The sequence below is a fragment of the Strongylocentrotus purpuratus genome, unplaced genomic scaffold (genome assembly GCF_000002235.5).
Source record: "Strongylocentrotus purpuratus isolate Spur 01 unplaced genomic scaffold, Spur_5.0 spur5_contig_838, whole genome shotgun sequence".
NCBI lineage: Eukaryota > Metazoa > Echinodermata > Echinoidea > Camarodonta > Strongylocentrotidae > Strongylocentrotus > Strongylocentrotus purpuratus.
Window position 1 is genome coordinate 755,966 of NW_022145544.1, and position 104,332 is coordinate 860,297.

At 37.6% G+C, this 104,332-nt stretch overlaps 1 protein-coding gene and 1 non-coding gene across 8 annotated transcripts; both read left to right on the forward strand.

Moving 5' to 3' along the window:
• Positions 1-11,406: 11,406 nt before the first annotated feature.
• Positions 11,407-11,598, forward strand: LOC115917779. The gene has a single exon (XR_004064384.1). It is a non-coding gene; the product is annotated as a U2 spliceosomal RNA (small nuclear RNA).
• A 3,040-nt stretch (positions 11,599-14,638) lies between these two features.
• On the forward strand, positions 14,639-103,395 carry LOC592873 (protein TANC1). 7 transcript variants are annotated; one of them, XM_030986739.1, is made up of 27 exons: positions 14,639-14,865; positions 21,915-21,920; positions 36,062-36,269; positions 61,907-62,020; positions 62,921-63,037; positions 74,642-74,749; positions 75,489-75,653; positions 76,385-78,160; positions 78,663-79,010; positions 79,851-79,973; positions 81,491-81,769; positions 82,143-82,279; positions 82,439-83,230; positions 83,844-84,028; positions 84,742-84,798; positions 86,423-86,663; positions 87,368-87,604; positions 88,296-88,475; positions 89,043-89,136; positions 89,818-90,075; positions 90,748-90,923; positions 91,363-91,495; positions 92,090-92,181; positions 93,050-93,196; positions 94,970-95,070; positions 95,477-96,409; positions 99,491-103,395. In XM_030986739.1, the coding sequence occupies exons 3-27, from the start codon at positions 36,113-36,115 to the stop codon at positions 99,825-99,827; spliced, it is 7,287 nt and encodes a 2,428-aa protein (XP_030842599.1). In that variant the 5' UTR covers positions 14,639-14,865; positions 21,915-21,920; positions 36,062-36,112; the 3' UTR covers positions 99,828-103,395. The 7 variants fall into 7 exon arrangements, 6 of the variants coding, with proteins under 6 accessions (XP_030842599.1, XP_030842604.1, XP_030842597.1 ...); XM_030986744.1 differs by lacking the exons at positions 14,639-14,865; positions 21,915-21,920 and adding an exon at positions 24,870-25,254; XR_004064333.1 differs by lacking the exons at positions 14,639-14,865; positions 21,915-21,920 and adding an exon at positions 32,806-32,895 and having other exon boundaries at positions 95,477-96,477; positions 99,491-99,602.
• The last annotated feature ends 937 nt before the right edge of the window (positions 103,396-104,332 follow it).

Genomic DNA, 104,332 nt, shown 5'->3' on the forward strand with positions numbered 1-104,332 from the left:
GCTCTTCAAATGCTCTCATATTCGAAATATGACAATTGACAGCTACAGGTCGTGGACCGTAATTTCATGCCACAAGTTTGTGTAGGCCCATATACACATTTCTGTGTGCAGTGCATGGGAATTCCAGCAAGACTGTGCCAATTTCTTATCATGTTCATGATTCTAGAACCTCACAGTATACACCAATACTTATGTGCCACATGAACAACCTTTCCTATGCAGTTTCCAGACAGGCTTTTAAAACAATGCTATAAAATGGCCAGACCTAGGCCTTAACAACCATATTTGGGACGAACTGCATCAAAAATTGACTCCTAAAACACTCACATGGAATCATTTTATAATGAATTCAGTAATGGTAGGAAACCGGTATCAGGATTTGAAAGAAAGATAGGCACATATTAACTATTATGTGCCTAGTTGTATTAAAAATGGCTGTACAAGCTGGAGGTAGGGGTAAATACAGATGATCTACTAAAATCTTGGTAACATGGTAAAATGGTGCTTACTAGTCTGACAATACCCAATTACTTGACTGAACAACCAGAAGTTGTGGTAATACCTAAATAAGTATTGATGAATTTATAGAACCACATTAGAGTTCAAGTAAAGTATTTCGATCAAAAACAAGTAAATGCGTGTTCACATTTAAAAAGAAAAGGAATTACAATATGTAGAAACATTGGTTAATCTCGGTGTGGATACTAAAAGAAGGAATGTTTGAAAAAAATCTCCCAAACAAATTTAAAATAACTCTATGTGTCACTGTGATAGACTATTGTGATTTGTAAATTACCGTCTTTAAACAAATTACTGTCTTATCAAGAATTCTTAAAATAGAATTCTGTCTTCTATAAGACCTATGTAGACCGTGGACAGTGATACTGGGAATAAATCAGCCCCAGATGAGGAATGGCTAACGTTACCCTTTTAATGAGCACCCATATCATCATAACTGTCATCCTTGTAACTCCATCGCCCGTCATGCATATCGGGATCTTAAAACAATACCACCCGATGAAATGTAAACAGTTCAGTGACAAATATAGCTCCACTGTCAAAGTCTGGTCGAGAGTCAGAGTAAATATAGCATGACGTCACGCTGACGTCATAATGGGTTGGGGGGAAATGAGTATGATTTGGAAAAGGGATGGTATCTGGATCATGTGACCGAAACAAAATAACGGATGAATTACCTGAAGATGTTGAGTGAAATAAAATAAACAAAGAACTAAAACCAAAATAAATTTCTCCCATTTCTTCAGCAGTATACTCCTTGCACTTTAATATTTTAATGTTCTCTATTATTTCGGAAGTATACCTTGATGTTTACAAGATTAACAGAAAACACCGAATTTTATCTTTCATGAAATCTTACATGTACAAGTGTACAATTATCACTATCCTAATTTTAAAATCATGGGAGGTGATCTAACTGCAAAATCATTTGGTGGGAATATATAAATAATACATGTTAGCGAGTGCATTAGTGAATATACATTGTACGTAGATGAAGTCACAGTAGGATAATGAACGAGACTTAACCAAGTGCAGTGCATATCACTAATGCACGAGCTTAAACCACGTATTATCTGTTTTAAAAGATGGTCTATAATATGAGTATAAAGTCGAGAAATTGACGGTTGTTATCACCATTGACACCAAAATGCACACACCGTTAATATTCGTTCCTGTTTTCACGAAGTGACGGTAGTGAGGAAAATCCGCACGCAAATTGTATGCGATTTTCATTCACTACCGTATTATGGTGAACATTAATGGACGCACACGTGAGCCATTTCGACGCTTCTCATTGGCTACATTCTTTAACTCATTTTATACAATAGTTTATATACTCCATGTCCAATTTGGGTTTCAGAAGTAAATTACTTGCAATTTTCATTCTGTATTTTCAAAACATAATGTTTATACTTTTTCCGTCAGGTTTTTTTGTGTGGATCTTACCGATCAATTCAGTTTTATTTTATCCAGTCTCAGGAATTTTGGACCACCCCTCGATTCTTATTGAGAAGAAATTGATCTCACAAAATTAGCAATCCAAAAAATGTATCCAGCATTACTGGTAAAACTCCAAAGCTGACGATAATTTATCGACATCAGTGGTGATTTTCTTTTTAATTCTTTATAGATACATAAGCAATGTCATTTATGTACAGTGTGTGCCACAATGACCTTTATAGTGAGCTACTACTACATTGCATTTGAATATTAAAGATGACGTACTCTTTAACAAAAAAGGACTAGGCAGATCTAATGACAAACAAGGTTTTCTGGTGAAAATTGTCAACGACTTTTCTAAAACTGTTCATAAAATTTGTAATCTATTGGCCAAAGTTTTTGGTCGTTAGCTCATATTATCAGGTCATAAAACTGTTTGTATAATATTTTCCATTCCGTTTCATGTTGTTTTTTAAATTAATTCGCCAATACCACTATATTTGTGGACAGCTTTTCCTTTGCATTTATATTGTACTTTGATTTGTTACAATCGCTTACGTTACAAGCTTTCACTAATTTATTTACTTTGTACTTTTGATGAAAATCAATGAACTCATAAACTTATGAACTTACATTTGAACCAAGATCAAGGACATGTTAACATTCTAAGAGTATAGGGGATTTTAAGGACTTGATAAAACCATCTGTGGAATATAATTGCATCTATCAAAACCAATTAAAACCTCTATTATAACGGTAACACAAATTTGGGGAATATAATCATCCTTTCATAGATATATTTCATACTTTTTGTTGGTATTGTGCAACCATTTCGTTGAAATTCACTTGTCTGAACTTGCCAAATTATACTGAATTTTCTATAAAGATCACTGTTATATTTTATTCAACGGCTTCATTATTTCTTTAACTCTATTCAAACGTAACATTTTTGAAACAATGTTATCCTTGACTGAGTAGACACTTTCTTATCTTAAATATTCTCATCGCTTCCTTTTCTTCTCTTTCGCTTTCTCACCTCTTCCCTTTCTTCTCTGTCTCATTCTGAATTCTCCCTGTTTTGTATTGCTCTTGTGTGTTTGTGTGTGATTGTGGGTATGTGCGTATACGTTGGTGATACCTGCAGATAGTTAATGGATGGTCTCTTTTTCTTCTTCTAAATGTGAGTATATACGCCTAGTAAGTTTTATTTATTTGCCTTTTTAATTTGAAATTGTGTTTATCTGTTTAGGGTCTTCATGTACAAGTACAAGATACTTCTTATAAGTCCTAGCCTACTACTTTTTCTGTATTTATGATTTGTAATGTTTTTTTTTTTTTTATGATGCTAAATAACTGAATTGAATTACCATGCCTAACCCATATTGCCCGCAATTGCCTGACTATATAAGTACAAATAATCATATTTTCTACAAAAGAAATCTTGGTTTCAACTTCCACGTCCACAATAATAATCTATCGCATACCTCTAATATATTATATTCTATTTTGTAATAAAGTCCGATATACCTTGTTTTTATTTTACGTGTATTGGTCTGCCGTAAATGGAAGTCAGTTCAATAACAAAATCAAAATCAAATCATTGAAGTGACACACAATGGATCGATTTATATGCAAACTATCTGCTTTGCTTATTTTGAAATGGGTCTAGAGAAAAAATTACTCTTGACCCCCCCCCCCCCCTCCTCTCTCTCTCTCTCTCTCTCCCTAGTCCCTATACTTCCCTTCTCTCTATCTCTCTCTCTCTCTCTCTCAGCCAGCTAATATCTGTATTTTCTGGAATTTCTAAGCCATCAAGCATCAGAAATAATTCTTCACCGTATAATACAGCAAACATGATGACGCATAATATGCCTATATCACAGTGCTAGCAACATCACGGGCCAAACGCCTTGCAGCTAAAAATCATAAACACGCGTATGAGAGTAGAGGGAATTAAATTGCGATATAGGGCGGCATGGGTAGAATATATCGCAAGCACTTCTCTCATTCACATACCGGCACATACATTAGCTCGTTCCATGGAGGATGGGTTGTGCAAATCCTAGGCCATCATTTATAATGTATGGGATACACTCACGCCTACGCGTAAATTTGAGTACAGGGAATTTAAATCGATAAGGGCCTGCACAGCTTTACTCGTGAAAAATGCACGTTTTTCAATTTCTGTCAAACAAAGTAGGTTTCTAATAGTGATTGAGAGGTCGCAATAAAGTATCTAACTTGGCAATTGTGTAAAAAGATATACTGAACATACATACCCAATTTGTGAGCTCGATATGATTCCTCCTATCGTTTGTTGCATTTATAATATCTGCAAAACACACGATGGGTTTATTGATGCAATACAGACGAGATAAGCCCGCAGACGATCTACGGTAGATTGTAAAGTATAGTCGAACAAAAAACATAGGGCGGGCAAGGCAGTGGCACTCACACACAAATGGAAACGATCTCGCTCAATTCCTGAATAATGTAATCCAAAATTGTTGCTGTGCCTAGCCTGTGCATGGAATGACAGAGAGCGTGCCTCGAGTGCAAAGAGGATGAAGTATTTATCGTCCAATGTTGCGTCGCGAGATATAAAGCTCGGGAGATTTGCTCAGCGGTTGGCTGCGGAAAAAATCTGGTTATTCCAACGTTTGGCGGAAATAAAGTTCCAAAGAAGCTTTGTGCTGGGGAATGCGCGATACCCTGCCGAAATTCTGACGATCGTTTCGATACAATACCAACAAGGTTTGCCCGCTTCCTCCCCTACCGCTGCATTCCGGGCATTTTACCCGGCAAAGCGATCGATCGTCGTGCCAGAGCGCCGTAACGCTACACTGAGTTGGTGGCATGAGCGCTATGCTGCCACGGAATGTCTGACATTTTGCACACATGCATGGATGAGTCGAATCTGCTCAGGGGATTCTCAGTTTGAAGTGGATGAGGATCTGAGCGAGATCAAGGGATTTTACAAATGCAAAGGGGTGGAGGAACCATACTCTTTTCTGTCAATGTGGAACGCACCACCTCTGATTGCGATGAAACTTCATTACATAATTCTCCTGCATATTCAAGTTTCAAGTTTCAAGTTTGTTTTTTCCACATCTCATTTTTTTTTAAAAAGCAAGTAGCCACTATAAATGTTTTGAGAATTAGATCTGAAAGCAGTTCACAGTGCATTTTGCAAGTTGGCCGATGTGGGGGTATTTTCAGGCTTTTTCATGCATACTTAATAGCCTATTGTAAGGCCCATATGCTTTTAAATTTCTTAGTATAAGTATAGGCTTATATAAATGTGTATATATATATATATTTTCCCCACCATTGCTAAAATTTCCAAGAAGGAGGACAGCAACGGGAACTTTGATTTAAGCTATACAACCATTAATCTCTCATTTCCTCTCGCAGTATTATACTCACATTGTGACATGATAGTAGCAGATTAAACATAAACATACTACCTTCAATATTCGATTTGAATGAAAAATGAATGAATAAGGTCCCACCGATTCGACAACCAAGTGTATATTAAACTAAAACTCTTATATACAAGTTGAAAATCTTTTTGGCAAGTTAAACAAAAAGGAGCATTGTTGCGAGGAACTTGATGACTACAGTCCCAAATCCCACCACACCCCACTACCACACCAGAGTAGTAACCCAGAGATTGAAAAAAGAAACCGATATTTCAGGTGATATAATAGTCAGTTTAATTGGTTTTACAGAGGTAGAATATATTTTTCATATGAGCCTAAATACATAATGATCTGAGATCAGGAATTTTCCCAAATATAGACTGTATTCAGCATTTCGGAAATTTACTTGTAAGGTTATTATTTTATCAAGAACGAGACTGGTACTAGGAAATACATGTATGTCCTGAAAAAAATAAAAATTGAAGAAAAACGAGTAGCCTATCTTAATTTTCTACTAAACGAAAAAAAAAAATTTAACCAATAAATAAAGAGGCATGACAGACTAGTTTTGCAAAGTGGTGTAAGAGCGGGGGAGGTGGGGTGGGGGGGGGGGGGTACCACCCTTATTATGTGATGACCTTAGGGATTGTGCACATACCTTTGTTGTTGTGTTGTAATCGTATTTGTTATTTGTAATTTCAAACCTCTCTTTACATGATCTTCCTCAAAGAACAATGCTACACACAAGATTGGGTTATATACTATTAGGTGTTTCATTTTTAGCACGAGATTGATCAATACAGTTCTAAGCTGGTTATCGTGATCATGCTACCCCACTATTTGTTAAACTGAAATGCTTAAAGGTTGACGATATTAACTTCCTCCAAATTGCCGTATTTATGTTCCGTTTCAATATCAAATTGTTACATAATTCATTATCTTCAATGTTCCAACCTAATAACATGGTTCATTCGTATTCAACAAGGCAGTCATCGAATTTACATGTGATCAATCCTCACACTACATTAGCCCAGAAATCGATCAGACATAGGGGTCCAGATGTATGAAATTCTTTACCTAACAATATTCGAAATATAAAGTCAACAAACTCCTTCAAAAGAGCACTCAAATGTATTATCATTTCACAGATTTAAGATATTACTTACATAATATTCTATATATTAGTTCTCATTTTATCGAACATAATTTTTTTTACTAGACTTAACAATATACTTCTGTTGTTTTTTCTGTTGTTTTTTGTTGTTCTTTGTACAAAGTGTAAATAGTTCACTACTAAAGGTTAGGAATTGTATTTGTCCTATATTATATATTTGAAAGGTGTTGTAATGATTCAAGCTCTATTTGCTTATGTTTCATCACCTTTGACGAAATTTCAATAATTTATAGAAAAGAGTTGCTTAATATACCAACATAAAGGAAGATTATCATAATATGCAGCCCCTCCCCCCCCCCCCCCCCCATAATTAAGATGGGGGCTCGAGTAACCCCGGAATTTGCCCAAATTAACTGACGCTATACATTCGTGTAAGAGGGAAAACTGTCAGAGGTAACATTATCCGAGGTCAAAATGTCACAGGTCAATACAGGGTTTAAATAATTTCTGAGTGCACATCATAACTTCTGACATGTTCACCTCTTATATTTTTACCTTTCTCGTATTAACACCGAACCGCCAAAACCATATATTCTCCGTTGTACACCTGGCATACCCCTTGTTCGAGTATTCTAGTCCGCCCCAGGCTGCCAAAGATATCAAATGCGATATCGAGGGTAGGGCAAATAGGACATGTGCCGTGCACCATCAAAAGGGGGCGCCATTACCAAGACTATGATGGAGTTTCTGTCTGAGGCAGCAATCATGAGTTATGATAAAGAAATTTGATTTCAAACGTTTGAATCGTTGAACAAGGAAAAAAAAATCAAGTTTACGACTATCCTACCCGACAGGCGTTTTCAGATCACCTTCGTAGAACGAAAACACGCTTTGCTCAAAATACAGTTCTGGAATTCTCTCGATTCTGTGATTAAAAGGTCTGTAATTGTTTATGTATTCAGAAGAAAATTGAAATGGCATTATTTGAATACATATTGTAGTTCCTGATTCCTGCCTATTTTTGTCTCCAAACTGTATTTTTGTTGATTACAATCCCTGAGTAAATAAAGGTATGGCCATGCCATCTAAGTGTTCTACTTATTAAGAACAAACTATACTGTTTCAATAAGGCAATGAATAAGCTGCACCCCCACTCCACGAGCAGTACCCTTCCGACGTCGTTTCAACCTGAGGAAGGCAAACTGGGAAAAGTTTGCTAAGGACTTTGACTCCTACATCCAGGACCTACCTGCCACCCCCCAAAACTACGACACCTTTGTAGAGTTGATGAAGAAATCGTCAAGGCGTAACATCCCCCGAGGATGTCGCACAAGCTACATTCAAGGCTTGACGGACCACTCCAAGGTGATGTATGAAGACTACATCGAACACTTCCAGATGGACCCCTTTAGTGAGGAGACACTGGAATCTGGAGAAAATCTGACCAAGGAAATTGGTGAATCTAGAAGGAGGAAGTGGCAGGAATTCATTCAATCCACTGACATGACACATAGCAGCAGGAAGGCATGGAAAACGATCCGGATACTGGGCAATGACTATACAAAGGCCCAACCAAGATCTGAAGTCACTGCTGACCAAGTTGCCCATCAACTCCTATTGAATGGTCGGGGAAACCCTGACCATCACCCCAGAAGAGCCAGACTCCCTAAGGTCCCAGACGCTCTAAGCTCTCAAGATGACCCAGGCTTCACTAGACCGTTCACCATGGACGACCTGCTTGCTGCCATCAAAGCAATGAAAAACAACAAAGCTGCTGGACTTGATGACATCCTCTGCGAGCAGATCAAACAGCTTAGACCAGGCGCCCTCAACTGGCTTCTCAAAATGTTCAACGAATGTTTGGGCACCAACAACATCCCAAAGCTCTGGAGGAAATCCAAAGTTATTGCCCTATTGAAGCCTGGTAAAGACGCAGCCAGTCCAAAGAGCTACAGGCCTATCTCCCTACTGTGCCATACATATAAGCTGTTCGAGCGGCTTATCCTTAACCGCATCGCCCCATTCGTGGATGAACATCTCATTCCAGAACAAGCAGGGTTTAGGCCAGGAAAATCATGCACTGGCCAACTCCTAAACCTCACTCAGTTCATCGAGGACGGGTATGAGAGTAAGTTAATCACCGGAGCTGCTTTCGTTGATCTCTCTGCTGCCTACGACACCGTGAACCACAGAATCCTTACCAGGAAGATCTTTGAGCTGACAAAGGACGTAAGACTGACTGGACTCATCCAGACGTTGCTGTCCAATCGGCGATATTTTGTGGTTCTCAATGGGAATCGCAGCAGATGGCGCAGACAGAAAAATGGCCTACCACAAGGAAGTGTGCTCGCACCGTTACTCTTTAACGTGTACACGAATGACCAACCGATCCACCCAAACACCAGGAGCTTCCTCTACGCCGATGATCTCTGCATCGCCACCCAGAACCAGTCTTTTGTGAAGTTGGAGGAGTCCCTCAGTGATGCCCTGGCCGGTCTCATCCCATACTATGCGACCAACCACCTGAGAGCTAACCCTGATAAAACTCAGATAAGCGCATTCCACCTCAAGAACAGGGATGCCAACCATCAACTAAGGATCAGCTGGTATGGGAAAAGGCTGAAGCACACTCCCAACCCAGTCTACTTAGGCGTCACACTCGATCGCTCCCTTACCTACAAGAACCACATTGCCAACACAAAGGCAAAAGTTGGAGCCCGCAACAGCATCCTCAAGAAGCTAGCCAACACCAACTGGGGGACTGATGCCAGAACAATCCGGACGACAGCCCTCGCGCTTTGCTTCTCTGCTGCGGAGTATGCATCACCAGTATGGAGTAGGTCGGCCCATGCACCCAAGATTGACCCAGCTCTAAATTCATCTTGCAGAGCGATCACTGGATGCCTAAGGCCAACTAAAGTAGAAGACATCTACCTGCTCTGCGGTATTGCCCCTCCACACGTCAGAAGGTTGGTCTTGTCCCAGAAAGAAAAGGACAAACAAGAAAACAATCCACTCCACCCACTCTTCGAACAACAGCCAGTGGGCAAGCGGCTCAAATCCAGACACAGCTTTCTGCACTCGGTAGAGCCTCTTAATACTAGCCCTCACAACCAAAGGATGACTTTGTGGTCTAACCACCTTCAGACCACTCCACATAAACTCTCCCTCAGCCCGAAGGAATCCCTCGCAACCGGCTCCAGTGAGACTTGGCCTACCTGGCTTAGCCTCAACCGCCTAAGAACTGGCTACGGTCGATGCAGAGTCCTAATGCAGAGGTGGGGTCTAGGAGACGAACAAACGGCATGTGAATGCGGCCAGGAACAGACAATGGAACACCTGCTAGTCTGCCCACTCCTGCCAGAGCCATGCACCCAAGATGACCTGGAAGCCGTTAATTGCCGTGCTAAAGCCTGTGTGGACCACTGGACGGGACTTGTGTAGTGACTCGATAAGAAGAAAGAAGAAGCTGCAGATAAATTCCTTTTCCTTTCCCTTAGTAGTTGATTGTGGGCAGGCGCGTACGCAGGGGGGTGTTTGGGGGGTTAAACCCCCCCCGCTTTGGTATTTTTGTGTGTGTAAACCCCCCTAAAAAATTCCTAAAACCCCCCTTATTCCAGGTTTACGTTAAATATCGAGATCGCAGGGGGGGTGTTTGGGGGGTTAAACCCCCCCCCCCCCCTTTGCATTTTTTTTTTTTTTTTTTTTTTTAATTATTTAAAAAAAAAAAAAAAAAAAAAAATTACCCCCATGGCTGACCTAAGAAAGGTGACCTTACCCCCCCCCCCCAACGGAGCAAAATGTCAAATTTTCAAATTTCGAGACCAAAAAAAAAAAAAAAAAGTGTCCTCTTACCCCTCCCCCCCCCCCCCCCCCCCCCCCCCCCCCCCCCCCCCTGAGCGACTTTTCGGCTGGCTGAGTCGTTGCGATTTTTTTTGGACTCCCCCCCCCCAAAAAAAAAAAAGTGTCCGCTTACACCCCCCCCCCCCCCCCCCCCCCCACTGAGCGACTTTTTGGTCGGCGCGATTTTCAAATTTTCCTGAGTCGTTGCGAAATTTTGGACCCGATTTTAAAACCCCCCCTTGAAAAAATCCTGCGTACGCCACTGATTGTGGGTATCGGTTTATGTATACCTGTAATCTCCATTTCCCTGTTTTAGCGTGTATTTGTATTTTATAAACCTAACTTTACTTAAGTATGTGATTTGTATTTTATGGAGCATAATTATCGCCATCAACAAGCTCCGCTTTTAAGTTCAACTGAAGGACAATTTTTCTGAATAGTGTGTACCAGTATCGTATGTATGTAATAATAATTGTTCAATATGTTGTTACACTCTTTGTAAAATGAGATATTGTGGAAACCAATAAACTATTTATCTGTCTTACTATATCTACATTTATGTCTGGGATCTTGATCGTTTCCTCTTGAGTGCAGTACGAAGTCGTGGCGCGCACGCTCGGTCTCTGCATAGCTTTACATGACTGTAATCGACAACCAATCGTTCGGTCAATTCCACGACCTTTGTTCTGCTTGCTAAGGTAATTCAATTATGACGTCACATGCGAGCTTTTCAAGTACAAAGAGATTCATCGCTTTGATGCACGTGTACGTACTTATGAATATGCATGTCAGTGCATTTCGATGGATTGTGGTTATGTTTCCTCAGTGTTTCCACATAAAACTGTACAAATTATAAAAAATAGAAGAGTTTTGTTGCATGTGGTTTAATTCATCGAATAAATCATAGTAACAGCATTTTAGTACGTACGCTTCATTTTGCCGTTTATGTCGCCGATTTTGAGATATTTGGAAAAATATAACGTTATTTACGGTTGCCCGGGAATTTACTCACCGTCATGTGCGATACAAAATAAATGGATAGTTATTCAAAATGTACAATAATTGGGTATCGCTTCTCGGCCTTTTGGCTAAGATCATGTGTAGTATCTGTTCTTTTCAGCTTAATATCTGAAACGCGACTCACCGAGTCGCTTGTATATTAAACTGATTTTTGAATCTAGACCATGGAATAGGGGCTTGCTCCATCCTGGTCACGGGTTGGCCCGGTATTGCAGTACCTCCGGGATCGGCCCACCCCTCAGGGGGTAATAATTGAACCAAAGTCAGAAACTCTCTCTCTCTAACCCTCCTACTATATTTCTTCGTACAAATTATCTTTGATTTACACAAAGATTAAATGAAATATATGGAGAAATACTATCCCTAAAGGCTATATACTAGATGGTGGGTGTACCGTGTAGGAACCGATTGGAGGAGGGGCCGGGGGGGGATTCGGAAGGGGGGCTTCTGAAGGTATATTTTGGTGCATTACTTCGGCGCGTCATTATTCTAAATATTATTAGTCCGAGGTTTTGTTCATCCACAGGATTATTATAGGTCCGGAAATGGAATAGAGTTCATTATTTCAAAGGTTCGTACCTGTTCTAGATACAAAGTACACCAGTGCCGCGGCGGGACTCGAACCGTGAACCATGACGATCCACAGTCCGGTGACGTCCACTAGACCACCACACCTCTCCGTGATAATTACGATATAGGATTCTTTTTCATTTTCGGAATAATTAACCTATTTTAATTTTATTTTCTTAAATTACTCTGGATCCATTTAGTGCAAAATAGAATGCTTGTTTTCTTATATAGAAGCTCCGATTAATTGGGAAAAAGAATTTCCATTTTCGGTTTAACTTGATAAAATTTGGAGTGGACTTTAAAAGATTATTATTCGTATTAGTATTATAAACTGTCATTTATTAAAGAAATGTCTTCATGCTTTTCTGCTCACTCTCTTCGCATTGACCAGAGAGGTTTATTTATGAATTTATTATTTCAGTTGTATACTTTTGAAGAAAAACCCAAACAAAACAATTGAAACAAACATATTGATTCCAAATGTATATTCGACATTTTTTGCAAATGTATAGTGACAACCGACTCGAGTATAATATATCGAGAAGTCGCCCATAATACTTCCGACTGCGACTTGAACGGTTGAACAGTCATCAGGTACAAAAATGGTCAAGCGCCATCTACGCCAATCTTCTTTCAACATTAAACATCGCCCTTTTTTATTTTGAAAGACCTATGCCGTTCTACTAAAAGTTGAGCCCCAAAATGGTGACCTAACTCCAGGCGCGGATCCAGGATTTCTTAAGGGAAGGGGCCCAACTTTTTTTTTTTTTTTTTGCTCCCGAAAAATTTGCACCCCCCCCCCCCCCTTGAGCTCCAGGGGGGGGGGGAGGCCCAACCCCCCAAAAAGGTAAAAATCACGTGTTTTTACATGATTTTTTTTTCTCAAGGGGGGGGGGGGGCGGGCCCCCTGGGCCCCCGGCCCCCCTGGATCCGCCACTGCCTAACTCACCCCCCCCCCCCCACACACACACCTCGTGTCCATTTTGTTGCATCTTTGATAAGAACATTGTCACTGTAAAAGGGGAAAAAGCCTTTCCAAATATTGACATCGACTTTGGTTCAAAATATGTACTGCATACTTGACTATATTTCCTATTCTATTCAGAACTTCAGGCCTTAATAGTGAATAGGCTTATGTTACTTGTTAAATTAGGAATCTCTATGAGTCTATGCGCTCATTTAATTAAAGCCTTCAAGGTTTTGTTGTTCAGATTTGCATATCGCCAATTTTAATTATGTCTATTTGGTTTTGATGTTCTTTTAAAGTATTAATTAAAAGTATCATTCGATTTAACAAGGTCACAATAATGTTAGCAAATCAAATTTTATGATAATAAAGGGCAAAAGGAGATCTGTCCAAATAAAGGGTGCTCTCGAAATATCTGGAACTAAATTACTTGAAGTAGATAAGGCATATTTTGTAGGAATACAAATTGATAAGTATCTCATTCGGATTGAACAAATAAAAATGATACTGTCGAAATATTCGTTCACGTATTCCCTGGACATTTTAGTGCTATTATACAAAGCGTTAATCTAGTCACATATTTTGTATGGAATTAAAGTATGGGGAACCACATACAAAACCAACTTGAATTGTATTTTCCTTACCCAGAAAATGATGATGGAGCGGTAACTTTAGCCCAAGAGGTACCCATTCGGAACCCCTGTTAAGAAAGATAAAAGTTTTTAATATTTACAACCTTCAATTCCTATCTGTCTCAACCTTCACCATCTATGCTTTGACTTATTAAATGGCAATCTTCCTCACTCCTTAATTGAATACTGTCAGGTAAAAAACATGGACAACTATATCTGCCTAAATGCAAAACCACATTTTAAATAACATTTATGGGTGTGAAAATATGGAATAGTATATCATATAAACATATAAACAGTGGTAGATCCAAGAAGGGTACATGGAGGAAACTTCACTTGGCCATACACAATTAAGCATATTCAAAGTAGGCCCCGAAAATAATTACTCAAACTTTGGAGTCTTCAGATAAAAAGGGGCACCTGAAAGATTTAAATTTCGGGGAGTGAGCACTAATTTTTGTTTTGTTTTGCCTTTGCCCTCGAAAATGTGAGAATCGCACCCCCCCCCCCCCCCCAGGCACGTAGCCAGAGTTTGATGTTTGGGGAGGGGGGGGGGGGGCATATACATGTAATCGATCGAGGTAAAAAAAAGGGGTCAAAAATGTTCAACCGATCTTAGAATTTTTCGGGGGCCACGTGCCCCCCCCCCCCCAACCTTGAGCAGCAGGGGAAGGGGCCCGTCTCCAAATTAAAGGTAAAATTAATGTGTTTTTACCCGGTTTTTCCAAGATGAGGGGGCCGGACTCCTGCCCCCCCCCCCCCACCACCCCTAGATCCGCCACTGGCTTGTGTTCCAGATGTATCCTATACTTGACAAATAAGGAAAAGAAAAAGGAAAGCTGTAGACCATCAAATCCCCTACTCTCTGCTTTTGACCTCCCCTTAGAATTATCGAATCGTCCTCAACATCAAACCGGAAGTATTACAAGTCCACGGTAATGGAATGGTGAACCTTTCTCAATCTCTTCGGCGGATTTTGCTGCTGTATATTATACCACCTCCCTGATTATACCACTGACCTGTGACTGTATGTGTGCGGAGCGAGCAAGCCGCGCCGCGCCGCATCTCATACGATTTGATTGCGATCGAGACTAGTCGCCTGCGTCTCGTACTGTTTTGAATCTAGTGGTACCAAATCCTTTTGTACAAATTCTAATTGGTGATGAAAGATGCCCAGTCGCCCGAGTTCTTTTCCAAGTTTGAATTCTGTTTGAGCGTGTGTCTATAGACGTTTGATTGTGACCGATAATCATTTGTAACCTGGAAGCTGGAGCAAGAAAACGACCTCTCTGACAGTCAGAAAAGGCGTTCCCATCTTCTTCTTTTTTTCCGAGATAGGTGAGTCCACTGCATGCATGCAGTGCAGTGCAGTGAATGTGTGAGCAAGTGAGTAGACTCTTGTGAGTGTTTTTGAGTGTTCGAATTCGAATGGATATCAACAACATTAAAAGTGAAAAAATAAATAGCCTTAAAGGCTTAATGATAATCATTACAAAGTTGGCTCAAGTACCACTGCCAGTGCACTTTCGCATGCCATCAATGATTCATCGGGCATCAATGGCATCAGGCATGCACTTGTTTTGCACGGGGTGCCCAGCCCCAGGGTGCGAATATTTTTTTTACACCCTAGTCTGGCCAGTTTCGCCGTAATACTCGTAAAAGTGCGCTGGTGGTAAAGCCTACATGTAGGCATGTACCGGTACTACCGCAGTTTAACTTGGTTGCTCTCTAGCTGAACATTCGTTCGTTCGTGTCTCCTTCGATAAAGATTAATGTAAAGTTCCTAAATTAAAATAAATTAAGTTTTTGAATTCCATCGCCCGATGGCTGCAGTGGCCGTCTCATTTACAAGGGCCAGCTATGTCTTTATCTGACGATTGTCATGCATGATGTACATGTGTATCATCATGCACCTCACATGTAGGCTGCTAGACTAATATTAGTCGTTTCCATGGTGTTTATCATAGAAATGGCCAGGCTAGCGTGTTAAAAAAAATTGCGCCCCCAGGGTGCCTAGAATTTAAAATGTGATCTGTTCATTCTGTAGTGGCAGTCCATAATTCATAAAGCCATACAATTAAAGAAAGGCATATACCCTAGTTCTAGATCTTTAAAAAAGGTTCTCTGCTATGCCTGTCTACGTTAGCCTTAAGGGCTCTCTCGAAATGTTTTTTTAATGATATTATTCGAGAGAGCCTTAAACGGCTCCCATACCCCTGCACGGAGAGGCATGTAAACAAAACTCAAAAGTGGTCCAAAATCACACTTTCGCGCACCCGAACAATATTGGACAGTGGCTTTGATAAATTTTGTCGTAGTTTTGGTCTTAATTAGCGCTTTAATTTCAAAATCGGATCTAAAAATAACAAAATAAGAGCAATTTTCTTACCAGACCGATACAGCTCAGCTCCCTTTTCACGTGTACCGTGTGAATTCACGATGTCTACACAATGGTGATGACCTCTGACTGGCACTTCCGTGATTGTGGGTAAATTGTGCTGCTTCCGTATAATGCGCTGTATGAGTGTTATTCAGCGCATTATACGGAAGCAGCACATTTACGAAGTGCTAGTCAGAGGTCATCACCATTGTGTAGACATCGTGAATTCACACGGTACACGTGAAAAGGGAGCTGAGCTGTATCGGTCTGGTAAGAAAATTGCTCTTATTTTGTTATTTTTAGATCCGATTTTGAAATTAAAGCGCTAATTAAGACCAAAACTACGACAAAATTTATCAAAGCCACTGTCCAATATTGTTCGGGTGCGCGAAAGTGTGATTTTGGACCACTTTTGAGTTTTGTTTACATGCCTCTCCGTGCAGGGGTATGGGAGCCGTTTAAGGCTCTCTCGAATAATATCATTAAAAAAACATTTCGAGAGAGCCCTTAAGGCTAGTCTACGTACTTCTATAAGATTTGCAATTTCTGCATTAACATCAGTCTTTTCTTTGCATTTCATTTAATATAGTCGACTCTAGACTCTAGTCAATTAATGAAATCACATTTTTAGGCACCCAGTAAACTTTGGCGTATATTCATCACTACAAAAAATGTCTAAGCTTCACATTTCAAATTCTTAATAAAGTCTAAACACAGCTAGAATACGCATGGGCACTTGATTTACTTTTTTTTTACCATGTTATAGCTGAAGGAGCTCTCAACTCATTTAAGGAGTCTTAATTTCAAGACCTCCATGATTTTGCACTGCCAATCTGTGGCTGAAATGATGAAAATAATCATGAAAATAGTGATAAGTTTAGTGCATTAAGGCTCGGGAAGTGTCGCTGAATGTTGGCGAATGTTAGATCTTGACTCTTTGGGTGTAACGTTAGTTTATATGCTTTCATGATGCAGGGCAAAATTCCACGCTGTAGGTCATTTAGGTCCAACTGATGGCGAATACAGATGAATGGTTCTACAGAGCAGTAGGACATAAACAATACTAGATATGAAGGATGAAAATAAGAATAGCACATGCACTACCAGCACCATTGGGGGGACCTGTCTGTGGAGTTTGGCATTTAAAGCATTAAATTTTGCACAGGTATTTCTGAAAGGAGATATTGTCACTTTCTATGTGATGCTGATGTACTGTTGTTTCTGAGTGATAAAAACTGCATTTCAAAAAAATAGTTGTTGACAATAGTAGAGCAGTATAGACGGCAGCAAATTATATTAAGTTTCACCATGGCCATCACTTGGGAAATACAAAGTTATATCATAACCCTGTAGATCAGATGTGTGGCAATACTCCATTGACTGTCACTGCATACAGCAAACTTTGTGTTCACCCTTTATTTTCATTGCATCTCCTTTGTCTTCATACCAAATAACCCACACTGTACATGTACATGCAGTAAAGTACCAAGGGATGGGGAGTAATATGAATATTTTTCTGAATGCACAAGGCTGGCTGCCTTGTGAAATGTGGGCAAATAACAAACAGTTCATGAAGACAGTGAGGCGAAACAACTAAACAAAAACATGCGGGAATAAAAGATATATGCTCTACATGCAGTTCAGTGAGTCACATTTACCCACCCCACACAAGGCAGAAGGGTCTTTTCTATTTTTGAACAGCGGGGTGGGAAATCTAGAAGCAGTCCAGCTAAACACCCCCAGCTGTGCTAGCTGAACCTTAGGAAGAAAGACAAAAATTCCACCAATGGTCTTTAGTCTGGTATCTAGACTTGGTGCATTTCATATTTCAATTTTGTAAATTGGGTGTAGTCACGTTTGTTCTGGGTCGTTCATGTTGTAGACGACATTCAACATTTGACAACATTTTTCAACAATAGTGTACAGGACATTCTTTCATAGGATGTCAATTCTTTTAATTTTACTTTGAAAGCTTTATCTTGATATATTTTAAAAGTAGTGCTTTTTTTTCATTAATTTTCGTTTGATTTTCATTTCTGCTTTCTATTCATGTCACTTTAGGAAGCAGCAGTAAAATAATAAACTGGTAAAATGATTGCAAATTTGAGACATGCTTACATTTTCAGGAGGGAGGGGAGGGGGGGGGGGTGTCCTTCAATAAGGAACCTGGAAAAATGTTATAAATATACTCAGTGCTGTATGCATAACTGTACATGAAATGAAGCAAAGATGTTTAAACAAATTAAGTTGATAATATTAAAACAAATAAGGGAATTGTGGATATTTTTAGAAAGTGGGTTTTTCCAATAATTATCCATTTGCATTATTTGGTATAAACATTCTATACATTCTCTTGCAGAAAACACATATTTCTGTGGAAATGAGGAAGTATACATGTACATAATATTGTTTACAAATAATAACCCAGTGTGCGGGTAGCATTCTTGATGTAAACATGAGATCTGATAGATACCGTAGTTACCTTTGGATAATTCATAATTGTATACATGTAGCATAACAAATGAATACTTCCTCTGTAGCAAAATAAGCCTACCGGAAAAGAAAAATGTACATGTATTCTATTAGTACTTTAAAGTTAAAGAAAATATAACAAAATATTGAGGAATTCATTTGAATATCAAATTAGCCACTCTGTATTGTGCTGTTACAGAGATAGCAAAATGATTACAAACGAATAAAGCAAATGTTTTGTAAAGCACAACAAACTTTTAAAACTTTTATTATTGTGATAAAATTTGATTCTAATATTGGTTGAATGTTGTTTTCATAAGTTGGTGAGGTGATCAAAAAAAAAATTGTTTTAATTGTTTCAAAGTAGAGTATTCTCTGTTCAGTTATGCAGAGGTACATTTACATGTAGGTTCATTTACTGATTTAAAAAGGTTCAAATACTGGAAAAGTTTATTCGTCACATTTAAATGATTCTATTGTTAAGATTTGAGTGGGCTCTGGATTATCACAGATAAGAATGTTGTTTGTCACATACCACAATTCATGCCGAGCCTTTGTTAAGGTGTTGGTTTTAAGGTCACACCAGCTACATGTATATAGAAAGTTTTCAGAGAAATCAAAGTACCAGTATTTTTTCCCTTTTTTATTGGGGCCCTTTTTCAATTTTCAACAAAGAGATGGCATAATGTTGTAGACTACATGTATGTGTCTCAAAGAAGCTACCATGTACACATGTAGGCTTTATATACATATATACTTTGGAAGTCTGTTTTTTTCTGTATCGGATGGAATTAGATTTAATTTTTTTTTTTAATGCAAATAACAAGTATAATTTTTGTATAGTGATGTACGAAAAAGATGAAATTCTGGAGCGATATTCACACATTTTATTAGGGTAAATGAACACAAACTATTCCAACATAACACTCTGAAAATGATTTCTACCAAGTTCTCCCATGCATCTAAATTTTGCTTGTCTTAGAATCCTTTGTCTCTTACTGAACCTAGTTAACTTTGGAATAGCCTGTTGGTCTCACTTTCGCCACATACATGTACGTGTAGAAGTACATTTTGCTTTTTAGCTCAATTTTGAATGCTTGCTCTATCTTTGTACATTAATTCAAAGCGAATATCAAGCTAGAAGCTTCCAGAAGAGTGTTCGTGAGATGTTATGTGTGATTTTATTTTGTAAAAGTCTTCTTTGTAGGATTAATAAATATAACTGAACTGTATAACTGAACTGTACAACTCTGGAACAATTTACCTCAATGTATAAAACAAGCAGATTCAACAGACAAATTCAAATCCATGTTAAAAACCTACTTTTTTGTTAAATAGCCTTTTTCATTTGCATATGCAGCCCCCTCGATTGTCCACTATCTATTATGTATAACTTAATATTTGGCTGTAATTCCTTCTATTTCTATTTTTCTTAAGCGCTTAGAGACATATTTTGTGATAAGCGCTATACAAATGTTGTTAATTATTATTATTATTATTATTATTATTATAATTAATTTTCTAGCCATAGTACAATATCTTATATATTGTCAACTCAAGAGTAGATTTATGGCTAACGAGGTTTCACATGACACTAATGAAAATAAATTGACACATACATGTACTGTATGCATGCCATATAAACAATAAAACACCTCACTGTAGAGTGTACATACATTGTAAGTACATTTGTGTATGTAGATGTGTTTTCAAATCAAGCTGGGGCAGTAGACTTTATATGTTGTGTACAATGTGTACATGTACATGTATTATAAACTGAGGCCCCTTTAATGCATGCAATTTCTTATATTTTCCTTTATTGATTATACATTAAATGATCAAATGTTATTCAATTGTTCTGGTGTTTCCAGTATGGTTCAATAATGATCCATTCTGTTGCAGATCATTAATATGCTGCAAGCAATGAAGCTTGAATATATGGTTATTTTCAACTACGGTAGTGCTCCTGGATTATGCACCAGGCTTATGCACCAGGCTACCCCCCCCCCCCCACCCTCCTTCTATTTCCACAAAGATAATTCCAAATCACAATTATGGCTTTAAAAATTGTCATCAGGTTCTTTATTTTGATACTAATTATTTTTAGTGTGCCCAGGCATTCAAGTTCATGCAGAGTGTGTTGAGATTATGCTCACAAGAGCGCAACATCCAACCAAGCATGCATTATATGAAATTGAATTTAACGTGTTGGAACGGCATGTGGAAGTACATGCACCAAAATGAGTACAAAATGTCGAAGTACATCCACATGTGTAGAATATTTACAAGTAGGCCTACTGTACATTGAGTACATGTTGCTTTCTGCAGGTCTACTGCACTGTGGTGTACAGGTACCATACAGGTCCATACATGTAATGGAACTCAATAGAAAGGCAGTCCCTCTCTTTTGTTCAACATGAATGGACCTTAAACCACAATTCATTCACTCCGACCAGTCAGTGCATTATCAAGATTGCGTGTGTGTGAGTTTGGATTGAAATTATACAAAAGCATGAATCATCACTCTCCCCCTTCTCCTCAGATGTCAGTTATTCCTCCCGTAAAGATTTACACATCCAGGGGCTATTTTTCCATCTGATACCTTATACTTATTACAATTGATTCCCCTGCAAACCGTACTGGCTCGAAAATTATTTCAGCTTTGCGGGGCAAATGGGGGAGGCATGCTGTGAATGATTAAAGGGCTGCTCATGTGAAATGCTCACCTTCATTTTGGAAATTGTGGGTTATTTCAGTGAGCTGCGAAAGAAATTCCAGAGAGAAGTGCCGGGTCGTGGATCAATATGCTCTATTCACTGTGTGCACTCGGTGGAATGTTTGCCTAAAGAATTTGATGAGAATATGACAAAAATCTGAATGGTGGGCCCTAATGGGATAGAATGTCACCTTTTTTGTGCAAGGTTTCAGTAATTTCCCCTTTCTATTTTTGTGTTTTGAGTAATAAACATTCCTTGATGGAGACAAAAAATTGATATTTTGATGATGAGTATTCTTATTTTTTTTTACTTGACTGAAATGAGAATGCTGAAGACAAAGGATCCGAGAGACCATTGGCTATACGTTTTTTCCAAGGGACTTGGTACAAAATAAAAATGTAGTTGAACATATTCTTCATTAAATGGCTTTGTTTTGAATCTGGGATCTCCTGGTTATAAGACAGCTGCTCTACTAGAAAGCATAATAACTTATGCTGGTTTGCACATCAGTAAGTTCATCCAATTATCACTTGAATTGACGAGACCAGGAAAGCTACATGTAATGCCACACGTACACGTATGATAAGACTTGACCTTGAAACGAAAGGCAGAATAATCCACATACATTATATGTAGATGTAACAGTTTTCGAAATACATTACATGTATCATCGTATGTCACTTTAAGTGTATCATTGTAATTACCATTATTGTCTCATGCTTTTCGCTTTATATTTCAAATTTTTCACTGCAAGATTTCAGTGTAATAAAAGGTCTTCACAAAATTCAATTGACCAACTACTGATACAGTATCGTTAGTCTAGGGTGGGAACTGCTGTGGTACCCGAAAGTATTTCAGAGCTTACACTGTTTAAGAAAAGAAGGCTCCAAAAGCACAGAGCTGAATAGATTAGAAGCATTTTAGGTATTTGTCAGTATTTGTCAATCTTTGTGCAATATTGAATAGCTTCTGGGATAATCTTGTTACGCATGGTAAACTTTGTACATTGAACCTCTGATTGAAATCGAAAATGAAAAATATGTTCAACTCTTCAACTTCAAGTCAATAGCATGACCTCGAAAGTGAAATAAAAATAAACTCGAGAATGTGAATAAAAAAATGTCATTTAGGCTGCCCAGTTCTGTTGCATTATTTGCAATTGTTGCATTTTGTGTGCATGATCACACAGTATTGTACATCTACAAGGAAACATACCATCAAAATACCAAGAATATGTACTGTAAATATTACATGTAGGCTTTCAGAAGGCTGGAGCATGCTGAAGTTACTCGTCTTGTGGGTAATAACCTTTACCACTGCATAATCAGTTTGGTATGCAAAGACATCAGAGAGCCCATGCCCTTGGCTTTGCTATTCCTGAATTTATTTCACCCCAATGAACTTTGCCCATGGCTGTTTGTACGAAACTGACACATAGCCCCCCCCCCCCCCCCCTTCTATCTGCTATTTTTGTCCTTGATGAGGCTTTAGCCATCTCATGTACTCAAGTTTATTATTTGTATCTCTGCAGGTCTTCCTCTACCTCTGGTAAGAGGGTAAAGTACCGCCCCTGATTTTCTTTTTACTCTCATGCACAGAAAACACACAGAAAACTGCAGTGCAGGTTGATAACTGTGCTTCAGGTCATTTGAGGTCGCCAAGGTCAAGTAATCGATACCTAGCTTACAGCAATTCTAATTCTGGGCAGGGGGCACTGATCCTACAGTGTAATAAGGTTGTTGGTAGATATCCCCATCTCTCTCTCTCTCTCTCTCTCTCTCTCTCTCTCTATCTCTCTAAAAATCAAGTATCGGGGGGGGGGGGGGGGGGAAGAGTGACACTGCTGTACTAATGTACAATGTAGACCCCTGATGGTCATTGGTTCATCATGTGCCCAGTTTAGTGGGGTTAAATCTTAAATATGATAATTAATGATATACCATGGGCTAACTGAAGATTTGGTCATCATTGCATAGACTGGGAATGGATGTTAGTACATGTATCTCCGTGGGAATTTTACTTTTATTTTAAAAACATCCAGTTGCTTCTAATTACCTTATCAAATGTAGAATGTGATTTGTACTTTTTGTTTCTGAATGTCAGGAATGAAATGGAGAATTCTCAATGGTAGTGCACTGCATAAATTGGTTTCAATTGGTCGATCAGGTGCCTTCTGTCTCTCTCAGTCCCATAGGCATTGATGAATGTAGTGTTTACAGAAATGCTTTGAACTCTTGCTCCCCAATGTACATACCGTTCGAAACTTCAAATACCCCCATGTTCATGCCTTTCAACAGCCAATATGGTGCCTTTCGACATTGCAGCTTTTCTATTGTAAGTGCAGTAGTGCAGGTATACAGTTTTGTTACATTCTCCCCCTTCGAGAGCATAACTAGGATATTGTGCCATATGTCACTTATTTCACAAATCGTTGGAAATGTGTTTTACATTGTACATTGTATCATTGCATATGAACATATTCTATCATAAAAGGCTGAATTACAGTACATGTTTTCCAGATTTATGGCAACAATGAACATTGTCCCTGTCAAACTGTAATAAGAATTTGCTTACGAATCAGGCTAGTCAACTTGGGTTCAATCATTTGATGACATTAAATGTATTCAATTTCATGAAGTTTTATTTTACAGTTGTTAATCCACTTTACTTGTAAGTTTATATGTGGATTAATCCGATTATTGATTCATATTAAATTTATTTAAACAAAAAAAGTCTGTGTACAAGTCCACTTCAGAACGGCAGATAATTCAAAGGCCTGTCAATTTGATGCGTCTGTTTATTTTTCTTACTCTGACCAAAAATATCCTTAAAATTGCAATTACATGTAGTTCACCATGTAAACATTGGTTAAAATTCAAACACCAACCCTTCACAATCTACATGCACATGTTATGTAGCACTCCAACCTTACCCTTCTTCCACAAACTTCAATTCATTCATTCGCATTATGTATACACTCAAGTTTTCTCCACAAAAAAAGGAGGCACACATTGCACTCTCTATGCCCCCAAGTTCTTTCTCCTCTGTTCTCCTTGTTATAAACCTTTTCTTCCACAGAACAATGCAGCCAGACCTTTCCCTCAACCTTTTCCTTTGATCTCTTCATTTGCATGATAAAAGGGGGCAGGTTTCTCCTTTCTTGCCTTCTTAGAACTACTTGTTGCCCATTCACTGGTTCTCAATAGGGTCTAATAAACTTAATCAATCGTCTTTAGCTAAGCTGAAGTCCTTCAAAGCTATGAATGTTGCTTATGGATAAAAAAAAAAAGGATTGTCAGATTATCTTTATTGTTGAAACTATTCATATATATATATATATATATATATATATATATATATATATATACATATAACATATGTGGAATAGTAAGTGGTTTGATCATTTTCATCACAAATGCAGAATTACACAGAATTTTCTGATTTACCAAGCCACTTGAATGTTATAAAATGAATGGGTTAATACTTGACTACTTGTACATATCATTATAAACAAAGTACACGTTTGTGTATATTTTTCCCATTGATTTAAAACAAAATTCAAAGTCACATGGCAAATGATTTCACAAGAACATCTCTGATGTTTTCGGATGAAGTATGGTAGAAAACTGCATTAATGTTGGTGCATTGTATTATAAATACATTCTATGATCCTACAGGTTTATGTATTTTGCTTTACAAACTCAAATCCTGAACCCTGAATCATACAAGTAAACTTGAAATAAGACTAATGTCCATGTCCAGCCAAGTAATTCTTTGTTCATTTTCCCATATGAGTCTGTGGTTGGACAATGAACTATACCATGCATGACTCATAAGATGACAAGACCTGTGTTTACATGGCGGTCTTACGGTCAGCCCTCCTTTGAATGACCATCGATTACAGAACCATACACTCACTGACCCAGAAGCATGCATGCATGTAGGGAGGCATTAATCATTCAGGAGGAGGGGTGCTTTAATATCTTGTTTTTAAAAAGAATCATTGATTAGTTTTTACCAAGGAGATGTAATCCTAGTTTGACCGATTAGAATTATTCAGCAGGCATGGCTTAATAGTGTGTACTCGAGAGTTCTCAATTGCACCTGCATTGAAAATGATTTGTATGCTGACTGTACATGTACTCCTGGGACAAAATAGTAAGTGGTCAACTTATATATTTTGCGACATGTTCATGGTATGTACAAGATCACATTTTAAAGAGTGAGACATTTTAAAGTTTATAGTTATTTTCACATCCCCCATACTTTAGAAGTAAATGATTATTATATAAATTTGAATGCTGAAAAGACATTCCGTTAACTTCATTGAGAAATGAGATTTTGCATCATGATCAAGTCAATTTATGATGACAAGAGGAGGAATTCAAAATAAAGTCAATAACTATATCAATACCCATATAATCTTGCTTTGTTTACTTCGTATCGGCCTACAAAAGAGATACAGGCTCTAACCAGAGTTTCAATGTACAGCAACTTATGCTTAAAATATGAATCTGTACATTTCAAAATGGCAGATGGCAAAATTCCTTACATGTAAGCTTGTAGATAATAGTACTGTAAAGGCAATCAGGTATTAAGTCATATTTATGATAGACAATATACAGAATAAATTAATACTGGCCGATCATATTTCACACAGGTGAAATGACAATGTGCATTACAAAGGAAATGGCTTGCAGCATGGCTTTATTACAATGCAGATTATGCTAGAGTCTTTCAAGCTGTTCATGACCTTGATATTTAATCCCAGCCAGGAATAAATAGAATGAACCCCCCTGATCCCTCACACCCTGTTCAAGTCTACATTCCATTGATGCCATGAGCTTACACTCACAGTCTGTAATGGCTCTCTCTCTCATTCCATTTTAATTCACCCCCCTTTTTGTCTGCCATTGTCTGTCATACCACATACCACAAACATGAATGCATTCTTAGGAGGGGTGTATTGGCATTTTGATTTATCAAGGGCACAAAAGACCTACTATGTCACTGTCCATGTTATTGTCAAATATATGACATAGGATCATTAGTGTTGACAGTCAAGCATAATGTTCAATGTAGGCCTATGTGTAGGTATAGTTACATTTAGATTTGTTTGACATTTCTAATGGACCATTTTCTTTCTTGTTGTTGCTGTCATGCAAAATTAATCTTAAGTCATACAGACAGTCACAGTCATGATCTAGGAATAAAAAATGGCACCCAATGTAGCATGAAGCATACATGTATTTGCAATAATAAACTTTGTAATAAATCAGGACATCTGTCTCTTACAATTGTCAAAGGGATATGCAAGTGTAGATTTCATGTACATGTAGAGGCACACAGAACAACTGTGATATGGTCTTTAAACTTAAGATTTTCTCAATAAAAAAATTTATTGTTCACCTTCATTTATTTTTCACCTTCATTTATTTTTCACCACACAGGGCACCTAATGAGGGTGTTTCTATAAAACAGTAATTAAGAAATCATGGGAATCCTGATGTTCCTGATGTACCAGTAAAGGCATCTTGAGAGTGTACATGTATTGTTGGCATCGTCAGGATGAAAGAAAAGAATCTCAAGTACCCTTTTCCTTTAGGAAATAGATTACAGATGACTTCCATTCCATATATGTAAACAGTATAGCTCACTCTCTTGAACGTCACTGTCATTCCTATGTTTTTGTAAATGATTGAAAATGGCTCTTCAGAACTAACATTACAGTCTAAATTAATCAAAAGTCATATTGAAAAGAATCAGTCTAAAAGGTTTTTACCTAGATTGTGTACTTGGATTACAAATACAGAATTACTGATTATCATCTTTAAAAATCAACATTAATTTGTTGACTTTTTTTTGGTCTTATTCTTGATTTTTTTTCCCAATTTTTTTCTGAACGTATTTCTCATCTTATATTCCATCTGTTGAAAGTCAGAAGGATAATGTTTTTGTAGATGATTGAAAATGGCTCTTCAGGGCTAAGATTACAGTCTAGCTTTGTCAAAAATCATAATGAAAAATCAGTCTAAAAGTTTTTTTTTCCTTATCATAGATATATTTTCAAACAATTTTTGATCTTATATATTCCATCTGTTGAGAACTTTTTCATCCATTTTTTTCATTTAATTTTAATGTCTCATTCTTCATTTTCAATTTTTCTTTTTTTATTGAAGAAAAATCAAAAAACAATCTAACTACATTGTGCCTTTCTAAACCATGTCATTATGTTAAAATAATACAGTACCTTTATTACAGGTGAGGAGAGCATTAGTAAGGCTGCCAGAGCTAAAGCTAGGGTCATAAAGTCCAAAGCTCTTTGGCAGCGCATCTTATATATTCCATCTGTTGAGAACTTTTTCATCCATTTTTTTCATTTAATTTTAATGTTTCATTCTTCATTTTCAATTTTTCTTTTTTTATTGAAGAAAAATCAAAAAACAATCTAACTACATTGTGCCTTTCTAAACCATGTCATTATGTTAAAATAATACAGTACCTTTATTACAGGTGAGGAGAGCATTAGTAAGGCTGCCAGAGCTAAAGCTAGGGTAATAAAGTCCAAAGCTCTTTGGCAGCGCATAGAGATGTTATTTCATAACGTGTTATGCGCTATTCAAGAACTGAACTATTCTTATTATTATTATTGAATATCCACAACTACATGTACATCTATTCTAGTAAGGCTGTGAAGGGTAGTCGAATGCTCGAGTACCCGCACGGTTGACAACTACTCGGGTACGATTTCTCGTACCCAAATATTCGGCCACAAAAAAAAAAAAAAATTTTTTTTAATGTCCAGGCCGACGCTTACCCGTGCCTGGGTGAGCGGCGGCCGCTGGCATGGTGCCGTCTGTAAAAATGTTTCCCAACTCAAGTCAAACTCACCACTCAGAAACTGGGACCAAATGTCTGGATTTCTGCTTGGACTTGGAGGAAAATAGATTATTCTGCCATCTTTGGTTTTTAAAACAGCATTGTTCACTGTTATTATTATTATTAAATCGGCGCCTTCAATTGCAACTCAAAGTAAAATTGCATGCATTTTCGGCGACAGAACTGAGATACTGCTCCAGTGGTATGTATGGTGGTGGCAATTTTTTTTTTTTTTTTTCAATTTTTTTCAAAAAAAATCAAAAAATTTTTTTTTTAAAAAAAACATGGCGTCCGAATACTCGAGTATTCGCCTGTAAGCATGGGAGTGTACTCGGGTACCTCATTACACTGTTGTGCACAGCCTTAACATCTAGTATACCTACGTTCAAATGTTTGTGTATGGAGTGCATTTTTGCTATTTTGTGTTATGACATACAGGGTATTTTTTAATAGTCCAGAGGATATTTTATAATTATCTTTCACAACATACTGTGAAAACTGATTCATGTAAATTTTCCTGGTACATGTACATGTACTTCAGAATTCTCATTGTGGACCATACCAAAGCGACCGTACGCCTAAAACCTGTACATGGATCTACATGTGGCCATCGCAATATCCATCTCAGTACTGCTACACTGAAGCATTCAATGCCAAACAAATATTTGTAGTGAATAATGGGTAATGTATGCAGATTGCTTTTTGCTGAGGAAATTGTACATGCATCTCATGTTATCTTTAGGATTCTCATTTAAAGTTCTGCTTTGTAAAATGTTGGATATCCTACCTATCCTCCATGTCTTGTATTTTATAAGCTTGAAATTTCAGAAATACAATCAATTTGGTTGTGAATTTCCTTAGATTATGTGTGTTTTACAAATGGCAATTCATATGTATCGTATCAGGCATAGCAATAGTTATACTCAGTGTTTATTCTCTATCTATTCCTTGCCAATACCTAATGTACATCTCCTGAAGTAATTATTTTTTATGTTTATTAATGCAAATATCATTTTGGAAGAATTGAATACATTCAAAAGAGGGGAGTATATGAGTATATGAGGTAATGCTGTTTTTGATAGTGCATTGTTCCTTTGGAGTTACATAATTAGCATATCGTTTGGGTCCTCATCTCAAATAGCAAGCAAGTTGACAGGAGTCAAAGGTCATTTCATTTTTACCCTTCAACCTTTTTGAAATGTCACAATGAAGAGAAAATAGCCACCATCTCTAATAGCATTTCTGTCAATATGCCTAAGTTTCTAATTATCACTGCCCTTCACTGGTAAAAATAAAATCACCTTTTTTACATTCAAATGTTTAATAAATTATTGTGACACTGACACACAAAAATGATATGGCCAGCCTTGTTCCCTGATCAGCATAACGACTGTCCATCAATGATTAAATGTTCATTTGGAGATAGGTTGTATTGAATTTTGTCCTTTGTCCTTGGGCTTTTTCAGCCAGTCCTGATGAAATTTGAGCAAGAACCAAGGAACGGTATCAGGGGAGTTCATTATATATTCTGGTCAGCTACACGGCCTGCAAGGGTACACAGAATATTTCAATTCTGTGAAGGGGTGGTAAACCTGTTGGGTACTCTGTGATACAGTATCGGCATCAGTAATGTTCAACAAACAAAAGGAGGAAGAGATTTTTCAGTGACATGTAACTTTTTCAAAAATGGTATGTGAATTTCGCCAAGTGAAATCTAATGTATTGTACTTTGTAAGACATTATATTCTAAATATACATACATGTATATATGTGTTAAATTTGAGGACTATGCTTTCTGCTTCCAATATTTATGCAGGGACATTCTCCACTCTCAAGAAAAGGGAGGGGGCATACAGTATGAATACAAATATAGGTCTACACTATGTAGGATACAATTTATTCCTTTTTGTGTAGTTTTGGATGGGGGAGGAAAGCCCCTGATACAACCCAAAGGCCAATACCCCTGTGCGATAAAAAAGTTCCCTTGCCCCTAAATATAAAGAATTTTTTACAATTTATTCCTTTTTGTGTAGTTTTGGATGGGGGAGGAAAGCCCCTGATACACCCAAAGGCCAATACCCCTGTGCGATAAAAAAGTTCCCTTGCCCCTAAATATAAAGAATAATGTTATTGAATAATACTGAGAAAGTGATAATAACCTTGCTTCAGGAAAGTGCAACAAAGCTTCAAAAGTCAGAGCCTGCGTTCTCAAGAGATAATGTGGAACACATGCAAGACATTTCCTCATCCTGAATAAGTAATTCCCTATAATGGCACCCCATGATGAGATTTCGTAATGCAGTCAAATAAAATAAGGGAAGAAATGACGAGCAAAGCAATCCAAGATTGATAACTGTTCACGGTTCCATGCCCAAGAGCAAATGACAGGCATGTTTTCACCATCACCCCCCTCCCCCCCCCCCCACCCATCCCCCTTCCTCACAATGTAGCACTGTGTAAATTCTATTCAGATAATTATAATGGTTCTATTTCGGTGCCGTGGTTCTGCTTGCATGCAATACGAGATCGAGATGCATTCATCTTTGCTGGCAAATTGGTCATTTGATGAAGGTGTCATCCACACTGCCTGGACACTCGTAGCCTGACAGCCCGCTAGGGGATCTCGTTGCATGGTTTTACGTAGGCTTACGCGTGTCTCACGGTTGCCATCTGATCCGGGTCGTCTCTGATTGATTCGTTCTTTCATGGGGTTCCATATGAAAGGGAGATGGATTGTTTGTATGCAATGGGAAAACTGGGAGGGGTTTTCATATTGGGAACACTGCGCTTGCTTGAAGAATCTACCTAAACGTATGCCTATTTAATTGAGCACAGATGAAAAAAAGTTTGAACACACAATGAGCTATGAAATGATAGGGTTGGTTAACAAAGATACACAACATTAAGGAAGGTGGGAGGGAGGATAGGAAATACAGTGAGAATATATATATTTCATTATTTACAGTGTAATAAATGTAACTTTTTATTTTTAAATCACTAAAAAATAAAATAAATAATAAAAATAATAATTTAAAAACATACATTTGTAGTCTCCTATTTCATTTAGTATCTTTTCTATAAACAGTATTGGAACTGATACTAAAAGAATGTTGCACATTAAATCCTCGAAGCAAATTAGTTGAAGAAAAAACAAAATTATAGAGTGATATAAAATTGGAGTGTATGTATTTATCATATTCCATGTTGCCTTTGTAGGCCTACTCAGTCTATACCTTATCTTCTATCAAATTGATGACATTGATCTTGAAGTTCAGACCATTTTCAGTACCATTATTTGGTTTATTGACAAATATGTACTTGGTCAGTGACAGTGTCCTGGTGTAACCCTTGGCAACACTTCCTTTTTTAATCGGCCCAAGTCAACCATACCTAAATGTACATGTAGGTACCATTTGACCGTTACTAGACAACCTATAATAGCCTATACTTTTTTTAGACGAACTTGACAGAGCGAGAATGAGGCAAACTGATACCACAGGGAGAATAGACGAATTGGATCATGAATGTACAGTACATGTAGACAAAATAGACAAAGGATGTTGGATCAAATGGCTGCTGTACCATGCATATCATGAAGGCCTATTGAAACACACGCTGAAAAGAAGAAGAGATACATGTAATTGAATGATTCCATCATTTCTATGCTGTAGGAAATTTATGCTAATTCAATTCATGCCTTTCCTGCGGTTTATTCCCACGTTCATGTATCTGTTCATGTGCATATGTTCATATACTGTACATGATTACTTTGCACAGCTGGTAAACACATCGTGGCTTGTGAGACAAAATGGAGATTGATATTAATGTGGCTTGAAGCTTGTCACTGTTGATACGATTTCATATCAGTCTTCTTAAGTAGTTCATAATTCCATAGGCTCACCTTAACATGCGAGCTTGTATTCATGATACACATTAAGAGATAATCAACAAATGAAATAAAATATACGTTCCAAAAATTGTTATTTATAGTCTTGTGAATTATACAGTTTTCAATGCCATATCATTTTCCATGTACTTCATGTCAAAGGTTTTACCTTCTAATCTAGACCTTTGCAAACTTAAATTATACATAGATCCAACAGAATTCTCTTAAATATTCCCATCATTTTAATATTTTAAAAAATCACTCATTCATTAAAAAATTAGTCTAACATCGATTCCTATTCAGTGGAATCTCAAGTAATGTTATTTTCTAGGTCCTTTATCTTGAGGAAATTCCTTTAATCTCACTTTCGTACATTCTGAGCAATCAGAAATATTAGCTTATCATCATTATAATTGAGACTGTGTAACCATGGCAACCTGTTCACTGACGACTGAGATTATATCAGCCATAATCCCCTCCCCCATATTAGAAAAATCCTCCATATAGACCTATTATTTTGAATATGAAGGTAGTATGCCAGGCATAAAATACTATGAACACTATTCCCGTACATGTGTACACATACACAGTATCAAATGCATATACATGGAGGAAAAAGCACATTGTACAATGCCTAGCTAAGGAGGGAGGCATTCATGCGATTCCTTGGTTGTGAGCACGGACCTACTGCGATCACTCCCTCCTTCTCCATTCAGTTGCTCACTACATGTGCTGGAGTGAGGAGCTAGCTTGTACGACCCCCATCCGTGAAATTTGATTGTGAGTCGCTGGTGCCCAGAGAGCGAGTGATATTGCCCATTTCCCCTCAAGGAAACAATCGGCGGAGGTGATGTTGCATTGATGATGATGATGATGGTGGTGGTGGTGGAGATGGTACTGGTAGGATGAATCTGTAATGCTTTCTGGGAATGTTTACGTGCATGAGGAGTGCTACTGAGTTAAGCGGAACACACTTGGAAGTCTTGAACCCACAGGAGGATTGAGGAAAAAATATACTTTCACAGTGATTACTGGTCAGTTGTTCTATTGTGACTTCTTATAATATTAATGAGCTTGTACTTTCATAACGATTGCATTTGTGGAAAGGATTAGGACATTATTAGGTCTCTTTTAAGAGGGATCACATGAAAGCTTTTTCTACATGGACATGTATCCATTTAGTGAATTTTCTTATATCTTTGGTTAGATATGGAAGACAGACATCATAATACTGGGAAACTTCAATAATGTGATAGAGTATGGATTCATATGCATTTGAATACCAAGATGTATACTATTGGGTTTTTAATGATATACTGACCCTCCATTGAAGATTAGTGTACTGTAAAGGCAGAGAGTATTCTAAGTACACACCGAGCAATAAAGAGCCTCACAGAATACTGGTAACGAACCATAGCACATGTATGTGTACATGTATGGACACACAACCAGTTCGCACTTGACAAGAGTGTACATTTATCTTCACCCACACAAATATACAGATGTATGCACTGTTTACACTGAGTCAAGAATTTGAGGAATTTGTCATCACCTACCCAAATTTCGTGCCCTTGGGGGATTGACTATATCCCCAATACTCCTGACCTCAGGTAAGGACAGAAGGTCAATTAAGGTCAGATGAGGTCAAATAAGTTCATAGTCTGTGAATTTTTAGTGATAATGAATATAGGCCTTTTGTTATTGTTTTGCAGTGCTTGACTGAAAACAAGCTGCTCCTGTATTGATACAGACATGTTTGTGCCTGTCGTGTTTACCTATGCATGTCCCTCAGTCTGGTAATTTGAGAACACACCAGGATTTTGTTTCTCCTATTTGTACTTGTAATCTTAGAATGCCTCAATTCTCAGTTTCATGACAAAGCGTTGGGGTAGAGAGCCCATCTTCTTGTACATGTAAGCTGTAGGCCTATGCGTTGTGTTGGTCTACCTATATAATACTGTATGGTATATTCAATGCTGTTTGTACAATTGAGAGAATATTAATATACTCTTGATAGAGCAAGTTTTGCATATAATAGTATGCCTACATTCAATTGTGAAGGTATTGGAGGAATATTACAATGTCACTTTCATTTAGCAGATGACATCAAGAACCTTGATAGAATTTCAAATTCTAAATGTAAATTGAACCTTAGAAATGAAGGTTTAGAATATTTGTAATGCCCTACAATTCTTTTATAGTATTACTATTGGGTGTCTCCCACTTCCAGACCACATACAGACAATGACATTGTGCTCAAATTTATTCACTAAATTGCCTGGATTGTACATTGTATGGCTGCTGTGTTAGTACTAGTAGTGAGAGAGAAAATAGAGAGAGAGAAAGAGAGAGAGAGAGAGAAGAAGAAGAAAGGGCCATTTCTCTATGCAATATCAAATCGATATCATACTAGACTAAACACACACACTGCACAGAGGCTGCTGATGCTGAAACCTATTTTGGTTGGTAAATGTAAATGGAGAAGGGTTGGCAAGCGTTTTGTCTTATTTGTTGACGAGGATGCATGTTACTCCAGTTGCTGCCAGTGGAGAAGGCGTAGCGCACCGAGGTCACGTTCAGTGGCGTAGCACGGTGGAATCAAGGAAGGGGTAGAAATATTGGTTTATATGTTTGTAATCCGGTTACTATAGATTTTGCTATTTTCTTTCACAATTATTCCTATCACTGTTAAACTTAAGCTCTTTATGCTTGTTCAATGCCCTCTTTTGTAAAATTTATGTTGCGACTATTGTATTTGTCATGATTAAAATAATAACCTTGACATATGTTTACATTCAACGCGAGTGGCATAAATCTACACTGTTGATTTGCTGTAACCGAAGTAATTCTATATTTGGGAATGCTCTTTATCATTTCAGCCTTGGGTATACCCGGTGACTTGGGTCACTTATCTGTGTTGGACTATTCATTATCTTTCAAACCTGATCTCTCTATCTGTGCATCCCTGTATCAATATATATCCATGAAAATGGTGAAAAACACTATGGTTTTGACTTGAGTATCTAGTTGATGTGGTCATCTTCTTCTATATCTATGCATCCCTGAATCAAAACTGTGAAAATGGGGAAAAACAGTATGGTTTGACTAGGATATCTAGTTGATGTGGTCATCTTCTTCTATATCTATGCATCCCTGAATCAATACCGTGAAATTGGTGAAAAACAGTATGGTTTTGACTCGAGTATCTAGTTGATGTGGTCATCTTCTTGCTGACTCAGTCTAAGTTACTTGCTGCGTTTGCATTGGGGGAGGTTAACGGTATCTCCTTGGTGAGAGTGTGGGTAATGTATTAACCAGCTGATGGGATGTGATCTGTGAATGTTTAGCACGCTGACTCACCACTCTATAATGTCCCCCTATGCTCATTAGGTGACTGCATGCGGCCCAATAGCACCCTCGGCCGGGACGGGTAAATATAGCAGAATTAATCTGATAATTTGAGATGAACGTGTAGCAATGTGGCATAAATAGTGATTACAGCGTATCCCGAACGTGCAACAGTTTAAGTTGCTGCGGGGAAAAGAACAGCAAATATATACAATTGTCTCGTTACTATTACATCCGACGTTTAATTTGTTTTTACGGCAATGACGTAGCGCATGCAATTGAAGTGAATCATTATGATTAATCAGGGATGATTATTATCAAGATTAAACTGATTTAGCTAGTCAGCAGTCTAGGCACATTGTACATAATGTACTGTACACGTACATCTATGTAAACTCACATACACGTCAGTTAACTATGTGTTTGATTTAATGCTGCTGCGCTAAACTAAAATATTACAAATATAGCTTTTATTCCATCAAGCACGTTCAAACATACAATTTAAACTATGGTGAGTTCTACCAAATCAAGTCATAACAATGGTTTCAACTTGTTCAAATATTTCATGCAATACATGTAGCTACATGTACATGTACAAGTTCACCTGCATGTACATATAGGATGACAATAAAGTACATTGTTTGAACATTTCAAAGAATGTACAGTGTAGGAAATAGAAGGAATTAATATTTTCTGAAGGATACTTGGCTCAAGTGTACATATAATGGACATTGAACGTAAGCTTTAGCTAATATTTTTGCAATGATTCACTGATTAAATTCTTGATGAATGAAACAAAAGATGAACAGTATTTCATTCTTTTTTCTCTCCGTTTCCCCTTTTTCCTTGAAGGACTATGATGTTGCCCAAATGCAGGTGATCTGAGTCACCATTGTAATCGCCATGGAGATGGATACTAATCACACTACACAATGCCCATCCTGCCATCAGTCTTACGACAAGAGCAAGAAGCGCAAGCTGACAGATGCCTGTGGACACTCCCGATGCTACACTTGCATGTTTGCAACCGAGTCCTGTCCCGTCTGTCAACATCTAAATGGTATGTTTCAAGGGTGCATGTACATATTGACTATCCAGAAATAAGAATAATCAATCCTTAACCCGTGGTAAACTGCCGTAGAAAGTGCCGCACATGTATGCCAAAGATGTGTGGACATGAAAGGCAGGCAAGAGGCAATATTTTGATGGTGAAACACATAGCTACCTTCAACAAAAGCCACCGTACTTGCTGACATACGTAAAATAATAAAATCCAGAAGTTATGTGAGGAGTATGGTGCTTTTCTCGATTACATTTGCTGTGGTCAATTTTTTAAAAGCAGATTACTATATTTTGTCTGAAAGTTCCAAAATCATATTATTTTTTAAACACATGGGGTGGTATTCTCATAAGTGAAGCCTGGACTAAGTCCAGACTAAACAAGAATTTTAGTTCACACTTCTATGGAATGCTAGGTTTCATCTTCCTCCTTCAATATTCATGACGAAAGATAATCTACCAAAGACTTTGTTGAAATTCAATTCATACTCATATTATCTTTTTCTTCCCATTTCATTGCAAAATTAATTTTTTGGACACTTTTCATTCAAGGATTAAAATAATCTGTACACAGGGTAAATTAGTTTGCAACAGGCACTCCATAAAAGTGTGAACTAACTAAGTACGCGCTAACTTAGTACGCGCTACCGGAATACCACCCATGGTAAGCATACAAATTGCACACTTGTACACAGAGATGCCAACCAGTATGATTAAATCGTATTTAGTACGATAATAAGAGTGAAATACGATGATACGATATCATCTCTTAAAGATGAAGTTGAGTTCCGGTCATGCGATTGCATTGTGAAAGAAAGGGTGTGGAACCGACCAGAAAAGGTTGATCATCTAGCATATTAGAATTTGTGTGTATTGCAAGGTTCTGGAATCATCAAAATGATAAGAAATGTGGCCAAGTCTTGGTCAAGTTACAAACACTTGCACAGAAAGATGTATATGGGACTACACAAACAGGTGGCGTAAAAAGCCGGCCCCCCGATTTTTACGATGTTACATGCATATTTAGAATATGAAGGCATTTGAAGAGCCATGCTTTTCAGGAAACATGTCTTAACTGATTTTCTTCCACACTTGCATAATAAGAATGAGTAATGCTCACAAATTATTTTTCACCTCTTCCCAGAACTCAACCTTCTCTTTAAAATACAATTTTTCATCTTTAATTTTTTTTTTTTTTTTTTTAATAATAATAAAAACATGTACCGACGGGCCAGTGGTAGTGTCGAGTTTACAAGAAAATTTGATTTTCTCACCAAAATCTGATTTTTTAGGATCCTTAGTCTGTTTTTTTGTGTCAAGAGGTTGGCATCTCTGTATGCTCACTAATACATGTCACTAATTGATGGTCACCGTAAGATGTCAGTTTGACATGACTAAAAGAAGTAAATAATTGAGATTCGTTCAGGAATCTTGACAAGTGTTCAAGAAGTTTGACATCCATGAAAGGAGAGACATCCGTCTCATAACCTAACAGTACATGCCATATCTTAGGATCTCGACAAGTGGGTGAAAGATGCAATTGTGATGTACACCCTAGATGATGGCAAAAGCAGGTAATTAGGAAGTTAGGCCCCTCAGTGATCCTTGATACGTGTTGACTCGCTGCAGGAATCAAGAGGGGATAAAGGGTTGGAGTATATTGTTTGCAATTTGTCAGAATCTATTGAAGATTCCTATCACACGTAATTCACTGATGCATTTAAAAAATCAAAATATCTGTTTTATTGCCATGAGTGTCAGACACATGCTGTGTAAATCGCAGTAGGGATCGATGATGCTTGTTGAAGTGGAGACGAAAAGGGAGAACATTCTTTGCTTTTCACCCTGCTGATTTTTGTTTGAAGTGCCCTTGTATCCAGCAACATTCTGAAGTATTTATTGTGATGCAGTCATACCTTCTGGCACTGATAACAATGACCAACATAACACCTTTCCAATATGACTCACACTAGTATTAGTACATGTAGGTGCTGCAGTCAGTAGCTCTACTTTCTCTTTGATAATGGAGGAGAATTTGAGTGAGTTCTTGCAGAATTTGTTAATTTTCACGCTTGATACGGAAGTCAAGTTTCATGTTTAATGCGGAGCCTGTTGTTGACCAGTTGAGTTTGCGGTGGCGGGCTTGGAGTCTGTAAGTCTGGCTTGTTAGTAGTCGAAGCCCTGACGGCCCCTTGACACCTCTCATTCCCTCTCACTCTCTCTCTCTCTCTCTCTCTCTCACTCTCTCTTTCTCTCTCTTTCTCTCTCTTTCTCTCTCTTCACTTCCTCAGTCTCTGCATCTCTGTCTCCTACCTCTGCCGCCAAACATCTTCACTTACATGTACCTCATTCTCTCTCTTTCCCTGTAATACTATTTATCGATCATTGTCTCTTATTTGTCCATTTTGTAACTATTTTTTTTAAACCTCTAAGAGCTTACTAAATTTCTTTCTTTTTCTCATAACATATATATTTTTTTTGGTCTTCAATCCTCTGTAACTCTTGAATTACTTCTTGTGTTCTTGTATAAATGAAAGGTATCTGTTATTCATATTATGTTTTATCTGTATGTCTTATGAGATGATTTGGTTTGTTTCGTGGTGATCGTTGAGGATTTAAGGAATCCCTTTGAGGAGAAGTGTGAAAATGGTTGCACGGTGCCTCCAAAATTCATGAATTCTTCAGGAAAGGGAATCCCATGTCAGAGTCGATCAAGATAGGTGGACTAAGTAGGAGCCACCAAGTCTCGGATTTGTTCCACAAACTGCCTTGCGGTCTCCCTGTGGGTCTGTACTGGCTGTGATCAGCTGTACATCTGGGCACATTACCTCGGTGAAAACGATCCAAGAAAGGGAGATGGGTGACAGATCAGGGGCTGATCCCCACAAGGCTAGAGATTAATCGCTCGTCCCACACTGCTAGACGCGTGAGCGGGACTCTTCAGATGAGGCACCAGGGGGTGGTGTAGGTTATAGGGTAAGGGTGGGATTAAAAGCTGATCTCCTGGATTAATGGGAGATATGGGATTAAGAATTAGGAGACAGGGATTGCAGTTGAATGAAGGGAGGAGTGGAGAGTAGGAGATTGGTTTTCTGCGGTTGCGAGTAAAGTAATGTTCCAGTAATATAGCTATCAGCCACATATTCTGACGTTTGCTATATCATTTATTGTTTATTGTTGAACATATAGGATTAGGAGAAAGCGTTGTGATTAGAGTTTTAGGTCATATTTAAAGTTAGGTTTAGATAAAGTGTTTTGCCCAGGGTTGAAACTTGGACTTTGGTTAGTGGTCAGAATTGACCACTGAACATTTCTCGCTGGATCATGTGTAGTACCATCAGTTAAATTGATGAATGGTATTATGAATCATTAAGCACTTGTGAAAAGCTACATGAAAATGCTCAATGGGGAGAGGCGTCCATGATCAGTCACTGAAAAGATAAATCTGTGGGTGGATGGTGAAGGGATAAAGGAATAATCAGTCATGTCCATGTTATGGTTTTATGTTGTCAAATGCATGCTTAATTAAAGTAATTATAAGAGTGATCTCTTGGATGTGTGGAAGATAAATGGCTCATGAAAACCTAAATGTTCTATGAAAAGAGATACTCAGTGATCACTCAAGGAGAGGATGAAAACATGGGGGAATGGTGACAGGATTCAAGAATCATTTGGTTTATGTCAAATACAGAAATGATCAAATACAGATTTGCCTGGGGATATATAAGATCAGGGGTTTGTGAAAGCAATGTTTTTAAACCAGGGGGAATACCAGCGATCATTCGTAGTGATGATATATTCATGGATAGATGGTAATGAGGTAGAGAGATTAAATGGACATGTCAGAATGTATGTGTAGTAGTATTAATCACAGTCTGGGAATTATGATGAATAAGTCATCTTGAGGAGATTAATAAAGATGGATCCTAAAGACATGAAAGACTGACTAGCTTTCTAGCTTTCAAACATAGGTGGATACATGCAGGTTGGGTCTAGATGGTAAAAAGTCATCTAGGCTATATAATAGCAGTGGATTAATGTGATCATGATTCACAATGTTCACTATTGATAGTCACGACAGGGGTGTACGCATGCATGTGTCAATTATAGGAGGTATCACCTACTATAACAAGACAGCAAATGAGACAATCACTGTACAGTGCAGGAACAGCACAAAAGTAAGATATCAATGAAGATAATTAGATAGTCATCTACGTGTAGACTGAGGGATGATGCAAAGAAAATAAAAGCACATGTTCGTGTATCTGGCACGTATAAAGATCTTGTTGGCTTGGCTTTTGAGGTGGATGCATTTCATATCGAAGGGCTGATGCAAAGATATTAAAAGCACATGTTCATGTATGATCTGGCATGTGTGAAGTTCTTGTTGACTGGGCTTTTGAGATGGATGCATTTCACATCGGAGGTGGCGTTCACCCCAAAGGAATAATAAGAAACAGAGTGCAAACCTGTCAAATGTGGAGGTGAGAGAATAATCTCTCATCGTGTAGTTGTACACGCCTTAAATAGGCCACTTGGAATTGGAGCTTTTATTTTTTATAAATATATAAATACTAATAGAAACTAGAAATTCTATTTGTAGAGTGTTTACAACATGGCTGACTTTTATTGTTTACATTGAGTAATTTTGACATATACCTGTAGTAGACACAGTAGTTTCTATATTACAGAGAGAAACCTGAAGCCCATTCTGATGGCAATCTAAAGAAAAATATTAGTTGTAACCCATTCAATACAATTTTTTTTTAGAGCATGCATGTTTGTCTAATACTCTTTTCACACTGGTTTTGCTTAACCCCGTACTTTGCTTAGCCCCGTACTATCCTTAACCCCGGACTATTTTTTTGGCTTTTCACACTCGCTGTTTTTAGTCCCGTACTAGCGCCTAATTCCGGAATAAGAAAATTCCTGCTGTTCTCACTGCATTTCGTTAACCCCGGATATCGTGTATGTTATGATTGGACATACCTCGCATCTGGCCAGCTGCGATACGCTCCATTGCGTAGTACCGGACTATTTTTCGTTTCTGTTCTCATTCATTTGCTTAGCACCGCAATTGCGGGGTTAGCAGGAGTTAGCACCACAATTGCGGAGTTAGCCCTGCTATTTTGCAGGGTTAGTTAACCCCGTACTATAGGTGGGGTTAGCCAACTTTAGCCCACTTTGGTAAAACCAGTCTGAACAGAAAGTGGAATAGGCTTAACCCCGTACTATAGGTGGGGCTAAGACCCCCCCTTAACCCCACCTATAGTACGGGGTTAAGCAAAATATTGCCAGTGTGAAAACAGTATTAGTGTTTGTTACAGTACATAATGTTAAATCGTATACAGAAAGCTCTTGCATAAATACTGCCTCAGTGACTTGAAAATATGATTTTAAGAATGATTTATAAAAAAGAACAAAGAAGAACATATAAAATATAATTCAAGGCCAAGAGTTTTCCTTGTATTGTGTGAGTTTGTCGACCCACAGACAAATAATTTGTAATTGCATGCAAACTCACGTGGAAGCTACACGTAATTGGATGGTTGTAACACAATTTCATTTCGCCAGCCTCCAAGCAAGAACCCTATACCCTGTCAGAATTTGATTCTGCCTCCCATATTTCATCTGCAAAACAAAATTACAATTGCTATGACTTCTGCATCCCTGGTTGTATTCTTTGCCCTGCTCTTGTGTCCATTGCCCTCTGTGTGTGCACAGATTTGAAAGCCTATAAATAGAATCCTTCTCCGAAGTAAAAATGGGGAGTGCTCCCTTATGGAAATTGGTGCAAGCTTGCCGCGAGCTTGCAGTGCAAGCTTGCAGCAAGCTTGATCTGTGAGCTTGTTTCAAGCTCGCCTGCGAGCTTGTTTCAAGCTCGTTACTAGCTTGCAGGGTTCCAAAAATGCAAATGAGTTTATCTGTCAGCCAATCAAAACAGAGGAAATATATTTTCAGGTCTAACAATCTGCAAGCTTGCAAGCTTGCCTGCGAGCTTGCTGTGAGCTTGCCTGTAAGCTTGCAGCAAGCTTGTTGCGAGCTTGCAAGCTTGCAGATTGTTAGATCTGAAAATATATTTCCTCTGTTTTGATTGGCTGACAGATGAACTCATTTGCATTTTTGGAACCCTGCAAGCTAGTAACGAGCTTGAAACAAGCTCGCGGCAAGCTTGAAACAAGCTCACACAGCAAGCTTGCAGATATTGAATTATATTTGCAGGTCTAAAAATCTGCAAGCTTGCGCAAGCTCGCAAGCTGGTAAAAAAAGAGAAGCGTGCAATCTTGCAGCGAGCTGGCGGCGAGCTTGCATGCTTTTGCAAGCTTGCGTGGTAAAAAATCCAAATGGTACCCTCCTCAGCCAATTACAAAATATGCAAGCTTGATGTTAGCTCGTCGCAAGCTTGCCGCAAGCTTGCTACAAATTAAATGGAATAATAGTAACAGTATGGACAATAACATTGACAGAGATCTACAAAAGATACATCATATATGTATCAACTGGTTTTAATGTTACCTGAGTTTTAAGTACATTTCAATGACATTGTAGTGCTGCAGCTAGACTTCTGAACACTTTTGATATCTCTATAAAAAAAAATTCCCTCTCAAAAATGAAAGAAAATGAAAGGTATTGCCATGGCAAGTCTGGCACAAATTGAATACATAGAAGTGGAGAAAATTTGTTCCCGAAAGACCTGTCGGTGCCATCTTTTTTGGGGGAAAAAACACATAGGTCTAGTCTACATAGTATAAAACCTATAGACTACCTTTTCACAAATGATGTAAAAACATACACGCACGCACGTCAACACAAACACACACACACTCAGAGACACAAACGGGGTTGAACAAAATGCAGATAATGGATTTTGTTGAATCATTTTTTTCTCTCCCACTTTACCTTTGTTACCCGTTTACCACATGCACACACATAGATCTACCCTTAGAATCAGGGCAAAAACTAAAACACACACACTACATGTATACAAACAAAGAGGTAGAGAGATAGACTGAGAAATTGCGTCCAGAGCCGTTTCAGATTATACTAGATCTAGAATTAGAAGTTATATAACTAGTCTAGACCTGGTCCTGGTCTAGACCTAGACCAGCTTAAACCAGAGACTATCGCCCACACTGACCCTGTCAAATTCAAAATTGCCCTGACGTCCCCCCATCTACAAACTAATACACCCTACCCGTTAAGTTAAAACTCAGACGAGTATCTTGGAGGACCATGATCAAGTACCAAGTAGGCTACCTACTAGTACTAGATCTACCTAGAGGCTAGACTAGTCTAGCTAGTTTAACTAACATTTTTTTGGTGATGTGGGACTGAGTCTGAGTTTTACATTATTTAATGAAAAATTATCAAATTATTACAATTTTCCTGTTTTATTTTCATTTTAATATTGCTTTCCAGAGATTTATATGTTAAATGTTGTTGTGAATTATTATAATGTAAGTGCAATATCTCACAGTACTTACCATTTTGAAGTTGATTCACACTTGACCAGTTCACAAAATGTTCAACAAAACTTTGAACCAACCACAGAAAATGAACTATCTTGGAATGGCCAATAGAGGGCGCATGACATTTTTCTGATTAGGACCTTGTTGGGAGTGTTATCTTTGGAAGTCAATAACTTTTTAGTTAGAGAAGTAATGAATATGAAATTTTCACAGTGTAATAAATGAATATAAATGCATTTTTTAAAGTAATTCTTTAGGATTTTCATTGTTTCCTCTTTTTTTTACAGATACAAACAAAAAGTGATAAATTATGATTTTAGTGAAAAAAGTCAAAAAATTACATTTTAAACCCTAAAAAAAGGTTCAAAATATCATCAAATATTATAAATATTCATATCATGTGATAGATAATTTCATTATCTTTCCTTAAACACAACATTCATTAAAATTGAGGCTCTTTTTAACAAATGACATGTAAAAAACAACTGTTAGGCAAAATCAGGGTCAAATAAAGGTCATTGACCTCTGAAATCAGGCTCCACCACCCACAACACACAAGACATCACTTTTCAGACATGTCTTAGGATGTTTTATCCAAAAATTAAAACAAAACACTTGGTCTTTTTTGTCAAAGAAATTCAAGCAGGCTCTTGGACTATTAGTTTTGCTTTTGTTTAAGAATGTAGTTTTTGAATCAAATCGTTTTCCTGCTAGATTTTAGCAAGGTTTGTTTAAACGCTCATTTAAATTATATATTTCGTTTCAACCATTTTTGTTGACTTTTGCCTGGTCTCTCGTAAATCACAGTGAAAAAGGAAATAATTTTTAGGGTGTTGGATGGTGTGCCTTTTTGTACAGTGAAAAGTGAGTCATGATGCGATATTTAATGTTTGTTTTATGATCATCCATCTTTAATCCTTTTTCAAAGGTATAATGCGCTATAAGAACTGTACTATTATTATTATATGTGTATATGATCATACAAAGATCCCCTATTTTATACCTCATTAGCAAAGAATCAAAGGTTTTGAGATAATTATTGAACAATTTAATTGTGCATATAAACTTTTGTGCTGTATGTTTACAGTAACAATAATTTGGTCATAGATGGGGTTTGTCCATAGCATCTGACATAAGTTTGCGGCAAGCTTGCCAGGGCTTTAGATTGCACCCCAGCAAGCCCCGCAAGCTTGCAGGGCATACACTGTCAGCCTGCAAGATTGCCAGGGCTTTAGATTGCGCTCCTGCAAGCTTGCAGGGATATCCTCTTTGTCTGCAAGCTTGCAAGAGCTTTAGTTTGCGCCCCTGCAATGTCCGCAAGCTTGCTGCAAGCTTGCAGGGCATACACTGTCGGCCTGTAAGATTGCAAGGGCTTTAGATTGCGCCCCTGCAAGCTTGCAGGGATATCCTCTTGGCCTGCAAGCTTGCAGCAAGCTTGCATGAATATCTCTCTTTGCCTGCAAGCTTGCAGCAAGATTGCTGTAAGATTGCGCGCAAGTTTTGCAAGCTTAAATTTGTAATGCAATCTTATTAAGCTTGCCGCAAGCTTCTAACAAGCTTGTAACAAGCTTGCCGCAAGCTTAAGTTTCTGTAAGGGCTTGGCGGTGGAGGAAGCGCAGCATTGCGTGCAGTGTGTTTGCTTGTCAGAAACAAAGCTGTGTTCCATCAATTCAAAATATGGTGTACATCAGTACAGACAGCAAACTGGTACTGATTTTATGGTATTGTTCTTACTGTTGTGCTGTCAATTCATGTCTCAAGTAGGCCGATGATTTATGCCATGTTGATTTGAAATTGATCTGTATTCCTTGATATGCTTGTTATGAAAAATAATGATCTTGAATGTGATATGTAATATGCTACCCAGTCATAAAAGGTATTGGCCTATCTTGGTTAAATTATGTGGTAAACATTGCATGGCAGTATCCATATCACTAACTACTATGGTGAGCATTGAAGGGAGAGTATTTATCAAAAGATACAAGGAATGAACAGAATCTTTCATCTGTATTCATTTTGTTCTCTTTAACTTGGCAAAAGATTGAAAACACTGAAAAAAACAAGTGCAAATGAGAGGCTGCTTTGGCGGTAAAGACTACAAAAATTGAGAGCAAGGTATTATTGAGTTTCACTTCTTAGCCAATTTGCCCTACTCGGCTCCCCTGGTCTCTTTACCTGTGCCCCTCCCGTTATGAGGCAGAGAAATTCTGCCATGTAAATGATCATTTGAAACCCTCGTAGAGTGTCGTCCTCGCGGTGCAATCAGATTTGTCTGGCGCCAGCCAACACATTTACCGATCGTCCTATAAGCGGCGGCATCAAATGGCGATGACCCTCTCCCGCAGTCTTCATTAGCTCTGTGAAAAAGTTATTGCCTAATTCTGGTTGTTTTGTGTCGCAAGCTTGTAGATATATAATGACTGATAAAGCATGCGAGATGGACATTTATGTGAGCTCAAACGGCAGGTTCCTCATTGGGCTCTTGTTAGCATTGAAATCATATCCATGGCATCATTACATGTAGTCGATACTCACTTATAATACATTTTTCTCCATGAGGCAACCTATGATATTGGTTTGTCCTTTGTAGATGCCCAGAGTGAGTTTGACGCTTACTACCCCCCCCCCCCCCCCCTCCTTTTCCATCCAAAAGGTCTTGCAATGCCTCTGCATGTCAAGAGGCCTTTTAGGGGTAGGTGACATGGGGGGACAACCAATGTACTTTGGAATACGCAGGATTTACAAAGAATTAGGAATGTAGGACGAATAGCATTTTAAAGTATTATAGGAAAAGGATTGGAAGATTTTCACATTCTCCAAATCTTTATCCAGCTTTAGAGCAGAGATCTCAATCTACCTGACTAGTGTACAGAGAGAGAGCGTGGGCGAAATTCCTCGAGTTAGCTGCTTCCCAAATGAATATTGATGGATGATGTGTGGAATTTTTCTGTAAATCACAAAATATTTTGTGCCATAAATCTTTGTCCTCTTCATATTAGAGAAGAGTCACAGTGCATGCCTTTTAGCTTTGCCTCTCGAATATCAAGAGAAGCCACGACATTAATGCCTCTTTCCACACTTAAGATTTTTTAAAGAAGTAAATAAGATGTACCTTTACCCCTAAGAGACAGGGCTTCAAAGAAACTTATTTTTTATTGGGACTCTGGATTGCAATTAAGGGTCTTCGTGCATTACAGTGTAGGTCCCAGTTTCAATTCATAAATAATTAGGGGGCTCCACAGTTAACATTTTGGGGCCCATGTGCCCTGGGCCCTGTAATAAATAATAATTGCAACTAATCGCAACTATTCATAAAAGATAGGAGACTGTAAACTTGCGATTGATTAAAGGACTTGCTATTGAATCGGATCAATGGCAACCTTTTTATAAGACGGGACCCAGGGTATAAGGTATCCCACAAAGATTGATGGCTCGTAACATGTAGTTTAATACATGCATGTGTATTAGTCCAATGATAAAACAAATGCAAGAGTATATAGGTTACATTATAATTGCTCCACTTTGTTGTACTGTACATCATGAGGGTAATCAATTTCATTTCTTTTCAAGCCATGACCCCTTTTCTGGCCCTCACTATTAATTAATATAATCAACTCTGAAACAGACTAGCGTCGCCAGCAGGTTATGTATGCATGCTTGTAGATCAGGTACCGAACAACGGAACAATGCACTTTGAAGCTGTGGGTATGGAAATCCCATTATAACAATTCACTTCTGTGAGGGCTGCGCTTGTTAGTGTCAGCCCGATAATGATTCCATATTGGGGAACACTTTTATTATAAACAGCAACCCAATTAGGAATGCCCCTGCTTGGTTTTGGTGGTTGGGAGGGAGGGTTGTTCAGGTTCTTGCCCCCGACTCCATCCATAATCACCAAGTTCTGACTATGCCCGAAACTCGTCAGTAGAATCTGAACCCTTTGTGTGTCACGGATGGCAAGTCCTGCCCAAGAACCAGAATGTTTTATTAAAGTTCTTAGAATGGATTTTTTTGTGGTACCTTTAACAGAAACAAGTACCTTTACATGTCCTTGCCTTTATCATTTATGAAATGTGATTTGCCTGTGTGACTGCTGAACTAGCCTTCCCCTTCTCCCCTTGGTCCAATATGCCATCGTTGGGATGTATTTTTTTTTTTTTTAAATCCCCTGAGGAAGGAAAACTAATAGTTTATATTTTACTTAATGGGTGCTCTAATTTTCTTAGAAAGCACCATCTTGGCAGCCTGCCATTTGAAATTCTGTTCTTCGGATTCGAGAAATCCTCCTCAACCATGTTTACAGTGTAGCTCATATACGGGTATGTGCTTTTGACCTCTAGTTGGATGCATGCACTTTTTTGTCAGGCTATATTTAAACATTGGATGTTAATTATTCACTACATGAAGCGATAGGTTGGTTAGTGTAGCTGAACCCATGCTGTAGATTTAATTATTATTTAGAGTGAGTTACCAGGAACGCACTTCATGGACCTGTTCGCATCACACATATAGTATTTGGAAAGTCTACTAACAGACTTATTTTTTCTCGCTTGCAAATTATGTATTGATACTGTACATGTACATTCCTTCAATGAAATGTATTGTGAGTGAAGGCATACATTCACATGAACACTGTGTGAACAGTTATGAATTTTTAAGTTTAGAAGTTTCATGATTTCATCCATAGCTTCTGGCCTTGAAAAGAAACATTTGCAGTTCATCTTTTATTCTTAATGTAACTTTTACTACATTGTACGCTTTCTATTGAATACTACTAATACCTAAATTGATACCCTATAGCAACTCTTACCTATTTGACAAAGTAGCTTTTGGAGCAGTTGTTGCCAGGGTATGTTTTGGATCATCGATCAAGTATTTATTGTAAATCATGGATGTACATCTTCTGCTAGGTTACTGATCTTGAACGTCTAGAGCCTAACAACCTTTATTTAGTGCCCGCCTGTGGAGAAAGGCCAGGGATAGACCTTGAACTTCAAAGAATGAGACAGTTTTTTTGTTATGTGGTACTTTTACACTTTGACTTAATCATGAAAGAAGTTGAACTATTTATTACATTGTCTGTAGATTTTGAGCAATAACATCCCTGAAAATTTGAAATATGCACAATAGTATGGGGGGGGGGAAATGAGTTTGATTTTGATAAGAAGTATAACATTTCTGCGAGCTGAAATGGCTTGATTTTTGAAGGCAAATGCATCGTGCTGCGCTCGTCCATTAGCTGCTGTAGTAGGGAGCAATAATAATAAAATCAATACAATTATGATAATGTTTCTAGGCCTATAGGGCTTTCTGGTCATTGACTTTGGTTCATAATTAAATGTCAAAACTAATGCTGTAATCCATCGTGAAGCCTTCTTTCTGTAGCATAATTTATATTTCAGCCATATTAATCACAATCCAAATTTTGCCAATGAATCTGCAAAAGGACAATAAAAACCAACTTCATATACTACATGTCCACCAATCTCTCTCTCTCTCTCTCTCTCTCTATCTCTCTCTTTGTCTCTTTTTCTTTCTCTGTTGCTCCTGTTTGTATCATTGAAAAGCTCTTCTATCTAATTAGTGTTGCTTTTCATTAGCCTGTATGTACACTGTAAGTTTGAGTAGCAACGTACATAATGTCAACTCCATGATGTGATTACCCATGGACTCAAGCGTACATCTGGTACATTGTAGGACTAGGAGGCATAGCTGGCCGCTTGCCTTTGTTTACGTTTGGGCTGGTGTAATAACACCAACACAATTTGACCGTGTAAATGGAGCTCTTTGCTTGGCCAGTCAGCTAGCTACCCAGCCAGCCCGCTACCCCTGAGTGGGTGCTGGTCACTATAATATCTAGAGTAGATCTAAAGCAACCTGCTTTGTAGTGACAGAGTTGATTGGATATGATAATTTAACACTTCTTCTGCTCTTAGAAGGTGTGTACTAAAATGTACCCATTGCTAAACATGGGCTAGGGGATAGCGTTGTGAAAGAAATATGAGAAGAAAATAGGAATACAAAAAGTACCAAAACTGTAGCTTTTACGTTTAGGTCTATATCCATGATAACAAAAAGTACATGTATTGGATTCAGATAGGGAACTTAGTAGTAGGTACTCTGCAATCAACATCAAATATGTATGTGATGCAGTGGGGTTTTTCTCAACGGTTTCCTTAAATAAAAATGTATGTATCAATTTGAAATTCATCTGAAGCAATATTACTTCAAAAAATACATTCTGTTACAAATCAAACAAACTTGATTTGTTTAACATTACTCTTTAAAATCAACATTTCAGTAACATTCTTGTGAGTAGAATTATTGCATAGCATCCATATATCATCAATTTCTCAGGTCTATGCACAATTGACATTCAATATTTCCCACTGTGAAATTCCCTTTGTGAATTCCTTCTTCTTCCTGTACTTTGATACATAATTTCTGCAAAATTTCCCATTAACAACAATGGCAAAGTTTCTTTGGTATGAGTCATCACATGTTCAATTGTGCATGGCTTGTTCTGTGACCTCAAAAGGTGTTATAAATGTGCACATGTGCTTGCATACTCGTACATGAACGTAGTGAAGTACCAATGAATTTCAATCAGGGGATTGCCTTTTTCCACTACTAGGTGATAAAGGAATGTTAAGTAAAATTGCCACACCCTCTAACCAGGCAATATTGTTTGTAGAAAGGAATTATCTATTCAGGATTTCAGGCTACCCCCCCCCCCCCCCAAAAAAAAAAAAAAAAAAAAAAATGATAACAATGATTTTGTAAGCAGTTTATTTGCATAGGTTACATGTACATGTATCTACTAAGTAAAGCATATTTCTAGTTCATGGCTTAAGTGTAAATATGAATGAATATAGGTTAATTTTACATATAAATCATACGTAAACTTATCAAAAGCCATTGATTAATGAGTTTTTATATTAAAAAATAAGCATTTTAATTTTGGCATAAACTCATCTTGTTGAGGTAACTTAGGTCAAGCAACCCCAGGATAACTAGGAGTGCATTGATTTACCACCTTGGTGTGGCTGAAATATGACTAAATTAGGTAGGGCATCGCGGAAATGAAATTGGGTAAGGGCTAATTACGTTAAGGGTAACCATCTTATGGAAATTTCATCCTGTTAGCTAATGATTGTAAATATAGAGAATATGGTAGTATCATTTTTGTTTCTGAATAATATAGTGAACCTCTTCTTCAGGAAAGAAAACAAGTAGCAGATTGTCAATTTGATGATGATCTACCCAAACTTCAAAAGTCCAAATTATGTTGTTGATTGACATGGTTCTGTGATTTCTCTATTTAAGTTTATGCATAAGTGTTTGCAAACTAATTTAAATGAAAAGAGGAAAAGAGGAATTTATCCCATAAATGCAGGAAATATACTTTTTGAGTGCTCCAATTAATATTGACACTAAAATAGTACGATATGGATCAGTACTTATTTTCACATTTCTGTGAGCCCTCATGAGAATTGTGACAGCATGGAACTAGATTTCTACATGTATGGTAATTAAATATTTAGCTCAATGGGTTATTAAATTTTCTGTATACCTTAAATTATCTAATTAGTAAATTTATATTTATTTCAGGATTGGAGAAAAAAAACAGGATTACACAATGTGATGTACACGTACATTGTACCATCAAAATATGTACAGCAATGCAAACTGCAAGATTACTTCAAGATTTTTCTCTGAAACCAATTCTGTTTTAACTGCATGCACATGAATTTCTGGGACAGACTGCTTCAGTTGCCCGCATGAATTTAAGCAGGCTTTTAATCAAAGATGCACCCAAGAGTCTCTTCTGATTGAGGAGCTGTCAAGAGAAGAGAAGAGAAGAGAAGAGAGGAGAGGAGAGGAGAGGAGAGGAGAGGAGAGGAGAGGAGGGGTGATGAGGAGGATGTGTGCTTGTTATATGGATGAAGGACTGATGAGATAATTTAGAGATGAAATCAGGCCAGAGACACAATTCGTCTGTTGCTCTCCAGATGTCAGCTTCTAAAGCCTCTCCAGTTTGTTGAACTTGCATACCTGTCCCAACTGGACCATCTCCTGCCATGCTTTGAGTGAAGTTCAGATTCAAATTCACATGTTAATTATCAATTGGCATGTAATTTCTTTGTGTTCTACCCTTCTACATGTACATTGGTATTTCCAAAATGGATTGATGAAGACAAAAATATGAAATCTAAATGTTGACCCTGTTGAAATATCCTGAAACTGTATTACCTTTTTGGGATTGAAATAAAGGTTCTGCTTTTTATGTTTTTAGCCAATCTTGTAGGTGCGACTGCTTCACACATGTTATTTGTATTGAAATGCATGCACATGTAGTTCAATGCCATTGGTTAAACAAAAAAAAGTACACGTAGGTGAAAAGTGCACAAGTATACAAGATAATACAAGTGCTTCGATTTATGTAATAATCATCATTATTATAGGATTATTAGTGTCTGTATAACTAGGAAAACTGCATGTTTACCAAAGATGACCATTTTCCACAGTAAACCTACTGGATGATGGCATGCACGTGCAAATGCAGAATTATACACCTGAACATGCTCATGCTGTCCTTTTTATCCACAAGCTGTATAATGAGATTTAAAACTGATTGCTGTAAACCGCATTTCCTGAGGCATTGCAGTAAGCATCCTTTTCATCTTGCCACATTCCTTCTTTTTTCTGAAATAAATTTTGCCTATAATGGAGAGGATTTTCTTTTTTAATTTAAAGAAAAGTTCCTTGTAGATTTGCACTTTCTTAGTTGGATTCATAGGTGAGTGCACTTTCAAGTTTCAGTCTTTTGGAAAAGAAGATGAAATTGGTAGAGAGATGCTGCGAATAGCTTAGTAAACATATTTTACAATAGTGCGCTATCCTAAAGTATTGCTATTTAAGATACTAGACCGTTGCATTAGTGAAATATAATGAGATTATGCCATTTAAAGGTATCACATTAAGCAGGATGGATGATTGTCCATTCATGAAAGAGAATTACATGCAGCACAAGAAATAAAATAAAAAATGAAGGAGGGACTCTAATGAACATGTACAATAATTGATATATACAAGTAGAATTTAAACTACATGTTCACTGTATAAGTATCAATAAATAAGAAAGTATTACTGAAGTGGCCTAAAACAACACAAATAATTTCACATTTCTTATATGATACATATTGTGATTTTCTGTAAAAAGTAATATAATAGAACTCACACTGTATATATGCAAACTTGTATACAAGTCAACAAGTCAACAAGTCAAAAAGTCAAAGAGATTACTTTATTCAAATTTCTGTCATAAAGATTACAATGGATAATTTCAAAAAAAAATCGTTATGACAATAACAACTAGATTATTTATGCAAACCTTATCTGGATCTGAGCATATTAAAAGAAATATATCAAAAAGTAAATCTCTGCCCACTCAGAGAAGATGTATCTTTGAAATGGATGATATTTTCATTCATTCTGTTAATATGAAGTTATCTGTACTGAATCTATAATATACACCTACATGGATATTGCCAAGGTACATGTACTGTACATGTCATTTTGTGAAAGACTATGGAGTGATGAGAGCTTAATTTCTAATATTCATTAAAACTTATGGAGCTTAAATCATACATGCATTATCATAATAATGGATCACTAATGTGTTTTTGATCACCGAGTACTCAATTTGCTGAAGTTTTGCTTTCAATTCCTTTATTGTTCCTTCTTTGTTATGATACATGTACATGGTTTGAAGATTGAAGATTTGGATTGAAGTAACAAATTTGGTTAGCGTGAGCATGGACCAACATGCAGGTTCAGGGTGTTGGGGAAGTGACTGCTGAACAATCCTCGTCAGAGCATGTTCAGGTCATTCCTGGTCTATCACACATGACTTGGTCATTGATGGGCCGGAAGAATGTCGGTATGGATGACTGATTAATTGATTCGTTGATTGGTGGATTAACATGTCACAGCAGAGACCTCCCTCTCTCAAGGATCATAGTCAACATTACAGCCGATCTTAATGACACTAATTGCTCACTAATTGGTACATATTTCATGGCTGAGCAAATATGGAGGTAACATTGTTGCCCTACTTTGATGGAAAGAGCCCACTGAATATGGGTTTCTGACAATCAGAACTGAACTAGCAGGACCCGTGGAAAATCCACGGGATTCTAGGGGAGGGGGCCAAATAGATAGATAGATAGAGGCCTATGTGCTATCCAAATTTTTTAAAGATTATCTTTATGTAGAGAATTTTTATAATATATGCTGTTTGACCATGAATGGCGCATCGTAAAACAAACTATGTTAGATAGGATCTCGATAATTACTATTTATTTGCATTATTATTGTTGTGATTTCAATGTAGTTTCATGAAAAGACTACATATGCAGAGGCTTGGATTATGATTATGTTGGCATTGTTCACAAAATGTGTATAATTATTTTCAAAGTAAAGATTTTACGCGAAAAATCGGACGGTTTGTGCACAAATTGACTCGACTGTGTGTGGGACTGTGAGCGTAGAATCCAGTGAAAGATTCTTTTTTTTCGGGGACTCGAATATATTTTGGGGGCTACTTTTTTTTATCTTTCGGGGGCTCATTTTTCTTGGGCTAATTTTTCATTAATTCATTTAAAGATGCAGTTTGTTTAGTTTAGTAGCGTAGTGTTACGTAAAAAAGGCGTACTTTCTGCGTCAAGTTTCTACGCCGAAAGTACGCGAATTTTGTTAAACATATTAAATTGTTTGCGTCCATCTTGCGTACTTTTGTTGCGTCCCTCAGGGTATAGTAACGTAGGCCAGCGTACTCTCAGCTCAGCGTAGTTGGTACGCAACTCTACTATGGACCCCACGCCAATTAGTGATCGACCTGCCAGTGTCACAAATAAGGCATTAAAAATATGCTCATCTGACCGTAATTAAATGCCTAAAACCCCTGAGCTTTCGGGGGTTCAGCCCTTTGTACCCGTGGACACCACGCCTGCACTCAAATCGCTTTGAGTTACCTGACCCCCCCCCCCCCCATACTTTAAAAATTGATTTGATGCAAGAACTGTATCATACTAAAAGTATTATCATGTTTTTAAACGACCATGACGACCGTCTGATTTTCTTGTGAAAACTTTACTTTGAAAAATGATTATCGAAATTCAGTATACAACTATACATGGCCAGAATAATCACAATCCAAGCCCAGGTTTCATACATCTATTTACGAAACTATATTGAAATCTGAGCAATAATAGCAATTTCAAAGTGTTGTTTAGACTACTCCTCACACCACGGACAGACCTGGCTACTCCGGTCACCGCTACTCCATGCTCACACACTCAGCTCCGACAGCACCGCCGACAGCAGCGCTCAGCTGCCGTGGCAATACACTGTGGACTCAAGGCAGTTTGCAACTGAACTGTCACGTGAAGGCGTACTATCACAGATCTATTTGCGCTATTCTTGTTGTGATTTCGATGTAGTTTTCATGAAAAGACCAATAAAACAGAAGCTTGGACTATGATTATGTTGGCATAGATCACAGAATTTGTATAATTATTTTCAGAGTAAAGATTTTACGTGAAAATAGGTCCATGGTTTGCGCCAGTTGTCGCAATCGCCTCGACTCGAATCGACTGTGGTGTGTGCATGTGTGTGACCTGAGAGCGTGTAATACACGTACACTATGGGCGCCTGGCCTACAAAGCATATCCTATAGAAAGACGCATAACACGGGTACGCTCAACCCGTTGAGCGTACATATTGGCTACATCCCATCACCTGTGTGAGTCATCTGTTAATGTGTATTTCTCTTACATGCTACAAAGCGAATCCTATAGCAAGAGGCCTTACTCGGGATATGCCGCAGCCTTTACAATGAGACTTGCTACACCCGTTGACGCGAGTGGATTCTCGTCCATCGTGTGTCTCTTCGTCTCTCTTTGATAATTAGACAGAGGGCGGGTGCACGCCTTGCCGACTCGCTCTCGCGGGTTCGTCGCCTCCTCGCAATCCGCGACGCCCGCCGTGCTCTCGTCCGCCCGGCCTCCCCGGCCGGCCCGAAACCGCGTTTAACGGCATGGACGTCGATCGCGGGGTCGACGTGGCACGCGGGTTACGGGAGACAGGCCTCGTGGAATTGTGCCGCCCTCCCCGCGCCACGGCGGAGGCGGGCGGGGTCGGGGAAAGGCGTTTTTGAGGAACCGTTTTGGCCCGTGTTGGACCCTCCGCGGCGATTTTGCGTATTAGTAATATAGATGTGCCCCTAGCAGTAGGTTAGTCATCCATACTAATTCCTTCAGATGTAATACATGGACATCTTTGTTTGGAGAGTAGATTTGGGGAACTTTTATTGTCTGATTTTTAAGTCCTTTCCAGAAGAATAAGGCTGAATGTATGCATTCTATTTATGGAAAGAAATCACAATTTCATGTACGTATAATATCAGTATCTGGCCAGCATACATGGAATAAACCTTTAAAAATTATATATATATATATGTATTGAAGAAATGTGACAAAGGAGAATATTGCATGGGGTTGGAATTGATATCATGTCAATACTTATCCATGTACATGTATAATAATATCAAAGCATATCTTTGAATGCATCATGAATGTACATGTACTCATTTTCTCACAGTGTGAAATGCGTCAAATTCAGTGCATTAAAACACAAATCATGCGCCTGTGACATGCATAGATTTGCTCTCTCGGTGCAGTTGCGTGTATATTAATTGCACAGTTCGCACCAGTGCAAGGTTTCATCCCGAACTGGCATGCAAATATACACACGTCCATTGTGGTAAGTCCCACCGTGCCTGCTCGGAAGTCCCCTTTTGTTACATTTATCCTCCATTCCCGGGGCCAACGGTCATTGGTAAAGACGTGAACCCATAGAACAGCATGTCAATGCAAACATGCTCTTTAGCCTCATGTTTCACCGCTGATGGATGACTCACACCAGATTCAAAATTAAAATCAATATCTCATCCTTCAGTTTGTGGACAGATTGATACATTTTCCTAAGTCTTCTAACCCAAATGCATACTAAACATGCCACATGGATGTGGTGGTGTATGGTTTCAGAGGAAACTCAATAGACTTGTAGCAATTTGTTGAATGGATGGAGAGCAAAGTAATTTAAACTGAGGTTAAATCCATTATGTACCTTAGGGAGTTATACTGTCAGCCATTTGTATTTACATGATAAAGATTAATGCATGCTTCATACATGTACATGGACAAACCTATTGAACAGAAGACAGACTAATATATCTGCTTCTCAGATAAAGGATAACAGCTTAGGATTTTGTTGTGCAATATTATGATCAAACAAGCCGTATGTCTGAGCTTTTTGTCTGAGTGTGGCAAGGACTTTGTGCATGAATGTTTCTTTATAGGAAGGGAGGAATGAATTATATGTTTATAATAAAGATATCCCTCACTTTCGTTGATAATTATCCAAATAGAAGACTTTCAGTTTCATGTGAAAAAATCTTTTACTTTCTGACATAGGAATGACTAATAAGAAGCATTAGTATTTTCATTACAGAGCTTCTAATGCTAAATGTACATGTAGGCGACTTCTACATGTATATTGTGCCTTTGACGGTTTTCAAAATTAATCTCACACATATTGGTTGACATGTATTTTGGCATCTTAGTGGTGACTTGTTGCATTCACTTTCATATTGGTACCCTAAATTTGCTTTAGGTTTCCTGTCTCCCTTGTCACTCTTCACATCCACAAAGATGAAAAAATAATGATTTTTGTTTCTATGTTCGAAAGAATTATCTATATGGGACATTTTATTATATGAATTATGAACAAATTGATTAATGACTTGTCTGGTTGTTGAGATGATCCCTTGTTTTGCTTTAGGTTTTCTGTCTCGCTTGCCAATCTTCACATCCACAAAGATGAATAAATAATGATTTTTGTTTCTGTATTGTAAAGAATTATCTACAGGGACATTTTTATTATATAAAGTATAAACACATTGATTAATGACTTGTTTAGTTGTTGAGAAGATCCCTTGTTTTGTTGATAAATGTCACGATTAACACTTCTTTCATTTTATCATTTCTTATACAGAAAAAATGTAGAGATGGGCATTCTCATGAAAATGCTGTTAATCCTGTCTTGTAGCTTTGTTAGTTTTTGCATTAATTTCACACAAATTTGTTGAGATGTGACTTGTCTTCATACTTGTAGTCATTCCATTGATTTCATTTAAGAAATTTGTCTCCCTTGTCAAGCTTCTTTATCAAACATATGAAAAAAACAAAAGTCAGAAATATCGATATTTGAAGTTGACAGACTTCAGAGATTCAGCGGAAATCAATACAATCAATTTCCCGTCAACTTTATAAAGAACAAAAAAAAATGCAAAATGATGTCATAGACAAAGTCAAAGGCATTTATTCTCAAACATTTTTGGGAGGATTGTATATTTAACCCAGCCGCACCCGAGCCATATTCAAGTTCATTTTATTTTGACTACTAAATACATGTATTGCAGCTCATATATGAACAAAATACAAATGACATGCAAGTATTTGCAGAACATCAAACAAAAATATAAGAGTGTATACAAAATGTTACGGGTCTGCTTCTTTAGATATTTCTAATTTAAAAAATATTTTCTTCCACAATGAATCTAAACTGAATGTAGCTGTCTACACATTGGTACTGTAGCAGACCTTATGCTCTCCAGTCTCGATCCAGACTGATTGATTGTAGGAATGAAGTGAAAACAAGGTCCTTCGGGTACCTAAGACCATCAATCGTCACATTTCAGTTGGAGCAGCATTTAAACTAATAACTACAAATTGGAGTTCTGAAGATCCAATTGAAGTAAGGAGATCTGTGTCAACATACCGGCCTACTCGTATCACATTCTGTTACATGCAAAGTGAACAGGAGAGGGATTGTAAGTACAGATGGACCGAGATTCTCTCCTGACCAGTCTTGGATAAGAGTTAAGACAGAACTCCTGGAAGGATATACTCATCTCCATAAGGCATGATGACATTAAAGACAAAGAACATATTTCATGAGGATATGAAAGACTGTGAAAAGATTTTCTTTTTCTAGAAATGTTACTGATACTATTGCTTAATAAGTAGGCCTACATGTTTCATGGTTTTTCCATTTCTTTGGTCGCTTCACATACACTTACATTATATACATGTATGTAAGCATCTTAGCCTGTGTCTTTTCTGTATATGTACTGTAGGCCAACTATGACTTACGTGTAGCCACAACATATTTGTGACTTGTGAGTTTCTCTCTTAATTTCGAGACGCACTTCTTTATCCATTGCCATAACCAACAGCATACTTTAAATGATCAAGCTGGTACATGGACTAGAACTGCTTGCTAATGTACGTTTAGAAATATAAACAGGATATGAAACTATACTGTATGAATGAATACTTTCTTTCCATTCAAATAAACTTGGCCCATGCCTTTGAGAAGAATCATAGAGGCCAATAGACCTACATGTATACTGCTATTTATACCTATTTGTAAGTCGTCATAATTCCATTCGCAGGGAATAATCATCATTAAAGATGGAAATCCGCCATTCCATTTCCCATGTTTGGTGAAATTACAGCTTCAAAAAATGCATGGTATGGCTGTAAATCTCCTCTGCTTTATGCTGTACATCAAAGAAGAATGCATCAGCTCCCAAGTGCATTTGTCAGTGCAAAGATAGGTCTGTTCACATCACTCAAAATGCTCATGAAGGATCAAGTCAAATGCTAAAATTAGCCTGTGTGAGGGCGTAACAGTGCATTTTGCGGTTCATTAAATCTACGTCTAATTTAAATTCAGGACATGAGCCTAGACGTAGATCCCAAGTCATTTAATAAGTATAACTCATGCTCTTGAAAGAATCTATACCATGTACATGTATATCAATTTATCACCAATCAATGTTTTCCAGGTATATAAAAGTCACACTCACTTATTGTTTGTATAATACTGTTTCAGTTTTAGACATATCTAGGCAAACATTGAATCCCTGTAATTAATTGTTGTTATCACTTTATCTATTATTCAGATGTATTTTAGGCATGTCATCTAACCTTGATCCCCCTTTAGTCATTTTGATAAAATCATGGAATTTCATATCTATTATCGTTATTGTTATTGTAATCATTATTGTTATTTTTGTTTCTATTATTAAATTTAGCAAATTTTAAATTCCATATTTGCAAAATCAAAAAGAGAAGTAGATTCATTATCAATATTTGCAAAATTCATAGTGAGAACCATTCTGCTATAGATGTAAATCGCACAAGTAAAGGATATGTGTAGTTGTGTACAGTAGATTTGTGCTTAGCTGTGAAACATGGTGTTTACAGTGAGTATACAGCCAGGCTTGCAGGCCATTGACCTACCCCATTAGCACAGCCTGATTGAATATTCAGCGGTTAAAATTACCATTGTTGGTAAACGAGGGAATAGCATTCATATTTCGTAGCCCCAGGTACATTTGCTATGCACAACCGTTTTGGGTTTGAGAGATGGGTTTAAAGAGAAGGTTGAGTTCTGGGAAGAGGTGAAAAATAATTTGTGAGCGTTATCATTCTTATTATGCAAGTGTGGAAGAACATCAGATAAGACATGTTCCCTGAAAAGCATGGCTCTTCAAATGCCTTTATATTTTAAATATGTCATATAACTCGTAAAACTCGGGGGGGGGGGGGGGGGGGGGTAGGATTTTTACGCCACGTGTTCGTGTAGTCCCATATACATCTTTCTGTGTACAGTGTTTGTAACTTTACCAAGACTTATCCAAATTTCTTATCATTTTGATGTTTCCAGAACCTTGCGATACACACAAATTCTTATATGCTAGATGATCAACCTTTTCTGGTCGATTTCACACCGTTTCTTTCACAATGCAATCGCATGACCAAAACTCAACTTCATCTTTAAGAGATGGGTTTGAGAGATGGGTACCGGTATACAGAGTTTTATGTTGTGTGCATTGTGTCTGATAGGAAGTCATTTATATCTGACATTAACAATGAATGGGCTTTGAAAGAGAATTAGGATGAAGATTGACCAAAATGGAAGTGGAAGATGAAGTGGAAGATTATGAGCATTATACCACTACCTAATTACCAAACCATTCTCTTTTTTTTTAATACAAAAAACCTATATAATGGCTAAAATAAATATATATTCTGTTTTAAAAGCAAAAAATGTAATTACAAAAATATAATGGTAATTTTGTACTTCTGTGAGATCTTTTTATCGCTGTGGTTGTGATAATGTTCCATGAGGCATAATGATATTTCCATTATATACAATAATAGCTGTAATCCAACCTTTATATTGTGATGTATCAATTTTGTCACCGGAAGTACATTATCTTAAACTGAATTTGAATTTTTACCTATCTAAATGGGATTTATTCACATTCTAATAAGTTTACTGTATATCTGTATTTCTAACCATCCATATTTTCATATACCGTAATTAATGGTGTATTTTTTTTTTTTTTTTCTTTTTTAAAGTTTTGATTTATTCCCCTCCACCTGGCGCTATGTCTGGCAATGTTTCCCAGTTCAGTAATCGGTGTGTTGACTCACCACCTAGAAAATAGAACAACACTCAAATTTGTCTGTCATCTTGGTTTGAAAGTAATCTTTCTAATAGATTTCAATATGTAGTTTATAATAATAATTTCTCCAATTTTTCTTCTATTACACGGCGTACCACAAGGTTGTATCCTAGGTCCTCTACTGTTTTTAAAAAGTCGGCCCCCAAAAAAGTTTTTTTTTTTAGGGCGAAAAAGAGGGCGGATTATACAATGTTAATTACGGGTATATATATTTAACTATACCAATTTCTAACAAAAATGAGGACAAGACAACTCTTTCTTACTTCACTCTATTATTCTATGTACGCTTGCTCTCTCCATTATCTCTCGCCTTGCCCATATCTCCTGCATACCTGTACCATTTCCCTATTCTGATGTTGATTTGCCAGGTAATGCAAGAACGAGTTATACCCGCAGATTGCACTCGTCCATTTTCTTTTCCATCAATTGATATCACATAGACAGGTGTACTCTTCATTTCTCCCAAGATTCAATCCATGTATGTCCATTTGTTATCTTCTGCAGGAAAGGCAAGACAAATTGTACCTAAGGAGGAGGAACGTCCACCCACCCCGCCCCCAAAGCCCAAGGATCTCCCGCAAAGGTCATCGTCTACTTCAAGTGCGAGTGACATTAAAGGTATGGACAGAACCCCTCAGAGACCACAGTATGCTTCGTCTGTTGAGGGTTAGAAGGACGTTGACTCCATGTCAGAGTGTAGTAGTAAGGGCCTTCTTGCACTCAATAGATCACATGGTGTATTTAATTACCAGGGGGAACATGGACTGCATCATTAGATAGAGCTAGAGAAAAGAGATCTACAGAGAGTACAGTTTATGAATAATGTAGAACGTTACAAAGGCATCATATTTCATATTAAAGACTGTATAAAGATTTAATTAAGAACACCAGTCCTCAATGAAATAAGCGCTACACGTACTAGCACCTTGAAAACAAATGTTATATATGGGAGAAGGGAGGCCATTTTGCACAAGTCATGCAAGATTTTAGTATTTTGCCCCGAAATTTGGGCTCATACGTATGATAAGCAAAATGATAAACAACATGATAAGGGAATAAGCCCCCCCCCCCCCAATAAAGAGGTTGCAAACAAATCCACCCTCAAAGGATATTAGTGCCGTGTCGGGATGCGAACCCTCAACCTTCGCATCTACAGTCAATGGCACTTATTGTTTGCTACATTGCCAAAAGAAAACTGAATTCTTTCCAAATCAGATTAGCTTCAATATTTGCATTGTTTTCATTACCGGTAATCTAAAACTAAATATTATAACATCAGCTTTATTCAACTTTTAAAAAGACCCTCATTATTGTGCTGATTTTCCCTCTTGGATTTCTGTGGTCAAATATGTTGTGAATCAAGTGTAATTTCGGCCATGAATGATCAGTACCAAATTATATATCATATTCATTTAGGTGTGAGTGGGAGTTCTGAGGATTTATTTCCAACCCTCTGCCCTTCATCCATGACCAAACACTACCAAATTATGCATTATTTGTTGATTATTATCCTTTCAGGTGTGAATGGGGGCTCTGTTGAGGAGTTTCCTGATATCAAGCCCCCTCCTGCCTTTCCTCCAGCCCCAGCTGCGGGTTTGAAAGGGGTCGAGACATCGAGTGTAGCCTCAATGCCAGGTACGTCATTCACACAAGAAGCGATACTTGAACCAGAAAGAGACCTGTTAAAATTGAAGTTAGGCTATCAGTTTCTCCGTCTTATATCATTCTTTTCCGAAAATTGATTTATTCTCCCCTTTCATTTTGTTTTAAGAAAGTACTGTCTTTCTCGGTTTTGAGCTTCAAAAACGATGGTGAAATGTTTGAAAAAGTGAGGAAGTGTCCATCTTAAACAGCTTGCCTTTCTGAAATTAAAAAGTTCAATTGGAGCATCTTCATTGCATCTTAATAGCAGCAATGTCAGACTTCTCTTACAATGGGTAAGATGATAGTGGGACTAGTATATTGTTGGACTAACTATTATATCACTTTAATGTCTTTAACGATGGTTTCTCTGCGATATTCTGTTAGTTTCATTTTCATATTCCTTGTTCGAAAAATTGCATTTATTGCCCATTCATTCCATGATCAACAACAGAGAATAGGTAGAAACAATTCTCCAAACATTTTCTTTCTCTTGAAATTTCTTTTCCATTGGCTTTCAACGCACCGTCGGCATTGCATAATGTATTTAGTCAGACCCAGTTCCTGAAAAAAACCTTCTGAGAGGAAACCATACATCAATAGAGAGGATGATGATGGTTGATTCGCCATCGGGATATCATTTTAATCCTGGAGCGGAGCAAAATGTCAAGAGTGATTAGGGTCAGCTGAATATTAGCTTCGAAATGAGCAGGCATGGCATGATATGATCATCGTACCCTGTAGTGGTTTAGTCATGAAAACCACTTCACAGTTGATGTAGTAGGTCATTAATGCCTTAGAAAACAGTTTCTGTCTGTGAAATTGTACTCATCCATTGATTTATTTCATTAGTAGATCAATGTTTGAGTGCTTGATCTTCACATAAACAGCATGAAGGCAGTAGCACTAGTAGGCATAAACCCATTTCCTTAAACGACGAGTCAATGCCCTTTTGGCTCCCTGCAGATGACTTTGCTCAAGAAATGATTAACAGTCTTCAAATGAGTGTACATATTCGTAATCATATTTTATTTTATATGGTCATGCATATAGAACAAAGAGCCTCGATCACTCAAAGATCACTCTACAGGAGGACTTGCTTGTGATGCGTGGAAATATAACCCAGTCCCTGAAACAAGAGAACAAATCAATATGGCCTGCCTGTGGCCGGTCCGTTCGTGGAGATAATTACCCGATGCTTTCAAAATTATTGACTTACCAATTTGTGAGGGTCTGTCCAAATAACTTCCCCTTGATAATTTCTCTCTTGTGGTATAGATACACTTTATAGATGTATGTTTTCTCTATTTTTTGTTCTGTCTGCCATATTATTTGTCTTGAGAAGCGAGGAAGTGGCTCATTATTCTAAAGAGTTTTTTTTTAATGTTCTACTCCTGTTTCAATTTTCCAGTGGAATACTGCTTTTGTGAGAGAGAGAAGTTGCTTCTAGGAAACTTGTGTTGAACCCCCCCCCCCCCCCCCACACGCACACACTTATCTTTAATATGTACAGGTAAAGCAACCTTTAGTTTACTAGGCACAGAGTAAGAAAGTGTTGACTGTGATTTATGAAGTGTAGTACAAAATGTGAGTCGTGAAAATGTGAGTTGTTCTACGTTTTAGAGAGTAAAGGTTTATAAGACAGGCTTTTCTTGAAGTAACATGAGCCAAGGTTAATACCACTTGCCCCCTTTTCGGTGATTCTACAAAAGTAAGCATGAACGCAACCGTGTTTTAAACTAAACGCGTAACAGATGCCTGATTCTGGCCAGAAAAAGTGAAGCATGAACACGCCCATAGTCAACACACATTTGGATGTTTACGTTGTTTGGGACACCGTATAGCAGGTCTATTGTTTGTACTTGGACGCACCTGCTGAAATGAAACTGTGTTGTAATCTACACTGTATGGTGTCTGGAGAAGGTAGGCTTTACCCCCCCCCCCCCCTTTCTCATCCAGGTAATAATTTCCCTTTTCCAGATTTGGTATATTTCAGTTTTGTTGACAGCATTAGAAACCCATTCAGAATGAGAGACGGGCTTGTAGCTTTAAAGGGGATACCTTACACAAAGTATGCACGGTCTATAAGATACTAAACTTCTCATATTAAAGCTATCCAGCATAATCTGAAAATCTTCAAAGTAAGCTAGGTCATGGTCTCAATCTATTGATTACTAACCATGGACGCTCTACCATTGACCCGCTATGGCACTACCAAACAACATGTATAAACACTCACAGATACTTTCTTCCCAAGACTAACCCCCCCCCCCCCTCCCCCACCCTCACTAGTAAATCATATTACCTCCAGAAACGGCCTGGCCTTGACACTGGAAGAGGTTTATATTGTAGCTGTGGTTGTTACGAGCAAGGAGATACGCTTAGCATTTTGTCGTTGAATGTCTGTGCTAAGTATACACTAATTCAATATTCACAACTTGCCCCTCACTATCAGAGCTTTGGCAGTTATAATTGAATTCATTAAATGAGCGAGCTGTAGAGCTGATACAGTCTTGGGGTTAAGGAGTCAATCCATTTTAACTGGAAAAAGGGGTTTCTTTTATCTTTCATGATGCTCTTTCAGTTTTGAAAATAGAAAATGTATGTTATTTGTTTGAGAAAAATTAATTATTGATTACCGCTTTTCTTTTCATTAGGATTTATATTTCATTTCATAATACTTTCTCCGCAGAGAATACAGTTATAGGCCTATATATTTCATGTTAGGGAGGGACCCGGAAGGGGAGATATCTCTTTAGAAGTTGGCATTACAAGGTTCTATTCTTTTACTATTACGTGAGAGCAAAATGAGTTTGGGGCATTTCATGCGAGCAGTCAAGGAATACCAGTTTGATAAATTATTCTGTAAGTTATATTTAGAGGCCTAAATGATGTTTAAAGATTTCATAAATGAGAACCTGAAATTCCTTTACTTGTAGCTTTGAATTAAAAAAAATATTACTATTCTACATCCGGCGTTTACCTAGAGACCAGTTTTACCACAACAAATAATGATATATATTCTATGTACACGTAGGTCAGTACGTGAACATGCATGTACATGTATGCAAGAGCTTGTTATGCCCACTCAACTAACCTTTTGTTTTCTAGTCATATGGCACAATAGAAAGTACATGTATAAACATATGATGTGTTATGATGCAGTCTTGAATACATAGCCAGTTTTACTTTTAGCCACACAAGCTTGTAGTAACGCTCATAAAAATCCAAATCATGCAATTACGCAAGCATATCTCCACGTACATTGAGGCGATGCTGATGATGATGGTGCAAACATATCTGCAATTTTTCCCCATCATTCCAGATGTTTTTGAGGTTCATTAGTGATTTATGTGGCATAGTGCCTGTTACAGTCATCTTGGGGTATGAGGTGAGGGATTCATATATTATGCTGAGCTATGGTAAGGAGCAGGAAAAAATTATTGCATGAAAATGTTATGTGATAGATTGAGGAATGGTCGGAATTAAGAAGGACAAGATTATTTGATCAACACCCCGTAGCATCCTTTTGTATGGGTTTGGTTAGAACTAAAACTAATTTTATCATATTTCAATGCAAGGGAGAAATGCCAGATCATCTCAATCTCTTGTGATTCATATTACATGTATGATCCAAATATCGTTGTTATTCAACAATTTTCTTTCTAACTTCATTCTACGTATTGCTTACACTGTACATTTTAAGTAACTGTTAATGGAATATTATTTGTCAGTATCGCAATATGTCAAAGACAGATATGATTGCACTTTTCATTTTTTGTTTTGACCTACAAAGTATGCCACGACTGTACATGCATGGCCCTTTAAAATGGAGAGGAAACACTCAGGATTTCCTGTAATGCCTACTACTTCCTTTGATGATTTCAATATTGGTCTAAAAGAGTAGAATCCTAACCCCCTGTTCCCACTTTTACTGATCAGAATCGTACCTTGTCTGTCAGAACAGCAAAGGGTGTCTCACTAGGTAATCTTGCCTTTCAATTATGTCCCAATTATCACTTCAAGCCAAGGCCTCTATCTGTAGGCCTATCTGTTTCTCCTCTTATCCGTTGTAGCCTGTAGGTCCAACAACCGCCATCTAGGGGTACGTTTATGCTCAATTTTGAAGGCAGATTGAGCGATTTGAAACGCTCATCGTAATCGCAGTTCCACTGTGTACTGTTCATGCTCACTTCTCTGGCTCCTCCAGGCATGATTCTGGCTCTGCAGCTGGATTCGCAAACCTACACTACGCATGCTACGTTGATCCTATTTAAACATGTTTACAAATGATTGTGCGTTTATGCTTCCCCAGAATCGCCGATCCAAAACGCACTTTTTTGTGAGTTTACAATTGCCGTTTTTCAGTGATTCTACAAAAATGAGAAAGGACGCAACCGTGTTTTGAACTAAACGCGTAACAAATGCCTCATTCTGGGCAGAAAAAGTTGAGCATAAACGTACCCTAGCTCCACTGGCACTTGCATGGTCAAGGAAATTGATTGACTGCCTGAATTAGCTGCCGATTGTTTTTACTGGAGTGACCAGTTAAAGGACATGTTCATTGATTGATTGGGAAGGCATTAGGCGATGATATATGGCCCAATATATAGAGCAGTTGATCCCATAGACAGCTGTGATGGTGAAGTGATAGAGAGAGAGGGGGGGGGGGAGGTTTGAGCAATTCCACTAAAATTGATTGACCTTTTCCAACTCTTTTTACTCCATAGGAATTTCATTACAGCACTTCTAGGAGACAATTCTCTAGTCCCATCCAATGATCCATATCTATTTTTGCTGGAAACAAAGCTAGCCAAAATATTTTAATAGTTTTTTTCTCTCACTCTGGCATCTTATGCAATTGAAGAGTCTTTTTCTGCTTGCTCTTGCAGACACTTCTTTCTCTTGTGACCCTTGAAAAGACAATGTTTTTTAGCTTTATTTCCTTTCAATTAAATACATGCCTAGCATTCTGAGAGATATTGCATGGGTCATCCTTGAGTCATCAATTGAAATTTGCTCCCTTTTTTTCATTGGACATCAAGCTTGCTCGGAAGCAAATTGCTGACTGATTGCTATACATCACACCCAATATCCTTTCAATCTGTCAAAATATACTTCCACGTTTCTGTAATGGTGACTTGTGGCTAGGTGTATTTTATTTTCATGGTCATTGCCCGGAATTTTAGATTAGTTCTCTCAAATGTTAATCCTGAATACTACCAACTTTCATACACCGGACGTTTAAGTCTAAGCTCTAGAGATATTTGATGCGTTTATCTGCAGGTTTATTCCAAAGAATTATCCATCACTGTCAAATGAGATGACTATTTATGTTGAATTTTTATTGAATTGACAAGTTACAATAATTCTGTCAGTCTCTAAAAAGATTGCTTTAATAATAATAATAATAATAATAATAATAATAATAGCCTAATAGTCCACTCCAAATTTTATTAAACCAAAACGGAAATTCTTTTTGCCCAATTGATCGTGAGCCCGGCAGCCACTGAGCAGCGCCAGATCGACGTTGAAGAAAATAAATATTTGTTAAATTTTATAATGAAATGCATTATTTCATTTATTTTTTCAATTGAAGTCATCAGTTCCTTTGAGGGTGCAGCATTCTTTTACGGTAATTGTTTAATAATTGTTCATTAATTGCGCTAATTTGTGTGTGTGTGTGTACTGGTATAAATTTTCTCAATTAGTGAATTGTCAGGTACATCGCATCTTCTACATGCATACATCATTCCAAAGTAACTGTATGAATGACATAGAACACTAAGAACAGTACTCAGTAGCTGCCACCATGTAGATGAAATCCTAACTTTTCTGAGCTTTCGCTGGGAGGATTCCAGTATGCACCCGTTGCTGAGGAATTTTCATGAATATCAGCCCCCCCCCCCCCCCCCCCCCCACAAGGGAGAGAAATCCCAATCATGAATTACAAAGTTTACATCTGTGCCCACTTCAGCACGATCTTGTGAATAGGAAGGACATCCCCTGTGTAATAGCAAATCAGGTACAGGTAGTATACATTGGATTCCAATTTCTGCTAATATGCATAGGGGATACATACTCCTCTTCAGCTCAGGTCAATGGCTGGAGTGTGAGTCACCACACATATGGCCTTCCTATTTGACTTGTAGCATTTTGTTTCATCATGGACTTTTTCCTCTTTCTTGGCTCTCATCCCATTCATCTCATTCTCATTTCTAGAGGGGATGGGTATTTAAATGAGCAGTCTGTATAGAAGAGGGCTTTGGACAAGCTTTCTGAATAGGATTGCGATTCTGGGTGTGTGTGTGTGTGTGTTTTTTTGTTTGTTTGGACTGCTCTGTCAAGCAAAAGGAAGAGGTGAAAGTAGAGTTTGATAATTCCTTTCTTTAGTTGTAGAAACCTCAAAGCTCTCTCAAAAAAAATCTCCAGAAAAGGAAATAAACAAACAATGTATCTACTGTTCTCTTAGGAAACACCCTTTTTCTTTCAGAAGAAATGAAAAAAAATGGTCCATGTGTCCCTGCTCCGAAAAGAGAAAATTTGATACCAATTTTGTCTTTTTGTTGTTCTGACTGCTAGGTCTCAATTGTGTGTTCCTGAATAAAGGAATAGAGAATCTTTATTACGGTCTTTTAATTTGCCCATGTGTACTTATATAAATTTTATATGTAAATCCTCTGCTTCATCTCTCTCTCTCTCTCTTGTACATTCACTCTCCTTTTCTCTCCTTTTTCTCTCATTTTCTCTTGCCCTGCCAGTCTTTATCCCTCACCCTGCACTACACATTATCACACACTCATCACCCCACCCTTCTCTATTTCTGATCACAAGTAGTATGCATAGGTTGCCATGGTAATTTCAGCTCTTGAAAGGTTGCCTGAGGAATTGATGATATTGTAATGATTCCCTGAGTAGGTCAAGATAGTGATGGGTCAGTGCTACCGGTATTTACTAGCAAGGGAACAAAATTCTCATGATACTCCCTGGTTCAATGAACCAAGTAAGTTGTACATCTCGGATGACCTGACCGAAAGTCCTAATGTCTAATAGATTTTTTGGGGAATATGAGAGGAAATGTAATCTCTTCGACTCTGGAATTGACTTAGAGAATATGTAGGCAAAATTTTTTCATGGGATATGAACAGTGCTCTTTTGTCCGTGACCAAAGTCTTGAATGTGTACGGTACTTCTACCTGATCTACAGAAGTATTCAGAGCACGTGAGAGTTGATGCATGGTGCGTCAAAAATGGTTTCGTCATTTTGAGCAAATTTACAAAGAATGCTGTGCCTTTTGAAATGCATACAGTAGGTCGAAGAATAACTGTTGCGCTCATTTTTAAATTTCCAGGACTTAGTCATACCGTAAGATCAAAGACCTTGGTGACTAGAATCGATAAGTGCGGGGAGCCAGCGTTATTGGGAGTAGGGATTTTCAGTGTTTATGTCTCTGTCAACGATTCACAACATGGCTCTCCCCCTGGGGCTGATTGATGACTTCAATTAGCTGCAGCATAACAGAACTGAGTCTCACAGATTAGTCTCTCTCCTTCAAACGCAGTATATTTGTGGCTAAAAACCTCGTAGAATTCATAATTTGATTGGTTTAGATGAACATACATGTAAATGTGCAATTTGTATTCATGAAGTTGAAACGTAGCTTACTAGCTTTGTATAAAACTTTTTGGTGGCAATTGAAATGAATATTTCATCAGGGTTACCGGTATAAGAATTTTCCTGAAATGACCTACTCGGATTATAAGCACCTTTCATTCATGCAGTGGTTCCCACGCACCATATAATCAAAAGCATGATCACAAATTGTAAATTGTTATGGGCAAAAACCCTTAATATTTTGTGAGCACAAACGCATACCTTCACATTGTGAAATTATATTCATTCACGAACAATATGTTTGTAAGCCACAAATCTAATGTTTCCTTTAGTCTAATACGGTAATATCATTTAGTGCTTTTTCTAGTGTATAGCTACAAGGCTATGATCTTCAGCCCAATTCCTTGTCATTGTATATCCATTTCATTGGACAAAGTGTAGATGTCCTTTTGCAAAGAGAGCTCAAAAGAATTTTGGAAGGAATGATAGAAATGGAAAAATAATAACAGTTTAAAAATATATTAATTATTCAATAAATGGTACGTTGGAGGTTTACTTCTTTTCAAGATAGTCCAAGTGTGTCTGCATTCCTCCTTTGAAACTATCACTAACACAGCTAAACAAGTCTGGAAGGATTTATTATAAAAGCTTTATGAACAAAACAAAAAAGGAACATCTGCGAGGAGGAAGTGAATGTAATGTGAGGAATCAACTAAACGAGTTTACACTAATGAACAGTTTCTTGTGAACAGAATTGAATATCTAGTGGAAAATACAAGGGAATATTTACTCAAATTATTTGTGATTGAGCATCCTGATTCAAAAGAAAAATCACATCTAGAGAATCTGATGTAGTATTGTGATATTGTCTTGGTATTCGATATGATTTTAGTTTACATGTACAGCTCCAATCCAAATGAAAGCATACATGTGTATGTTTATCCTACATACACTGTACTTCCAGTACAAGTTTACTGGGTTAGAGAGCGAGAAAGAGAGAGAGAGAGAGTAAAGGAGTGGGTTTATTTATAATTCAAACAGAGTATTATGGAAATGAGTTTCAGTTTTGATACTTATTCTGCTAAGTAGACCCTATTATGGATAAAACACACAACAACTCTTTATCACCGCAATCAGCATGTCCTTGATCATAATTACATGCAACGACTTTCTTGCATTTTTTTTATTTTTATCGGGTTACAAAACAAGCATAATTCAAGCCCCATCTCTGCCCCCAAATTATGCTAAGTATGCATGGATGCCTTCAACCAATTTGATTTGAAACTCATTACAGTGTGGAGACCCACCCATTAAATTTCCATCAGATATGATATGGGTTAGTAAGAAATAATTTATCTCCCCAGAGCTTGGTTTAGCTTAGCTGGGCTGTGTCAACGCTACCCAAGGATGCTATTTGAGGATGTCATCCGGCCGGATGCATTCACACACATGCTCCGGAGTCGGAAACCAGTTTAATTGTTGTCTTTTCCCTCCAACGGAACGTTGAGATGCTTAGTTGAGATGTTAAACATTACTGTTAAACATGTTTAAAGATATAAGCTGATTCTGGTCATGCAATTGCATTGTAAAAGAACGTTTTTTTCTCTGATGTTCTTCCACACTTGCATAGTAACAATGATAGCGCTCACAAATTATTTTTCACCTCTTCTCAGAACTCAACTAGGATTCTATCGTGGTTGAACTCTACATGACTTTATTCTAAAATGTTGGAAACAAACATAGTAGGAAGCTCCGAGCAATAATCAATAAATTATTTGCTTTTGGTTTTATCTTCTGGTTCAGCTCCAATGTACAAAATGCACAAATTAAACAGATGTTAAATTTGCAAAGATTTTATCTTTGTGATTGGTTTGAAAGGATTGGTTAATGTATTGTTTGTACTCTTGTAGTGATTTTGCAATGTCTGATTTCTTCATATTTCCTCAAGGGCTGTAATACAGGTTACTATAGCATAAGTATTGTTTACCAGGGACACCCAAAGTTAAATAAAAAGAAACTTTAATACAAAGAATTTTATTATCTCACATATTTTTAGCTACCCAACATGTAACAACTTAATATTTGAGGAAATCATATACATTTGATATTGTTTCCATGACATTTTATTAGTGGGAACACATCGATAGACATTTTACCTTCAGCCTACATGCATGTAGAGTATGAATATAGTTATCGGGGATCCTATACCTCTTTAGCTGCCAAGCGAAATAGTATATAGCCTAGTCCTCCTTGTTATTCAGGTCAGCGAAAATTGCATGCATTAGACGTTTTTATGGAAGGGCCGCTTACGTAAAAGAGGGGGGTAAATATGAGTGCGTTGCTGTAGTAACATCCTAAGTAGTATAATGCCAGCAATATAGATGCCATTATTTGAGATATTGCCAATTTACTTGAAAGTAACCTTTGCCTGGGAGAGTAGTAAATTGTTGTGCAGTTTCATCAAGACATTTGAATATGGAAATGATCAAATGTCAATGATCTATCGCAAGTATTTAACCTTAAAATACCCCCTTCCTATCTGTTTTTCTAAAAGATTTTATTTGTCATTTATGGACTTTAACCAAAAAAAACACTTCCAATATGTTTAATCATGTGTTAGGATTGTGCAAAAGACAAAAACAATAAGAGAGTGAATTATCACTAATCATTATATGTGTATGAGCAAATATCTTATACTTTTGTCATCATGAAATAAAAAAAGTAATTGATAATTAATAACCACTTTAATATTTTAGAGCACTTACATGTATTAGCTATTGTGTCACAACTTGTTAAACCGAATACTGTAGTTTCTTAACACTGCATACTGCACTGCTTTCCCTAAAACAAATCTATAAATATCTGTCTATCGACTTGGGGTTTAAATCCCTTCATAATGCCTTTTCCTCTATTATATCAGTTAGGGATGATTGAAGATTAAATATGATCAACCCAGCTTAATACATCTTCATCAGTCACAATGTATTCACAGCCCCCTCCCCCCCCCCCCCCCCCCAAGGATGGGGTGGAGACTATCCCCCATTCTCATCATGAAGATATAAGAAACCCAAATTTATAACTCAATTATTTTGGTCATTAAGTTTCTAATGATTTATTAATTAATCACAATCTGTCATTCAGAGAAATATATTGTATGAGTACTGCAACCCCTTGCCTTGTATGTGAGCAAATGAACTGTGCATTAGCAGTTTTTGCCCTGCCCCCTCCCTTTTCCAAGGCAGGAAAATAAATCTTTGTTTATTAATAACATCAGACTGTGCGGGTAATGAATTTTCCTGCTGTCTATGACAGTGATTTGTTGAAATTGTCTGTTTTCCTCTCCGCTCCTCTTCAGCTCAGAGTTTTTCAGTCCTAGAGATATTTAGTGGTAGCATCCTTTTTATGACAAATAGTGTACTCTTGATTTTCATTACAGTTACTCAGACCCCTACTGTACCACAAGATTGCAAAGGTAGAATATGCCGTGAATGTATAATAAAATGGATATGTATATAGCGCCGGTATCCGCCAGGCTCTGATGCTCACGGCGCTTTACACATATTACCCTGGTTGTAGACGAGCTACCAAAGTAACTAGGGCTCAAGCATATCAGGCACCCATTTACACCCGAGTGGAAAGTGGCAAATGTAGATTAACGTCTTGCCAAAGGACATTAGTGCCGCGATGGGACTTGAACCCCATACCTTAGAGACATATTTTGTGATAAGCGCTATACAAATGTTGTTAATTATTATTATTATTATTACCTTGTGATCTGCAGTCTGGTGACTTATCCACTAGACCACAACACCTCCAGGTTGAAGATAAAGTTTGGCATAATACCATGACTCTCTACAGATGGCATTAGGCATCCCAAATATTTTTATCATTTTCATTACTGGTATTGGAAAAAAAATGTTAAAAGAATTTCATATTATAAACAATGATTTACAATTTTCTTTTATTGCATTTTGTCTTTTCAGTTTCAACTACTGGAAGTCAACGTGGCAAACGTTTCTTTGAGGATCCTCATGTAAACACACCTCCTATACCATCATACCCCATCCAGAAGCAAGATACCGGTAGACCAGGTAGATGTCAATCAATATTGCATTATGTATCAATATATCCGTGTACTTATAATATACATTCAGATGCTGTAACTTATTTTAATTTTTTTCTGATCCATATCTCCAGATAAAATCATTGTAACTGTCATGAAAATTTTGTTATTAAATTCTTACATGTATTTTTTGTATATATGTTATTCTATATAGACTTGAACATTTTTATTCCTACTGTTATTTTGTTTTGTTTATTTGTTCAAATCAAGAATCATTTTTGGTTCAGTAAACCCTTATCCAGGCTTTCAAAAGGGGATCGGTGCATGCAACATTTTTGTTCCACAACTTTATCTTGTATGTAGTAACCCCTTTGCATGAATCATCTCATTTCGTCAGTAGGCTGGCAGAAGGGCGTTAGCTCGCAAGCGACTCTTTAACTACTTTTCAAATTATTCGCATTTAAAGATTTTTTTTATATTTAAAATGCTTTCCGTCCAGAAAATTGGTTTAAAACTTTTTAAAAAATAGAAGAAAAAAATAGTAAAACACGGCCTCAATTTTTTGGGGGGAAATAAGTCAGGTTTATAAAAGTTTAAGGCGAGTTAGTGCTGACGCCCTTCTGCTTGACGCTTCATTTTTTACCTGAAATTCGAGCTAACGTCGTTCTGCCAGCCGGGCAACGATTTCATTTTCTCTATTTATGATTTGTGTTTGTTCCTTCTTCATCATTATTATGATTTCACCCTTGCAACTCCTATAATTATAGATCTACCCTTGAGCAAGTCATGTGATGGCCCTCCCCCCAAACTCTTCGTTCCTCCTCCTCCTCCTGCAGCTGTCCCACCCTCTTCTGTTCCCGCCTCCAACATTGGAACCGATTCCGACTACGAGGACATCCCGGAGAATGCCAGCCTCTGTGACTCATGTCATGGTACAGTATACCTCTCTTTTAAAGATAAAGTTGAGTTCTGGTCATGCGATTGCATTGTGAAAGAAACAGTGTGGAATCAATCAGAAAAGGTTGATCATCTAGCATATGAGTTTTGGTGTGTACTGCAAGGTTCTGAAATCATCGAAATGATAAGAAATTCGGCCCAGTCTTGGTAAAGTTACACGCACTGTACACAGAAAGATATATATGGGACTACAGGAACATGTGGCATAAAAATCTGTCCTGATTTTTATGATGTTACATACCATATTTGGATTATTTAGGCAATTGAAGAGCCATGCTTTTCAGGGATCATTTTTTATCTGATGTTCTTCCACACTTGCATATACAATGATAACGCTCACAAATTAGTTTTCACCTCTCCCCAGAACTCAACCTTCTCTTTAAGTTGGCTGTCATTGTAACACATTCACTTTGTATTTGACTTATTTTTACTATCAATCCTAAATCTTTATATTGAGGCTTTTTCATAGTGCAGGAGACGTCTCTCTTTTTGTTTGCTATGTTTCATATATATTCATATTTCTCCTTAAGTTTGTTTCATCTTCACTCCTGAACTATAACATATATTGAACCTCTCATCTTGCAATATTTATATATCTTATGCATGTATTAATACTTTGTTTCAATAAATATGTTTTTGATTTTATGAGATATTTGTGATTCCTTCGAGGGGTTTAAAAATGTTTCTATTATTGTGATATCAACAGGAGACACCAGCACCCCTCCACCAGCTCCTTCTGAGGCTGCAGAAGCTCTTATCAACAGACTGGGGTTCCTCTTCAGCCAAGGCCCTCGGACAGGACCACCACCCCCTCCTACCGGTCCCGAGCCTCCAGAGCTTCCCCCTCCCAGACAACCCCAGCCCCCCAGGAATGTGCTTCCAGACCCCAACCAAGAAAACATTAATCCATCCCTTAGACCTGGTGTGACCGCAGAGGGGGATGCTCACAAGGCAAAGATGATGCAGGGCAAGGACATGGCACATGGTGTTACCCAACCGCAGCAAAATAGACATCCAATGCTGGGAGGAATGGTAGTCATACCAGGACATCCTGGAAGAACTCAAGATGGTGATGGGGAACCTCTTTCAAAGGTCCCTCGTCATCCTAACGATAACCAGATCAGCTATAATCAGCAGCCGCCTCAGCCTGGCTTTAACCAGACAGGACGCGGGAGTGGACGTGGGGGAAATCCACCTGCGGGTTTCAATCATAGTAGGAAAGGCAGTGGTAGGGGGAAGAATCCTCAGACTGGTTTTACTCAAACCGGTAGGGGGAGTGGGAGGGGATCTGAGCGGAAAGGTTCTGGAGCAGGATTGAATGAAGGAACTGCTGCTGTTAGTGGAAAACATATACAACAAATGACTAATGTACCATCTCAGGGAGCACCACAGGTGCCAATGCAACAAGTACCACATACAAGAAACCAAATACAGATACAGCAACTACAACAGCAGCAGCAAATGCATCAAATGCACATGCAACAACAGCAGTATCAGCTGAAAATGCAGCAAACTCATCAACAAATGTACCTCCAGCAGAAGCAGCAAATGCAGCAGCTTCAACAGCATCATCAAATGCATCATATGCAGCAGAATGTTTGGCAGCAACAGCAGAGATTCAATCAGCAACAACAACAACAGCAGCAGCAACAACATCAGCAGCCACAACAGGCTCATGGGAATGGAGTTGTTCAGGGCAAAACTCAAACGGTGACAGACCAAAGATTTGCAACCGTGCAATCGATACCGACCAATGCTTCGCGGAAGAACAGGGCCGACCCACAGCAGCAGCACTCTGAACCACCACCATTGCCAGGAATGCAAGATAGAGTAGGGAAGCTTCCTTCAGACAATCCTTCTCAAAGGCCACAAGAACAGAAGTCTGGTACTGGCTATGCCAATGGTACAAACCACAACAGAACTGGCCTGGTTGCAGGCGTGCGTGCCAGTACATTAGAGTCCCGCAGCAAGCAGAACAACAGAGGCCAAGCACCGAAGACAGGTTCTCAGGGTCGTCCTGCCAGCTATCAGAGCCCAGGTAACGAAGGAGGCCCTAGCCTGGAGAACAGACTCCAACAGTTACTAGAGGGTGGTGTGAAAGGTAGACCTGGTGAAGCAGTCACCAATGGCAACACTGCACCAAACATGCAGAAACCTTTTATGGGCGGACCCAATGACTCTAATGGAAGAAGTACAAACAATGTGAACAAGCCTGTGTCAAGTCATATGCGCCAACAGAGCGTGGACATGATCAAGCCAAAGATGGCCCACCCTAGAAAGATCTTGAACACTAGTCATCAGCGTGGAGCTTCCCTTGATTCCTCTGCCAATGATACTAGTAATATTTCCTTCAATAGTACTACATCTTCAGTAGGAGATACATCGTTCACGAGCGTGTCCTCTATGGAAGGTTATGACATGTCATCTATGCAGGCCCCACCAACTCCTACAAGTCCAAGGGATGTGATGGCCAACATAGAAGGTAATTTATGCCATCATTTTTCTTGTGTCTCCACATAAACAAGTTCCATTTAAATCCATTAATACCCCTAATAGATCAAGTTTAGGTCGGGGAAAGTACCTACATTGTTGCCAGTATAATTGTTTGATTAAAAAAACTCTATGACAATGAAGTAAAATTTCATATATTGTGAGCACCATCCATCAAACATCAATACCATTGACATGAATACCGAAGTAAAACTATCAAGTCAAAATGTACTTGCAAGAAATTTCAAATTCATGGTGATTATTCTTACAATATCCCTGTAACGCTAGTAAGTGCAGAAAATTTCATATTTAATTTGTGTCCTTGACTTTTCTTCCTTTTTGACAAGGTTGGAAAGTTGTAGGCTGTGAGATATACACCAGTTTTCCAAAATCTTGATATCTGCAAACCTGGTATTAGTAAACAATTTATTTTCAAATGATCTTATTTTCAGAGTATATCAAAATAAGTCTTACATCCTCTCAAACCTTTGTAGGCAAACAGTTTAGACTAGGACAGGCACCAAGGACCAATCCCAAGACTCAAACCAATCCCCATCCACGTCAAAACCTGACCAAACAAGCACAAGCCAAACTGACCACTCAACAATCCTTACCCAATGGTCAACTCTCAATGGCACCCGGTGATAAGAGGACCAAGACAACCGACAGTTCAGGTCAGGGATCAGAGGTCATAGGCGAAGGTGAGAGGTCGCAGGAGAGTTCATCAGGAGAGAAGCAGGATCCCATTGTGGTGTCTGAGAGGGTGAATTTCACCAATCAAGAGGTACACCTGAGTGGGCGTGGCACTCTCGTCTCGCAGGCAAGGTTACGCTCTGCATCAAGTGAGTAATTCATCTTCACCTCGCTCTAGTGCAGCACATATGCAAGTGTGATTGGCAGCCATTTTTTTTCTCTCACCTTTCTTCATTTTTGTTTTTAGTTGCAGCACTGTGAGCATGAAGTGCTAAGTGTTGTGTGTCTTTTGATTTAGACGTTTGAGCATAGTTTTTTGCTTCAGCAAACATTTTTCATTGCAAGCATTTCAGTCATGTGCCTATTCACTACATTGTGCACTAAACAGTTTTTACAGTGATGTCTTCAAGTAAAGTCTTCAGTTTTTTTTTGTTCTCGTTCTTAAAAAATACAGTTTTAAAAGACTCAATTGCACATACATATACCTGGAGAAATACTGTAGAGAAATTAACCTGTTATTAAAGGATAAATCCAGCTGGAATCTTCAGATAATATGTGTTATACCTGAATCAAATTGCTCCAACTAAATGGTTTCAGCATATATCTCTTTCCAAAACAAAAAAAAATCTTGGTGGAAAAATTTGTTTCATGTTGCATGTTGCACTATTCTATATTGTTCAGAACAAAAATAAACTCTTGCTGATTTTTTTTTTAACAGTGAATTTAGGTGAAAGATTTTTAAAGCGGAATATGGGATATGTCACTTTATTTCTTAACTTTGCCAGTTTTAATGTACAGCATGATAACATTAAGACATTTCTGATGTGCATGAGATCGATATTTCATCTTTCATGATCAATATTTTTTCACCATCAGCATTCCAAATTTGTATGCTTTGATCTTTCATGATCACTGTTCCTACACTTTCTAGCATTCCAATTTTCCACTTAATTTTACTTTGCCCTCCCCATGGTGTTTGGTTTCCATAGCAACCTCTGCTTCCAGCCCAGAGGCCACAGATGACATGTCATTGCTTCAAGGTCGACGCACTTTCACTAGGAGGTCACTAAGAGACAAGGAGAATGGCAATAAGCTCAGTCCAGATTTTAAAGGTAGCAATCAAGTATTCTAAAGAAGAAATCCTTGAACAAGGATGTAGGCCATAGTATATGTACAGAGAGCTATGATGGGCCCAGGTCAAACCATTAGCAACAATATCCATACACAAAAAAGTAGGTTTATATGGAGTCAAAAATTGGTACTATGGTTTAATCCTTGACTAAGAAATCTGGTACCCGCTCAGAATTACTGAAAGTATGGCGTCGTCAGGATACCAGAAGGCACCTTCTCTGCACAGCGTAATCTGTATAAAGAACACAGTTTCTTCAACATAGTGAAGTGTAAGCGTTCCGCAGAAGGAGCAAGCCTTTAAAGAAGCACCGTCAGCAACCTGACAATGCCATCACTTTTATTTATTATAATGGGTGCTTTTTCAAGTCCAGTTTCAATCCACTTCTGCTAAAACTCACTTTGGCTTCATAAACATATGGTTTGCGGTGCATCTATCACAATTTGTAAACTTTTATCTTCACTTTTATCTGAGAAACTAATCTCTATCTCTGTTTTGGGTAAGACGACCATATTATTTGAAATGCCACAAAGTACCAGCCTTTTTTCATTTTCACATCAGCTATTCTTGTCGTATTTGCTCTCACATATTTGTTATTCCTTCATTCTTAGCCGCAAGATTGGTGCTGTTATAGTTGTAATAGATATTTTGCAGTGTTTTTTTTTTGTTGGTATAGGGAATAGAATGCTGTATTCAGATATTCAATATCTACATCAAGCTGTTGTGGTGATAGCGGTGGCGGGGTATTACAAAAGGACTTTACTTTTCTAGTGTTTCTTGGTTTTTGTGAACTACAGATTTGAAGAAGGAGCACTTGTCATTAGGCAGCAAGTGTGTATTTCTTTGATTAAAGACACGGTCTCACTGTTTGAGTTATGAGACATGTAGACATAACCTGGTGTAGGTTCATTGAATAGCATTATTGGTGTGATGGGACCTCAAACACCACGTAATGTCACACAAATTCTAGGGAGCCATGTTACAAATTAAGGTAAATTTTATTGGAAAGGTGGGACCAGGCCATGATAGCATGCGACACAAATGCAAAAAATTAAAAGTACAATTACAGCCTCTATCATTGAATAATTAGATTATTAAATGTTGGGATTTATCCATCAGAAATCATTTAAATATTACCTATACATCTGAAAGTGATTCTTTTTAAATAAGAAATCAGCTGTCATTGGGTACATTCCAATGATTTAATCTTCCATTTATAAGACACAATTTCTAATCAGTGTATTAAGGCAATGGGAGGATTATGTTATTTGATATTTCTTTTTCTGGAGAAGGGGATGGTGTAGATTCAAATCAACAAAGTAAACACATTTCTGTCGTTGAAATGGTATATTCTTACATAAGATGGAGTATTTATTAAAACATGCACACATTGTAGTTAGTACATGTTACATCGTTTTATTGATTAATTAAATGCATGGATAGATAATCAATTGCTTATGAATTAAATACTTATAAGAAAAATATATTCCATCAATTCAGCTCGCATGCAGGCATTAAAGCCAACGCACTTGCTCCTGCGCCCTATGACCTTCGAGATACCGGGCTTCAGCCAGAAGTCTGCCTTCGTCGGCAGGGAGTGGCTCTTCCCGGAGATGGAGCGTTGCTTGGGCAAGGACCCCACCCTAGCGGCCAAGCTGAAGGGACTAGGGATACTGGGGGACGTCGGCATGGGAAAGACTTCAATCATCGCCAAGATGGTGTCTCTTAGTACACTCGGTACTCTGCTTATCAACAGCAATATTCATGTGTCTGTAGCGGGTAAGTACTGATGATAATGATGACAGTTAAAACAGATTATTACTTATTTTCAGTTATAAGGAAATAAAATACTTTACTAGGGACAATGCTGTACAGTGTATAGTAATTTTTGGTCATCAGATTCATAAACTAAGCATAACACAGTTATTTGTGTTGTTCAATCGCATTTTCAAGTGGAAAGAACTGTTTCATTTATCTAACTTTTTAAACTTCACTGTAATCTAGAATTGTCTAAATTCATATGGATTGGATTAAGGCATTTTGGTTCAGACTGGATCACAAAACTGTGTGCCCATTGATGTCAAAATCTATGGATCAAACAATTGTAATTAACTAATTATGGTGTTGATCTTTCTCTCCTTTTTTCCTTTAGGTAATTCTGATGTGTCAAACACTACTTCTCAGAGCAACGTATACAACAGCAGTGGTACTATGACGAGAGCAAGGCAGCAGTCTGAACAGTCCCTCATGTCTCTAGCTTCACAAGTAGTTGCTTTCCATGTTTGTCAGGTGGGTTAAATGTATTGATTCTTTTTAGAAATTGATGTATGTCTTGTTAAATAAGTAATTTCAACCAAGAAAAATGAAAAAGTGGTTATGAGTTGATTCACACTTTGGGCAAGTAAATTGGTTTGGATGACAATTATATCTTGTTCTTTTCCATTGTAGGCCGACAACAGCATCACCTGTCTTGTTCCGGAGTTCATCCACAACATGGCCGCCCAGCTCTCCCAGTGTCTCAGCGTTTATCGTGAGATGCTTCTCAATGAACCCCAGCTACAGACCCACCTCACCTTGCGAGAGTGCACCCAGAACTCCAGCGATGCCTTCATCAAGGGGATCCTGGAACCACTCAGTCTCCTCAAAGCTCAGGGAAAGATACCAATGGACAATTGCCTCATACTCGTCGACGGCCTCAGTGATGCAGAGTTTCACAAATCGGACTATGGGGACACCATCGCCTCGTTCCTAGCGCGTCACATGACCCGTTTCCCGCAGTGGCTGAAGCTGGTCATCTCTGTCCGAAGCTCGTTTGCAGAACTCACCAAGATGATGCCCATCCAGAGGATATCTCTGGACAAGGTGTCCAACTCGGAGTTCATCCAGAAGGACGCAGAGCTGTACATCAGCCACAGGTTGCAGTTGAGCAACACGTTGAGGACTAATGTATCCCTGAATGGGAAAGTGGAGCAGTCCATGATCTCCAAGTTCAGAAGTCACCTGCAATCGCTGAGCCGAGGCTGCTTCCTGTACCTGAAGTTGACTTTGGATCTCATAGAGCAAGGCTACCTTGTCATGAAGAGTCCCAGCTACAAGGTGCTGCCCATCAACCTCTCTGAAATCTTCCTGCTACAGTGCAATCTCAAGTTCCCTACCATACGAGCCTTTGAGAGGGTCACCCCGATCCTCAATGTGGCTCTGGCTTCCCTCTATCCACTCAGTGATGAACTGCTCTTTCAGGTGAGAACACAAACAAAAAGATCTGTTTTTAGGGCTGGACTCACTGGATGTAGAACCCTCAGCATTGATGCATTCCATCGTTATCTTGTATGATGTAGTCTCATATACATGATCCCATCCAATCAAATAGCAGAGAGAGAAAAATGTAGTGAAATGCAACACATCAAACGTGTTCATCCTCTTATCTCCATTCAATTCTTTAGTAGCCTTAGTTTTCATGCCTTCTAATGTCATGAGAAATTTGTTATATTGTGTAGAGGGTAAAACAGACAAACTTTCCTAACATTTTAGACTCGGTAGATAAAGACGTGAAGTGTTTATAGTGCCTGTTGATAAGGCTTCTATCCTCTGTGTCCAAGTTCCCTAAACAGAACTTTCAGGCCCCCTAGGTCCTTAATCCTTTATTTGTTATTTAGTCTTCTTTTACCAGAGTGGCTTCATCAGTGATTTAAACACTGTTTTACAAGAATGTACTTTGCATGAGCATGCTTTTGGAGAGCAAGTGAAATGAGTAACCATCTACATTAACATCAACATAATCTTCAGTAGGCTTCAATCCTATACAATGTTGACAATGTATAACAAGATGAGAAACGCCCATTTCCATTTTCAGGGTGCCAATGCCGGTTTGACCAAAGACTACATGCAGTGGGAGGAATACCATCAGCGCCTCAAGCTGATCTCCGAGTTCCTCTGCCCGAGACGAGACAACTATCGCATGTTCTACCACCCGTCCTTCAGGGAGTGGCTCATCAGAAGAGACGATGGAGACCACCCGAAGTTCCTCTGCGATCACAGGTTAGGAGAATAGACATTTCTGTCACTTTAGCTCTTACTTGCTTTACTTGTATTCATGGTTCTTCATAGCTTCTCCTTCCCCTCAAAACCAACTCTGCCAAATGCTTGTTTTGCTCTGCAGCTCTCAGCAATTCTCTCTCAGCAATTCTCAGTTTACTTGCAAAGGCTGTGAGGTTTAGTTTTAAATGTTTGTGGAGAAAGGTGAAAATTTAATATTCCCAAAACTACAACAAAAACCATAACAACATGCTTTAGGCATTTTCCTTTTAGCCTTCGTATGTGACACTTATTTTTAACTGAATAGATCCTTAAACATGTGCCATGACTTTTCACAATTAAAAAACAAAAATGATTATGCACTTGTTCTTAGAAATATGTTTTCTTCCCTAAAGTGTTCTACTCAAGCATAACAGACCCTTCATTAGAATAACAGCATTCTTCTATCTATATTTATCTTCATGTATGTCCCTCCCCAATGCTGTTGCCATTCATGTATCTCTATTTAAATATTTATGTTTTTCAGTTCATACTCGTTTAAATCATTCAATCTTTTAATAAAACTTATTATTTTTCACACTGTGTGTTTGTATTAATATATTTTCCTGCTTCATTGCTTTCTGCTATATTTAATTTATATATATATTATTTATTTGCTTCTTCTTTTCACCAATATATATTCATGTACCCTATGGAATCAACCATATTCTGTGTAGGGGTGAAACAAGTAACAATCAAGGAGGGAGTCTCCCTACCTATTTATGTGACTACAGGTAATATATTTGCCTGTATTGCTTATGATTTTATGCATGTGTTTTTGCATCTCCCTTGCATTACCTGATTGTCTATATCCTTTCCCTGTTTCTTCACATATATGTCTTGTTCTTGTGAGGCTTGTTTAGTGTAACACATACATTGTATCCACCTGGGACTCATTTCACAAAGCCTTTTTTCAATGACAAATGACAAAAATCAGTGACAAATCTGCTGATAGCCAATCAGAAGCAAGGACTTCACTAGCTATCATTTGTCAGTTTGATGACAAGTTTTGTGAAATGGGGCCCTGTTCTTCATTTTCGTTTGTTTTACATATTTTATATTTATTTCTCTTCCTTCTCCTATCTATCTTTTCTTCTATTTCCTGCGATACAGTTGTATAGTATTTTTCTGTACAATACTTACATAAAGATGTAAGTACTCCTGCCACTCATCCTCTCCAAGCGCTATAGCTCTCCTTAGAACTATAAGCTAAGAAAGATAACAAACAGTCTTTTTCATGACTATACCAAACAGTCCTTTTCAGGACTACAAACCCTCAAGAAAGATTACAGAGAGTCCTTTTCAGGACTCCTCAATCCTCCCTCTCTCTCACATGGTGCACCCACAAGCCTACTGTATAAGATGGAATCTTGTAGGGGGGGACCTCTCCCTATTTTCATGCATTGCATATTTACTGTAGTTTAGTCTTGTTGAATGTAGAAGCCTAGTTTCATCTGTTCTTGTGTATAATCAACCATCATTATACCCCTGGAACATTAACTCACCATCCAGGAGTACTATTTCACAAGTGCTTAGTGAAGTTTGTTTGATTTTTCCTTGGGTTAAGCATGGTATTCCCTTACAGAAAGGTCATTAACATTTTGATATGCCAATGTTTTGTCCTTTTTTAGTACCCCTTGTATATGAAGTTTAATTGACTGTGTGTTGTGAAGCATAACAAACATCCATTTTTATGATATTATCAAGCATATTATGTCTCATTAAAGTAATAGCTTGAGACGTAAATTTGAAAGATAATTGCCAGATAGTAGATACACACTCACACCCCGCATCCCCCTCTCCCTGGAAATAACAATGAAATGAAATGAAATGAAATAAAAAGTGAATGACTGTCACAAATTTGTGACATAAAATGTTAATGGTATGATATAGAATGCAGAAAACTAATGATTTGTTCTCTGAAACAATATTAGTGACTGTGTGAAATGAATGATTAAGTAATTGTAGATATAGATATACATGTAGAACAATGAAGACTAAACAAAACTTGTTTTAAAATGCGGTAAAAGGAGAAATACTTGAAAACAGAGTTTTTAGTTGGAAAACAAAGATGGAGAAGAGGGGTATGATTAAACCTCTTTATTGTTAAACATGAACATGAAACATGTTATACAATATTTTAAAATGTTGACACTAGTATCGAAATAATAAAATTGGAGTACCAGAAATTAACTTAAAAGAGCACAATGTTCTGTTTATGAAATTTGTATGAATCTCTGGCCTAGATCACATTTCATGCTTAAAAAAAAAAAAATAGGTTCATTTCAGATATATTAAAAAAAATTGTTATTCCAATGTCTATGAAACCAAAAAAAGTCCTACTTCACTGTGTTTCAGGAGTGGGCATGCCTCCATGGCCTTCTGGTTGAGTCGTCGAGGGCGGCGCCTAGGGCGTGACCAGTCCTTTGAGCTGGGCCATCACATCCTGAAAGCTCACATCTACAAGACTGTTGGACGTCATCTACCCGTGGGTCACTTCACGGCTCGGGAACTACAAGCAATCTGGATGAAGCTCAATGCTGAAGATCTCTCTGCTAGTCTTGTTATGAGGAGGAACATCTTCTTTCCTAATATCAAGGTATCCATGTCAGAATTATAGATGTCATGTTTAATTTGATATACAAAATATTTCTTCGGTTATTTTTTTCTTTAAAGCGGGACTGCACTACTTGTAGCTACTTGCGCCCTCTATAAACCGAACAATGCCTAAGTGGTACCCATTGGTCCCCCATGGTCCCCTTTTTCTGAGCTGTTTTGATGAGATATGCCAGTGACCACACAGTGAGGTCTAATCCCTCATGGCCAAACTAGTGCAGATAGGTTATAAGAAACTTAATTTTATCTTTTATATTTTATAGAGAAACTTCAGCTGGCTTTAGCTATAGGAGTATAATCACTAATATTCAAAGATTCATTAGCAGAAATACAGTGTGGTGACTAAATTCTTATAACTAAATACCTTAAATGATTAATAATTTCTTGTCATGAATTTTTCTGATTGGTTTCTGAATTTTATGATTAGCTCTTAACTTACAGTAGCATAAGCCATGAGATTGCATTAGGAGCAATGTATTGTCAAGTTTCCTTGTATCATTGCACTTTCTTGTTCGTTTTCTCTCTAGGAGGCATTTAAAATTTAGTCTGCCAAATAAACTTTGAGTGGATCCACACAGTACCCATAAGAAGTGCCAAACTGATTCTGTTTTGAAACAGTTCATTGAAATTTAAGATAATTTTCTCAATTAATTAGATCATAACAACAAAATGATCTACTCCTTTTAGGTTAGCCGATTGTTACTACTAGCTGGGGCTTCCCCTAACCAGCGAACGGACGTTCTCAACTGTGCTCCCGTGCTGTGTGTGTCTTCGAGGGAGGGTCATTCTGAGATGGTGTCACTGCTACTAGAGTTTGGCGCTAACGTTGATGCCGAGTGTGATCGGGGAATGACTGCCCTGTGCCATGCAGCAGCAGGGGGACACCTGGAGATTGTAAGGATGTTATTCATCAAGAAATCCAAGGTAGGTCTGGGACTCATTTCAAGTACTTAATTGTTTCAGGGTTAGGTGTAATTGTATATTGTGCAGCGGTAATTGCTCTCTTGCTCTTTCTGGTTATTATTTTAGATATAATTTTGTTATGAAGGGTGCTATCTTGCGCTTATTATCTCTTATTTTTAATATATACAAAAATTACAAAGGGTTATTACTTTTCTTCTGTAGAACATGAATAGAAAAGAATTGACCATGAAAAGTGTAATTTTAAGCAATTAATCGATACAACCATTTCTGTTAAAACTCAATAGAGCTAGTTACATGTACAGGAATTTTATTTTTATTGAGCTAATTCTTTATCTTGAGTAAATTGAGAAGAATATAACTTCGAAATCCATTTACAAGGATTAGAATAATCTTAAGCATATAATTTTATTTCAATTTTTTTGTGGTTATGATTCAAAAGAGCTGTGCATTATTAAAAGTGTCTCACATATCAATTATGATAGCAGTTACTGGATGATCTTTTCCTATTTAAACCTGTGGATACTTAGTCCCAGATAATCTGGGCAGGAGTCTATGGCAAATACATGTTACCGTATATCATAATAACATCTTAGTCAATGGGTTAAAATATGCTCTAGGTCCTTTCACTCTCCAATCTTGTAGGACATCATTAGAAGTCATCTCACTAAGTTTTCATTGTCTTTGATCCTAGGTTGTCCATACCGATAAGAGTGGACGTTGTGCTATGGTTCATGCCGCTGACCATGGTCATCTACCTGTCCTGAGCTTCCTCCTTCAATGTGACTGGACTAAAGATGACCGTACACAGCTGACCCATAAATCAGTAGCTCAGCAAGCATTAGTAGCAGGGGCTGGAGCAGGCCATAAAGAGGTAAACAAAGTTCTGAAGTATGAAAGATGAATTTGTCCTCATTCAAGATTGATCATACTGTTTTAGAATGGTGATAAATATTGTTCTCATCATGATCTTAAAATAAGAACGATTGAGACAAGCCTTGTAATGTAATCAAATCTGCTTGATGTCGCATGTGTGATAATGTGAAATGTGCATTAAATTAAACCTTACATACATGTAACGTAGAAGTGAACCTTTTTGGGGGGTGCCCGTTTTTACCAACACATCGCTTAATAGAAGCTGGGACCATTTTTTTTTACTGAAGTGTTCTCATAAACAAATATATATATATATAAATACCTTGTATGAACAATAGGTTTTCTTTTTTCATCTTTTAAAAGTTTGTTTCTCTTCACCAACTTGAGATTTACTGATGTTAAAGGTAGCAGTTAGTCTGTTTAGAAATTTCTAAACCAAAGAGACATCAATATTAAATGAAACAGTTTGAACTTTAGGTTTTGATTTCTGTATGGTAAAGATGAAGTGGTAATTTTTATGGTAATTTTTCTCCTGTTCATTGCCATTGTGTTCTTTCTTCCACAGGTCTGTACATACTGCCTAGATCTTACAGATCCTAACTCTCCAACCACAAGCCTTCTCAGTGTGGACGAGCCTGATACCCTTCATGGAGACACAGGTACAACTCATTAATGTTTATGACTGTCATTGTGGGGATTTCATTGTGGGGATTTCCCCATACAGTCAAACCTGTCGTAGTGGCCACCTCTCTATAAACGCCACCTAATTTTGTCCCCATCGAGAGAGAAATTTATGTTGTAGACCCTGCCTAGAAAGGCCACATGTCTGCAGTGGCCACATTTTCTGTTTCCTTGGGGGACCTTTCATGGACAGGTTTGACTGTGCATGTATGTGAGTTCCAATGATCATGCATGTGCAAGAGAAGTTTGTGCCAAGACATTAGGGTGTGCATTTTCAAAGCCTTGCAAAGCCTTTCAAAGTGGTTAGAAGCCATTGTATCATGAGTTATTTTATGTACCATAACAAAATCTCATAAGTATGATTACGTTGTAGCATCTCTTGATGTGTGGTTGATACAGGTTGCATATTCACAAATGGGTTTATTGGTAACACAATTATATCTTTATGTCAGGTTATTATCAGGGCCTGTTGCATAAAACATTAATTGATGGTAACTTTGCCATCAATGGCAACTACCATGGTAACAGGGCTCAACAGCCAATCAAAAGCAAAGTTTCCATGGTAGTTACCATTGATGGCAGAGTTACCATCAATGGTAAGTTTTGTGAAACAGGGCCCTGGAATTAATATCTGATATTGATTATTGATTGTGTTACAGCATTGACAGCTGCCTGCAGTCAGGGTCGCACTGAGGTGGTCAAGCTCCTGCTGAAGCGTGGAGCATCGGTCCAGAAGAGCAACCAATCCCAGATGACCCCTCTGATCTGCGCGGTCAGGAAAGGCCGATGGGAGATAGTGGACATCCTTCTCTTCAACCACGCTTCGCTGGAGGACACTGACCGACATGGACGGTCACCCCTCATGCTTGCGGCTGGAGAAGGCCACTTGGCTGTCCTTGAGGTGCTCCTAAGTAAAGGTTGGTCAGGAATCCTTATCCCAGCTCTCAAAATACAGTCAAACCTGCTTTAGTGACCACCTGTCTACACAGACCACATGATTTGTTTCCCTTGAAAATGGTTTCTCATTGAATCATGTACTAAAGGAGCCTGTCTACAAACACCACTTTTTGTGTTTCCCTTTGGCGGTCGCTATAGACAGGTTTGACTGTACATAAGAACCTTGGTTTGACTTGAAATGTATTCATTTGACAAAAACCTTACTGGTCAAGATGGTTTCAGATAAATGGAACTGATTTCCTCTAGTCATTTTTCATTTAACTGCAATTTTTAATGTGGTATGTGATGCAGAGAAGTTTCCTCAATCATTTGATGTGTGCATTTTATGAATTAATTAGATGTTTCCATAAGCTTTTCAAGAGATTTGATCATTTATTACCAACATTCATTTCACATCGATACAATGGATATCTTTACACTACGTGAATAGACACACTTTGGTAAAAGGAACTAAACAAAATAGCATAAATTAAACTGGTATACTTAAATATTGGATATCCTCTGATATGAAGGGCAACACAAGGATTTCTTTTATAATCGAACGGTCAAGAATGGATTTTCTTTGATTAAAACGGTAGCATAAACGTTCCTTTCCATTTTCCCATACCCTCTTTAAACAAATCGCAATCCAGGAGCTTCAGTGCACAGCTTTGACAAGGAGGGTCTGACGGCGCTGTGCTGGGCTTGTCTGAAAGGCCACATCAACATCGTCAAGTCACTCCTAGAGAGAGGATCAGCTATTGACCATGATGACAAGAATGGACGAACTCCCCTGGATCTGGCAGCTTTCTTTGGAGATCCACAAGTGGTAAGCTGGGTTTCTGTGACCTCCTTTCCAGATGTGTGTATCTCACTCATGAATTGTAAAGAAGGTGTATACTTTTGCTGTCAGAATTCATGTTTTGCTTGTCTTTACTATTTTTGATTTTAATGAAGAATAATTGTAAATGAACTTACCACATGATATATAACCTCCAACATATTCTAATGTATTTTGATCATCATCTTATCATCATCATTATTATTATTTAACAGCTTCGATTTCCAGTCAGTACCACAATAGAAATCTCGAGGAGACTTGTTGCCCTCCCTTGAATGTACATATGGTGTGATAGCCTAAAGCGTTATCCACATCAGACACAGTAAACTTTATAAACGAAAACCTGCTGAAGCAAAACAGGATGATATATGTGCAGTGCACTTAACATTTCTGTTTCTTTTTGTTTCATTCCATCCATCTCTCGCAGGTTCAACTGCTGGTAGAGAAAGGAGCCAACATAGAGCACATGGATAATAGTGGTATGAGACCTCTGGACAGGGCTATAGGATGTAGAAACACCTCTGTAGTCTCTGTCCTACTCAAGAAAGGTGCTAAGCTAGGTAAGTCAACCGTGTCAAACATTGCATATTATGCTTGAAGCCCACTGCAAACACACTTTCCAATTCAACTCTCATCTGATTTAGAAGAAAATGCTACATCTATAGGTATGAATTTAATTCAATTTAAATATTTAGCTTTTGATTTGGGTTCCTGAGAATCATGTGAATATTACACATCTGAAGTGCAGGGTAGAGGAAGCCTTAAGTGGAAGAATTTTTTTTGATTGATTGATACATTTTTATTTCAAATTCATTAAAAAAATATTTAAAAAAACAGGTTATAAACATTTACAATGTACATATAAAATCAAATTAAATATGTGAAACAAAGTAATTGAAATACATTTAAATACAAATAGTTGGAAAATGAAATAGGGTGTATCAGTAAAAGCCTACACGTATGTGGCTTGACAAGTTGATATACCCAATAAAGTATGTAATCCTACATTTGTTTAATTGGAATTGGAAATGAATGATACTTGATACTGTACTTGTAATTTTGTGAGATACAGCGATCTTACCCTTTTTATTGCTAGCAGTTTGAATGATGCAAACATTCCATAATGTTTGTGATGGCTGTGTTTATCTATTTAGGTCCAGCTTCATGGGCCATGGCAACCTCCAAGCCAGACATTCTGATTCTATTACTCAAGAAACTCATGGATGACGGCAATGCACTCTACAAGGTAACTCAGTCTGGACATACCATCATTTTATGTGGCTGCCGTGTTTCAAGCTATGTTTATCTGATGAAAGATAGTACAAAGATTTAAAGCCTGACTGCACTACTTATAGCTACTTGGGCCCTCTAAATAGCAAACAATGCCTAATCGGTGCCTGTTGGTCCCCCATGATCCCCTTTTTCTTATGTTAATTGAGAGCTGATTTGATGAGATAACCACCTGTCAGTGACCTTGCAGGGAGGTTTAATCCCCCCTGGCCAAACTAGTGCAGATGGGCTTTAATAGATAGGAAATTATTTAACACCAGCTTATTCAAGTCCTAAGAAACCATAGGCTTGGTCATTTAATAATATATTCATCATTCATATTCTAAATTAAGTCTACATCTGCTCTAGTTGATGATTTGACCAAACGATCGAGTGCCACAGTTGACTCTTGTCTCATGTACGATATATGTATGTACAGTATACTTAAACAATATGGCAGTGTAGGATTTCATTTCTAACTTACAAAAATTGCCTCAGATTTTGACGTCTCTCCTCCAGCAGTAACATTTTGTAATTAAATGTTGAACCCTCTGATGGGAAATCTATGACTGTGTGGCATTGGCCTAGTTTAGCTACATTTTAAATATTCAGCTTAAGTTGGCCAAGTGTTTTGAAGAGTTGTGGTTGCTCTGAATGAATGGCATATCAGCCTGATTGTGACATTATCACAGCTCTACATATGACATACATGGTAGATGACTGTTAACGTTACAATCCAAATCAGTCGCGACTTTTGATAAGACGGGGCCCTGATTTCAATATCACTCTTTACTTTTTACAATATGTTGTAATGGTACCTCCATTTTTTTTTTGTATCCAAACAGAAAGAGAAATGGAGAGAGGCTTGTCATAAATACCAGTGTGCTCTCAGGAAGTTTCCTTCGGAAGGTTTTGGTGAAGACATCCGGACCTACAAGGAACTCAAAGTCAATCTCTTCCTTAACATCTCAAGATGCAAGCGAAAGCTAGAGGTAGGTATCATCTTCCAAGATGATAATCCTCTTATCCTATAGCCCAAGGCACACTTAAGATTTGACTACAATCTGATCTTAAAGATGAAGTTGAGTTCTGGTCATGCGATTGCATTGTGAAAGAAACGGTGTGGAATCGACCAGAAAAGGTTGATCATCTAGCATATAAGAATTTGTGTCTATTGCAAGGTTCTGGAATCATCAAAATGGTAAGAAATTTGGCCAAGTCTTGGTAAAATTACAAACACTGTACACAGAAAGATGTATATGGGACTACACGAACACGTAGCGTAAAAATCCTACCCTGGAGTTTTACGATGTTACATGACATATTAAGAATATGAAGGCATTTGAAGAGCCATGCTTTTCAGGGAACATGTCTTATCTGATGTTCTTCCACACTCGCATAATAAGAATGATAATGCTCACAAATTATTTTTCACCTCTTCCCAGAACTCAACCTTCTCTTTAAGAGTATCTGATCTTTAAAGAAAGAGTCATTAGATGTGAAATTTTAGATTGTACAATATTTTCCCAATCAAGGTTCCTAATAGGAATACAAATAATTAAAATGAAAATGCAGCATTTGCAGTATTATAAGCATTCCAATAGGAGAAATTAGGCCAAATTGTCTTCAAATTCTGTTGACATATGTATTGGCATATAGCTTTCGGATTACAAGTTTTTTATATTGCAAAATATGAAAATTTGTTTCAAATAGTGATTATGGACAGTTTAGTTTTAACTGCATTTTTATACCAAAGAAGTTCTTTAGATGACTAGTATCTATGGCACAATGTTTAGAGATTTTAAAAACTCTGGAACTGAAAATGTACTCTTAATTTTTTAAAGCTCAGCTCTTGTAACACTTCTCTTGCCTTAATCAATGTTATACAGATGTATCCAATGCTATTTTGTTATGGTTGTTGGCACGTTTTTATTTCTCTTTGGAAATAATCATTATGTTATGATCTAAAGTCATAAACATAATACTGTAGGTTATCATCATGATCATCATCCCACAAATAGTACCATTTAATCATTGAAATATTATTTTCCAAGAATTCTCCATTTCCTGATGTCATTGAGGAATTTTTTTGTGAGGTTTCATGATTTTATTTTCTCAATGCTGACGTCAAAACCATGTTCATTTCAATAACAAGAAAACATGACCAGTGCTATGACCTTTAACAAATAGACATTTTGTTACCGTTGACCCCGATTATGTATTTTATATGGTATCATTTTGTGCAACAAGTAACGTACATTGCCTCCGCACGGAAGTATGCATACTACTATGAATGCAGAAATTCATGGGAAGTTCAGCCATGGTAGCAAGTTGCTCTGAAGGAAAGATGAAAATTCAGAGATGCAGATTGGAAAAAGTTTTAACAAAATCAGATAAAAAGTAAGAATGTTATACTTGTATACTTGAACATGTATGGGTGCTGGCTACCTGACACTGACAGCCCTTGATTGAATGGGCAGACAGGCAAACTCTCTTTCCACATTTCATATGTATGTTTAAAATATAGAAATCAATAAATCAAATCAAATCAAAATCAAACTTACCCTTCTTACATGATTCTTTAAGACCTTATAATCTTACGCCACCTGAAGAGGCTGTCGTCATTACCAGTTCTTTCAGTAGTCATACAAGTAGCTGTCGTTTTAATCACGTCATATTTCTTATATCCCTCCCTTCTTTTCTTCCCCCCCCCCTCCCCCTCTCTCTCTCTCTCTCTCTCTCCCTCTCCCTCTCTCTCTCTGCAGGATATTACTGGTGCTATTGAATATTCTAGCAAAGCTCTTGAGATCAAACCAAAGTGTTTTGAAGCATACTACGCCAGAGCTAGGGCTAAGAGAGCAATAAGGTAAGATCTGATACTTGGGTATTTTTGCTCAAAGATAGTCTTCAGCTGTGCTTGAATTATGCTGAAAATTGTATTGAAGCTGTTTCCACGGTAATCTTGCAATAGCATTATGGTCAGATGTTGGATTCAAAAAGTATAATGGATAAAAACTTGTGTGTGTCAGGACTATTATATATAAATGGGTATAAGTTGTATGAAATTTTTTTTTTTTTATTAGATAAAGCTATTGGATTCGTTGTTGAGTAGGAGACATCCTGCTCACCACACCACAATGGTTATTTGATCAAAAATCTTCATGTAAACCGTCAAATGAAGTAACAGAAAATGGGATGTGTTACTTTCATACTTTGGAATGTTAGGAAATGTCATAGTCTGAGCATGTTTTTAAATTCATGTTTAATTGCAGACAATATGGACCAGCCCTACAGGATTTGTTAGAAGCAGTGAAGCTGGCACCCAACAACCGGGAAGTCCGAAGACTGCTGGTGAGGGTCAAAGAAGAATGCAAAGAAGAGACCAAAAGACAGCGGGAAGCCAAAGAAGAACGCGAGGAGAAAGAGAAGGAGAAGAAGGAGATGACCCCAGACTCTGGCGTTGCCAATTCACAACCAGGAAGTGCTGAACAATCACAGGCAGAGGTTTCGGAACCTGAGGAATCTGGACGACCTGTCACCTCGACGGCACCCTCGCAGGCCGGACGGAGTGATCCTGCAGTGTCTAGTTCTGTCTCCTCTGTACAGAACACAAGCAGGGTACATGACTCTAGTGGCGATCTGTCCTCACTGGACAACAAAGGGTTAAATAGCAATAGTTTGAATTCTAGTAGTAGTTCAAGCACACAGTTAGGGTCTGTGGAATTTACCATTGGAAACGGACATGTGGTGCAAGGAACCGGTGTTTCGCTGAAAGATGAGAACTTGTCGGAGAAGCAGGTGATCACCGAAGTGCAAGATGGACTCAAAGCAGGGGACAAACCCATTCCTAGACGTGCTCAGACAGTCAAGATGCCACGTCCGCCATCCATCGAAGTGGCGACGTCAGAGCCGGTGACGGCGGGAGTCGTGTTCTTCAACGCCGGAGCTACGGACAACTCTCTCATCTCACCCAGCTCCGGCCAAGCGACCCACCCCCAACCCTTACTAAACAAACCAAACAACTCCGACTCCAGGGAGAGTACTCCAGAGTCGTCCACTCCTGGCTCTGGATCCGCCTCTGGGTCTGGTGGGTCAGGAGCTCTCAACTCCCCTGTCCATAGCTCGGTCAGGCTCCAGGAGGTCGTCCCTCACACCATCATGTCCAACAACCCATCCAGTGTCCACCAAGCAGGGGTCACCCACAGGTGAGAGTCATCGAGGTGACACCCCCTGGGCCCCAGGGCTGGCTTCCCACCCCCGGCCAATGGTAAAGGTAAAGGGTAGCATAGATAGATAAACAAAAAATGCAACTTGTCAGCAGTCAGTGTATCCTCCTTTTCCCCCGACTCCTACATTGGTGCGTCATTCTTCCTTCAAAATAAATCATTCCTTTTTAACCAAAATTCCTTGTCCAGGTTGGTCTGGGGAGATTTCTTCTTGTCTTTAATTGTTTCTAATTCTTTCTTTTTTAGTTTCATTAACTAATGATTAGCAAACATAATATTAATTGCTCTTGCACTATGAGTTCAACTTTAATACCTGCAAAAATACATCATGTAGAGTTTTAACAAAAATTAAATGTCATCAAAAGCCAGCAGCTATTTGCATATCTAACAGTACCATCAAAGGCCTCACTTCTAATACAACCTATTCCCATCTTTTCTGGGCTTAGAATACTTACTTACATTTAGTTTCAAAATTGTTCACACTAATTTGACTAACAGTAGTATAAAGTTGAAAGTTACCTGTACTTGGCACAATATATAATTGCAAGCTCTGATTTGAATTAATTTCATATACTAATTAGACAAAAGTACTCTTGCAAAGCTGTGGCAATATTCTAACCATTATATTGATTAATAATGAATCCACCTGGCAGCATGGAATTCACTCCTTCCTTTTTTAGCTCTAGATTTTTTATTTTTTTATTTTTGCATGATCTTTCTCGCATCTTTTGTTTGCAGTGGCTTTTTAAAACACTTTTTTAGGAAAGGCATCTGTGTTGTGTGTTTAGTTCTGCAATGTGAACTGGAGCTATTTCTGTTTTTTTTTTTTGCTTTTGCTTTTGCTATTGGCTTTTGCAATTTTGTTTCTTATTTTGACAATTCGTGTATTGTTATCTTTCATTTTGTGCTGTAATATTGTTTCCTAGCCGCCTTCTGATAACTTATGATAAACTAATCAGTGAAATTCTGCTTCTTAGATATATAAAAACCAAGAGATGCTAAGCATAGTAAAGACTGGTTCACGGTACCGTGCGTTTTTTTAATCAGGCATTTGATTTGGTGCATCAGCATGGCTTAGAACATACATGTAAACTAAAATAAACTAAAAGACATGTAATAACAAATATTTGTGCAGTTAACTAATTGTTTTGCGTTCTTTTCTGTTGCTGCTCACTCTTTTTCTGGGTATCCTTTTTGATTAAAAAAAAAGTTTGAATTTGAACTATGACCTCCTAAAGATCTGTGATTGCTCTTCTGTGCATCTACTTGGAAAGTATGTGCTGATTTTTTCTTGAGGACTGTCCTGTAGTCACTCTTTTAAAAGGAGGGCTTGAATTGGAAAGTGGGTATTTTCAAAGCGAGTTTAATTTAGTCAAGAGTTTACAGATAAATAAAAAAAGAGGGAATTTTATCTTGTAAAAAGAATTTTTGTGGATAATCTGTTTTGGATGGTGAATGATAACAGACCTGACAATATTGCATCTCATGTTTAAATAACATGCTCCCTTTTGCCTTGACTGTTTGTCTTGTAGATGAGTTTTACTGGTTTTTATTAAAGTGGGAATGTTGATACGTCTAATCAAACCTTTTGTTATGTGTCTACCAAAGTCATTTAAGCTCTATCTGTCACTAACTGTCACTTGGTCAATCTTATTGAATGAATTAGAGCTTAATTCATTGAATGGACGGATGAATAACATCCAAAGCAAATCCATCATAGTTCAAGATTGTGAATATTGAAACATCATGAACTGACAGTTGTGAAAGCCATAATCTTGGATATATAATTGTGAAATGTGCAGGCCAAACATGACTTCAGACTTTGTAGATAGTATCTCTTTTCCCACTTTATATTCCAGTAAAATAAGTCCACTATCAATGTTCATGGTATCGATTGGTCTGTAGTTTTCAATCAGTTTTGATTTGTGAGGGATATAGGTAGTTGTGAAAGTTTGTCATACATGTTTATTAAAGGTAATACAAAGTTTTGGTATGGGGTCGTGAATTTGGTTCAAATGAACATATTGGAAGCATATGCGATCCTACGATATTCACTGATCGTTGTCGTGGTGGAATCGACTCTAAAGTTATGAAATTGTAAATAATAAACACTTTATGTTATATAGCTCCCTCTCAAGGTCAAGATATTAATTAAGCTATAAAACAATGTTTCTTGACTAAAATCGACCGATTAGCTATCCCCGTTCGGAGATTATATGCCACAACTACATATTCTGAGATTTTCATGGTCGCAGCTACCACTGTACGGCCGTAGGAGCTATTTGAAATTCATCAACATTTACCGGCAGCACCGGTAAATTTTTTAATTCAATTTTTCTCGAAAGCAGAAGTGTTTTAGGGGCTAAAGATTCTATTGTATTTAATACGTCCACAGGGGCATCCAAATATATCAAAATTGTAAAGAATCACTATCCACCCATTTTTCAAAATTTCCCAAAACTTTGTAATACCTTTAACTTCAATAGTTTATTTATGCATCTTAAATTTCAAGTTTATTTCTTTTACAGCCAAACTTTCGAAACTTTGAAATTGCTTATAACACATTTTCACTCTATTAATATTTTTCTATATCTGTGGTCATCACCATAAATTGCATTCACCTAAACTAGAAAAAAAAATTATAAAAAATGGTACTCCATTTTTATGCAAACGTGGCAGACAAAAATTATCATAGACTATTAAACATTGCTGATATTTTTGATAAAGTTCATCTGGCATACAATATGGCATCAAAGTCAACTCTTCTAAATATATTGCAGGTTGCGACTCAATTTTTTTCATCATAAAAAATTTCTAGGTCTTGGTATCCTTTTGTTTCATCATATTAGTTTATGTGGTTTAAATGGATATATGGAGTTCTTTTGAATATTTTCTGCTACCTAATACTGTCTTTTTAGTAGACAAGGAATTTAGAGCACTGGAAAATTCCACCAAGGATCAGTGTATGGGTCATATTTTGGGATAGCATGCTTAACCAGGTCTTGTGAATCTTTAAACATGTACCTTTCATTGCTTATTTTGACTTCATTCACTGGGCAGTGTACTTCAGCAACCACCAGCACAACAAGCCACAATCTTAGAATCCAGAGGGTCTCCATCATCATCATCTAATACTTCGTCCTCCTCCTCATCCTCCTCCTCCTCCTCCTCCTCCTCTGCCTCCCCCTCATCATCGTCGTCTCCAGGCCAGGCTCCTGCAGCTCCAGGGGCGGGAGCCGGGGCGGTGGTTGGGCGTGGTGGAGGGGGCGGGGAAGGGGGTAACGCTGTGAACGCATCAGCCGTTCCTCCGCAGAACCCCACCCAACAACAGCTGCACCAGGAGTTCCCGCGACCCAATACCAAGCATACCATATACATAGGCCCCACCGCATTGTAACCATGGCAACTAAATGTGTATGGTCGTATCAGTCTGATCAGATTCAATTCTTAAACTATGTTCTATCATGAGATGATAAACCATGTCACAAATATGGCAGGTCAAATAATAATCACTTCACTGTAAATGAAAAGCACTGTTCATACACACAAAATAAATGTTGCAGGGGTTAAAATTCAGTTGCATAAGTGTGGTTTGCATCTCATTTCATGGTTGGTTTATCACTTGATTATGGAAGATATCAATGTTAAATCAACTCATTGCCAAAAAATCACTAACATTTGCTAGCTGCAGGGGAGATGAACTGCATACTGCTCAAGGTATCATGTTCAAATGAAATAAATGAGAAATTTTGCATTTATGAGCCAAGCATGGCAATGTAAAAGTAGATGTAGCCATGTGGTTGGGACAAAGATAATGAGCACAATACGGGAACACTTTCGGAGCACATTTCTACTACTTTCACTTCATCATACTCACCAATGGGTTAAACCATGCAATATCAATAATAATAAAAAAGCAGAAAGTGGTGCTCTATCCTGCTGTTATCCAAATATTTAATCAGAGTAAATAATATCAAGCTACAGATCAAGTGCCGGTGGAACAAGTTTTATGAATGAATAATTGTATCGCTCATTCCTATTAAAGTATATGGTACTTGTTTAACGCATGGTATATGGGTGTATAAATAAATATTCAACCAATTAAATTAACACCTGCATTGTATTCATGATCCAGCATAAAGAGTACTCTCTTTCCGTCCTCTTCTGCCTCTTGCTTTCATATCTCTATGAATTTCTTTCTTAATCCCTGTTCAATCTCTTCATCTATTGCTCAGCCCACTTTAAGATGCGAATGAATTAGATACGTGACTGTTAAAATCCTAGAAACTATGACTGTATTCATTCTCACATTGGCATATCCTACTTGAATTAGAATAGAAAAAGGTTTCACAATGAACTGCATCTCACAATCTTTCACAATGAACTGCATCTTTTGCTCTTAAGTGATTATATAATATATATCACCCATAATATATGCCCGATTTATCAAAAATTGGGATAAAAACTGTACTGTCAGTAATATATATATATTTTCACACTTTAGTCCAGATTTTTGCTGCAATATATTTAAAAATGGCAAATCACTCTTTTCAGGCAGAAATTCACTTATTTACAAGATGATATGTACATGTATTTAAAACTTGTTTTCAGTACTATATTTTTGTCTCAGTGTTTTTTCTCTTCTGTACTGTGTGGAAGTGTTTGCACCATTCATCAGGTTAAGTATTTGATTGATATTTTCACGTGCATGTCTTATGATATGGCTAGGTGTAGCATTAAAAATATGTGCACTTTTTGATAAAACAGTGTGGTGTGTATTAAAGTATGCATTATTTTATTATTCCTTCTTTAATGTAAGGCTTTGATATTGCCAACTCTGTAGAGTCCATTCACTGCACTGTACTTCAACTATTTACAAAATACAAATTCACATATTGGTACTTATTTCATTGGAATTCAAGTGATTCAAGATTAGTATTCATATTATTAATTTTATAATATACAAAACAATACCCTTTGATATTAGTCCATGAATTTCAGTACAATTTAGTATGGAAGATATTTCTTACAATATGTACACCATATACTTATAAAGTTTAAAAGCACATGCATTTTGAAGTGGAAGAGTGTACCAATATTACATTGCATTTTGATAGTGATTGCACATAATGGCACTGTTTATATAGTTCATGTTATGACGGCTGAAAGTGTCTCATGACCCTAGCCCTGATGAAGAAACCACTCGGTTCTTTAGATGCCCTGCTTCCACTGGCAATTTACGCCAATCTACTTATCAAAGAATTGCCCTGTTCAAAATTAAAAATGAATGGCACTCACTATATTTATTTATCAAGAATATAGATTTGAAGAGGAGTGTTTAACTGCTTCCTTGAACGTGCACTGGTATTCCAACCTGAGCCCTTTTTCACAAAACTTGTTATCAATAACAAGCTACAATAACTGTTATAAGCTACTGAAATGGTAGCATCTGATTGGCTAGAAGCAGATTTGTCATAGAAATTTAGCATATGTTATTGATAACAAGTTTTATGAAACAGGGGGCCCAGGTTTCTTCACTTCACTGATATTATTTTCTGCATAGTTATTTGTCATTTATTACCATTATTCCTAAAAATTCAGAAATAATTCTCTTCAGGCCCCATTTTCAAGCCATTTATTTATTGTTATCTTGTGTATTAAGAATCAGAGAATAATAGTCGGGGAGAGAGTCTCTGTGCTCTATAGTTCTCATAGAAAAGTAAAAATTTCACATTGATAATAATAAGGGATTACAAAGCTTTTAAACCAATGTATTTTTGCATGGCATGGGAGAATTTTATGTTCTCAGTAACTGTCACCATTTTAAGATTTGATACACTCCTGTATAACACATTCTAGTACTAGCGAGGCTCCAACATCAAAAGAATATTGGTCAAGTATTTACAACTAAGTAGAAGCATAACAAGTGCTTAATATTCCCTGTTATGGTCCAACTTGTCACCTTTTTAATTAGAATAGCAGGAATTTACCACGCCTTTCGTGAGTATTAATTATTTAATCTAAATTACCTGATATTTTTAATCTTTTTTCTCTTATCTAGATGAGCCACAATTTTAGTTAATTTATGTGACTGAAAATAAAAGGAACCTCACTATTTTTATTATATTTCACCCATTATTTTACACATTATATAATTATTGTCCTGTGCCTATGATAATTTTCCTTGATTCAATGAAATATAGCGATAGTAAGGCGGCAGTGTTCATTGTGAGCATTTATTTGATTTAAATGAATTACTGAATTAGAAAATTTACTTATACAGTGTAAGGGGAAGCCAAGTTATAATTTTTTGTTGGTGTTAAAGTGTTTTGTGATATGCGGAGGAAAGAATTGAAAGAGCTTGCACATGATCCATTCTTAAAAACTTAGAAACAAGAAAAGTACTTATTCTCACAGTTAAAAGAAGTAACAGGTCTTTTTGATAAAGAAGTCCTTATATTTATAAATGTACTCCTCTTTGGTAGCAGCTCAAGCATTGGTATGATGGGATTTTCATTTTAAATTTACACATTTTATTGTTCACATTGATGCATCTTCCCGTGTATTTATTATGGCATTTGAACATAATTATGGTCAATGTCATGTGATGAAATTCATTTTCTTTTATTTTTATTGTATTTCGAGCCAAAGAGGAGAGAGAACAATGATTATTTGATTAAATTGATTTATGTAGCAGCTATAAATTTTATTTTCTGCACCAGGATTTTCTTAGGATGATTGTATATTTCTGATATTCGTGCTGGTGTGTACATGATGGCATACAGCTGCACTGGATACATAGGTATTTGTGTAATTAATGAATGGTATATGAATTTGTTTAGAAGATAATAATTGCTGTATGAATTTTCACATACAGATTTTTTTGAACTGGTCAATGTTGACTGGCATTTGTATATTAAAGGATGTGTACAAAAATAAACTGGCTAAAATATAAGCGTAACTTACTTTGTTGTGTGTGCTTTGCTTATTTATTTGAGATTTTGAGGTGTGGCATATGATACTGATTACACTTTAGAAATAGAATCGGGGTTGAATTTAGCAAAATAGATGAATGGAGAAAGAGAAAAACAGAGAGAGAGAGAGAGAGAGAGAAAGACAGAGAGAGAGAGAGAAAGAGTGTTGTGACATTTAATTTGTGGGACAACCCTTCATTCATCAGTATGTTTATCAAATCTTCAGTGTCAAATTTTCTTTCAGTATTTGGAGCATTCCTCCAATCTGAACGTCTGATAAGAAGAATACGAAATAGGAGAATCACAATATCATATTTCTTATGCTTATCATTTATTTACTTTCTTTACACAAATTTATTTACAGTCAATAAATTACAATTATATGTACAAGATTACAAATCTAATAAAATGTTACAGTAACAACATACAGGTTTATCCTTCCAGATTGAATAACACATAAGAGGACAATACCTAAATGTATCTTTAAATCAGAATTTGGGTATAAAAAAAGGCTTCAATGTATAATTAATTTTTTTTACATGGAACTCGTATAATCATATATTTAACTATAGCAGCAATATTAAAGAATCTCTTGAGACTGACACCATCTATATAATCTTGCTTCCAATATTCCAGACTGTTGTTTCAACATTTATCTTAAAAGTGAAATACTACAGCTAGCCCAACAGATAAACATAATGTTCTCAAAAGATGCTTGAATTCTGGTAAAAAGAGATTTAAAGGCAATTGTCTACAAAGCAATCGTTTATTCAGTAATTATTGTAGGTTCTTTGGACTTGTGGAAAACGGCAAAAACGTAACCAAACCTTGCTGAAAATCAGATACACCTCCCACGACTATATTTCTTCCTTCTTTTTTTCATCTTTGAATTGTAGCAACTTGCATGAGCGATTCCAACAAGTATTTG

Bases quoted from the DNA above. Each gene is read 5' to 3' on its own strand.
- LOC592873 (XM_030986739.1), top strand. From the start codon at position 36,113: ATGGAGATGGATACTAATCACACTACACAATGCCCATCCTGCCATCAG. The intron at 90,924-91,362 runs GTAAGCTGGGTT...CATCTCTCGCAG, and splicing joins TCTTTGGAGATCCACAAGTG to GTTCAACTGCTGGTAGAGAA. The intron at 93,197-94,969 runs GTAGGTATCATC...CTCTCTCTGCAG, and splicing joins GATGCAAGCGAAAGCTAGAG to GATATTACTGGTGCTATTGA.